This window comes from Pteronotus mesoamericanus, unplaced genomic scaffold, assembly GCF_021234165.1.
Source record: "Pteronotus mesoamericanus isolate MK-2021 breed Mesoamerican mustached bat unplaced genomic scaffold, CSHL_Meso_final contig_116, whole genome shotgun sequence".
Taxonomy (NCBI): domain Eukaryota; kingdom Metazoa; phylum Chordata; class Mammalia; order Chiroptera; family Mormoopidae; genus Pteronotus; species Pteronotus mesoamericanus.
The window spans coordinates 33,014,558-33,158,736 of NW_026555027.1; the positions used below are offsets into that span (position 1 = coordinate 33,014,558).

Genomic DNA, 144,179 nt, shown 5'->3' on the forward strand with positions numbered 1-144,179 from the left:
GGTTTGCGCTACATCAGTGTAACCTGGAAGTCAAGGAGAGTGGACTGGAATGTGCATGCATGAACTACGAATTCACTGTACTAGTCAGTGGAGGCGGTAGATGCCATTGAGTGAGCGTGTGTACTGTGTGGCTGGCGCACTAAAAAATGACTGAGTAGGGCAACAGATCTGCATCAAATTTTGCGTTAAGCTTCAACATTCCTCTGCAGAAATTACTCGGATGACTTACAAGGCCGCAGCTATGGGCAACTGGTAATTGACAACTTTGCCATGACAACACACCCGCTCATGCATCATGTCTCATGCAGTTTTTTTGTGAAATATCAAATCAGCCAGGTGATTCAGCTCTCCTACGGCCCAGATTTGGTGCCCTGTGACTTTTGGCTTTTCCCAAAACTAAAATGACCTTTGAAAGGGAAGAGATTTCAGACCATTAATGAGATTCAGGAAAATACAATGGGGCAGCTGATGGCGATTGGGAGAACTGTGTGAGGTCCCAAGATGCCAACTTGTCCTATGTACAATATTTCTTGTATCTTGTAGCTTCTTCAATTAATGTCTCTATTTTTCATATTAGATGGGTGGGTACTTTTTGGACAAGCCTTGTATACCACATTTTCTTTATTTATTAATCCACTGATGGACACCTGGCTTGTGCTGCATCCATGTTTAGCCATCGCGCATAATGATGTTATGAACGTATATTCTCAAGGCCCTGCTTTCAATTCTTATGGATATGTACTCAGAAGAGGAATTGCTGGATCATATGGTAATTCTGTTTTTAATTCTTTTCAGGAATTGCTGTATTGTTTTCCACAGTAGCTGCACCATTTTACATTCCCACTAACAGTGCACAGGGACAGGACTCCACACCCTTATCAACACTCGTTATTAAATAACCTTTTAATTTTAAAGCCCATGTAATGAGGTCATATTTTGAAATATTAATTCAATTATTTTTCATCCTGGTAATCCCTACTTCTAGGTTGTCCTGTGATTCTTCTTGGTTACTATTTGTCAATAGAAAAATAGGCAACCCTTCCACCAACAAGACTGAATTGTGAGGCTTGTTCTTCCCAGGAGGGAGAATGAGATGTAGGGGAATCCTTGTCAGCCTGAAAGAGGAGTGGAAAGCCAGTTTCTGCTGGCCCTGCTGGATGGAGGGGAAAAGAGAATTAGAGGTAGGACAGAAAGGGAAAAATATTTGTCCTGGTTTTCCGTGTCTTTGGAGGAGAGACCTGGTGAGATAGGAGAGAGAAAGCCTGAAAACACTGAATGGATTAGTGGTCTACTTAGCTAGAAAGGATTTAAGCGGTGTGTTGGTAAATTGTAACAGATCTCTGGAAAAACAAAAATAAAAAAAATCCTCTAATTTTGTAGCATTAGCTAATTTTCTTGGTGTAAATTCTCCCATCATGGTTGATTTCAAGCTACCAAAGCAAACTCAATGAACACAAGGTTGGGAAAAACATGTGTAACAGTGTGTCATTGTATAGAATTTTCCCCACACAGATATAATAGTTGTAAATAACCTTGAGAGCTGTTAAATGTAGTAAAATAATTATTACCCTTGTTTTCAATATAATTAATTGAAAGTTTATAGAAGTTTTAATAATGATTATATTTAGCAACTGACTCACAAAACTTGTAAGAATTTACTAATCATTCCCACGGACAGGCTGCCTCACTCCACTGGCTGTAAGTTTCAATGAGAAGAGCCTAGAAACGACTGTGTATCCCTAGTGAAAGAAGTGGCTGGATACCTGAGTCCAAGGTAGTGTTCATGGTTCTCCAGGTCTCGGGGGTGCAGTGGGTTCTAAAGTGGAAGAGCTGAGAGCTCAGTGGACCAGCAAAAGCCTGGAGTCTATACAAAGAGGCGTCCATCTGCAGGAACATCACTTTTGAAATGAGGAAGACTAAAAACATTGGATGGGCTAGAGGCATACTAAGCTGGAAAGGCTATAAGCACTGGTGTCCTGAAGCACTGTGGGCTGAATGCCAAACCTGTGGATTTTGGAAGTGAATGTCATTATGAAACCCTTTTGGGTAGATAGGCTAGTCTTTCTTCAGTGGTCACCGGTTCAGGGAGCCGTCCAGGTAGCCATTCTGTAGCAGCATCCATTAAGTGTTCAGAGCACCCTCATCTCATCTGCACCCTGAATTATAAAATCATAAAAGCTCTGTTCCCAGATGCCATTTTGAAGAGAAACAAGGGGGAGGGGAAGAAATCCAAAGACTGCGTCTTTACCCCAAAGAGATCCAATCATCTAAAGAGACTAGACAGGAAGACAACTGAGATTCTGTAAATTAATACATTAAAGCTTGTTTTTCTCCAGTGCTATCCGGGCAGGTGAACTTCTGCAAGGGAGGTCATGAGTGGTAGGAAATAAAGACACGGCAGTTCTTTGCATCTCAAGTAGTGTAGCAAATATGTGATCCTGCTACCCCACTCTCCGTTTCTCCAGGTGTCACCATTACCTGTACTATCAAAAAGTACAATAAATTAAACCACCATTAATGCTATTACCATTGGGTTTGGGATTGTAGGCAGGTAACATTCCTCCAATTTGTCCTGAAAATGAATGCGGGCAATGGAAGTGAATGCTCCGCGGTGCTGAGGCTGGGAGGGGGTGTGTGGCCCTCTCTGGGAGCTGGCGCCAGGAGCAGGGTAGCCCGGGAGGCAGCGTGGCGGGCTGGGTTCTGGGTAGAGCCCTGCACCTTGTTTGAAGGAAATGGTGAGAGGGAGACTGAGTCCGTTCATGTTCTCCTGAGTTTACTGAAGTAAAGTGAATTTAAAATTGTAGGATGGCACTGATTTCCTTCAAATTTAAATTTTAATAGTCGGTTAGCTGTACTTTTTAAAATATTTTTATTCTGAAAACAAATTTTCCATAATAATGCGATTAGTTTCAAACAAAAAAAGTGAGCTCATTTATCTGGCTTTTCTACAATGGACAATTGAAACATTTAAGGCAAGATTCATTTATTCATCCATTTTAGAATGGAAAGAATGTACCAGACATCAGGTACTGGTTAAGGTTAACAAAATATGGGAGAGCTTCTTTTTCTTTTCATTTTTTCTTTTGATAGTCTCCTGTGTAAAAGCTTTACAATACTATGAATATTTTATAGTAAGACACTTTTGTTTCTGACTTTTTTATAAACCCCTTTTAAACTTAAAGGCACACAATAAAGCTTTATGCATTTATTAAAATATACACATTTTGGTAAATTTAGAATTTTCCCTTAGTATCTTGATAAATCAATATATTGTCAATACCACAATCAATTTCAAAATAAAACATACTCCATAACATATCTGCATATTATTTCTTTCTTCATGATACACTACAACACCCCATTGTACAGTGCACCAATGGGAATTAAAAACCACAAACAAACTTTAACAAATACAGCAGTTTCATACCAATATATATATACATATATATATACACACACACACACACACACGTATCAGAGAACAACACCAGAAATTACCAGCTGCAAAAAGCGAGTTGTACTTCTCAAGGACCAAACAAAAATGAAACAAGTTAGTAAAATTTACAAGCTGTACTTACAACTTTGGATGTAAATTAAACAGTAATCTTTCTTTTCCACAGTGAGAAAAAGCTAGAATGGCGAGTCCTGTCATTGGATGGTGTAACTACATGGGATGAGAACAATACCTGCTCTCCTAAAAACCTGCAGCCCCGTCAATTAGCTCAGACAGTTGAGGTATTTATGTGCCATCATAGCATTAACAGTGTCTTTGCTTTGGAAAGTGGGGGATTATCATTCTTGCCTTCGGGAGTGTGAGACAAGTGTGTGACAACCGCCAAGACCAATCAGGAGGAATGTGCAGGAGCGGCCTCCTCATCCTAATATCTGAATGAACAGTCCTTTATAGTCTGCACTTCTGAGAAATTTACATAACCCACAATTCCTTTTAGCCAATGTCACTAATTCAGTTTTAGGAAGGTGTAGTAGCAAAGGGAAAAGAAAAGCATAGAGGAGTCCCAAATGAAAAATCTATGTGGCCCCCATTTCCTAGTTCAAATACAAAGTCATTTTCTTTTCTTTTTGTACGAAAATGCATTGAATGTTCTTAAAGAGTAAGAAATTAGAGCTACCTGCGTTCAGAAGACTTCCAATCCAAAGCTGTCTTTGTGAGAGCCCTATGTGAGTTTTGTGATTCCACGCATGCAGAATACTGTTGAATGATTTCTAACACTATTTTAGTTGATACTGCATAATATAGGTTCATTTTTGATAGGCTTCAAAACTTCCACTAATCCCTTTTCGCCTTTAAGTCCTAAAGAAAAAAAAAATTTTTTTTTCTTGGATAATTTTTGCAAAAGGCGACAGCTTATGTATTTCAGGATGATGCAAGCTGAACGAGAAGAGGAAAGCATTTTAGACAGGAAGTTGCTCCTGAGGCGGAAAAACAATCACAATAGCCTCTCCTGTAAAGTCTTAGAGAAAAACAAGTAGACACAGACTAAGAATTATGTACACAAAAGGGTTTTTTTTTTTGCTACCCATCATCATTCCAACTGAAAAATAGGAAGTAAACTCCGTGGTGAAATAGCATCCTGGTTTCTGCTTGCGGTGGGGCGTGCCGTTTGAGATGCTGCTTCTGCGCTTGCGCGTTGTTTAATTACAAATATCGGCTCTTTCCCAGCCGGGCCATCACGGCTTACTGGCTGGGACCTTTCTTTTTTGGGGACTTAAAGGGCCCCAATAGACAACCAGGTCCTCAGCATCAGGGAAGTACTTGCGCATGAGAGAAAACCTAGGCTTAGTAAACATTTTTAATAGAAACACCCTCTTTGACTCGTCTTCTTCCAAAGGGCACGAAGATGGAGTGCTGTCAGGCAGCTCTAGGGACCAACTTTAGAGCGTGAGTTTCCTTTGCGCCTCCGTCTCTGCCCGCATGAGAAATAAAGGCCATCTCAGGATTGCTCACTAACCTGAAGGCTTAAATTCAAGAGTGGACTATTAATTGCTGCCTGGACTTTACCCCAGCTCTGGCTTCAAACCCATTTCCTGATATCTGACTCCTCTACCCAACGAGACATTCTAAGCCGAGATATAAAATAGGTCAATCTGTGCTTGACCTTCTGTGGGCTTCCACTGACACCTCTGGACCCTGGTAAGACCTGGTGGGAAAGGTGACAGCAATACCCTTTAGGTTTTTAGGCTGATTCTCAAACTCCTTGTGCTCAAGCTGAGTAAAATCTTGAGCTGAGGTTTTACTGTGTAGATGAGATAGAAATGAAAACTTGTTAGGTTTGGTTGTTTAAACTTATTGTTGAGAGTTTTAAAGTGGCTGCAAATAACTTTGTGTTATCTGTCTACATGTTAAATGCCTACACTTCTAGGTTAATGCTTTAAATATGGATTTTTTTCCTTTTAATATGTTGAATCAACTTGGAGTGTGTATGTGATTTGTTAGCTCCTTGCATAGGCAGAGGAAGTCACTGCCCCAGCTTCTTAAAGTCTAAATCTCCCTGATTCATACTTTCATCATTTCCCCAGTGCCTCCCCACCCAAGGAGAGCCAGCCAGCTCAGTTCTACTTTCACGTCTATCTATGGGTGAGCCCTAACCTGCCTCATCAGCATGATTTCTTACTGTTCCATACACAAATCATGCATAAATCATAAACGCTTGCCAAACTAGCTTCTTGCTTTCCCTTGAAGGAGGCACAGTACAACTCACGAGTTAGGAGACAGCCATCAGCCAGAGTCTATGCCTTACTCATGCCGATCTTCCACTCTGCAGGCCTTTCTTCCATTTCTACTGGGAAAAATTCTGCCCTTTCCACAAGCCCCAACACAAGGGCTGCATTCTCTATGATCTTTCCAATGGAAGGAGGTCTTTTTCATATTTGAACCCCTACTGTACATTTTAACTCCATCATCTCACCTGTCATCTTCACTATTGTTCCTTATTTATATATTCCATATTCTATTTCTTATGCCATAGCACATAATAAGCACTCCATGAAAATGTGTTAAATAAATGTATTTCATTTTCCTTTCATTCATCTATGCTATCCACCTAGCCATTCACTCAATCATCAGATATTTATGGAACATCCAACTATGCCAGGCACATGTACCTGGTAAAATCCAGGTCTGAAGCTTATCTGTGGGTTTCAATGATCTATGCTATTGCAATTCCCTGCCCTTATGAGGGAAGATTTATTCATATCAGGAGTTTTCTTCCTGTCATTACCAACAATTTCATTGTTTTTCAAGTGGCCCCTCATTGGCAATTAGCATTGCCTATCAAGGTTCTGCATTTGAGCACTTAACACATTTCTAGCTTTGTCTTATCCTTTCTATTTGCCTCCTCACTTAATTATTAGCTTTCTATCAGCTCCTCACTTAATTATTCTGGGTATTACATGTATCGTACTAGCTACCTCACATCCTTTTGAAATGAAACAGAGTACCAATAAATTGACAACAGTGGAAAAAAAATCAAATAATTGGCGCCAAACTGCAAATCCACATGATGTAACCTCACTGGAAGAGCTCTTGCTATAGATAAGAATTTAAGGAAACGTATGTCTTCCTTGGACTCCTTCCAAGGGGGCTTAGTTTCTGTGGTAATTATTTACAAGGTGATCTTTTCCTGTGGGTTCACAAATGTGGTCTTAGGAAAATTGTTAGGAAACACTAATAAAATCATTCTAGTGATTGATGATATTTGAAAATTGCATTGTGAAATCTGGGACTGTTTCCCAAAGGCTGGGAAACATGAGGAAAAGTATGTCTATGTACCTTAAAAAACCCCTTTTTCTATCATACTAATTAAAAAAAACAACTTTACTAGAACGATGACTAATCAATTTTAGAGAAATAAAGAGATCAAAGCTTAAAAAACTATAGTGCTCCTGTGTGGGAGGAGTGCCTCCTGAGACCAGAGGGGCTCCCGGCCCTTCACGGAGGCCGCACCCGCGGGATTGACCAAGCCTTTGCCCTCTGCGCGCTCCAGAGACCGCATACAGCTGCCGCCAGACTTCAGTGCCTCAACCTCTCTCGTCAAACGAAGCTCCTTCACCCACAGTAAGATTTTGTTATTCTGCGTTAATATTTCCCTCTGAACGTCTTGAACAAATAAATACAGCCCTGCCCTATCTCTCTAGATATATCTCACGCTTCACAGATTATATTTAATCTAGGCAGATCTGTTGAGTTCTAAAACCGGTTCAAAACTTCAAAAAAGGCAGATAATTGGTTTACAATTAATCCCCTAGGGTACATTCCACAGGCCAGCTATTGTATCTTTATGGTTAAGTTTAGGGGAGGGAAAATACAACATTGCCAAGCATTACACTGAAATGACAAGTGACCTCAGGAAACCAGAGTTATAAACAATTAATATAGAAGGATGAAAAAGCAGATCTAGAAAACAGTGGTTATTTAAATTTAAATGACATACGTTGGCTATGGGTATGATACGCAACTTAAAAGCACATTAAAATGTAGTTTCAGTTGACCTTTGAAAAAACACTATGTTGAAGCCCAGTGCATCAACCATGGGAACTTGTCATGTTCGGCTGTTTTATCTACAGTTATCAGACTCCGGTGCTGCTCATGTTCCCTGGACTGCGAGCCTCCAAGGGCAGATGTCATTCTCTTTGCATTCCCATCACTTAGCACTTGGTATATTCTCAATCAGGGTGAGCTGAGTGAAAAAAAATGGGCTTCTGCTCCCTGCGCATAACCTTACTGCATGCCAAGATGGCATTAACCTCAACCTTTAAGAAAGAATAGACTTAAACATTTGTTGAAGTATTCTGGAAAACTTTTGGCGTAATGCTAGGACCAGGAGAGGGAGAATAAGGACTTCGCTATTTTGCCCCTCTTTCAGGAAATCCTCACAAAGATTTTAGCTTGATCCAACTTGTGCCTTCATATGCATGTGTACATACCTCAGCGCAGCATTGAAATCCCTGTAACCCGAGAGTGGAATTTACAGACCGCGAGCTTTATCCTGTGGCAGATTGTCTGATCTAGCTTGTTTCAGAGAAACTCCTTTAAGAGCCTTTCTGATGGCCCAGATTTAGATCCTACCAGGTAGATATTTCTCTGGGCTTCAGTGAAATTGCTCTGGGAAATAGCAGGAAAAATACATGTCTAGAGGTGAGCTAACCCCAGAAGAATAAGGTTCAGAAGTAAAATGTGATCTCATGGAATGCAATTACCTAAGAAGCTGTGCTTCAACAGTTTTGTTTTCAGAGCAGCGCCTGCCAATCAACTGGTGGCATATCTCATATCTCAAAAAAACTACAGAATTTATAATTTTAGAAATCTCAAATAGAATTTGCAATGTGATCTCAGTGGCTGGGTCACTTCTCTTTGTAAAGATTTTATCTGATTATAAAACAAACAGCCTCCTTCTTCAAGGCATATTAGCGCCATGAAATCATGCTCCAACTTTACCCCCTTCCATTATATCAGCAGGAGCTTAGAGTCTGGTGTAAGAGAAGGCTTGACAGAGAGTTAATTTCTGCCAGTGCCCTTGTGGCCTTCACTTCAAGAGATGGTTATTTAATTTTTTCTTGGGCATTTAGTAGAACTTTGATGGTGCTTCTCACCATATGACTGGGTTTGCATGACTACTTTCTGGTGAATCTGAAACCTTAGGGGAAATGGTCTCAGAGTTCCTGACCTTTGGTTCCTGACCAAAGTTACAGTTTGGAGACAGTGAGAATGTTGGTGAATAAAAAGAAGCATGCTTCTTTTCCAAAAAGAAACAGGATTTGTTTCTGTGAGATTTCAGGACACAATGTTGCTTGCTGAGGAAGTGCCAACGCCACCTGCCCACCCAGCCTGGGGAGCAGCTCTCAGCTGCATGCTGAGCACAGAGCTCTGCCCTGTGGTCTCAGGTGCTGGGAATGCTGCCTTGTGCCCACACCCACCTACTTTGGCACATCTCCACCAGGGGCTGCAGCCTCAGCGCCGTCCAAGTTTTCTCCTTGCTTCTTGGAGTCTCAGCCAGAAGCAAACAGATTCAACCAGCAAAGCAAAGGCCTAGGAAACATTTGCTGCCATCTGCTCTGATGGTTGCATCTATGATAGAATTTCTTGTACCATCTTGTTTAGATTCTGTTTTTTCTTTTTCTTTTTCACAAGGAGACCAGTTAGGAGGCCCAGATTAAACCCTTTGACAGAACTACCCTGAAGAGTAGAAGTAGCAAATGACAGGCTATGACTGGGGACTGACTTTGGGGAAAGCTGGACTTTTGAAGTGAGAGGCAAAAAACATTTTCACCTTCTAGCCCACAGGTTAAGTTACTGAAAATAAATCACCACCATTTCTACATATTTCTTGTGTGTTTACTCCTACTCTGGAGAGTAATCTAACTCATCATTTGCAATCAGGGCCTCTGAGTTCTGTTTGTGTTTGCTTTTGCTCTTCGCTTTGCTACTTGTCCGGGTGTTTTCCTTCGCATCTGACATCTGCTGGTAATAGAAGCCTTTGTCTTCAGCCGGCCCGCCCCAGTTCTCCTGGCTCTCACCCTCCGTGGCGTAGGAGAAACCCTCCTCCACGGAGAAAGGGTCATCCACGTCGTAGCGCTGGTACGTGCTTTGGTGCAGGGCCTCTTCTCGGGCGCTGATTTCCAAGGTGCTGTTCCAGATGCCATATCCAAAATAAATGAGCATACCTGCAGCGGGGGGAAGGCACAGGTGAATAAGCAGTGGCTTTGGGACTCATGGGGCGAGTAGGGAGAGCCCTCTCAGTGGTGCGAGCAGAGCTGGTGGTAGATCTATTTTCTTTGTTGTAGGCCGAGTTCGGAAGAGACACAAATTAGAGGCCATTTAAAAACTGGGTTATCTTGCATCAAGCAACCCACATTTATAGCTTCCCCTAAAAACGTCAGGAAGTCTGACAACACTGCCTCCACATTCCTACATGGCAACTTAAGCTTGGAGGTAAGAGCTAGCTCAGACAGGATATGGGTTCTCCAGGTCACCCCAGCCCCTACCTCCCCTGTTGATACCTAGCTCACTACATTCGTGTAGGTGCCAGCTAGGAATCTGCATTTTTTTTTACCTTGGGCTAGACATTTATGGATCAGCAACAGTGTATGCTCAACATTCTCACCTTGTATTATCCTGCGCCTTCATCTTTTATTTTGCCACTTAACAACAGGCATATACTATCCTGTGATTTCCCTTGCCACGTTTCCCTCACCACACACACACAATAGGTTACTGCCACACAGACCCGTCCACGCCCTTCCGTGGCCGCTCAGGCTGTCTGGTGCATGCCACTGGTGGGGCCCTCAGAACAGCTGTTTGGTGATCGATTATCTGCACAGGGAGATTCCATTTTATAGTCTCTGCAGAGAACTGGCACTTTATATTTGTCGAATGAATGAATGAGAATTCCTAATAAACATGAAATATCCAGTGAGACTCCTTGTTTTGAGTCACTCCAAGCAAAGGGAAGAAACTCGTCTCCCTAGTTAATATGTAGCATTAATATGGGCTAATGTTTCATTTCCATTAGAGTTTTTTGAAATAATATATGAAAATATTTTGAGAGCCCCCTTTTTCTATATGGAAAACTGTAAACCATAGCCTTGGGGGGTCATAAGGGCATGATGAGTAAGAGTATGAGCTGTGTGTTCAAATCCCGCCTCCACCACTATTACCTGTAGTTATTTAGCCTCCTTGTACCTTAGTTTTCTTTTCTGTAAAACCATGAGAGTTATTGTTCCTATCACATGGGGTTGATGTGGGAGAATGATACCAGTTAAGCAGTAGTTTTCAACGCCAGCTGCACCCGAGGGGAACCTGGGGAGTTTTTGAACCACTCTGATATCTAAGCACCACCCCTAGAGAGTCTGATTTAATAGATCTGCAGAGTGACTCAAGCATCGGTATGGGTTTTAAAGCTCCACAGGTGATTCCATTCGTTGGCCAAGTCTGAGAACCTTTGAGATCAAGAATGTAGAGCTCCTGATGCTTGTGTTTTACCGCCAACTCTGGCAGTATTATGGCCTGGCTATTGGGGACCACTGGGTGATGCAGCCTCCTCCCGGGCCCTGACACCCTCTTCTGAGTGATACCAGTCCCTTTGACTGTGCTAACCCTACAGGCATCCGCTGGGCGGTTTGCTTAGAACAGCAAGGTCAAGCCTGCTTTCTGCCCTGGTGCTTGAGAAATCCTGCTTCCTTTGAATTTGAAGTGTGTCTATTTAAGCTTGGATTTCTTCTTCCTTGTCTCAAATCATCCTTCACCCCCCATGAAATCAACTTTTCAGCAGCCAAAGTAAGCAGAGACTTATAGTCCTAATTGGTAATAAATCCTCCAGTTAATCGTTTGCAGATGTGGCTAATACTTCTCAAATAGTGACTTTATTTTTCTGAGCAGGGATTTTCACTCTTTCTTGTGGGGGTGGCCATGGGGGTTAGTTCCTATCCTTGTGTAGCATGAGGCATCAAGTTAAGACCTCTTCTAAAGAGGCCAGCGCTGTTTCTTGGAGACCGCCTCTGAGACCTGAGAATACATTTCAGGAGACTAAGTGGAATCAACAGGCACACTCCTCCTTTTGCTCAAGTTTGCTTTTTTTTCCCCCCGCTATTTTTTCCCAGACATCCAGGCAGGTGCCAAATCTTGCCTCCTACTGCTGCTTGCTATCTATTATATCAGTTCTTTCCTCTCTGATACCCTTCTCTGACCTTATTTATCTCCCTACTGAACTGAATGCCATTTTATGGGATGCCATTTCCCTAACTTCCCTGCCACTGCTCACCTCATTCAAGCACTGGTTTGACATCTATTCCAATAGATCATCCCCTACCTTCCACAGGTATTAGGGTGCAGGTAGATTGATATTTATGGAAATTCTCTAAAAGTCTTGGTATAATTGCTCATGAAATCATAGACATACAGAGTCTGTAGATCATCCATTATTTGAATACCTTCATTTTACAGAAGACATGGAAGCTGGGAAAGACTAAATCATGCCCCTCGGTCTGAGAGGGGTAGGATCAGCATTCGATATGGACCTGGAAAAGGCTCTTGCATGTCTAGTCCTTCACACCTCCCCTCCCATGGCTGGTTGATAGACTATGCTTATTGCAGTAAATATTCGGTAAGAGGTTTGGTCTACATTTATTCTTTGGGAGTGGCTGAACCCAGAATGAATGCGCGCGCGCGCGTGTGTGTGTGCGTGCGCGCGCGCGCGCACGCGTGTGTGAACATGCATATGTGAGAATGTGTTGACTATGGTTACTTTGGGAAAGCAACCCATGGAAACCTGCCACATAAATAAATATTTATGGGCCTTTTACTGTTTGCTCTGAGCCCCCTACAGTTTCAAAGGTGTGTCACTCTGTCTTCAAAAACACATTTCAAATATGAGTGCTGTGAACCAAGAAGTGGCTGTGTGTGCATGTAGCCTGATGGAATAGTCGGCATTCTTCTAGGTCTTGGCTTTCTATCTGCCTTTATTCCTCTTGCAGCCCTTGAGTCAGTTCAGGAAAAGTGGTGGGGAGCAGAGAAACATTGGAGAAAAGAAAAATGGAGAGGGACAAAGAAACAGAAGGGAACAAATGAAGTGAGGGAGGAGAGAAAGAGAGAGAAAGAAAAGAGAGAGAGGGAGGAGAGAAACATGTACTACCATCTGTCACACATAAACAAGGGCTTTGTGTTGGAGGAGTAAACAGAGCTGCTAAAAGCCTCCTGTGTAGAAGCAGGGTGCTTTCTTTCTGCTCCTTCTTTCATTTGGCTGAGAGAACTAAGCATGAGGTAGTTTCTGAAAAATCTGTGGCAATTCTGGGAAGCCTGAATCATCTAAACTACACTTCACACAACACCTCTGGGTGCTGAGTTTCTATAATGATGAATTTATGTTGCTCCTTTATCTCAAGGAGCTCAAACTGTTATACAAATATTATCCTGTTTAAACTCCTCCTGGCCTGATTGGGAGTGTGTGCGTGCGCGTGCATGCGTGTGTGTAAGGCTAGGATTATATGCATTTCATGGACGGGAAACTGGGCACAGGACAAAACAAAGGATTGTCCACAGCAACATGGTTAGCGGTCGGACTGTGCCTCCTTCCGGGTCTCTCCACCTAATCAGGGTGCTTCCAACTGTTATTTCTCCCATCTACCAGGGGTGGCTGAGGTATAGACTGGTTGAACAAAGTTTTGTTTAACTTCTTATTTTGAAGAATTTCGAATACACATACATACACACAACAGTGGAGAAAATAATGTAAAAGTTCACATACACATGGCTAGCTCCCACCGACACCCACTCCCCTGTCTTTTTCTCTTTATTTTGACATAAGTCCCTTCCACCCTATGTATGTATTTCTAAAATAGATTCCTTTAAAAGACTTAGTATCATTATATATCTAAAAACTAACAGTTCCTTAACATCATGTGATATCTACTAGTATTAAAATTTTCCTGAACTGTCACGCACATGGGGAAAAGCTCTTCACCTTACAAGGCTATATAGTTACTCCAATGGGGCTATCTTTGCCTGCAATAGTTTTGGACACTGTTACTTAGGTCGTACATATTTTTTTGACAAACCCTTAAAGTTGGCAAAGTTTTATTTTTGAGAGTGGATTTGGTTTTTGGCATAAGCCAGAAGTCACTTGGAACCAGGCCTTGGAATAAGATGGCTAATTGATAGGTAATATTGTTTTTCTATTTGCATATTTAATTCCGTTCCTTAAAAACTTCGATCCATTGCTTCGTAGTGACATATTTTACATCTGTAATAAACGAAAGGCAGGTGCGCCATTGAAAATAGAAGGGAGTGGATTTTTGTGCTGCAGCACACCCACCAATAACGGCCCCGGAGGCCCCGTGGCCGGGCAAGAGTTATTTTTTTAGGTGATGAACCCCGGTGAGAGGGGGCACTCCAGGCAGAGACTAGTTAGCAGCAGAAGCAGTTCAATATTTTAACAACGAACATGCTGCGCTGGGGCACGTGGGCCGAATGCCAGCCCCGGTCAAAGGTGACGGCCCTGCGTCCTGTGAGAGGCTGTCGGCAGCGACGGGGAATGTTCAGATTTTCCAGACAGAGCTCCCTGGTAGAAGAATGTGCCCATGAGAAACTGGGGCTGGACAAGGTGAAGAATCCTGCCTTCCGCATTGAATGGGCTTTCTTTATGTCGTAGAGCACTTTGTGATTGTAAAGCCCTTTATAAAAAAGAAGAAAAAATCATCCCAGAGAAGCTAAGAAATGCACAATCAATCAGTGATTGAAATGACACTGAAACCACATCTCTTGAGTCTAAAGGGAGGGCTGTTCCTATCCCACCTAAGTGCCTTGGGAAGGTTCAGGGGTGCCAAGCCTGCCTTCAGGTACTGGGGCGCCTCAGCAGGGGCTGGCAGTACCCCTGCTTGCTCTGCCTGTGTCGATCTAGTCTGTGATAATGAAGCAAATGATCCCAAACCTACAAGTGGGAGGGGTGGGAGGAGAGGTGCTCTGCATCATACAGAGGAAACCCAGAACAAAACGTAACTCTGAGAAGAGACTGGGTAACCCGGAAATGGAAGATAACAGCAGATTTCCACTTCTGCAGGCACAAGCTGGGGTTGGGGAGCAGGCCCGTGATCTCTGGAGTCCCCCAGGAGCTTCCTGTCTGTCCTCTGCGTGCAGCTCCCCGCGCAGGGCAGAGGAGGTGGGCCGCCTGACCCTGGGCTGGGTGGAGCCGGCTCTTCCTGGGGAGCACTTTCCAGCAGGAAGCCCTGGCCGCCGCAGATAACTGAGGCACTTTGTTTCGCCTGGACGCTTTCTTATTTTTACCACTCTGGGATCAACTTTCCAAAACACATTGGCCAGTGCAGAAATGAGGACTGGATGCTAATGAGGTGTCCTCCCACCTAGTGCGGTCCCCACCAACTCCCACTTTGCTGATTATGTTTTACAATACCGCTACAAGTCCCGTTGACTGTAATAACAGCAAGGTTTGTCTAATATAGAGTGGCTAGAAAGGGCAGGTTTAGGATGGAATGATTCTCTCCCTGGCCCTGCAACTAATCTAACATAAAGTCACATTACTTTATGTCTCAGTTTCCCATTGGCAAAATGGAGCCGGGGACCCTTATTTTATTGGAGGGGTATTATGGTCATGAGACAGAATGCATTTTGGTAAAGAATATTAAAAAATTTAATATTCCAAACCAGCAATTCCACTCCTAACTCAACAGAAACCCAAGAGAAATGTGTCCATGTGATCACTAAATGCATGTACAGGAATGTTCACAGAGGTTTTATTCCTAATAGCCCGAAACTGGAGGCAAGCCCAATGTATGTCCACGGACACTAGAATGGATAAATAAATACCTTGCAGGGCATTACCGCAGCACAAGGCTCCATGGCAAGGAGAATGAGCAAACTAAAACCACAGGCAACAACACGAGTGAACCTCACACACACTCGCGTGCCGGGGGGAGGGGGAAGAGCGGCACACTCACTCTGTCATGGCTCGAGTGTGTTCCAGGTGCACTGAGCAGCCCACTGCAGGCCTTCCGTCTCTGGGACGGTCCTCTCTCCCTCCATCCCCGGCTGCCCCGCCTGCAGAGCGGAGGCACCTCCCTGCCGCTCCTCCCCTCGTGGCCCCTTGTCCTGCGAGTGCCTCTGCCGGCAGGCAGCCTGGACCCTTGCAGGATTCACCTCTGCATGCCCTCCTTCTTGGAAGCCCACTGGCCCTGTTGCCACCCTCAGCCTGGCCTTTATGATTTCTCTTGCTCTTCTGATGTTGGAGGGGCAGTGGTTTTCTCCTCTGCCTACAGGAGAAGTTCAGACTTATTTCTGGGCCATCCCATCAGGAATTCGTTTATCCTGGTGCCCTCTCAGACCCCAGTTCAGGGCCCCCTTCTTTTCCTCCTCTTCCCCTTGTCACCAGGACTACTTCGGTCAATTTCCAATAAGATTTCAGATGATAGCTCAGAGACCGTAAGTGGTGTCTTCTCTTTGGAATATTTATGTTTTGGTACAGGATATATGGGCTCCATTGCCCAAATCACAAGTTCTGTCTGTTCTCTAAATCTATAGACAAGAATTTGTTTTCCTCAGAAGGACCGAAAACATTTCAGATGAAAACTTGGCAGCCTTCCAGGTTAAGGGGCTCGCAAACTCTATAATCTTGATTCTAACAGATGGCTGGTTCATAATAGTGGCCGGGAGGAAACCACTGGCCTGAAAGAGCCTGTGAAAATCCCATCATGCAGTGTTCTTATTGGTCCTCCCTACTTTCATATCCCCTGAGACGCTGCCCAACTCCTTGAGGTGTTCTTCACAAAACTGCATCAGCTAAGAGAAACAGAGAATGAAGGCTGCTTTGTGCTCATTTTGTTGGGATTATTAAATGTGCTGTTGAGTTACTTCTCTTCTCTGAAGGAAAAGAAACAGGTGCTTGGTAAACTTGTTGGGACTTGTGCCTCACTTGATTCCATGAGTAGTGTCTTCTGAAGGTCAAAGCTTAGCAAAAACATTGTGACAAAATGCTGTAATTAAGATTCATTTCGAGAGGGTTGCGTAAAAAAAGTGTATCCAAGAAGATTATCAAGTTATGACTCAGCCTAACCATGTAAATCTTTTTTTAAAGGTACCTGATGTTTCATAAGAAGCTCTATTTAAAAATACCTCTACTGTTCTCCCCAGGAAGGCTATACTGTGAATAGAGATTAAGAGGAAAAATCTGACGTTTTGGAGACTCAGAAGTTTAGAGGTGGGATATTTATTCCATAAGATCATTAAAGATTTTATAAGCCAATTTGGGATTGTGGGATGGATATATTTTATATATGCAAAAATTCGTTTTGAAAAACAGGGGGTTGTAATTAAATTACCTGCTTCGCTTGCTAATATCTTTTTATTCTTCGCTCTAGATGAGTGGCTCTCCGATGTGAGCACGCATCAGAGCCAACAGAAGGGCTTGTTAACACCTAAGCTGCTCTTGGAGGTTCTGTTTTGGTAGCACTAGGGCCCAAGGCTGCATTTCTAACTGGATCCCAGGTGATGCTGATGCTGCTAGTCTGGGAGCACACTTTTGAAATCCACTGTTCTAGATCATTTTAAACATGGATGTACATTAAGATGACCTGAGGGAGCTTAAAGAAGTACCCAATATTGGCCATACCAGACTAACTGAATCAGAAAACCTCTGTGGCGGAGATCCTGGACACAGAATGTTTTAGAAACATTTGAGGTGATTCTGATGTGTGTGTATCTTTGTTCTAGGTGAAATGGACTTCTACACCAGCCTTCAAAGATCATGGTGTCAAAGCAGTTAGTAGCTTGAGCTGGGTGCTTGTTGAAGTGTGGGCACCTGTGCCCTCTGTCTGGCCAGCCCCAGGCTGCAGGGTGGCATTCTCCCATGGAGGGAGGATCGGTTTCTGGAGGGAGTTGAAGTTTGTGCTATCAGCAAGATTATAAAAGGCTCTCTGGGAGTTTTCTCCTGCCTGATAACTCTCAGGGCAGCCTGAGTCAGAACAGGTTCACGCTGTACTTTGGCATGTGATAGCTAGTCTGGGGGACAATGAATCATTTTAGATTTTTAAAAGAAAGGGAGGAAAGAAATAGTTCTCATTGCTTTCCTCAGTATTTTCTTCTCTAAGCCCCAAACAGCAACCAGATCAAGGCTAGCAAATTATCGGCATTTTTACAGATGAGTAAACTGTAAAATGAGGCCCAAAGGAAGTAAGTGAACTTTCACAGGTCACAAGACACAGAGGTGGCAGAGCTGGGATATGAACCCGGGGATGTTTGACTCCAAAGGCTCCAGAGGCAAGGGTCCCTACCACATCACCACTTTTGCAAAATGTCTTTGGTATTCCAGAGACTATAGATATTATGTAGGGCCAGCCACTGAATTTGTGAGTCCCAGTGCAAAATGAAACCCTGGAGTTTCTTGGTAAGAATTCAAGAAGGCAGCAACAGAAACTTCAACCATGTGCGGGGTCCTGTGTGACTGCACAGGTCGTACGCCCAGGCAGCCATCCCTGATGTTATGTGTTAATCTACACAAACTACATATCAAACATTCTGATCAAATAGAAAGGTCTGCCTAGAGACACCCTGGTAGGGAGGTAGGAGCCCCAGATCTGAGCTTGAAGATACTGGATTGTAGCAATAGCTCTGTGAATAACTTCCTGTTATTCCTGTTGACATTGAGCATGCAATTTAACCTGTTGGAGGTTCATTTTACTAATCTGTGAAACTGAGAGAGGGAGAAGTGGCGAGGTGGCGAACTATGTTAGTGTTTCTCAAAGTGTAGTTATTGATACATCACATTCTAGTGCAGTGGCTATGATCATGGACTCTGGGCCCACACTGCCTGAGTTCTTATTTTTGCTCTGCTATATTCTAGTGATGTGACCTCAGTTAAATACCCGTTTCCTCATCTGTAAAACAAAGATTGTTGTGAGGATTAAATAAGTTAATATAAGTAAAAACTCAGAATAATGTCTGATATATGATAAGTGCTGTATGTGTTAATTATTACTACGAATCATATAGCACCTGAACTAGGACTAATGTTTTTCTTAATTTGACTCCCTTTTTAAACTTAAAAACAGTCACCAGATTTATGTGAGTATGTGCATTTTTCTAGTAAGTGTGAGCATGTATAATAACTATATAATATTTTAAAAAGTTCATTCGTATACTCTCTAAAATGAGCCCAGATATTACCAATGGAATGGTCACCACACTGTGGGTAGCACTAAAGTAGATATTGAGGGTTCCTTCTAGCTGTAATAACCTAGCAATGAATTAGGAAGCCATGTATCTTTGTGTCTATACCTTCATTCATTTGACAAATATATGACTAAAATATTTCTACCCACTTCAGTCACTCTACTCATAATAGAATCTTTCCATTGCTTAGCTGCATGTTCAATGGAAAAATGTTTAAACAGAGAAGAGCGATTGTGAATAAATCATATAAATGGTTAAAACCTTGATGAGTAAGAGGTGTTGTCCTCTGGAGAAATCCCCCTAATGTCTAACAAGGGATGAGGCCCAGAATAGTGAAAAATGGAAACAAAATGTTTATAGGAAGGCACAGAATGGCCATCAGACGTGAGGAATCTTCTGGAAGACATTGGTTCTTTCCTTTGAGTACTATGTTTTTACCCACTTCCCTCTATCTAAACCTTACCTTAGAGGCCCTGTTCAAATTCTACCTTCTCAAAGTCCTTTCTGGCTATTATGACAGGAAGTTCCTTTGTTTCTCATATGAAGAGTGCTTTATGATCATAGAGATGTATTTATTAGGCACATAGTACTATATATTCCAAGCACAGAGGGTACAATGTTGAATACCCATATCCGTTACCTAGAGGAGTGGTGGTTTACTAATCGATGAATCATTTTACTCTCTTGCCCAGGCTAGTTGATTCATGTATATTTGTCTTGCCTCTCTTTAAGGCAGAGGTCACTTACTGTACTACTTTCCTATTCCTCAAAGCACCTAAGGATCCTCCTTAGCTAAGTATTTGTTACCAGAGACTCCACGGCTACCAAGTTGTATAGGGAACGTATAAATAGTAACTAAGGAACTTTAAAATTAGTCTTCACTTAAACATCCCTTGCAAGTTATTACTACCACCAAACCCCAACCATCTCATAAACATCAGTGATTATTAAAATAGACATGATATAAATAATATAAATAGGTCACAAAGAAAAATTAGAAATCTTGGGAAAGGTATAGATCTTATTGAAGGCAATGAATGTGAATTTAGAAAGAGCAACTCTAATTCATACCCAAAGCTGTGAACAGTTGAGGATGTGACAGAGTCATATCAGTTACCAGTAGAAGAAGGATGATGGTGTGATGGGGTATTTCCCAAGGAAATGAGTGGAATATCAAAGGATGAAGAAAAGACCTTGGGAAAAAATGAAAAACTCTTGAAGGGTTTACGAAAGTCAATATGAAGTGAGGGATGTTAACTGGTGCCATAATGCAATTCTTTCATGAAAAAATGATGCCAAAAAATCCACACTTAATTTATGCTTTGCTCATTAAAAAATTATGGCATGGTTACTATTTTAATTTTTTTCAATGTAAAATACTTTTTTCATAGTTTTTAGTTTGTAAGATAGAATGTGAATCAACTTTTCCCAGCCTCACTTCTACTATGCAACTTTCCCCCCTTTTTAAATACGGATTCATTTAAAGTGGACTTTTTATGGTATTAATTATCCATAAGAAGAATGTCCAGTAATAATATTCAGTGATGTGATGGATTGATCAGCATCATTCTTCAGAACCAATGACCAAGACCATAACAGGCATAAAGAGTACAACTGGCTTTCTTGCCTCTAATGCAGAAAGCAAGGGTCCATAGATCCATAGAACCAGCCAGATTTCTCTTGGAATGCTGATGCCTGGTCCAGCAAGAAGGTAATTTTGGGATAAGCCTGGTCAATGCCTTAAAAGGGAACTCTCAAGGCTCCAAAGGGAGTTGCTTACCCACAAAGCACCAGACGGCAAACCGGATCCATGTGATGGTGGAGAGCTTTAGCATGAGATAGATGTTCACCAGCATGGCAAAGGCAGGCACAAAGGGGAGGCAGGGGGCCATATAGGGCAGCTTCTTGGGGTTCTCTGGCTGCTGCAGGATCACAAACACCAGGGCACTGATCAGCAGCACCATTAGAACAACCAGAAGGATGGCCCACCAGCTCTGCTCTGAGATGTAGTCAGAACCAAAGATGATGAAGGAGCAGAAGATGAACATGAGGATGAAGAGCAGGAGCACGCAGATGGTCACCGTGTGCCCGGTAGCTGCCGTGGGCCGGTCCATTTTGCCTGGGAGGCCCAACCGGATCCTCATGGTGTAGTAACGGGGCCCGATCAGCTTTTTTAACTTGATGAGATAAATGTTTTCAGATTCATCGGCTTCTATGCCTGTCGTCATGTCCACAGTGCCATAGTTGGGGTGGTTGACATTGTAGGTTGACTTGTCTGATTTCCCTATGAGCATCTCATTGTCTCCCAATGATGGTAAATTCTTGGCGCCGCAAGTGTTGGTGGCGGGGCCAGAAAACTCTTCCCCTTCACTCACAGGAGAACATACTTCCTTTTCACAGTCAGCCAGGATGCCCTCCTTCTTCTTTGTGTGCTCCTCAGACAAGAACTTGACAAAACCATCAATGTCACTTTCTGGTTGGTATCGAAGGAGCAAGACGCAGACAGAGACCAAGGTGTAGGCGAGGAGCGTGCCAATGGACATCATCTCTATCAGGTCTCTCAGGCTGACTAATAGAGAGAGGAGGGCCGCCAGGAACCCCGACACGATGCAGGCCACGACGGGCGTCTCCGTGTAGGAGCTCACATGAGCCAGAAACCTGGAAGGTTAATGAAACACAGGGTTAATGTGGGCTCCCGATGGTGACGGACTCTACCTGGCTCAATTCCTCCTGGTCCTGCCCCTCCAATCAACTTCTGGGTTCATTGTTTTAAATAAATCTGAGATTCCTACCCCAGAGTTTAATTCCTGGAATATAATCTAAAAAGAATCCACATTAATTCCTCAGTTTTGAGACAAACTGTTTATTAAAGTTCCTACTCAATTATATGATGTAAAGGGTTGATTGAATCTAGGGAGTATTTCAAAAGCCTAAATTGAAACCCAGGCTTTGCTGGGAAGAAGTGATGGTTGGCGAAGTCATACACCTGCTTGGGGGTCCTCTAGACCTTTCTTACCCCAAGTGTGGCCTAAGCATCAGCAGCACCGGCATTGCCGTGGAACTTGTGATAAATGCATAATTTTAGGTTTCACCTGAGAGCTACTATGTCAGACTCTCTGGGAGTGGGGTTCAACAAACTATGCTTTAAAAAAACCTCCAGATTTGGATTTATGCCAAAGCTTGAGAAGCACTGCTCTACATCAAAAGTACAGGGATTTAGCTGGTAAAATAGCATGGTAACTAATACAGCCTAAATTCAGCGAGTTATCAACTAGAGAAGACCAACAAGGGTGATTGAATGGCAGCTGCTTCCTCAGCAGTTCCTGTGGGCCTTAAGTAGGTTCCTATTCTCTTCCTTCATTATCCCTCCTCTGCCCTCCTCTTCCATTCCTCCCTTATTTTCAGGACTCTCACAAGACAATAAACTGTGCTTGGAGCCCCAGCATCTTTCCTCTTAATTTTCTTTGACAGCAAAAAAACCTTTTGGGTGTGTGAAATTGTCACACCTCCACCATGGTTAGATTCTTCCTGATCTCTCCAGCTCCCCAAACACCACTGGCACCTGGTAATGGCTTTGGGCGTAGGTTGAGGAACTGGAGCACAAGATGACAGCCGATGGCAGAGATAAAGTCCCTGTGCTGGATCCCTCTGCACCCCTTAGAGCTCTGTGCTCTCCGGGGTTTACTTTTTCCTTTGTGCACTGGGAGAATGTCGTCCCTGCAGGCCCTCACATGCTGGGCTCCAAGAACCACGAGACAGGGACCACATCCCCTCTGCACTGTGGCTGGATAGGCCACTTCATGGTCAACATAAGGGCCTGGAACTATCACTAGATTGGTGTGGTTAAAGGTTTGATCCTTGGAGTCAGACAGCCCTGGATTCAAATCTTGGCCCCTCCACTCAGAAACGGGGGGATTTGGAGCAAGGTTTTTTTTTTACCTCTCTGAGAATACTCATCAAGTACACTCATCTGCAAAACAGAGTTATTGTGATGACTAAATAGGATACTGTATACAAAGCACCTGGGATACACAAATATTCAATGAATGGTGGCAATTGTTGGTACCATTATTAAGTTCTGTTCAGAGGGTATTTATTATTCTCTCTTTGATGACAACTTTGAACTTTTTCCACTTCAGAGGGGTGCTGTGGAGAGGGCCTGGTACCAGGCCTCAAGATGAGGCCGGGCCTAAGACTTCCCCTAGCTGGTTTTCCCTTCTGCAGGCCACCTGCTAGTGCAGTTTGGCACCTACTATCTTCATAAAGGAATACACAATGTCAAATGGGAGAGGGGGCGGTTCAAGGCACAGATCAGTTTGTGCTAGATTGAGTTAGCCTGAGTCAAACTGAGGGGCTGTTTCAGGGACTAAGCTCTTTCAACTCAAACTTTTTGTCAGGATATATGACAAGTTCCATAGTATGTGTGACAGGCATTTATATCAAAATTGCAGTCAGGCTGACAGTGGGTGACATTCTCCCTGCACAGGCATGGCAGAACAGAATCAGTTCCCCAGAGTGTAACCCTTACCTGAAAAGGAGCCCATCGCCAGCCATGGCATAAATGACCCTTGGCATTGGGAAGAGGGAGCCCAGCAAGCTGACAGTCAGTCCTGCCACCGACCCGATGGCCACTACGAATTTTGCAGCATAGAACCCGTGTGCCACAAACATCTCCATGAGCGGGGATTCCGTGTCAATGTCATAATATGGCACCATCAGAGTTAAGATCATGCTCACCTGTTGAAACAAGAGAAAATGTGGCTGGAGGAAGGGGGAGCTGACAGCATGGATGAATGTCCTGTAGGGGAGCAAGAGCCCAGGGCCCAGGGTCAGAGGCCAGCACGCAGTCTGCACGTACCTTCACTTTAGACCGATCATTTGGCCTCTGGAGCTCTCAGTCTCGGTATTTTCTCCCCACATGTGGATGTAGTGGGCTGGACCAGACAATCTCTACTATCTTTCAGTGGGCATTTCACATCCGAGGAATAAGTCTGCAGGGATTTTAGCAGCGTGAAAGTGGAGCGAGACTGACAGTTCGATGGAGGGCGGACATTACCAGGTGGGAGAACCCGGGCCTGGCAGGGACTAGGAGCATGCTGCCAACAGGGACGTGACTCTCCTTTCTTTGCTACTTTCAGGGTCCTACAAAGTCTTAAGAGTACTCCCCATCGCCCCAAAGACCAGAGGTCAAAACTCCAAAGATAGATGTGCACTAGACCCATAGCCGGTAAACTGATGAGACCCAGATGAGGACTCCTATTTCCATTTCTTCTCTGTAGCTGTCCCAGGAGGCAGGCAGGCCAACAAACAAATTAGGGCATTGGGTGGAATCCAGTCTTACTTTGGGTTATGAGACCACCATGGCTTTGCCTAATCAGGAATCGCTTAACAAAGACCTATCTCCTCCTTCCCTTCAGAATTGGCCACAGGCAATGGGTCAGCAGTCATATATATGGTCAGGCTGCCCCAGCCTACAAAGGCCAATGTTGGCATCGAGAAGGGAGTTCAGAGCCTCAAAGGGAGAGAGTGGTACATTTCTAGGTCACTTCTTTATCTATTCCTCAGGAGCCAAGATCCTGCAGGGAAGCCTTGGGCCGCTACGGAGGACAGCAGGGTGGACCACCACAGCCCAGCAGTTCGGCTCCTGTCCCGGTGGTGGAATGGCAGCCTGCTGCCCAGCCCAGGACCAAACAGCTCCTGAGCATGACTAAGGCCCGTCCATTCTAAACGAATATTTCCCAGACACGTCACCACTTGAAATGTTCCTTTTGGAAGTGGGGTGGGGTGGGCTGGAGGAGAGTGGGACTGATCATATAACAATTGGTGTTGAGTCTCCTGCCCACATTAGATGAGGACAGGCAAAGAGTTGGGGGGGGGGGGGCGTATGGAAGTATTCTGTAGTCTGGAAAGTGCTATTCGAAGGAAGGAACTAGGGTGTTAACTTTATTGTGTGTGCTGCAAGGGTTGACCCCTGGAGGAGGGGAGGTGTGAGGGAGGAAAAGGAGGGGAAAGGCAGAGCAGAGTGTCTCTGCTGCTCCGCCCACGCCACCGCCCCTCCCGGAGCACTGTCTGCTGGGATAGTCAGGATGCAGAAGCGATGAAACCACTTGTAATGTGTGTGCATAGTGAGAGGTGATGAATGGCCTCTCCATAAACGTTTGGGTGGGCAACTGAATTTCTATAAACCACATCCAAAGCTGCTCTTGTGTTTTCTAGGACAATCCTGGTTTGCAGCTTGCTTAAATGATCAGTCGGCCTGGCCTCTTTAGGTGGTTGCTAAAGATTTTTTTTTTTTCCTGGGGGAGGGCAAAGCAGTGCTTTTCGCAAGTGACTTCAGCAGTAGCTGCAGAGCTTACAGGTTGCACCCCAGCTGCTGACTCCTAATTGTGGTGACTGAAGTGAGAGAATCCCGCAGGGCCTGAGGGTATTTGTGTAATCACACACCCATCGACTTGTCAGCTGGTTCTCTCCATGGCCAGGGATGAGGGAGGTCTTGGATGTGGCTGAACTTTCTCTGGGATAGAAATTCTAGGGTGGGAGCTGAGAGATGACACATCGAAAGGGCGAGGGGCGTCTCAGGGAGTGACCCTGAGAACGCAAGGCTGAAGGCGCCATTCTGAGGAAGACCCTTGACAAGGAAACCTTTAGGGGAGAGCCTGAGCTCTTGTAAAAGAAGCAACAGCAGAAAGAAATTGCACGTCCCCCTGGGAGTTAACGGGAAGAGCGTCTCCAGAGGGCGATGTGCTCTCTCTCTCTCGCCCAACTCTGGGGGAGCCTCACATCTCTACAGCCGGGAAGCTCCCAGGAGACAGAAGGGCATTGAGGAGGGTGCACAGAGGCCCACAATGCCTCTGCTCGCACACCCACCCGTTACTGCCAGCCTATGATCTGAGCTCCTTGGACGGCGGCCCACTCCGGCACACCATCCCGGGCCGCAGCGAACACCGAGCGCCCTGGCGTAGGGCAGCCGGGGATGGAGAACCAGAGGCCATGGCTGGAGTGACGGCTGGGGGCTTCTGCAGTCTCCAGTCTGGAGTCCTGATTTTCATCTTGCCGTCGGTGGGTGAGGATATAGAGAGCACGGACACATGCGAACGAACACCAAGGGCCCAAGGAAAGGATCACTTCCTGACAGAAGGGAACCCAGTCCCAGAGCCACATGTTAAGGTCAAATATGAAAAGGCCAGGAGGGCCCACACGCATTTGGCACTTACAGATACATATGCTGTCAGGCAGATGACCAGGGAGGCGGTGATAGCGTAGGGGATGGATGTGTTGGGATTTTTGGCTTCCTCTCCGGTGGTGGCGATGATGTCAAAGCCAATGAAAGCGTAGAAACATGTGGCTGCTCCTTGCAGCACCTGTAGGGATGATGACATCTGTCAGACTCAGAGTGTCAGGGCGGTACCAGGGCCTGACATGTGGTACCATACTGAGTGGCAGAGCGGGTAGCATGGTGGGGCTTGTACTAAACACACCAGTTCTGATCTCCTCTACTTTCTTGCTGTGTGACACATTTCCTCATGGGTAAAATGGAGATAAGAAGAATTATGCCCAAATGAAAACAAGTCATTCAACACATTCAAATCATTTTTGGAAATAAGTGGGGTTATAAAAATAGTCACTAAGTTGGCCATCCCTAGGTCTTGGGGAACTCATTAACCTCTCTGTGCTTTTATCCAGTGGTTCTCAACCACAACCAGGGGCTGTATGACTACCCCTAGGAGGTGTTTCTCAATATGGGGAGGTACTTGTGACTGTCACAGAGACATGGGGTGGGTACTTCTGGCATTTAGAGTAGTGGGCTCAGATGTCTGCACAAAGAATTATCCTGCCCAAATTACCATCAGTGCCTCTGATAGATCATCTCTATGGTAACTTCTGGATCTGAAATGATATAAAGATTTTCAGATCTTCGCATATTCTATTGTCTTCTATGAGAAGACAGGTAGAGACAGTTTGACTGTTCTGCTTTTTTGAGGGATTTCAGTGACCTAGTTTGGCTACAAGGCAGGAAAGGGTCTAAGGTCTGAGGTGGTATAAGGCTGAGGACGTGGTATCCAGTGACATCTACTGGATGTCTGTCTGTCAGGAGCATCTGTGACTCCAAGGATGGGAGGGACTTGAGAAGTCAAGGTGTCAGTGAAAATCTCCCATTGAAGAGTGTGTTATTTTCTTCCAAAAAAATCTACTGAAGTGTAAATGAAGTTTCTCCACCTTAGTTTCCTCATTATCAGCTGAAAGTAAAAAATGTGCTTTTTTTTGAGTTTGGGGATATCCTTTTAGGGGAAGGTGAGAGAGATTTTTCTGGGCTTGTGGGTATGGGGAGAGGTGACTTGCAGCATTTAAGTTCCCGCCAGGGGTCCGAGAGTGAGGCTCTTCGCAGCCTGGACCTTTTGTTTAATTTTCTGCACATTCAAATCATGAAATTCAAACCATATGCCAAGCAGATATCTCTCCCTAAATTTTCACTCTTATCTTCTCCAATGACTTCTCAATAAGTAAAAAACAAAATATTACATACTAGAACTTACAAGGTACGTCACAATATTGAAAATCTCAAACCTTCAAAAGCAACCTGCGCTCACCTGCAAAACGAGTTGGTCTCTTCTACAGTGTCTTCCCTTATGATTCTAATATTTCAATACCCTAACTGAGAATTCTTACCTGGAGGTCCATGCAATCTTATCTGTGGATTTTGGTGAGAAAATATGACAACTTTATTTTCACTAACTTTGACTAAGTGTAAGCATTTCTTTCAATTACGAAGGTAGGTGGTAAACTAAGGGCATCTATAACTTTGTCACTAATAGCAATCATTTTCCTACCATATTTAAGGTCATTGCAGAAATCTTAGAGTATCAGTTGTGTTCATTGCTGCTTTCAAATGATAATAGTTATTAGATGTACATGTTAATATTAATGTACAGTAAAGAAACACATTGTGATTACATCACAATTATTTCAGTATAATTGATTCCTTTTGATTTCCTATGTAATTAGGTTATTCATTTAAAAACACAGTTCTCAGGAAGGGTTTACAGGCTTCACCAGACTGCCAAGGAGTCCAGGGCCCTCCAAAATCTAAGAACCCCTGGCGTATTCTAATAACTCAGGTGAAGAGAACTTCCCAAACAAGCAGTTCCATTGCCAGAGCGCTACTTTCTGGGAGAGGAGATAACTCCCAGTTTCAGCCCAGGAAAGCCCTTCACTTCAGGGCATGGAGAATGTCTTTGGCCTTCATTTGAGGAGAGAAAACAGATGTATATGGAGGCTCACAGGCTTGGAAATGTGCTTGTTGTCACTTATCTAAAAAATGTTTCTGTTCTTTAAGGATGAACACATGCTGGGATGGCAAGCTTGCTTAGCTGAGCCAGTCGCCAGTCGAGGAAAACCTTGCATTTCTGGACAGCTTCCAGAAAACAGGTCCTGCTTTTTCTTCCTTTAACACCTCTCTCTCTCTCTCTCTCTCTCCCCCCCTCCACACACACACACACACACACACACACACACACACACACACACTCTCTTGTAACTAACACACACACACTCACCCTCTTGTAAATAACACACACACACACACACACACACACACACCCTCTTGTAAATAAATCATACAGCAAGTGACCTTTTGTGATAACCTGAGGGTGATCACTCCTAATTAGGATTTCCCAGGGCTACAGCTCCATGCCTGTTTGGTCAGTTGTGTCAAATCAAAAGATCATGGATACTAGAAGTGCTCACTGCTAAAGAAAGGAGGGTGGGAGGGTCTTAAACAAGAATTTTGAGGCACATCTATTCCAGAAAATGGCTAGAGGTCTGTAAACCACACCATGTGAGGAACATCTGGGGACCTGGGGATGTTTAACTTGAAGAAGAGAAGACTCAGTGGAAGTCACAGAGACATCTCCCAGTTTTCAAGTGTGGACCATGCAGCAGTTGGTGGAGATGTATACTGCAGGCTCCAGAAGGAATCCCAGAGCCATGCGTGTGGGCAGAGCCAGACTTGGTTAGTGGTACAGACTTTGTAGACTGTCAGACCTAGATCGCTTCTGCCACATACTAGGTTGGGGAGCTAGAACAAGTCGCTGGCCTCCGGGAGCCCAGTTTCCTTATCACTTAAGTGGAAATGATAATATTTAGCTCTTGAAGCTATCACAAGGATTAAATGAGATAATATAATACACTGTAAACCTAGAGTACAGTAGTTGCTCAATAAGTGTTAAATTTTACCAGTAGTATTTTTATAATTATTGTAAGTTTTTCTAGGACAAATGAAATCAAAGGGCACAAATTCCTTCTCCTCCTCCTTCTTTTCTTTGTCCTCAATGCATATTTATTAACTGTTTCCACGTGTCAGGCATTTTGCTTGGTGATGTGGAGATAGTTAATGAGCAAAAAGTACTCTGAGCTTGGCCTTGAGGGGTTTGGAGTCTCAAGGATACTGCACAACCCCAAATGCAGCCTGGACTGTGGTGACAAACGGAATAAGGTGAATAAATATCTACATGTTTTTAAAAAACAGAAATGCTACTCTTCTTCCAAGTAAGTGAAAGAATAGATGTCAATTACTGATAATGATTAGATACCAGAAATTGAATTATAATCAAATTGGGAAGAGAATAAGTTTGCAAAGAGAATGTCTGTTAGCCTGAATTTACAGATGTAGAAGTAGAAAGCAATTATGGATAAAGAAAGACTGAAAGATCAAAGATAGGATGTCGCGAGGTTCTACTGCAATGGGCAGGGAACAGAATTTAACTGAGATGGTTCAACTGAAATTATTTCAATGAAAGGATTGTAGGAGCTAAGGCTGGGTGAACGTGAGAAGGAGATACTCTGGCCTTGCCCTCTTCTCTCCTTCTGATCTCCTGACAGTATCTCCCATTGACCAAACCCAACAGGAAGCCAGCGCAGGGGTCCTCTGGAGCACAATGCAGAACAGGCAGGGTGGGGAATGAGTCTGGGGAGTGGTGGCAAAGGGAGAAAAGCCAGCACGCCTGCCAAGGTCAAACAGACCCCAGTCTTACAACCTATAGCGTAAATAAAGAGATTATGGAAGAGAAGATAATGGAATTAGCAAATAAGGTCAACCTTTTACTTGAGTCAGTTCGAATGAGCTTTTCTTCCACATGCAGGATCTGTGAAATAAAACTGTGTGTGGATGTATCTCCTACTTAAGTAACAATGAAAACTGCTTTCCACCTGACTCTGTCCAGATTCAGATCTGGCCCTTGGTATCTGTGATTAGGATACGTGTGCGTGCACGAAGGAGTGTGTGTGGTACCTGGGGCTGAGCATCTGTGAATAAAAGTGGTGGCAAAGTGCCTGTGTGTACGTGTGTAGATAGTGCGCTCGCTGGTGCTTTATCCTAACTTTCCTTGAGTGGTTTACATAAATAAAAGTTAGTATTGACTTTTTATTTTGATGACATACGTGAAAATTGTTATCCAAAGTAAACCTGGTATAGCTGCTCAGCCAGGCAATCCAGATCGGTCTGTGGCTCAGTACAGCTTGGTGGGGAAGCAGCACACGCCTCAGTGGCTGGAGAGCTGCTGCTTAATTAGTTGTCAAAGGCAATGTCATTAGTGGCCTGCTACTCAGTGTGTGGGTCCCTAAAAGCTGACCCCCTGTGCCTTGCTGATATTTGAGAGGCATTAGGATGAGGCAACTCCACCCCCCATATCATGCTTTGGCCAATCTGCCAGGTGCCTAGGGGATAATTAGACACCTTTATATAATTCACTCCCAAGGTAACGAGACAAAACTACAACTTTAATAGCATTTTCTACCACACTCAAGCTCTAGATCTATTAGCAGCCTATTTACAGTGACAGTGGAATGTGCTAATAGGTTCCAACAAATGGATTTAAATGTGCAGAACATGGAAAAGAACTTTTTATTTGTTGGAAGGCTGTCAGCATTCCCCACAAATACTTGCTATGGACCGTTTTCCTGGGAACTATTTGTGCTTGTAGAGCATCTTATTTGGTTAAAGAAAAACCATAAGATAGCATCAAGAACAAATAACATACAGGGAACACACATCCAACAGTGTTCAGGGGCTGAGGATTTGCAGATGGAAGCAGAGGTTCAGCTGAGGGCCAGCAGTTACTTGATATAGGGGAAAAATGTTGTTCTTAAGCTCTTCAAAGAAGCATTTGACCCAGAACCTGTAAGTGAGTAAACCATTCCTTAAGCTATTTTCTTTGGAAGGAAGTGGTGACAGCAGAGCAAGAGTGGGCTTATGAGGGGTCCATGGCCAGAGGACAGATTGCTCATTAACCCTTTCAAAGTATTTGAGAATTGTGTTTCAAGTTATGTAACGATATCCTTTTAAGCCATCCCCTTCGCCATAGGGTCCTCCATCCCATCTGCCTAAAACGAATAAAGTGGGTTGGAGCTCTGAACTAGTCTCCTTGTCCGGTAGGTCAGGTTTTCCCTAAGGAGTGAAGAAATTCATGCAGCTGCCGAGTAAGCAACCCGCTTTTGCTGACAATTGTTAGATAACAGAGTAGGGAGTGTGTTTATTAACATGGTGGATGAAATGCTCATGAGAAGGTGTCAGACCTTAAAAAATTGGATCTATATTCAAAGTGGTCTTGCTGGACTGGAAAAGTGACCTGAAACCAAAGTTGAGAAAGAACAGGTCCAGGCCAGTTCGCTAGGGAGGAAATTCACTGTGCAGAAATCCAAGGCCAGGCAGGTAGCAGAGAGGATGAGTCAGCAACATCTTCACACTGGAATGTCCTTTGTGCTCAGATGATGCTTTTAGTCATAGCCACTAGGGCATATCTTTGAATTTCCGGCAGGGAAAATGGAGTTGCAGTGAAAAATCCAGAATCCCAGCCAAACTTTTTTGGTGGCCAATGGCAAGCCTCCTCAAGGCAGTTGGTTTGGGTTGGAGTGAGATCAGTGGTCAAAGGTGCAAAAAAAGACAGTTGGTCCCATGTGTCCACTACCAGGGGTGGGTGGGGTGGTGAAGTACATAAATAAGGGCTTTGGCTCACCCAGGAGTGGGATAGCATTTCAATTCTTTTATGATTAAGATCTGTGGCCTAAACTTCAGTTATTTTGATGTAAAATTGAGATCATTGTGTTTATTTTGCAGGGCTGTTGTGAAATTAAAGGAAAACTGTATATGGAAAAGATTGTCATAAAGAAAATGTTAAGAATGGCATCTTTCCTTTTTTTAATGGTAAAACTAAGGTTTTTACTAAGGGAGTATTTCTTTTCTTTTCTTTTTTATTCTTGTTACAATCTATTACAATTGTCCCAGTTTTCCCCCCCTTGCCCTCCTCTGTCCAACATAGCCCCTGCTCTCACAATCTCCACACTGATATCTGATCTTCATTTTTTGCTATAAAAGTTGGTGAGAACCTGGGATATATAAATGGGGAACCTCTAAGGCTGGCTGGACTAGCTTCTTCTTTGATGAGGCACACTCCTGACTGAGGAAAGATGTGGATCCCCAAAGAAGGAAAGAGGAGACCCCAAAGAGAATAAAAACTCCAGGACCCAGCATTAGAAGAAAGACTAAAAGACTCATCTTCTTCAGCCTGGGCAAAGGGTAATTACAGGAAGATATTGACTCTTTCTAGTTGTTACATGGGGCCTAGACTGCAGTGTGTGCCATTCAGGTAAGCTACTAGGGAGATCTTAAAAACTTAACATGGTTCAAGTACTTAAGAAAAGTTTTTGAATTGCCCTGACATGATGTCTTGGTAAACAATGCATATTTGGCCTGCGATGGTTTAAATATACTTCCATTTGAAGATAAGAGACTAGGCCATGTCTGAATACTTTTCCCAGTTCCAAGACTCTATGACTTTGGGGAAGCTTAAAGGAAATAAAAATATAACATGCCTGATTAATTATCTTATTTAAGAAGGTTCAAAAGGGAAGGTCATCATACTCAACACACTGATGTAGTGAAGAGGTTTTGGAGCCACACTGTCCTGGGCAGGAATTTCAGTCCTGACCCTGATTAGCTAATTGACCTCAGGTAAGTAACCCAGTCTCTCTGAGCCTTGGGCAAGGCAGCACCTGCATTAAAGTTTTGTTATAAGAATGAGATAATATTCACAGAGAACAATGCACAATTCATAGAGCACCTAAGGTAGCAGATAAATTCTAGCTCCTTTCTACTGTCATTATCACTATTGCTAACCACAAAATGTGCATGTAAAAACATCCAAGATTTTATTCTCTTTTGCAAACAATTGGTACAATTAGCTTTCTCACTTGACAGTTGAGAAAACCTGAAAGCACAGAAGTTAGATGTTGGCTGAAGTCTTACAGTAAGTCCCTGACCCTATAATTTCTTACATTGTTAAGAAAACGGGGAGGACATTTTCGTGTGCTCTGATGAAAATGTAATTGAGTTCTGGAAAAACATTCTTTCTTTGTTATTCTTATAATTTGTTGTTTCTCTTATGTGGCAGGAAGGGAACAATTTGTATCATAAGAAAATGTAGATTTGAGGATCCAGAATGGGGTTAACAGTGTTTGCCTCTTCTGGTTTTAGCCAGTTTCAGGATTTATTCACTTCAAGGAGGTGGAATGAACTTTGTGGTTCTGTGGAATTCTTACAGATAAGCAGAAGACTAGAAATCTTGGCTGAAATTGCTTCTTTGCTTATTTCTGTGCATTGAACGGCCTGGCATGATTCAGAATAACAGAAGTTATTCTGAGTGTTCTCCAAGAGGGATTTCTGGTCCTTGAATGTCTTGGAGGAAAGCAGTCTAAGCAAGAGCTATGAAAGCAAAACTGTTGGAATCCTGGACTTGCTTCTGCCACCATTTGAGGCAGGTTTTGCCTCTTTCGGCCTCAGTTTCTCCACCTGCTAAATGAGGGGATCAGACCTGGTGACCTTCCAGACCTTTTTCAGCTCAAAATTCTCTGATTTATGTTCTACTACTTAAAAAAAAATGGGTTGGCAAATTCTACCAATTAATCCATGAAGTAAGCATTTTTAATCATCCTAAAAAAGAAGTCCAGGTGCCACTTAGAACTACTTGCTACAGGGGTGAGATCTGAAAACGTCCTTTCGGTCTAGCACACTCTCTTGCCACCCTCCAGGCTGCACCAGGCGGGCTCGTCTGTGTGAACCATACCACTGGAATGGAATCCATAACCTGAACCTACTGGGCCCGCTCAACTGCCCTCAGACCCCTGAGGGGCTGTCTACCTTGGGTCAAATGTTGGGATTAGATTTTAAAACTGTTTGTTTCCTAGTTCCATACCCAGGAACCCCTCACCCCTTCCCCACCCATTCACTCTCTGGGTTTCCTTTACTGTCTTGTTTACTTATGGGCTCACTGTCATCTGAATAGACCATAGAGAGATTGTACAGGGTTTGGAATCAGACAGTCCTGGCTTTGGGTCTTCTGTGTTTGTCTACACTGTATGCTTAATAGAAAGCCACCTGATTTCTCTGTGTGTGAGTTTTTTCATCTGCAAGACCAGAATGTAAATATTTTCTTGCAAGGTTATTAGGAAGATTAAGTAAACTATTACATGCAAAGCATTTAGTACGAGGCATATCAAAAGGGACCAACACACCAAATCTATTATTGTTATCTGTAAAATAGGATCTTAATAAATATTTGTGAAACAAATAAGAGCCACTCTTCCACAACACTCTAATGAAAGGTGAGGAAGACAGTGGCATGAAGGTAATGAGACAGAGCAGCATTTTCCCGAAAATATGTCTCAGACTGGTCACAGGGTAGAAGGCAGAGGGTGCGACAGGTACACCAGGATTTAGGAATGAACTCACCCCTGACCAGCCGTGGGGCAAGAACTGGCCCTCAGCCCAGTATTTCTTATTGATGAAGAAGAGGCCTGCAATCATGATGAACACCCACACTGCCAGGTTCAGCACGTTGAGGACGTTATTGAAGCCCACAGAGTTCTTCACCCCCAGCGCGATGATGATGGTGACGATGACCGCGATCACCAGAGCCAGAAGATCTGGGTATGACTCTTCACCCTTCCCTAGAGGGGGGAAAGACATGAGTTAATAACGTCTGGAGGGGAAAAAAGGCCATGAAAACTCCCAGCCCCATCCCAGGGCATGGGCACTCAGCTCTGAGAAGGGCAGTCAGCTTGTTACAGCCAGGGAAGAAACTGTGTGTGTGTGTGTGTGCATGCGTGTGAGCATGCGCATATGTGCCTACACTGTGGTCTACAAGTATCTATTTGCAAATGGGTAGGTTTTGGTACATAGGTAAGATGACCTGATATCCTGGACCAAAAATTGGGGTACATGACATAACAATCACAAGAATCCTATGGAACCATGGCACAGAACATTTGGAGTTAGGACGGTCCTGGGATATTTGGGAGAGATATATAGGTTTAACATTTTATTTGAAAATTGTTTTATCTTCACTTTTGTTCACTTTATAGTCCATAAATTTTCCTTTCCATTCCAGCAATTTTTTTTATTATTAGAAAGATTTGAAGTGTATGCCTTTGAAAACTATTGGAAGAAGGGTGTTCTTTCCATTCATGAGTATGTGGTTGCAGAGAAAATGACCGGTAAACATGCCCTGCCTGCTAGGTCTTGTCCATTGCCAGTGGACTCCTGCCCTCTACAGAAAGGAAAAGGCAGAGCCTCAGTAACCAGGCTCCTGAATTTCAGCTGTACTTTTGCCCATAACCAGAGGGGTCAAATTAAATTAAATTGCTATTAAGCATATAATGTAAGCAAGCACACAAGACACAAAGCCAGGACTGCCTGACTCTTTGGGGAAGTGTCTCATTTCTCTGTACCTCATCTGTAAAGTTAAGGGCTTGGACTACCTGATTTTGGAGGGCCCTTGGAGACCTAAAATTCTATGAAATGCACATATGAGGAGATGGGGTCTTCATATATTTTTATCTTCTTATGGTATCTGGATACTCAGCATTTTTGTCAGTTCTTCAGACACAGGGACACTGAAGTTAAATGACTTGCACAGAGACACAGAATCGGTCCTTGGAAGTTGTGGGGTAAGATCTCAAAGCTTTCTCAACTGCTGTCTAGCTCCCCATGAAAGTGAAAAGATAAAGTCAGATATTAGGATAGAAAGTGGGTGGCAAGTGATGGACAGAGCCTGAAGTCTCAAGGTAATTTTTATATGAACTTCTTATTGTTAAGTATTCACTCAGTTCCATTACCCATCCTTGACCTCGGCTAGACTAGAATCCATTTTGTTCTATTTTAAAAATATATATTCTTATTTAAAATTAATATATACTTATGAAACTTTAAAAAATCTGCTGAGGAAACCACTGAAGAATTTCTTTACAGTTCTTACTGCATTAGTTTCATTTTTATATAGTTATTAACACAATACATGTATGACTTGCATCCTTTGTCACATGCCATTACAGTAAAAACATTCCAGGTTATTACAAAAGACTTCCTAGTTATTCTTTTAATTTCTAGCTACGTAATATGCTTTCACAATTTACTTAGTTATTTGCTCTACTGTAGAATATTTAGGTTGTTTCTAATTTTTTGTTATTATAAATAAGGCTGTGATGAACATCTTTTTGTAGAAAGCTTTATGGAAATTAGACTAATTTCCTTAGAATAGGTTGGGAGGGGAAGAATTACTTTGCAAAAAAAAAAAAAGAGAAGACACATTTAAGGCTTGATAAGTTTTTACCAAATTGCGTCCTGAAAGGGGAACACATTCATTTGGCTCTTCACATTTGCATGCTGGGCTGAGAGGATGTGGCAGTCTCACCCAGACCGTTGAGCGTTCCCACGCTGTTCACCATCCAGCGGCTGAAGGTGTGGTTTGCCAATGAGTCAAACATGCTGCTCAGAGCGCTGGCGCCAGCTGCAGTTCCAATCAGGTACTCCAGGATCAGGTTCCAGCCAATGAAAAACGCCACAAACTCCCCAACAGTGACATAGCTGTAGGTGTAGGCCGACCCCGTGGTCTTTGGGACACGGACTCCAAACTCTGCGTAGCAAACACCTGCACGGGACAAACACAGATGGCTGGTGAACTTTAGGAGAGGAGCTGACCTTGTGGTGGCCAAACATTGTAGGTAGAAAATGCTGGGAATCTCTCGGATTAGAGAACAAATACAGAGTTTCTTGTGTATGAATCAATTCAGCGCCATCAGTGTTTTCCAACCTCGTGTCTGAAAAACTTTTTAACCTGAATAACTGGAAGGCAATCAGAACTAATTTTAAAGAACTATTTGAAACAGATCTTCTTTCCTTAGAAAAATTTCCATATGTTTTATGATTTTCTGTCATTGTTCCTTAGGTGTTAGATATCCTGAGTGAACATGGGCCTGATTCATTATGACCCCCACAACTGCTGGCACCAGGGTTAGGTTATGTGTAACATTTTTCTCTTTCATTTTTACATATTGCAGAAGATGCATCTCATTTGAGAGTGATATTTTGAGTGATTCGGTATCTAGGGGACTGATAAAAAATTCAAATACAATAAATGACTAGTTATTTTTTGAAAAAAATTTTAAATTTCTAAATTTATTGATTTGAGAGAGAGAAGAAAGGGGGAGAAGAAGGGATGGGAGGGTAGAGAGAGAGACATCAATTTGTTGTTCCAAACATTGGTGCATTTATTGGTTAATTCTTGTATGTACCCTGACCGGGCATCAAACCTGCAACATTGGCAAATTGGGATGATGCTCCAACCAACTGAGCAACCCAGCCAGGGCTAAAAGACTAGACATTAACGAGGAAATCTAGCACATGCAAAAGATAATTTAATGAACACTTTTACAGTACCTGGTAGGCTGCTAAGTGCTGGGAATTAAAAAAAAGACCAGTAAGACGTAGCCTTGCCCTCAAGGAGAGATGCCCCAGAAAATCAGTGTACGTAGTAGGCTTTATACAGCTCAGTGATATAGAAATATACTGGGATGAGAGCAGAGATGAGAGGTGTGTACATGAGCTGGTTTGGAGGAATATGTAGGAATTAGTTGGACAAAGAGGTGGAATATGAGGTAAAGGTATGGCAGAGAGAGACAGTATGAAGATAGAGGGTACTTGGAGGGTCAGGGCCCACTTCAACCAGAATCATTTGTTGAATTATAATTTTGGGAGATGGGGACCAGGAATCTGAATTTTAATAAGCTAACCTCTTACATTTGAAAAACATTGGTATATTGCCTCATTCTGTTTAATGGAGTTAGAGATCAAATTAGAAAGAGACTGGGAATGCACCAGACTTGTGGGAGTTGGGAGAGTCTTCTACATCGTGCTTGGAGCTCTGGATGTGGGCCCAGTGGGTGGAGTGCCACGTTAGAGGACAGATATAGGGCAGGTTGGAGGAAACATAGCAGGAATGGGTAGGAGAATGTCAGAGGGAACGCAAAGTAAAGTTTACCTTCAGTCCCAGCTTTGATAAGGGCCAGCCCTGAAGTTCTCTCATCACAAATCCGGGAACAATAATTCACTCTTTTGTGAATCAAGAGAGCAGATTTCTGCTCCTCTAGAAGTGGGAGGAATCAATGCAGAGGGGCAAAAACAGTGAGGCCAAAAGCAATGACACAATGAGTGATGACATGTGATGCAACGTCTCTTTTCCTTCCTCTCAGTGACGTCAGTTATCAGGGCGTCCATATGGAAGGAGCCCTGGCCCAGTTAGGCTGCGCTGCTGTCTCAACGCTACCTCCAACCTGTTTTACCTTTTCAATTCAGTTTCCCTCTTTGTAAAGTAAAGGGATTGAACTTAGATGCTCTCTGAAGGGTTTTCTTACATCGCCACTCTAGGATTCTACCTGCTTCATTGAATTTTGCTGCGAAACATATTGAGTATGATCTAACTTTTCTTTTACATTAATTACTATGCTGTTTGGTATGACAGAGATGCTACCAGGTTTAGAGCTGTTTGTCCCTACATTAAATGGCCCAGCCTGCTGTTTATTTTGAGTTCCTATCTCAGCCCCTCTTTCCACTTTGTAAAACAGTTTTCCATCTCCTGCATGGAGATCAGATGATCAGTTGTCTCTCCTTGTTGCCGTCGCAGGGTTTACCCTGAGCAGTCAAACCTCCTCCTTTCTAAATTGCTGCTTCCAACACCTGATGTTTGAATTGTTAGAGTGAGTCTAAAATTAAGAGGATGTGGTCTTGGGAGGAAGACCTGAGGAACTCCTCCATGAGGAAATTGTAGGGTGTACAGGGACCAAGTAGAAGGACCTGATGATATTTTCTCGCTTAGAGGACATTTGTGTTTATTTCCCCTGAAGAGAGCTGAGTTTGCATATACAGAGTAGGTTGCTCTTTCTGTGCAGTATGAGGGGAAGGGATTAGGAGGTGACTAACTTCTCCTCTTTGGTTTAGGATCCATAATTTTACCCAATAACTCTTACATGCTATGAATATCTTCTCTCTATTTACCTTTACTCCCTGATAGTATAAGGATTATAAATGGAATTTTTCCAAGCATTGTTTTTGAAGCAGGTATCAATTTGCAAATTTAATTTGGAAAGCCAGTATTGTGGAGTCTGTGCAATCAAACATCCTCTTCTTAATATTTGATCTGCCAAATCAAATTTTAAAATACTCCATTCACCATCAGGACTGAATAGCCAAGACATCATTAAGTCTTAGGAAGGGACCAGCCACTTGCTGTCTTGAGTCAGACTGTGCACAGTGCAGGAACATGTGGGATCTGAGTCACTCATTTCCCAGGGTCCTGCTTGGATCCTTAGGACTGGACATTGGGGAGGACAGTGAGAATATCAGTTAGCCACTAACCATGTAAGACATCTTCTGCTCTCAGCAATCATTTTTGAACACATTGTAAAGGGAATTTATAATATTTTTAATCATTCTCATTTATTTGTATGCAAGAATCCAGGCTTGTGGTGGGCTGTTGAGAATATCCCAGTTGACCACGAAACTCAGCGGTGAGAAGTACATGATTTCAATCCCAAATACCTTGTTGAAAACTGGAAAATGCTGTGAGTCATTCAACTTTTTTGAAATAGCTGGTGTGTAAGATAGACAAATTCAAGGGTATCTTTCTATTCAATAAGGAATAAAAATGACTAAAGGGAAATCTTGATTTTTATCCTAGGTTATACAGTAACTGAGTGTCCAAGAACGAGTTTTACTTACATCACATGGATAAAAATGAAGGGCCAATTAGATAAGGTTTAAGGTACCTTCCAGCACTGTCATTCTTTGGCTTCACAGATCAAGTCTGAGTCCTTGGGGGAAGCTCTGTAGGCAATACTTCAAACCAATGGCTCTCAGCAAAGGGGGCACTGCTTCCTAAGGTTTGAATTCTGGAAATCTGTAGGAGTGCCTTTGATTCTGGTGATAATTGTGGGCACAAGCTGCATTAAATGGGCAGAGGACTGGACTGTAGACATTCTGCAATGTGTGGGACCGTCCCACAGAATGAAGCATTGTCCCATGTCTTACATGTCTTCTGAAGATGCCAATGGACAATCATGCAAGTAAAAAACTGTTTATTATTTCTGAGCCTGAATTTATCCCCATTTACATATTAACACAAAGCATTTTTTCCACAGCTGTATTAATAGTGAATTTTCCAGGACTACAACAACTGGGTAAATTGAGGGACAGCTGTAATTTTTTTGTTTGAAATTTACCAAGAGTTGGTTATCATTTTGGAAAAACTACCATAGCAACATGACTCATGGTCTTTGAATACTAAACAGCACACCTATGTGAGTGTGTATTTGTAGTGGTTGTGTTTGTAGTGGTTCTACAAATGACAGCAAACATCTGATGACTTCATTAGGTCTCCTAACGTACTCATGCTCCAGCATTCACACATTGAAATAAATACTTTTTTTATTAGAAATTACTTTTCCTTCATTTATATTTCATACTGAGGGCACACTATGTACGATGGTAACATTATCTCTAGTTTGTATTTCACAGCAGTAAAGGAAGCATGGCAAAGTACTTACTACCCAAAGTTGATTTGGTGTACTGGGTGGAGAATCACTATTTTAAGGAAAGATACAATTATAAATAATCTTTACTCAATTTAGTATGTATTTAAAAAAACCTCTTCCCTTAGAGTTACCTTCCTAATCATATTTGCCTGAGCTAGTGTCAAAGTGATTTTGCATTTCTTGGCTACCAAATGAAGTGATTGGAGCGGGAGAAGCATACTGATTCCAAAAGTATAACCATGTATCTGGAGAAAGGCAATGTAGAGTACAACGTTGAGGTCCAGACAGCCATGAATGTGCAATGTGTGACTGTATTTTGCAGGCCACATGATGGAATTTTTCCCATTAGAGTTGTTCAGAGATAGCAAGGCTAGATCCTTGAGAAATATGGAGGTTTCATTTTAGCAGGACTAGAGAAAATGAGAAATGTCTCATAGCCTGCAACTCTGATATCCTTTTCAACTGCCCACTCTTTATATTATAAATGTGTCCCTGTTTTTCATTTTATCATAAACCTAGTATCCTGTTTCTACACCTTAAACTATCTTTGATTAAATGGACACATTGCCAGCCTAAAAAGCAGCCCGACTTAGGAATTACACATTGAAACTAGGGTTGGCACAAGATACAAGGCGATTCCATATTTGAAATATTCTCTATAAGCCGTCTCTTGTGTACTCCAAGTGATGTATGATTTGGGGTTCAGAAAAATTCCACCCCTTTCAATGTGAATTCTTTCCAACTCAGGGAGTCTATGGTTCTATCGGATATAGGCATAACAGGTCAGCCTCTGCTTAAATACTCTCAGAGAGCCCACAAAAAGTGTTGAACTTTCCAACTGTGCCTGAGACAGTGCTTCGCAAACGTAGAATATCACTACGTGCTCCTCCTCCTCTAACTTCATCCCTTCATTCACAGCCTGCCATGGCTCTCTATGACTCTCTTAGAACCAGGAGGACAGTATTCTCCAAAATAAGAGGATATAAAGGAGAAAGACCCAGCTGAGAGTAGGCAAACGGTAGAGAAGGGTTTCTTGACTCAAGAAATGTATTTCCTTCTGCAGTCCACCACAGAAAACCATTAGATAAATAAGTACTTTTTAAAAGAATTCTTTCACCTGGGAATATTAAATCTAGTGGTTATTCACACTAGAATGCTAATTTGTTTACTCAGATAAAGAGGTTTTCTCATTAACAAGTAGTTTAACTTATAGACTAATTTCCTAACCTACTTATCAACTAACCTACCAATTTCCTAAATAGCTTCTGACTTTCTAATTTCCTTCCTTTATGTGACTCACATTGTTAAGTGCCTACTAAATTGATCACTTGTAGTGAATACCGGAGACAATGGTAAGGCGTATCTCCTGACTCTGAAACATCTATGTTTCAATCAGGAAAGAGCTGAATAAACAGATGATTCCACGTGGCCAGTTTTAATACCACAGAGTATTTATGAGGTGCTCTTGGAGATCTGTGGGTCAGCCTGGTTCTTGGGAGGATGGGTCTTTGGTTGATGGGGGAGCGGGGAGGAAGAGGGTCAGCTTTTGAGGTGCATCTTAAGGGAGAGCTGAGCTTTGCCAGGCAGAAAAAACAGGAGCAAGAGCAGTTATACGCTCTTGATGAAAAGGCCTAGCTGGAACAACACACAAAGGCCACTTTGGGGATTGAAGAAGATGAGTCTGCAGAGGTGGTCTGGGAGCAGATCATTGAGGGGGTGGGGCCTTTTTGATAGATGGGGGAATCTAGCTGAAAGGACTGGACAGTTGATCTACTTCTATAGTTTTAAAGCTTTCTCTTGGTTGTAAAAACCTCTTTGCACACAAAGTCTTATTTGAGAACCTAGTACATAGATAAGCAAAGGCAAGGTGGCTGTGTTTGCAGAGGGGTAGGAGACCTGAGGCTGGCCTGCCCAGGGTCTCCCTCACCCCACTCCTCCCCCCAGCCCCCAACCCGCCTCTGCAGGTGCACAGGCTATACTGAGAATGGCACGGGGACGGGCGCCCACTGCTCGTTGGGTGTGATGCAAATGAGCCGCAGGCTGAGGCTGCATACTCAGTTAGATACAGAGCTGGCGCTAGGATGGAGGTCTCTTGATATCTAGTTCTGGGAGCTTTGAATTCATTCCTTTATCCAAAAAATTTATAAGGTGCCATCTCTATGATTCTATGTTAGCTTTCAGGGATTCAAAGATGAACAGGAAGAATGTTATCCCTTTTGTGGGTTTCATAGCCTAGTGGAGAAGACAGGCCAGAAAAACAACAATTAAAATAAAACAAGAAAGATATTGGTTGCAGGGCATGGGAAGGAAATGCATGAGCTGCGTTAAGGGACTGCAAAATGGAGTTTTGAAGTAAAGTCTTCTGACAGACAGAAGGACTGTTCGAAGGGAAAGGAAGTATCAGGAGATATGAGAGGGAGGGGAGGGGGCTGTCCAAGGAAACAATTTGTCAGCCCTGCATTATCACTCAGGCCTCTAGGATCAGTGAGATCTTGAGTGTGCCTTGGAGTTCTTTCTCAGAGGGTCTTGCTTTGTGTGATGGGCACAAGTTGCAGACAGTGGGTCTGATGAGTTGTTTTGAATATACTGTATTCATAATACCTCATCCTGGAGAGGTAGAAAGGTTGGGGCGCACTGAACTGGCAAATGGATGAGGCCACTGATTCCTCAGTCATGAAGGCCCTTTCTCCGGAGTGTCAATTATCCGCCGTCTCCCAGACACAGGATGGAATCAGCTGCTGGACTACTCCAGTGTAACTCACCACTTAGGCCCAAACATGTCTTTAAGAAAGCCCTCACCAAACATAGCATTGCTGAAACGGTGATTACCCATTTCCTGCTCATTTTCTTAGTTGTCTTAAAACATCTTTGTTCCGTTTATACAATCGTGGCAGGGCTTAGACATGTCATATACTTTGCTATGGTTGCTAGCGCTGCTTAAATGTAGATTGGGAATAGGGTACAAGGAGAAATCACAGGACCTCAGAGAGTATGAATTCTCTCGGAAACATTTGTTTTCTCTGTGACACTGAATTCCAGATGGTGATGAAGTATCCTGTCATTGCTGTTCCCTTGAGAAGCAAGTTGTTAGATACTGAGAATCATCTATTCGGCCCCCTGTCATATGCTGTGGGTCATTGTGATCTGCACTCATGTCTTCTTCCCAGTGTTCTTGATAAGCCAAGAACGTAGAGGGTTTCTTTTTCAGGGAGTATCCCATCAGGCTCTCTCCCCGTCCCACCTCTCTACCACTGCCTTTTCTCCCTGAGCAACCCTGGCCAGGCACCTGTCGGCGAAGATCAGGCAATTTTTACAAATAGGCCTGGCAATGCCTATGTTTCCTTGTGTCCAAAAAGAGACTTACACTTGTTCTGCCAAAGCAGTCCCCGGGTGGACAGGGGGAGCCTGTGTGTAGGGGATGGACAGCGTCGTTAATCAGGGGCTACGACACCATTGCTTCCTGGACCGGACGGGGCTCCAGTTAAAGTTGGGTATTGAACGGAGAGCTCAAAAGTTCCCCAAACCGCAACACCAATATATCAGTATATCAACAGGAGGGGAAAAGCTGTCCGCATAGTCAGAAAAATGACCCCTGAAACAGGTCAAGGAAGCTTAATACTTTGCTGATCAAATGTGACCAGACCATGTACTCTCTTCTCTGCCACCTCCCAGCTGCTCAGGGGGCTGAGGGATCAACACCTTGGCACATCTGTAATTTTGGGGAAGCTCTGGGTTAAGTGAATTTCCCAACTCACACAAGTAGTAAATGGCAGAGCAGGGCTTGGCTACTGGGATTAATTGCTACATGAGGATGTGCGTGTGTGTGTGTGTGTGTGGTTGTGGGGGAGTTGAGATATTGGATCTTTCCAAATCTATCCCTTCCTAGATTCTTTTTTTAAAAAACACATAACTCATACAGGTGATGCAATCCAAATTCTTCACTTTGCAGAAGGAGAAATTAATGTCAAGAGATGTAAATAACTTGCCAAAGGGTCCCGAACTGCTAGGGGACAGAGCTGGAACTAGATCTGAGGTGCCCTGATTTCTGGCCCAGGCCCTGTTGCCTGTTGCAGAGCTCACAATTAGGGCACGTGTGCCTGTCTTGTTTCTTTGCATCAATGCCAGGCTCTTGGTCCGAGTTCTTTCCTGTGTTCTCAGAGCTGGTGGCCAGGCCCTCCCGGAGCCATGCTAGGTGCTTTTGGTCTGCACTCTCCACTCTATGAAGGACTGCAGAAGATGGAAAGGAATTCCAGGTTCTTCTGGGTTTGCTGGAGGAAACTCATTTTCACAATCGGCAATCTGAGAAACTTTCACGTTTCTATTATATAAAGTAGGCTCACCTTCTTTGAACTGGTAACTGACATGCTTCCTCCAGGGCTGTCAGTCAGCCCTGTACAGAAGAGCTGCGTGTGCTTCACAACCCCCTTCTCACTGCTAACAGGTGACAGAAAGGTGAAAGAGCTTAGAAGTCGGTTTCATGACCTGGGTTACAGAAGTTTTGAGCTAAAAAATGTTCCCCTAATCAATAGAATACAAGGAGTAAAAGAGTCTTCTTCTTCTTTCTTTCTTTCTTTCTTTTTTTTTTTGGAAACCCCAGTAAGAGTGAAAGTTCCTTGACTCATTTGATTCTCTTTGGTTAGTTTTTGAGTTTTGGGGTGCATGCCTGCATGAAGCAGCTTGGGGGTGACTGTCTCTGGAGGTGGGCTGAATTCGACTTAGACTCAGCCTTTGACACTGACCTCCTTGTGGTCCCAGACAAGTCACCTAATCTCTCTGAGTCTTAGTTCTGACATCTACAAAAAGAATATAATAATGGCACTTATTTTGTCGAATTTGTTGGGAGGATTATGCAACTGGTATTTAGCTAGTGCCAGGCAATTTATAAGTCTTCAATGATTTAGCTTTTATGATTCACCATAAAATGAAAACACTAATATTCATGTAGCAGGGAGGCTGGGAGGATTAAATGAGGTGATGTATGCACAATATTTGCCTAATAAAATAAAAAGTAACAATAACCACAATGCTTAACATATATTGAGTGTTTAGTAAGTTAGGATGTCTTAGAGACTTTACAAACATAGGGAATGGCTCCAATTATTATTAAAATTTCAACACGTAGCTGTGCACCATTTTGGAGTTCTCGTCTTCAAGAGGCTTGAAGACTGGCATGCATTTGTTTATCTCTGTGGTCCTTCCCTCTCCAGTGTTGCTCCTCTTCCACCTCCCAGTATGGTTAAGAGTGATTCTCAGGTCTGTTTGGAGGAACAAATCAATGCAAGATTGTGGAATAAATAAATGTTCTTAGATCAGTGAGAAAGGGGTTGCAAAAGGACCAACCCTCCTGATGTTTACCTCTCAAACCTGGTTTCACTTTAAGGAGGGGGAAATGGTTTGCTCTTAAAAACAAAACAAGGAAACTCAACAGGCCAACTAAACAGACCCTGAATCTTTAGAAATCTTCCTTAGTCATGAAAATCCAACCTGAGATGAATGCTGGAATGGGGAGACTCTACTTAAACTTTACAAAGGTCCCCTGAACCAGCCCTAGGAAGAGGTTGGGAGCCTCACTGGTGGGAAAGGCATCTGCTTGATAGGGCTCTGCTCCCCTTACTACCTCCCCAGGGACTCAGTTACTGTGGGCTCACCTGCTGGCGAATCAGAGGTGCCAAAGAGCAAATGAGGATGGCAAGAAATACGAATCATAAACCTTAGTTCTAAACCACAAACTAAGAATGCCAAGTAAAAGACTACTAGGTGTGATGATTCTTTATTGCCTTTTAGACTCTTCTTCTCATTGATTACAATTTATTAGTCCACATCTAATGAGAAATATTGGCTTCAAAGATCTCAGAGGCAGCTTGCTGAGATGGGAGACTGTGAGTTTTGGACTCCTACAGACTTAGATTTCAGTTCTGGCTCTGCTACGAAATGTCTGCCTGCCTCTCAGGAAGTTACTTTAACCTCTGATCGTTTGGCTCCTCATCTGAGGACAGAACTAAAATCGCCCCTCCCTCCACTGTGTTGGTGACAGGGACAGCAGGTGCTCCATGAAAGCACCATCTGTAGTGCTCTGCATGCACAGGTTCGTTTACTGTCCCTGAGGGTGTTCTGTGAGGGTCCTCTCTCTATACCAGAGTTTTCTGTTTCTTCTTTCACTTTCTGTTGCCAGAATGGTGTTGTAAATCCATTATTCTAATGACATTATTTCGAAAACATTGTTGTTTACTCTGAGTCTTTTCTTAGCTAAAAAGAGTACTTACCTTTTTTTTTCCCTCAGCCTGCCGCATTCGCCCATGCTCAAATTCTGTCCGTCCTAAGCTTCCTTCCATCCACTGTCAGGGCCTACTGCCTCACAATGTCTTCTCTGTTCTGCGCAGTATGTGTACAACCAGTTTCTCCACCTCTCTTTTCTACCCACTGTTACTAAAATACAGACCTAGTCATGCCTCTGTGCTTCTCAGTGCCTACAAGCTGACATATAATCTTGGCTTGGCCCCCAAATCCCTTCTCTGAGAATGCATTTTGTTTAGTGAATTCTCTTGATGGGCTATTTTGTTTGGGAGATGACAGTCTTCAAAAAATGACCAGAATGAACTTGGAGGGAAATAGAGATAAGCAAACTGCTCTGGATAAGATATGGACAAGAGTCTTAGGACTTGACAGTGAACAGACTATGGAGTATGAAGGAGAAAGGCTGCCTATCAATGGGGCTGGAGGCTGGAGCCAGGAAGAGAGGATTGGTGGACACTCCCTAAAGGCAGGGAGAATTGGAGTGTCTTCTATTTAGCTGTAAGCTTACTGTCTGCTGGAATGGACTGCATCATATCTCCGATCACTGACCCAAACTTTCCACCAAGTCCACTGCACCTGCAACGTTGTCTGGTTGATGCTTGAGGGAGGAAGAATTGAAGTGCCATCTAGTTGGATGAAGCGGTGAAGAAAAGGGACATTGGGAAGTGAGGTGCAGAGAGACAGAGACCCGTGGAAGCAGAGATTCAGGGTTGGAAAAAGTAAGAGAAAGGTAAGACTCACAGCTCCCTAGGTTTATTAAAGGGGTTCTAGATTTTCTAACTGTGCATTACTGGGAATCAGAATCAGTTTTGCTTAAATATTTCAGGACAAACAGACCTCAACAATCTGGAGGGTTTAGGGATTATGCATCCATTATGAATCTGTCGGTGACAGCCAGTTTTCCTTTCTTTCCCCGTCAGTAGAACCTCTGTAACACTGGGGCTGACAATATATCCAGTCAGAAGACTACATTTTCAGCCTCACTTATGTGGCCAAGTGGCCAAGTTTTAGCCAATGTAAGTAGTAGTCACAGAGAAAAAAAAACAAACAAACAACACAACTCATGAGAAATGTTTTTACAAAGGGGACAGAAATGTGGGAAGTGACCTGCCCTAATTTTCTGTTTTCTTTCCTGCCTTCTGGAACTCAGTTGTACTGACTGGAGCTGCAGCAGCCATTTTGGATCTCAAAGTCACCTTGAGGATGGACGCCAAGCATCTGGATGACAGAGCAGAAAGATCAAATATCCTGAGTCCCTGGACTATGGAGCCACAACAGCAGCCTCCCTTCACACTTTTTTTGAGTAAAAGATAAGTGAAATTATCTCTCATTTTTAGTTCTCTACTGTATGCAATTGAACCTAATCCGAATCTGCTAGTACAGTAGCAGAATAGCAAAGTGATTGAGGAGTGGGCTCTGAAGTCACACAGCTTTCACTCTGTTCCTTGCTCTGTCACCTTGTAAGCAAATTACCAAACTTTTCAGAAGCTTTCATTTTCTCATCTTTAATATAATGATAATAATACAACTTATCACATAGGATTTTCTTTGGTGAGAATTAAGTAAAATAATATGCTAAGCATTTAGAACTCTTTTGGTACATAGTTATATGCTCAACAAATGGTAGCTATCGCTGCTACTATTACTATTATTGGTATTATTATTACCACAATTATTCATCAGGTTTGGTGTTCCTCTCCATTAATAAGCCATGGGTCCTCTAAGGTAGAGATAATTTCTTATTAATTTGTGGTACTGACCCAGGACTGGTATATGGTGGGCACCTAATACATCTTTATTGAGCTATAACTTATTAGATTTTTGCCAACTGTTTCTTATAAGTAGATGATAAAAATTACTGGCGTTGTGCACTGGGCAGGGGACTGATGCTGTCTGTGTATGTATACTGTCATTTTATCCTTACCAAAACCATTTGTGATACGAACTTGAAGGGTTATTGTAGAAAGTGCATGAACTTAGGAGTCAGATCTATATTCTTTTCGAGGTTCAATTTATTGATATTAAAAAAGAACTGGAAATATACTTAGAAAAAGTTAAACCAGCCATTTTTTATATGAACTCAAGTTCGTAAGAACCTCTTAGGGAAGGTTGCTTTTAAGGGCCAGATGTTACTGGCATGGTGGCTTTGCGTTGCGTTTCATCCCAGTCAGCTGAGCTAGAGAACCTCGTAAGCCATCTTCCCTCCATCCATCAGCCTCTCAACAGATCTGTAAGTGGTAACCAGGAAGAAAAGCTATTTTCCCTCTCTAGTTTACTTCCCTTGGTAGACACAAAAGGATTTTTAGCTTTGATAATGGGCATGGAGGTCTGGTTGCAGTCTGCTGAGCTATTAAAGGGTAGATCAGACTTTTTGGACAAAGGGCAAAGGTTACAGCACGTGCTGTTTCTACCAACTATGACAGGGCTGCGGGCAGTCACTGTGTAGGAGCCGGACTGGTAGGAGAAATGTGGGAAATTACTGTAACTTTGGGTCTTGTCAAGCTGTAGAGATTCACTCTGTCTCCTAGTCAGATTTGTTTCACATTATAACCTGGTTAGCATTGTACAGGGAATTGAGGCCTCTAGGCTAAGGAACTCTCAGAAGAATCTGCTGGCCAAATAGTTTCTACCCTAACATATGTTTGCTCTTCTTGTAGGTCATGGCTACAAGAAGGTAAATTCTTGCTTCTATAACAAAGTAGTTCTTTTTTTATTTTTCATTTTTTTAAATATCAAAGTAGTTCTTAATCTTGGCTGTACATTTGAATCCTCTGGGGAGTTAAAACAAACAATCCAGGCTCTACCCCAGTCCTATTAAATTAGAATCTCTGGGGGTGGAGTTTGGGCATCAGTATTTAAAAAAACAAATAAACAGAAATATTAATAAAATTCAGAGATGAGCCATAAACTGGGAGAAAACATTTGTGAAAACACATATCTAATAAAGGTCTTGTATTTAGAATATATAAAGAAATTTAAAAGTTAATATTAAAAAAATGAAAAACCCAATTAAAAAATGGGCAAAAGATTTGAACAAACTTAACTAAAGAAGCTATATGGATGGCAAATAAACACATAAAAAGATGCCCAAAATAATAGTAATTAGAGAAGTGTAATTAAAACCACACTGCAATACCATTATATACCTTTTGAAATGGCAAACAAAATGACCACAAAAAAACCCCCAACACATGACAATTGTGAGTGCTGGCAAGGAACAGAGCAACTGGAACTCTCCTGTGCAGCTGGTGAAAATGAAAAAGATACTGCCGCTTTGGAAAGACATCTGGCAGTTTACTGTGAAGTTAAATAGACACTCGCCACAAAACTCAACGATACCACTTCTAGGTATTTACTCAAAAGAAACGACAACTTGGGTTCATACAATAACCTGTACATAAATATTTATAATGGCTTTCTTCATAATGGTCCCAGACTGGAAATAACCCAACTGTCATTCAGCTAGTAAAAGGATAAACAAACTGTGGAGTAGCCATACAAAGGATATTACTCAGAAGTAAAATGGAACAACCCGCTGATACAAACAATATACATTTATATTGTACCATGCTAAGTAAAAGAAACCAAACTCAAAAAGTTAATATTGAATGATTCCACTTATGACATTCTGGAAAAAGCACAAGTATAGGGACAGAGCAGATCAGCCACTGCCAGGGGTCGGGATGGGGGAGAGGAAACTTACAAAGAGGTAACATGAAAGAATTATTTGAGGGTGATTGAACTCTTAGGTATCTTGATTGTGGTAGAGGTTATACAATTTTATGTTTTGGTGAAACTCATAGAATTGTATATTTAAAAAGGTAAATTTTGCTGTATGTAATTATTATTCCATAAAGTGACTACCTCCTTCCCCAACTCATTATGCAGAAAAGAAATTCTTCAAGTGATTTAAATTGATAGCCAAGGTTGAAAGATATTGTTGGCACAACAAACTCGAATTTAGGTTCTGTTGTTTAAATTTCAATTTCTTCATATGTAGAACTGGAGATAATAAAACCTACCTAGAGGAGATACCATGAGTTTTAAACGTGATAATATATTGTGAGCTCCTAATATGGGGTTCAGCACACAATAGTAATAAACACTTATTTAGTGTTATGTGTCAGGCATTGTGCCAGGCAATTTACAGGCATCTCATTTAGTCCTCACAACTCTGTGAAGTAGTTATTTTTATGACCATTTTCAAAGCGGAGAAACTGAGGCTCAGAGAAGCTATGGAACTCACTCCAGTTTCCACACAGGTAGTCAGTGGCTGAGCCAGGTTCCAAGTCTAAAATTAACATTACTAATTACTGTACCACTTATGAAAACTTAATTTCAAACATCCCACTCTCCAACCTCACTTCTATGCTCTAGCACACTTTCTCGAAATGCTCTTTTCCATGATTTTCTGAACTCACTGAGAGCACCAGTATCCACTGATCTCAACACTTCTCAGGAATCACCTCTACCTTCGTGTTCTCACTGCCAACCTACATCATGTGGTCTCGTACTATCTCCTTGACCTTGGAAAACGCTTCTAATCCCACTGCTTTTTTCTCTCTGCCTAGAAATAGCTAAACCTAGTTAATCCCAACTTTTCATTTACTCCAGCCTTGCAACCAAGCAGCCATTTATCTGGAGATAAGTGCAGACAATGGAGACTGGACTCACCTTAAATATATGATCTTAAATGGGCAACTGATTTTACCCACTTTGGTATAGCATCTAGCAACAAAGGTGTAAGCTGTGTTAAGGGCCTACCCTAGCAATATAAATATGAACATATGACCTAAGAAAAGCCAGTTAGAGCCTTTTCCCAATATTTGATATGTGAGTACTGGGTGAGGGTGTCTTTTCCTTTGGTTCGTGACCTGTAAAGATGAAGACCTGGATCCAGCCATTGAGCCAATACATTCTCTTGACTGGTTGTGTTGGGTTATTGTGGCTTTAAATGGAAAGGGTCCTAATTAATAGAGACTTCAGGACAGAGACAGTGAAATTGGAGACAGAGCAGTGGTTTGAGAACTATGCCAGAGACAAAACTGGTGGGACTTGTAATTGAACGTGAAGGGTTGAGGCAAAAACGTACCTAGGTTCCTGCCTGGAATGGGAACGAGAGAGGAATGAGGGAGGGAAAGAGGGTGGGGGAGAGAGATAGAACTAGATATGTTTGGAATATGTTGAATTGAGGTATGTCTGGAACATCCAGATGGAAATGTTTAGTATGCAGTGTGAAGCTTGGAGGATATGTATATGACTGAGAATTGAATTGATATAAGCACCGGGGTCCTGATGACAGCTGAAACATGAGAGGGGACATAATCACCTTGGAGGGAGTGTAGAGTGGGAAACGCCAACATTCAGGGAACAAGTAGAGAAAGGGAAGTTATGAAGGAGAAAGAGAAGAAATGTTTAGAGCGGTATAAACTTTATAGTCTCACTCAAAGTCAAGAGGATATAAAATGTATCAAGATAGATGGCATGACTTTGTCAAATACAACAGAGACTTCAATAAGATAAGTGCAGAAAAATATCTATAAGACTTGGCAAAGGGGGTTCCACTGGTGATCTCATTCAGGCTGGTTTCATTAGTAATGGGGGTAGATGGCAGAGGCAGTGGGTTGAGGAATGAATTAGAGGTCGAGAGCCACCAATAGGCATTCTTGATGAGTTTGAATGGGAAGTAGAGGAGAAAAATTAGAAGTTGCTAGAGGAGAATGTGGGGCTAGGAAGAATTATATTTTAGGATGAGAGAAATTTGGCTAGGGGAAGAAGCCAGTTGAGGAGAGGCTGAAGACACAGTTGGAGAGGGAGATTATTGAGAGTATAAGAGGATAGGGCTAAGGGCTCAAAGAATTGATTGGCTTGAAAGTGAGGACATTTTATCCTCTGAAACTGGAAGAAAGGTGGCACATGGGGGTGATGGTATAGGGACATATTTGATGGTAGAATATTTAAGAAGCTCATGGAAGGTGTCTTCAAGGAATCAAGGCTGTCTGCTCTAAGTGAAGAGATATATATTGAGCAGGGCTTATGGAGAATAGTGAAAGTGTCAAAAAGTCATTGAGAAGATTTGACAAAGGGCAAGTGAAAGATCTTGTGGACCCAGTGAAGGGAGGCTGGAGACCTTAACTTTGTTCTGTGCACCTTTGTGGGGCTTAGTGACCTTCCTCAAGAGCTCTTGTTCATCCAGGTACAGACTTGGAAAAGCAGATTCTGGGATAGATTTTACTGGGTTGTTTCAGAGGCTGGATGACAGACAGGGAGTCAAGGGGGTTTAAGAGCAAGTCCAGTGAGGCAATGAGCTATGGTTAGAGAATGGGGTTTTAGTTTAAGGTTCTTGAGGCAAAAGCATTCTAGGTGATGACAACACCGGGGTGGATCCACCAGAGCGGTGGCTGATGTGGCACCAGTAGAGGTGAGGGCCATGGGCATAACATTGTTCAGTTATGGCTAGGCTATGATTGGATGGGTTTATCCACTTGGATATTCAAGTAGCCTGGGATTATGGCAGAAGCTGGGCTGGAGAGGAAGACTGTGAAAAGGAGTGACTGGGAGGTGAGGAGATCAGAACAGGTAAACATTGTGGGCCAGGGGACCTAAGCCTCAGGAAGATGAATTTTCATGGATGTTTGTCACTGACAGGCATTTTGCCAAGAGTTTTGCATATATTTTCCCATTTAATCTTCATACAACACCACCAGGTAAACTCTATTTTTATCCCCATTTTGCAGATGAGAAAAACAAAACAGAACTTTGAGAGGTTCAGTAACTTTCTGAAGACCATGCAGTGAGGCAGCACTGGAGCTTTGATGCAGTGGAGGAAGAGCAGGGATCTGGGAGGGGCTGTGGGGAGGCAGATCCTCCTGACCCTGTGAGTGGGTGACGAGTGTGGGAATGGCATCCTCCCCAGACTGGGGGGCAGGGCCATGGTGTCCTCAGGGTTGAGCCAGCTTTAATTTCCGGCCAGAAGGAGAAAAGGACCACATATTAAAAAGTCTAAGAATAGAGGAGAATTTGATTACTGTGATATGGAGAAGCTGTCAAGGGAGAGGCAATATGGGGATTATGATATGGGAGTGGAAAGAAGACAGCGGAGGGGCATTTTCCTTAGTTTAGTGACAAAGGGTAATAGAGCCAGAGGCCTGGTTGAAGAAACCTGCTATAAATATGTTAACTTTGGCACAAGTTATTTTGGTCCTGGCCCTGACTGGGGCTCTAGGAGGACTCTGGTTGGCCTCAGCAGGAAAATGAATCAGTTACAAAGTGTGGAGAAGTGTTGTGAATGTGGTCATATGTGGAGAAGGGGGGTCCTTGATTAGGGGAGAAGCAGGTTTTTCTTTCTGTGCACCAGTTACTGGGCAGTAGTACCAGGGCCTTCGGTGCAGTTAAAACTCAACTATCCAAAAAGAAGCATACTCTGGTTTGTAGTGTTAGCCAGTTTCTGTGGTATAAACACTCCCACCATAACTGATTTCAAGTTAACCACATGACCTCACTAAACGCAATGTTGGAAGAAGTGTGCACAATCAGGGCTCTTGGTGTGGTATAGTACAACACTGGCTGGTCCAATCTCAGACCCACTTGAGTAGCAGAAATGTCTGGGTTATATAGCACCCATGAGCACTGTGACCGGGGTGGTGGCAGGCTCCCAGAATGCAACTTGGCCTTGTTCTCATTTCTAAATGTAATGTAGCATCAAGAAGAATAAGATGTGGGTGATTCATTCATGGGAACGGTCGTGATTTGGGGAACTGGACCACAGTCGGATGGATCTAGAGGAGACTGCAGCCTGTATTAACTGAGCAGAACTCTTAGCTGTCTGCTGTCTGTCCTCTCTATGGCCCCCCTGACTATATGTCTGCCTTTTGTCCTGCCATTGCTAGTCTGTTCTATATGATAATATTTTTAGAACTATAAATTTATGGTAAAATCTGGTACCTTCTCCCAAATAATTTCTTTGCCAAATATGTTTGAAAATGATTGCAATCAAGCTGATAGAATTTTAATCATCCATGAAATTCATCTAAGTGAATAATTTATTTTCATCTATAAGGAAAATATCCTTTGTTCTGCAGGAACCTCAATTATTAAAATATTCATGCATATTAGAGAATGACTTTAGAAAAGGAGATAGTGGTAAAACTAACAGGGAAGTAAGCCATGACTGAAGATAGGTAAAATCAGTCTGAAAATATTTCCCCCATCAATTAAAAGGGTGTCCAATATAAACCGGTGCACTTTCTGGTTGCATGTTTCTAGTCCGTGTATCCCACGTGCAAAGACCATTTCATCTGGATAGACAATATTAATGCAGACTTTTCTTGTGATGGTATGTATTAGCACACAGACCTCCCAAGTAAGTAGCATTCCTATGTCCCATGAAACATTTGAAAAGACCATGACATTCACTCCTTTGTGGGTTGAACCACATGATCTACCTCATGCTTTTGCATCATAATCATCAAGAAACAGAATATTTTCCTTTTCCTTCCTGTTCAAGTTGTCCCTTGACCTACCTCTGGCCTTTTGGGAAGATACTCTATGGATCACAACTCAAGAGGAGAGGAGGGAAAAGAAATGGGAAAGCCATTTCACAGATGATAAGTGCTAAGTGCTTGTACCTCATTAAAAAGCAGATAATGAGTTTTATGATTCTTTCCCTGGGAAAGAGAAGGCACTACCTGAGCTACCTCTGTAGAATATTGGTTTGTGTGGCAGATGGTGCTTTGTGGGTCTCATAATGGCTTTATGTTTTTAGTTTGGTTCCCTTGTGCTGCAGGGTCACAGTACCAGTTTGAGGCTGATCAAATCTCAATCATATCGGATTTACTGACTTATTTTGCTACTCTCCTTATCCTTTACTTATTATTTATATTCTAGCTATATTCACTGCCCTCCCCTTTAAAAGAATTTACCTGTCTTTCAATGGAAGGGAAAGTTATAAAAATGGAGCCATTAGGACATGACAGGGAATAAGAAGCTGGGAGATGGTTGGGCACCAGAACAATTATTTGTATCAAAAAACCAATGAAAAGGGTAGCTACTATGGTTGAGCCAAACCTTGTTCCTAAGCACCCTGGTAGCCCAGGCACAAGGGAAGCATGATGACCACTTCTATGTCACTTCATACATCTCACCATTAAATACTCTAGAATTGTGGGATGAACAGTAATAGGCCAGCAAGCATGCTTTCCACAGGCTTTCTGATGCATGGAGACCCTTACCTGATAATATGGATGCAACAGCTGCAATGATGAAGGACACAATGACACCAGGTCCTGCCATTTCCTTGGCCACCAGGCCAGATACCACGTACATCCCAGTGCCCACGCAACTGCCAACGCCGAGTGAGATGAGGTCCACTGTGGTGAGCACCTGGGCTAGCTTGGTGCCATGTGCTGAGGTGGCCCCTGTGCCCTCCAGCATGGACTCCACTGGTTTGGTGCGCAGGATCCTGGAGTGCATGGCATACCAGGTAGCCCCCCATTGCACCCGCCGGGGGTCCAGGGAAGCCAGGAAGCCACTCATCCTGACCTGTAGGGGTTCTGGTGAAGGTCAACCAATGGAAGAGGGCAATGGAAGCCTTAGTGGGTGCTTCTGGAGCTCATCTAGTGCACAGTGGTCTCCCTTTTAGGGAAGATCCAGAGAGACCTGGAACAGCCTTCTCCTGGGCATGAATATCTGCAGGAAAAACACAAGAAAGGAGAAGAGACTAAGTGGGGCACAAACCGTGACTCAGAGGCACGCTGGGAAACCGGCCTATAGTGTTTATTCATACACAGGAGCATTACATTTCCCACTTTGTGTCCCCTGCACTCCTACATGATAGTCTGTAGTTTGCACTGTGTTGTATAGTTGTTCTGAAGAGTCTAGTCTGAGTCAGCGCACTGCCTCTTGCTTCTTTGGGACCTTGCCTAAGTCACTTCATTTCTCTGTACTCCGGTTTTAACTGTATAATGGGGATAATAAAGTCAGCTTGGTGGTTATGTGAAGATTAAATTAGGGTATGTCTGAAACAAGCTTAAGACAATGCTTGGCATATGGAATGTGCTCATCTGTCTGAACTCTAAGAACTTTTTACCTGGCTTTGCCAAGACTTGGTCTGTGTTTCTTGGGCATGTCTTTTAGGGACACAATATCGTCATTTTTAACATAAGGATGTAAAATTAGCTCTAGGGCTCTCAACAGGGTCAGTGCCATCCAATGAGGTTGCTTTGGATCTTGTTCTCAAATAAAATAAAAATTTTTTTGTTATTGTACACACCCAAATATATTTTTAATGAGCATATATTAGTCTAATAACCAGGTAAATACAAATAAATACAAACCAAGATTAGTAAAATGTGTCATAATTATTGAAAAATTTCTTAACATAATGAATGATGCACATAGCTCTAATTTATCCATACTTATTCATACAATGTATAAAGTAACCAATAGGTTCACTGTTATGAATGAATAGCATAATTGAAGTTTTCACTTGACCTAGTGAAAAATGTTTTGAACGTTTTCTTGCTCTCAAAGATTAGAGATGGGAGAGTGCTCCTGGCATTCGGTGGGTGGCCTCCAGAGATGATAAACATGCAAGAATATCTCATCAGGCATTCTTGTAGATAAAAATTATGGTTAGATGATCTGAACCTAAAACCTAACTCTGTTTTACATATAAACACATGGGATTTGGAGGAGGCGGTATTAATACACAAGTTCATTGAGTTTTTCAGGGATGCAAGTATAGAATAAATTGAAGGAAGGTTGCACCTTCTTTGGAGGGGTTCTTCACCATTTCAGAAAACCACGGCCCCATGGCAATGCAACGTGGCACCGTATCTCCCCCACCGCACACGTGTGACAGCTTGCCATTTGGAGCTGTCCCATTTGCAGTATTTCTTCATATACTGCATGCATCTGACAGCTTCAGTTGGATGTGCCTGAGTGTTTACGTACTGAAATGTTATCCACAGGCAGGTTCTCTATGAGTTTTGCTTCAGGACATTAAAGAGGGGTGTGACAAATGCTTATTACTAAAGAGATGTTGGGTTTGATAGAATTGAGAACTATTGTGTTAGATGATTTCAAAAGTTTTGTCAAAGTAGAAAATTCTATGAAGCTACTTTCTTTGGCAGTCAGTCAGCAGTGTTATAAACTTCTATAAAGGAAAATGTAAAGTACAGCTGAATATTGTACTGTGCTGATAAGCCTAGGACATTTATATTTATAATAAATACCAGCCCACCTAATCTACCCATATTAATGAATGCCACTTAGAACTTAATGTAACACTTGTCTGCTTCTGAAGCTTTTGCAAACACCGCCTAATTAGGAGAATCATGTGAAATGCGGCAGTTTGGTTCACAGACTTGGGTGATGGCCCTAGATGAGTGGGCCCAGATGGCCCAGATGCGTGGGATGTGCACCTGCTGCTGAGGGAGGCAGTAGGAGGTCTCCATCCTGGCTGCACAGTGGAACTACCCAGGGATCTTTCAGAAACACTGGTGCCTGGTTGCTTTTTGCTGTGTTGTAAATCTTAACACCACCTTGAAATGTCAATCCAGTTTGATAGCCACTGTATATGCCAGAGTCATTTAAAAGCTTAGAGTGTCAGCAGCATTTTTTTTTAAAGACTTTTACATTTGTGAGAAAATATGTCACATGCATACCAGGAAAGCTACAAAAACACCTGCTTTGCTTGAGTTCTAGAGCTCTTTTGGGGAATCTAATGTATTATTATTTGCTTAATTCCAACTCTGCCAGCCATACTGAACATCCATTATGCACGAGACATAGTGTTAGGTTCAGGGGTGCAGAGAAGTGGTACCTGCTCTCATGGAGCCTCCCATCTAGAATGGGAGGTGAGCTAAGTCACAACACAAAGGAGGGGCTTTGTTTGTTTGTTTTTCTGAGAAGTTTTTTTTTTCCTATTACAAGAGCATAGCATGACTTTTGCAGGAGAATCAAACAATATAAACGATGATATTCAATGAGGAGAGACAAGGCATATAATACACAGGTAGACAAACAGAACCAGATGGTTTCAGAGAGGGATAAGGGCTATGTTATGGGTTGAATTGTGACCCCCCTCAAATTCATATGTTGAAGCTTTAATGCCCAGTACCTTAGAATGTGACCTTATTTGGAAATAGAGTAATTGCAGATGTAATTAGTTAAGATGAGGTCATACTGGAATAGGGTGGGCACCTAATCCAATATGACCAGTGTCCTTCTAAAAAGAAATTTGGACATAGAGCTTCATACACAGAGAACAAGGTGGAGATGAAGGCAAAGATCAGGGTGATACATCTATAAGCCATGAATCATCCAAGGATTTCTGGAAAACCACCAGAGGTTAGGAGAGAGCCGCGGGACAGATCCTTCCTCACGGCCTCAGAAGGAACTGACCCTGCCAACACCTTGGTCTCGGACTTCCAGCCTCCAAAACTGTGAGATAATCAGTTTCTGTTGCTTAATCTGCCCAGTGTATTATATTTCTTACAGCAGCCTTAGCAAATGAATACAGGCTACCAAGGAAATCAAACAGGGTGATGAAGGGGCGAGGGGGCCTCTATGGTCATGGCACTGGCTCCTGAGTGATGGAAAAGGAGCCAGTCGTTCCAGGTGTCACTCTTCCTGCAGGGGGCGCACAGTAGAGGACAGGAGGGCCTGTTCTGGGAACTGAGTGAGACTAGGGCAGGGCGAGGAAGAGGAGGAGGATCTGAGTGCTGAGTGAGAGATTTACGTGAGTTGACTCAACAACACCACCTTTACAGATGAGGCAGCGAAGCCGGAGAGGTCCAGTCACTTGAAGTCACGGGGGCCCATGAAGGCAGAGCCAGCAGAGCCAGCACGTCGCTCTGCAGCCTCTGCTCACAGAGCTCACGGCCTTACTCCTGGCTCTCCTGCTTGGCGTGCGCAGGGTCAGGCTGCTGGGGGGCTCCCAAGCCAAGGCGAGGGGCTTGAGGTTGCGCTACATACCGCGTGAAGCCACTGGAGGGTTTTATTCCGGAGAGTGACACGATATGATTTATATTCTTAAAAGCTCATTGTAGCTGCTGTGCAAAGTTAACTGAGCCTACGCAGCGGCCCCCAAATTTTTTGGCACCAGGGACCGGGTTTGCGTAAGACAAATTTTCCACGGATGGAGGTTGGGGGGCTGGGGGAGGGAGAACAGGAGGCAGAGCTCAGGCCGTAATGCCCACGAAGTGTTTGCTAACTAGTCTCCTGCTGTGTGGCCTGGTTCCTAACTGTCCATGGACCGATACTGGTCTGTGGCCCCCGGGGGTTGGGGTCGGGGGCCCCTGAACTGAGGAATCATGCCTAACGGTAAGTTGGTCCCAGGACGGCTGAAAAGTTGAGTGGGATGTGCACCTGCTGCTGAGGGAGGCAGTAGGGGGTCTCTGTCCTGGCTGCACAGTGGAACTACCCGGGGATCTTTCAGAAACACTGGTGCCTGGCCCCCACGCCAGAAACCCCAATTTAATTGAACTGAGGTGTGGCTTAGATATAGGGATTTTCAGAGCTCCCCAGGTGGTTCTAGCAAGGCATGGTTGAGGCCCACTGCCCTATACCACTCGGCATCACTGACCCAGGTAATGCCTGTGCTGAGGGATTTTATGTGTCAGCCTGACTGGAATTAGGATTGCCAGATAGCTGGTAAAATATTATTTTTGGGTGTGTGTGTCAGGGTATTTCTGGAAGAGATTAGTGTTTGAATTGGTAGGCTAAGAAGATGGCCCTCATCAGAATGGGTGGGCATCGTCCGATCTGTTGAGAAGAAAAAGACAGAGGAAGGGTGAATCCATGGATTCAGCTTGAGCTGAGACATCTGTCTTCTCCTGTCCATGGACATTGGTGTTCCTGGTTCCTTTTAAAGTCAGACAGGAACTTACACCAATGGTCCCTCCTGATTCACAGGTCTTCAGACTCAGGCTGAATTACAATACAACACCGACTTTGCTGGTTCTCCAGCTGGCAGGCAGTTAATTGTAGGGTTGTTCGTCCTCTGTAACATGTGAGCCAATGCCTATAATAAACCACCTCATACATATCTGTACGCACATGTAGCCTATTGATTGTATTTCTCTGGAGAACCCTGCCTAACCTGCTGCCATTTTCCGCTTAGGGCCACATGTCTGACAGATCCATCCTGTTTCTCTTCTGGGCAGGCAGCTGGGCCTCTCAACAGCTGTCTCCTGTTGGCGGTGACCACGGATGCTGTGCTCTCTGGAGACAGCCCCTGGGATACTTGTCCTGATCAGCCTTCATCAGAAACTGTCACAGGGACACTGAGCAATGAACTGGGCTTGTTAGAGAGGTGTTGACTTCTATTTAGGGGACAATTAGAAACCGTGGTGAAAAAACATAGAGTCGAGTACAACAAAAGTGGAGGGTGGTGAGGATTCCTTCCTGGCTCTGTTCCCTCTACGTAATTCTCCTCAGTGCTTGCTTTACACTGTTGAAAGTAGGGGCTTGGGGCATTTCCTGTCTTGGTTGGAAATCTACTGGAGGGAACAAAATGTACAAGAGAAAACATGCTTCTAAGTGACTATTGACAATATCCATATTCAATACCCCCAGATTATGTTACTCAAAGATAGTTTTGGAAGCGCATCGCTGTTGTCTTTCCAAGATGAGCAATAAATGTGTGTTGTGCTTTCTCCAGCACTTTAATTCAGGTTTCTCAAAATACTTCACAGCTTTAACTGAGGAAGGCGTACAAGACCTCTGGGAGGAGAGCCATCGTTGTGGTGTTTGCTGGGGTGCTGGAGGGTTCAGCGGGCTCCCAGTATAATTGACGGTAAGAGCAGGTTTGGGTAAGGATGAAAATAATTATGGCTTAGAAGTTCGCTGAGGTGGGATTATCGAATTAGATTGGAGCCTGCCTTTGGAGGAGAGGAGAGGAAGGAAACGAAGGATAACAAAACAGTAAACAGCTCCAAATCATTCCTGCCTGATTTTGCAAATGCACTAAGGGATCACTGAAATCCCTTTATGACATTCCCTGTGAGTAATTGTCCGGCCTTTGCTGAAACAGCTGGAGCAGCAGGGAACATTGGTTGGTAGAAGCAGCCTCTTCCTACGATTGGTTGCACAGCTATGATTGCTACAGAATTCTTCTAATCAGTGTCCCCTGGCAAACTGAGGTTACAGTTAGAGGGAAAGGTGCCTGGTTTGATAAGCTCCACCTGGTGACTGCAGGGTCAGAAGGAGCTTTCCAAGCCCTTCCCCTGACTCCTGTGTCTTCGGGTCCCACGCTGACCCTTCTCCCTCCAGCCTCATTGCTTTTCCTCCTCTGGGCTGAGCTCCTGGATCCTGGTTAAGGACATGATTCAGCAGTCAGATTCCCTGCGTTCCAGTTCTGGCTCTGCCCTTCCTAGCTAAGTGACCTTGGGCCAAGCCTCTGATGCTTCAGTGCTGCCATCTATAAAATGGCATGGTGAGGGTACCGAGCTCACAGGGTGCTGGTAAGGAGTGAAGGAGGTAGTACGTGTAAAGCTTTCAGCACAGTGCCTGGCACAGAATGCGTGAGCACCATGGGAGCCTTATCTCAAATTACCTTGCTCTGGCACCTGACCAGGTCTCTTGGTCACCATCTGCTGACACCCTCTCCCACCACTTCCACCTCCATAGGTAGCTCCAGAGGACCCTGGGCCTGCTGCCTGGTCCTTATCCAGGGCTTTTCTCTGCTGAAGCTCCCCTGAATTTCTTCTGGCTGCAGACCTAATGCCCTGGTACTTTCTCTGCAACCAACTTGTGCTTACCTTTCCCATGTCTGCAGAGTAGCTTTTTCCTTTCCCGTGTTTTGTTATCTAAAGGGGCATCTCAGCAGATTTGCTTGGGCCTTTGGGGGTTATACTCCTCTCATTCTTCCACACCCTTGACTTTGCTGCCCAAGATGTACACACATCGTCGAGTGGCGAGGCCATGGGGGCTCACCTACTGTCAGCATGACCCCCTGAAGGCGTGACCCCCGTCTCACCTTCATGCCTGTGACTCACTCAGCCAGAGTCTCTCATGGCAGAATCTCGGCTGAGGCCCTCGGTTCTGTTGCCCCGCTAGTCCTTGCCAGATACAGCTCTGTGTTTGCACCCCAACTGTGGGTGCGCTGGCCTGTCAGTCACTGTGGCTTTACACTGGTGGCCAGACCCAGGTCACATGTGTCTGAATCTCAGGGCCTGCCCTGCCCTAACAAACTGCCATAGGAAGTTGGATTGAGATCTGTGTCCTGGTAACTCCTTTCTGTTGTCCCCAGTTTTGTTCTCCGTTTCTATACAAATTAGGACTAATCTGTTCAAGGGAAAAGTCTTCAAGTTTTTGAAGGCAATTAACATATCTCTTGGAGTCTTATCTTTCCCAGACTAAACATCTTCAGTTTCTTCAGTGACCAGCAGTGTCTCACATGTTAAAGCCTCTCGATCAGTCACATTCTGTTTTGTACTTCTTGGGCAGGCCACAGTTTATCATGCTTGGCATTTTTGGACCATGACAGAGTGGTTAGGAAGATGTCTTGTCCTCTGTGTGTGTGCGCATGCCTCCTAAATCATACAATGGTGGTGCCTGACAAATTCACTCAGATATATAATTGGCTTAAAAACCAGGGTTTCTGGTATTTCGGATCACTAATCTCCCCAGTTATATCTTTGCTAAGTGTCTGATAGATCAAACCCATCTCAAGTAATTTTCGATCACCCGCCATGATACTTAACAATGTGCTAGTCCATTTGTATTGTTCCTGGAATCTCAGATACAGCTGGCTTTGATCTACTTGGAAGGCCTTTAAAGGGCAGTTTGAATCTATGACAACTGAGAAGTTATACAAAAGAGGTCATACCAATTCAGATTCCTTTTCAAAACTTGCTGTTTCTTTTTCTGTTTCTAATAAGTTATTGAGCACATTAACCAGCTTTTGTTACAGTAACAATGTCAAGTTTCAATATGTCACAACAATGACATTTATCTTTTGCTAAGACTCTGTTCCAGGCTGTGGATTGGCTTTGGGCCTTTTCTTCACTCCTGACTGTGGGTCTGTGTTTGCACATCCTGGGGTTCAGGCTAGAGGAGCGGTCCCTACCGGACAGACCCGTTCTCTCCTGCGCAGACCAGGAACAAGGACTAGTGGCAATGTGCTCAATGCCTCTTCTGCTTCTGTTTGGGAGTGACATTTCCCCTGACTTGCCAATGGCTAAAGTAAGTCAAATGACCAAGCCCACAGTTAACGGGGTGCGTTACATGCCCTTAGAATAGGAGGCATTTTGGTCACATGGCAAAGGGTGAGGTTGTATGCTTTTCTTATAATGGAGGATATGAATAGCTGTGACAATTATATAACTTATCTCATTAAGCTATGCTAGTAATTGGAATCATAAGCATGCTATGTTCTAGGCAAAACAATTGCATTTTTGTGTTGAGGCTTTTTTGTTTTCCCTGGAATGGGCAGAAGTCTATGCATCCGAGGAATAAACCTAAAGAGGCTCTGTTGTGTTGGTTCCTGTACTTCCACAATTAATTCTGTAAAGATATAAATGTTGATTTCCTTTAACAAGCAGTATAAATCCAAAATTAATCTGCCTCTGACACCCAGCAGTACAAAACAGTAAGGAGTTGTTCTAAATTTATTTGCTGGAAATAAATAATTAAAAAAAAACAAACCCAAAACACCTTACGAGCATTGATTGTTACTTAGTCTGGGACAATATCTGTGCTTACAAAAGTTTCCCATTCTGCTTCTCTGTTTGTCAACACTCCAGGGGGTGAGAATATCATCTGTGTGTTTATTTGGCAGAAACTGTTGTGAAAACACTTTCCAGAGAATCCCTGGCATCTAGTTAAGCAGGAGGAGCGAGGGAGGCTTGCTCAGAGATCTGGTTATTTAGCACTGAGATCCCACCTTTATCCTCCAACCCCCAAGTCAGGGAGGAAATCACAGCCTGCCGTTTCTGTTCACTCTTTTCTCCCCTCATCGCAGGTCCAAGATCACAGGTCCCTGCATGGCATCATGGGCTATTCATTGAGCATTTAGTAATATTAACCAAAAAAAAAAACCAAAACAAAATAAAAATCACAAAACCAGAGCCCAAGGAAATAAAAAATGCCCCATTAATGAGATTCCAGTTGGAAAGCCTTCTTTTAGAGGATGCAAATCACACAAGAAAATCATTTAATCTTTGCATGCCATTGTAAAAGATCTAAGACATTCTATTAAATAAATCATTGCATGGAAGTATTTAATGAGTTCCTACTATGTGTTTAGCTCAATTGTGGCTATTGTAGCCAAGCCAGAAATTACTATTAGATACAGGATATCAGGAATTTAGTCAAAACAGAGTTTCAGGGGGTGGAAGTGGCCTCTGTTTGTTCTTCTGGATTCTCTTTCACTCACCTTCTAGCTGTGTCCTGGGGTGCTGCCAGGCATGGCCCACATCCAAGGCTCCCTGGCCCTCTGGTTGGATTGGTCAATGGGAGGCACCAGCAGGCAATAGGGAGAGTGAGGAGAGGGAGGCTCGCTGTTTATCTTCAGCTTCCCTCTGCTGGGTCACTGTGTCCATCCGCTAAAGACCATGGCTCCTGCCAGGTGGCCCTCTCCACACAGCCATCTCTCTCTGAGTCCTGATTATTCTTCTCTCCTTTTGCCCTTTCAGGCAGAGTGTGGTGCTTCCAGAAATACACTTTGCCTCATGATTGCTCTACCTGCACCTTTGTATAATATAGTTATTTTTATCACACTTTCTTCAAAATACAGGATTTGCATGGGCCATCTGCCTCCTGTTGGAACCGTGGTTGATCTATGGGAAAATCCTAGGGCTGGGAAGGTTCCAGGGCCACACTGCCTATGCCTACAGAGACGCTGGGTTTGGAGCAGAGCACTGAGGCTTAGGCCCTCACTCTGCTGTGTGACCTTGGGTGAGTCTCAAAATCTCTGAGCTACCGTTTTCTCATCTGAAAAATGGGAGTATTAATAGTTACCTTGTAGAGTTGTCATGAAGATTTAACAAGATGATGCTTGTGGATGTGGTTTAGAAACTACAAAGCAGCTTATTAGTGTAGGCATTGAAACAGTGACCAATGCCCTACATGATGGCTGAGACACAGAGACTTGGTGATTGATGAAAATGGACCAAACGCTCTTTGCCATGCTGGTTGTACCAAGGTAGGAGAGCGAGCCATTAATGTTTGGAAAACCTCTGGATAGGAAGAATAGTATAACGATACTTCTTCTGGTTCACATTTGGTTAGCCAGAAAAGTTAGCTAGAACATATTTCCCAAGCATTCCAATTACTAGGAGTTCAACTGCAAGCAAAAGTTATTAGGAAATATGGTGAGCTCATAGGCCACTTCTAAAACACACGCAGATTTTTAAAGTTAACACTGTAAAAGGTGAGAGTGCACCATCATACAGTGAGCATATGACAGTGAATCAGAGACCTCAGGTATTGCCCTTAGCTTTGGTGAGATCTTGAGTAGGTCAGGGCTCACTGAGGATTTTATTTTCCCATTTAAAAAAATATGATAATGACTTACTTTGTTAATGCAATGCTACAAATTACAAAGGGCATACATATGTGATGCCTAAGGTGGATTTTTGTACAAAAATTCTTATCTCCCCACCCCAAGTGTGATCTGAGAGGACATTATGAAATAATGAAATCATAGGATGTTTGAGATCACCTAGTACACCATCTTCATGTCACATGTAATTGATTTAAGTGTTGTTCAGCCTCCAGAAGCCAACCTGCACCCACTCGGGCTGGATGCCAGTCTCAGCATGTCATCATATTCCAGAGAGAAACTGCAGCTGGACTCCTGAGATACTGAGGGGTAAGTATACTTTGCTGAAGCCTTCCAGACAAAAATGGAGAAATGCTATCCCATACCACACAGAAATCCCTGCTGTGTCTGTTCCCTGTGGCTGCTGTAACAAATGATCATAAACTTAGTATAAAATAACACAAAGTTATTGTCTTACAGTCCTGAGTCTGCAGGGCTCAGTGCCTTCTGGAGGCTCTAAGGGACAATCTATTCCCTTGCCCTTTCCAGCTTCTGGAAATTAGAGGCCACATGCATTCCTTGGCTTGTGGTTCCTTCTTCGTCCTCAAAGGCAGCAGCATAACATCTCTCTTTTCTAACCTCCTGCCCCTTTCTTGTAATGATCCTTGTAACTATATCAGGCCCAGCTATTTAATCCAGGATAATCTCAAGATTTTTATCTTAATCCCCTCTGCACAGTCCTCTTTATCATGTAAGGTGACATGATCACGGGTCCTGGAGATTAAGACAAGGACAGCTTTGGGATCATTATCCAGCCTACACACCTATTAAGAGCCACTCTAGACATATGTCCCTTTGTATGTCCATACTCTCTGGCAAACTTCTCTCTTTTCTTTCTTTTTCTGAAAAAACTTGGCTCAGCTTTTCTCCAAACCTCCTCTCCAATATTCTATCCCTAATTAAAAGCAAACACCACCCCCCACCCCCAACCCAAACCATATCTTCCTACTGTTCCTCAAGAGTACGCTTCGAGAGCAATCCAGTCAGCTACCTTCAGATGAGCAGCTCTGGAGCCGAGCACTGAAGTGACCTCTCTAAGGCCACACACCAGGTGCTGGCAGGTCTCCTCACCTCCACGCCTTTCTGCTCCATTTTTTTCTTCTTTTTCTTTTTTTTTCTCCATGTCTCACAAAAGAGCTGAATGTACCTCTGAAGACAGGAGGCAAAATAATGCTAGCTCTGTGAATTGTCTCTTCTTGTGTGAATCCGTAGACTGCCACAGATTGACAGAAAAGATCTCAATGAGAAGGACTTACTGCTTCACTTCTAAGAAGGTGAACGAAGCTGCCTACATTTTCTACATACGGAATCGCTCTCGCGTCAGACTTGGGATGATCCCCCAAATTAGGTATTTGCTAGGTTGTTCCTTTAAAATATATCTTCCTCTTAGGAGCTGAGGGAAGGGACAAGAGTGGTGAAATGTTCCTCAAAGCTCCTTCTAGTGATGGCCCCAGTGGGAATTTCTCCATCCCAAGAGTCTTCTTAATGCTTTACTTACATAGTTAACTAGTGGCTTTCCCAGCATGGCTCAGGAAAATCCTTATGCAAGTTCACCCCTGAAACTATTCTCCCTGGATGTGCTAGATAGAGCTGCCCATGTGAGATGCTCCCTCACAAGTCAACAACTGCAATTTGAATACCCGACTCTGTGCCTTTGAGTTTCAGCTCATATTTGAAACTACTTTTATTTTCTCTGTTCACTGTGTCTTAACCCATACGCAGGCCTCTTCTGAAGTTTGGATTCAGTTATTCTGGTGATTGGCCACCTGCTTCTTTGAGATCCCTTCCACTGCCCCCAAAAGATATTTCTACGATTCTAAAGAGTCTGCATTTTAAGTCAGGCAATGTCAAGTAGACCAAGTTTTGATAACAGCCATTTTTATGTGATATAGCAATAAACAGACAAGTGGACAGAATCTTCCTTTTATCAGTGTAGGTCATCATACATGCTGCATGAACTTTTCAGTTCTCACCAAAGCTTGACTCCACATAAGCAGCCCCACTCTACTCTTGGCTTGTACTGTTCTCAACACACACCATCTGCTTTAATGTCTTCAGAGCCCCCAGTAAACGTCTGGCACCATGTGCACAAGATGCAGAGACAAGAAAGAGGATGACGATGGCCTGTGCCCACTAGGAGCTCCTGGGATGGCCAGGGAGACAGGCATGACAACGAAGTGACCAAGCAGTGTGATTCGGAGGTCTCCCTACTCACCACAATGCTTTTACCTCTTAGTCTTTTTTTTTTTTCTGTTTTTCTCACCTTCTTCCCCTCCTTATCATGAAGCTATAACCATTTTCATGTTCTTTTGGGACTCAGTTCTGTCCTGTCTGTCATTAAGTGTATGTTTACCACAAGGGCCTCCTCTTCTGTGATTTCCTGTGGGAACCCCAACTCAGCATACATTAAATTTGCCCAGATTGTTTCAGGCTCACGGGCTTGGATCTCCTCAATACCCTACAAATGGTTTTGTACCACAAAGAAAATAAAATCTAGATTCTTTACTGTGGCCTAGAGGGCCCAACACATTCTGGTGTCTACTTCATCTCTGAATTCACCTCCTGCCATCATTCTTTTTGGCTCATCCACAACTGACCTCCTTTCTGTTGTTGAAAAACACTGACCCTTCATTATTTCAGGGGCTTTGCACTTGTTTCCTCTACCTGGAATGTCTTGCCCTGCGTCCTTGCACGTCTCTCTCCTCATGATTGTGGTCTCAGTAGAAATGTCACCTCTATGGAGGGAGACCTTCCTCTGCCACTTGAGATAAAGGTAGCCCTGTCTTTCATCTCCCTCCCCTTGTGTTCCTTCTTTCTATCTGTCTGTCTATCTATCTATCATCTATATATCTCCTATATTTTTAAATAATTTATTGCCATTTGACCTTTGTGTTTTTATTTTCTATATCCTCCCTCCATAACCTCCTTGAAGGTAGGGATTTTTTGCTGAATTCCTAGTGATTACAGCAGGGACTGCACACTGTAGATAGGTAATCAACAAATATTTGTAGGAAAAAAAAGATTCCTCCATAGTTAAAAAGAGTGCTAGGCATAAAATATTTCTTTATAAAACATATCACTTATAAGAGCAGTTTGTAGTAATCCCTGCTATCTTGAGACATCTATTGCAATGTAATTTCTTTGTTAATTACTCTGTGCACAGAATCAAAAAACATAAAACCTTAGAAATCATTTGGCCCAAGTCTCAGATTTCAAAAATGAGAAAATTCTTTATTTTCATTGGGAAACTAAATGATTTATAAATAAGTGTAATTATAAATAAATCATCTCTCTATATCTTTGATCTTTTTACATTCATTAAGTCAAGGGAAGACAATTAAAAATCCACATTATTATATTAAAATCTTCAACATGAAATTATTAAAATTGAGTTAAGGCTAGAGTTGTACTTCTTGATGTAGACATTTCACTTAGCTCTGTGGAGACCTTAAACAGTCTTTTACCTAAGCGGAGTAGTAAAAACCTCCTATACCAGACTTTTGGCAGCCTAGGAATGTAACACATTTTTAAAACTAGAGATCTGCTTTGCCCTCCTCATTTCTGGCTTCCAGGTCTGCTTTGTGGATGAATCTACACTGAGTTTGTGAGCTGCTCTCTAGACCCACAGCCCAAGGGAATTCCTCTCCGGAGGCGGGCTTCTTCCTCAGCTGTCAACATGTCTTCATTAGCAAATCAGAAAGCTAGGAGAGCACACTTCGATGCCAACAGCCCTAAGACACACAGGAATGCCAGATATCACCTGGGGACTTTTAAATAAATTTCTAACCTACAAACTATTTGACTGAGAAATGATTGCTTCCAAGCTGTTGAGTTAAAATTTTCTCAGATTGAAAGCTTTTAAGTTCAAATGTATTCCCCACAGAGCACCATAACGTACAACTGTTAATGCAACTATAAATATTTAATAAAATAGAATGTGTCCATTATCACAAATATTTAAAAAAATACCAAATAAAAAGAGACATTTTTTCTTACTAACATGGCAAAGGTTAAAAAAATCCTCATGCTGATGATGGGGTCAAAGAAGTAATACTTTTATACACTGATGGTGGGATGTGAATGGACATACATATTTTTGTAAAGTAAACATATCATGTGAAAATAATCAAGTGTAAAAATGTTCTTTTTTCAGGAGCATCCACTGCAGTTTTATTTGTAGTGGTAAAAACTGGAGACAACCTAAGTGTTCAAAAACAGGAACAAAGTTAAATGAATTATAGGGCATTCAAAGAAAAAAATAGTGAACAAACATTAAAATATGATTCTAAAATAATATTAAGGACATAAAAACTACTCAGGACATAATAAATTAAAGCTAATATAATTGTGTATTAAGTATGATATAATTTCATTTATTTACTAAAATTTTTAAGTATGGCTCTATGTACAGTGGGTTTAGGAATGATTTCTATTTTCATCTTTTCTGTGGCCAGCATGTATTCCTTTAAAATCAGAAGAAAAAAAAGTTTCAAAACAAAACATGCACCTGTCTGTGGCCAGGAAGAGCTATCCTTGGTTTTGTGTTTATGCTTCTGTGCATCTTCGCTATGCTACTGTTTTAGGATCTGTTCTCCACACAGAATTAGATTAGCTGACATTATCATTACCATTCCATTCACTTTGAGGATTCAATTTTCAGGCCCTGAGAAAGCTTTAATTTGATTATGGAATCAACCTAACAGCAGGTTTGAATGACCTGGAGCCTGGAGGTGGGCGGGATTCTCCTAGTTGCTACGGAAGTTTAGGCCAGCATCCCGACTGGGGGGTGGGAAACAAAATCTGTCCATAAAGCAAATATGTCAGTCCTTTGACTTTGGCTTCTCTTAGCTTGGTTTTCTTTCTTTCCACATTGACCTCCACCAAAAGCAACTAATTCTGGTAATTTCATGGACTATTCTAAGAATCCTAATTATTCTCAACAGGTTTATTGTAAAAAACACGCAAAAACATCCCTCCTCTCAAGCCCCATGCCCTCTTTAGCTGTTGCCATGCTGTGGCTGGCTCTACTTCTTCATATCCTGCCAGCTATCAGCCATCTCCATTAGGCTTTCCATGTCTTCCTAGCCACCAAAATTCCTTTTGCTGAGGTCATCAATGGTTTCCATGTTGCTATAGCCAATGAATGCATTTTAGCCCTCATCTCCCTCACTTGACCTGTCAGAGGCATTCAATGCAGTTGTTCAAGTCCTTCTGAACCACTGTCATTTCCTCTTACAGCAGTGAGAGCTATGGGTTGTGTGTGTGTGTGTTATGTGCAAGCTATGTTGTACTTTCCTACCACTCTTCAGGAATAACTTGTGATTTTTTTTCTTTTTTTTTCAGTATAAGGGAATTTTAAGAGGAAGAACACACCCTCCAGAAGATCCTTACTGCTGGTACATTTTTAGTTCTTAATATCATGCCTACCATTAAGTAAAATCACAATGATACTTAGATGAAGCCCTGTGTTAGTGTGAGTCAACATCAAGAAACCATGATGCTGGAATATCTGGGACGTCTTTGCTGAAAGAGTGGTCTAAAAGGAGAAAAGTGACTAACTGCTCTTTAGTTCAACATAAAAAAGGGAGACATTGGATTGACACTTATGAACAAGAATATAAATATTCCCTAAGGTAGATGGTCAGATGGTTTATAAACTTTTGGGCCCGTCAGGACAGTTTGGTCATCTTTGCTCTCTGGCCCAGGCGTGGAGTTGACCTGGGACTGCTGTCTTCTTTGCGATCTGAAGCTCAGGTCGAAAGTGGAAAGTCCCCTTGCTGAGTGAGGCTGGTAGCCCTGCTGTCCTGGTGCCTTTGACCTCCTCCTTTTCCCCAGAAGACACCAGTCCAGATCTGACCTTTTTTTTAAAGCCTCCTCTAGAATAAATGTCCATGATGCCTGATGTTTAGAATCAGCCCAAGAAGAGCCCACTTTACTATGTTCTGCATCAATGACAGCCGTAAGCTCATGGACTTCTGTCTATAAGAAGCACAATCTTTCAAGAACCCAGTGGGATGGGAAAGGGGAATGGGCCAAATTGTATTTCATACAGGACCACCGAAGGGTACCCCAACAAATGAGTGCCTGTGTTCAGAGCCTGAGATTGAGAATATTTAATGGGTCCATCTGTCATAGCCAAGTGCTTACAGTATAAGTCCTTCCTGCTTATGGTCTGAGTCTGACCAGGACCCCCATTCCATTTGGTTAGTGAGAAATCTCTAAATAGGCAGGGGTGGACTCCTCTTGAGGCACAACACAGGATTAAAACAGCCCCCTATTATTTTGATCTCTCAGGTTTATTCTGTTGCAAGTGGATAAAAGGTAAAGTAGACTAAAAGAGAATCTCTTATTATGAGGCTAAAAACTGAGATGTTAAATAGTTACACGTCTAAAATGCAAATCACAGTGCTTAAAAAAGAGTATTTCCCTCTCTGTCTTCTGTGTTTGCACATTTGAGGTAGAAATATTTGTTCATGCTCCCCTATGTGCCAGCGGCTCCCTATAGAGTATTTTGGGTAAACTTCACCAAAAAATTGCATCGCTTACATATGCTTACTATGTACTAGGCATGATTTTAACTGATTTACATATGTTATTCTTGCAACAGCCCTATGAGGGAGATATTATTTTTAACTCTTTCCAAATTAAGGGTGAGGAAATAAGCATAGAGTAGTTAAAGCACTTGTTCAAAATGATACAGCTAGTAACTAGCAGAGCTGGGATTTGAACCCAGGCAGTGTAGCTCCAGAGCAGTGGACCATCTAGGACAGGACTGTCCTGCAGAACTATCTGGGATGATGAAATGCCCTTATGCTGTCCAGTGTGGTAGTCATAATCACATGTGGCTATAGAATGCTTGAAATGTGGCTAGTACAACTGAAGTACTGAGTTTAAATTTTACTCAATTTTAATTAATTTAAATTTAGATAGTCACATGTGGCTAGTGGCTATCACATCAGACAGCATAACTGTAGAGTCTGTGTGTAATAACTTACAAAATAACATCAGTACAGTGACGGTATTCTTTACAGAAGAGGATGCTGGGTGTCAGAGAATTCGGGGCATGTATCGAAGGCTCTACAACTAGTATGTGGGCGGGCCAGGATGTCAGGCTCTAAAGCCACATGCTCTGGTCATCAGAGGTGCACTGTCCCTGTCCCCCTTCCTTCACAACCAGTTCACTCTCCTGGCTCTTCACCTCTTTCCAAACAGAATCAGAAAGCATATCTTTATTTCTTCACTCCTATCGAAGTCTCTTTTTCCTTTCCTCTATTATTAACGCAGTAACAGTAGAACAGCACTTTGTGGCAGAACATCACGCTACATGTGTGGGGGTGAGTCATGGCCCATAGAGCTTAACTGACCAAATTGAAACAGCTTAACTTAGTAGTAGGTGGTGTATTCATTCTTAACATTCTTAAGGACTTATCCCAAACTGTTCTTTTGTTGCTTCTCTCGGTTATTCTTCTCTCCAATCTACTACAATTCTTTCATCCTTGAGAACAAAATATATGCCACATAATCAAAAGAGCCTTTGCTTAAAAGTACTAAAGTGTTATCTGCTTCAAGTTTTATTATTTAATTTGAAATTGTCCCAGCTCCCCGTAACCTCTGCCAAAAAGTCTTTCAATTAGGTTCACATTTGCTAGTATTATTATTAAAGACAAAATACACAATTATTTATAGTTTTGGAGACTGTCACTTTTTCTGAAGTATGGTTTTGAATAAACCAACCTTATATCAACCCACGGTGAGCCAAGCACAGTATCTTGTACCCAGTAACCTTTCAACAACGATTAACATTTAATTGATTTGCCTTCCTCTACCTTCCTTCAGTGACTTAAGGACTCATGAATAGGAAATCTTGCTTTAACTATCTGGCACGAACAGAGAAAATAGACAGGTTCAATAGTTAGGTTCAATAACAACAAAAAGCCACATTCAAATATGAGTGCACCCAGGCTTAAAGCATCTAGGCAATCCTTTTTGACATTAGAAGAAATCCTGTTTCTTCATCAGACAGTAGACTGCCCACCTGATCACAAAATACTACCACTCTCTTATCTGAAGATGAAGACTCACCCAGCACCCAGGCAGAAGGAGGCAGAATCTAATGTTTCCTGGTAGAGGGGGGGCAGTCCAGTATTTCCAATGACCTGGAAAGTAGGAGTCTGCTGGAAAGCAGCTTGTGGAGAGACTGAGGAGGACTCTTTTAAGACACTGAAAAAATGGAGAGAAAGGGCATTTGTGTTTGGGTCTCTTTGATGCTTCCAATTCCCCTGTGACACACACTGCACTTCTTGGGCCCTAAATGATGATCGATCTAAGCCAGTACGGCCAAACCGATGTACTTAAAAATCTAGAACATTGACATAAATTAGTATTCTCATTTCCACAGACTCATTTAGAGGATAAGTTCGCATGGTGGTGTGACCAGAGAAGGAGAAAGGAAAAAACAAGACACTTTTTAATTTCTCAAGATACGAATTCTAGCATTGCACTTTTAAATAGCAGCTCTTTCTACTCCCAAGCAATCATCCTTCAATCCACTTCCTGGAGCAATCCCACTGACAAACCATGCTCATCCCTGGTGTGCCCACCCATAAAGCAATCAGAAGCGAGGCACTGGTGGACACTTGGCTCTGCAAGGTAATTTGAATCAGCCTTCATTAGTCCAATTAATATTTTTTCTCACTGAAGTCTGGAATTGAATTAGTATTGCTGGTGAAGGCTGTTGAGCCATGAATAGTGTCACATGCAGGGGGGTGATGTGCTGATCTCCTTGGTCTCTGAAGTTAGACTCCCAGAGGTTTGTAGCCCCTTAGAATAATTTTGAACCATGTGAGTCAACTGGGAGCTTCTAAAAAATAACAATGTCCAGGTTCACTACCAAAAGATTTGTATTTCATTGGTTTGAGGTGGGAACCTGACATCAGTGATGTCTAAGGGATCTCTAAGTGTGTCCGAAGTGTAGTCCCCGGGGATGGAGCAACTAGCAGCCCCAGGTTGCCAGGATCTCCATCTTTCCCTCCTCCTCCCTTGGCCCCTCCTCCTTACTGTCTCCTGCAATAACTCAATGAACCAAATAAGGTAGCTTTCACGTTCTGATGTGGATGGTTTTGTTTTTTTTAAAGAACATAAAAACATTTTTCATCTCATAAACAAAACAATATATACCTATTGTAAATTCAGACATCTTAGAGAGATCTAAAAAAGAAAGCCAAAACCACTCATTGTATTCCACTAGAGATAAGAACTTTATTTTAGTGTATGACTTTCTAGAATATTTTCTAGAAATATACGTATTTCTACAAACCAAATATATATATATATTTGGTAACTCCACTTCTAGAAATTTAAGGTAAGGGATTATATGGAAATGTCTGCAAAATATATGTTTACATTATTTTGTTTACTGTAACATTGTTTACATAAACAAAATAATGAGAAGGCCTTCAATTTCCATCAAAAGAAAATTCAACTAACTGTTGAATAGACATAAAATGAGCAACCCTTGCAGCTCTTTAAAATGATGTATATCTACATAACTGTCTTGGAATGATATCTCTGATACATTAAGCAGTCCATGTAATAAATGGATTAATTGTGTCATTATTCATTAGAGTCTGTGCCCCTTTTAATCTCTGAGCTCCATGAAGGCACAGCCTGTGTGTGCCTTGGGCACTGCAGAGTCTCCAGCATCAAGCCAGGGCCCTGTGGCAAGTAGGTGGCACTCAGGACACAGAAATGAATAAGTGAGTAGACATATGTTATAAAACACTGTGTAAATGCTTTCACATTCAGTTATGCAAGAAGTGCAGGCATTAGTGTTCCCATCTTACATGAAAAAGAGAGGTCTGGAGAGTTAAAGTGATGATACACCCCAAATCCAGACTTGAACACTAGGCCAGTCCCCTGTCTGCTTCTCTAGACTGTTCCTCTACAGTTTTCATACTCAGCCTGAGCTGAGGAAGTGTAACACTTACTACGATCTCAGAAATTAAAAGTTCTAACTGTTATCCCTACCTGACATCCTAGGGAAAGTCACTTGGCTTAAAGAGTAATGTGAAAATTGCATTCTTTGAGAATAAACAATGGTTACCCCAGTCACGTCCAGGATAACCATTGTACTTTTTAAATATGAGCAGGGCGGAAAATAAATGAAGATCAATCAGCAAAAATCACCTTTCACCTAACCATGGAGGCACAGGAAACCTGGATGAGAATGAAGACGGAAAGCTCTCAAGCTCTTCACAAGGAAATCTTTATAACTGCAGGGCAGAGGCCTGATGGGTGAAGGCTTGAGTTTAGGGAAGTGTCGAAAGCTGGGATTGCTGTGGTTTTACCTGCCTTTGATTTCACATGCTGAGGGGAAAAGCAGAAGGTCGTGAGTTATAATTAAATGATGGTTGTGACTGGGCATGTGTGTAACGAGGGGCTGATCTGAAAACTGGTTAATGGTCCTCAATACTGTTATCCTCAATGATAGCTTTTTAAACAGTGCACATTGCATTACAAATGTGATGGGGTTATACCAATTTCTATACTGACGTAGAATTTATAGATAAAAAATCAAACCACAAGCATTAAAGAAAAATCAATATAATGCCTTCATATGATGAAAAACTAGAAGGAAATAAATAATTTGTAATAAAAATTCTCTTCAGGTTGTAAAAGCTCAAGCAAAATATAATGAAGTACTCAAACTCGCATCTATGCACCGAACCACTGTGATCTCAGCAGCCACAAAGGATGAAGTGGTGGGGTGTTTCCCATTTAACCCCACATGATGAGGGGCTGGAGGTAGAGTGATTTTCTGAAAACTTCCAAATTCAACCCAATACCACCTTTCCTTGTTTTGTATCTTTCAGTTGCCTTTCTGAAGATTTCAGCACATATAAATTTTTAAAATTGAGGCATGATTCACATACCATTCATCCTTTAAAAGTGTATAATTCAGTGTTTTTTTGTATATTCTTAGAGTTATATAACCATCACAATTATGTAATTTCACAATGTTTCTATTAGTCTCAAAAGAAACTCACACCCATGAAGAGTTACTATCCACTGTCCTTTCCCCAGCTCCTGGAAACCACTAGTCTAGTATTTTTTTTTGTCTCTATTGATTTGCTTATTTTAAACATTTCATATACATGCAATAACACAATATGTGTGGCCTGTTGTGTCTGTCTTCTTTCACATATCCTAACAATTTTCAAAGTTCATACATGTACCAGGGCTTTATTTTTTTTATGGCTGAATAATATTCCATGGCATGAATATATCACATTTTGTGTATGCATTTATTAGTTGATGCCATTTTGGTTTATATTTTTTGGCTATTATGAACAATGTTGTTGTGAACATTTTTGTACAATTTTTTTGCATGGACATATGTTTTCAAGTCTGTTGGAGATATACTAGGAGTGGAAGTATTGGGTCAAATCTATGTTTACCATTTTGAGGAACTGTCAGACCGTTTCAAGATGGCAGCAGCATTTTATATTCCTATCAGCAATATATGAAGTTTCCAATTTCTCCACATCTTCATCAACATTTGTTATTTTCCATCTCCATCTCTTTTTTACTATAAACATCCTAGTGAGTGTGAAGTGGCATCTCATTGTGGTTTTTATTTGCATTTTCCTAGTAACTAATGAGCATCTTTCATGAGCTTATTGGCCATTTGTATATTTACTTTAGAGAAATGTCTATCCAGATCCTTTGCCTACTTTAAAAATTGGGTTCTTTGTCTTTTTATTGTTGTGCTGTAAGAGTTTTTAATATAAATATTTTACATATATATTTCCTAGATATTAGACCCTTATCAGATACAAGATTTGCAAATATTTTCTCCCATTCTGTGGGCTGTCTTTTCACTTTTTTGATGGTATCATTCGCAATGCAAAATTACTTGGATATAATATAGTCTGATTTACCTATTTTTTTCTTTCGTTGTTCATGCTTCATATCTAAGAAACTATTCTTAATCCAAGGTCACACAGAGTTATGCTTATGGTTTCTTCTAAGAATTTTATAGTTTTAACTCTTAATTTAGGTCTTTGATCCGTCCTGAGTTTATTTTTGTATACGATACGAGACGACCCTCATTTCATTCTTTTGCATGTGGTTATCCAGTTGCCTCAGCACCATTTGTTGAAAAGACTATTCTTTCCCCATGTAATTATCTTGGCACCTTTGTCAAAATCTATTGCCCATAAATGTAAGTGTTTATTTCTGGACTCCTGACTCTTCCTCATGCTGCCCATTGCAGTTAGTCTAGCATTATCACAACCCCTGTCAACTGAATGGCAGCATGTCTCCCAATTTAAACTTCTCATAAGGATCCAGTACACCCTCAGGAGGCAATGCCCTGAGGAGAGCCACCTCTCTAAAGTTACCTTCTGTACCCTTCAACCTACTTCTTTCCCGGGCTCCTCCAGCCCATCTCCCATGTGGCTAAGACACATGTCTTTTCCAGGTTATTCTTTGTTTGAAAGCTTTCAATGGCTCCTGATGCCCTGTGAGCTGAAGCTTAAACTATCCAACATGGCCCATCAGCTCCGTACCTCCCAACTTGTCCTGTATGCCACATGGCCTATGGAACTGGCCTTGCCACTATATGCTGCCCCTCCGTCGGGCACACGGACAGGAAATCACATTAATCCTTTACGACCAGCTCCGTCAGCTCCCCTGGAAGCCTGTGTGTCTCCTCTCCAGCTGATGGTGCCCTGCTTTAAGCTCCCAAAACGTCTTCGGGAGACCTCCATTCTGACATTTATTATTCTAAATGCAAGAGCTGGATTTTCTTTCCGCCACTGGCCATGAGTGCCCTGCCTGGTTTACTCTGGCTCCACCTCACTGTTCAGCACGCTGCCTGGCCGCTGTTGGGGTCAGTGAATTTTGAGTGAAGGAGTGAATCAGTACTGCTCTAAGTTCTCCTTGAGGAAACTGCTCCAGTTCTCAGGGGACACTGATCATCCTTGAAGCTCACAGAGATGTATTACCATTTATTTATATAATACGCATGTCTTTATTTGAGAAGATAGACAGGGGTCTGTATGTGTAATTCTAGGGAGTAGGGAAGGAAGCTTCCAGTTTATAACATCATCATCGTCATCATTACCATCATCAACAACAGAAAGTTGTCCAAATACTAAAAATTCTGCACTGGGGCATAACCTTTTTGTCCCATAAAGAAAGAGGCAGTTTAAAACCTGAGTGCCTCATGTGAGATATTCAGAGACAGTGGAAATGTCTGATGGAAGATAAGCAGAGGCTATGGAGAGATGAGGGGGCCTTAGGGACCTAAAAGAAACTGTAGTGCAGGGGAACCTAAAAAGAGAACAGTTGGAAGAATGTGTTTGTCTGAAGCGGCAGCTGCTGTATTTAAATGACTTGTTTGCAAACATTGTCATTGGAGTCAACCTCGGACACCCTTCCTCCTGTCACAACTCTGATGCCCAAGCTGCCATTAAGAACTTTTTTTTTGCAGGACTTGACATTTTAAAATTACTTTTTTTCTCTCCACATTAATATACATAATATTAAATCTTGAGAAGTATGGCTAAATAAAAAAGAAACATTTATCGCCGTGAATTCCACTCTCTATAGATGGCACTGTGAATATTCTAGGGTACCTGCTCCCAGTCACTTTCTCTCCAATATTTAATCCCTCCACAGTGTGACTCTGATAGTCACTGAGTAAAACTGCAAATTTCAAAACAAAACAAAACAAAACAAAAAGGTAAGTGCAAAAAGAGGGTAAAAGAGGAATGTGGAGGAGTTTGCCAGCTCTCCTCTGTCCAGGGACTGTGCGGGGCATGGCTGGGAGTGATTACAGTATTGATTCCATTACATCTTGCACTGCACAGCCGTGACGTCAGTAATGCAATTCAGCATGATCAGAATGAAATTAACCATGAGTCAGATGGCAGCTCCCTGCTTTTTAAGCTAAGGAGAAATGGATTTTGTCAAAGTTTATTAATTCAACATTTTCTCCTCTATGTCTGTGTTTCATTTATTCGGCACCAAGTCCAAGGGGCCATGTTGAAACTTTTCCTTGAGCTCCACAAAGGGCGAGTACCAGGCGTGTGCGAACTCTCTGGCATGGCTTCCCTCCTTTCTTCCCACAGCATCCACCCACTTTGGCCTTCAGCCTTCAGGCCACAGCTGCCTTGGCTACCCTGCTTTCAGTTCTTCCTTTGCATCCGTGGCTCCATGGTGGATGCTGCTCCAAAAGCCCAGCCCTGGGTATTACCTCTTTGCTCAGGAACTTTCAATATCTCCCTGGTGCAAAAAGAATGAAGTTCATAGCCTTCTCTTTACTTGTCTACCTTTCCAGTCATATATTCTGTTACTCTTAGATGGGTCCAGTGAAAGTAACCTCTGAAGAGGCTGCCTAGCACTTTGAAAAATATTTTCTTTCTTTCCTCCCTCCTTTCCTCCCTCCTTTTCCTCCCTCCCTCCCTCCCTCCCTCCCTCCCTCTCTCTCTCTCTCTCTCCCCCCTTCCTTCCTTCCTTCCTTCCTTCCTTCCTTCCTTCCTTCCTTCCTTCCTTCCTTCCTTCCTTCCTTATCACCCAAGGACATGCTTATTGATTTTAGAGAGAGGGGTAGGGAGGGAGAGAGAGAGGGAGAGAAATATTGATGTGAGAGAGAAACATCAAGTACGTGCCCCAGTGGGGATCGAACCTGCAACCTTAGGTATGTGCCCTGACAAGGAATCAAACCTGTGACCTTTTGGTTTAAGGGACGACACTCCAACCAACGGAGCCATACTAGCCAGGGCTGAAAAATATTTTATTTTTTTTACCTAATTAGGAAATTTATACTTTCTTAATACTCATTGTGATAATTTGGAAAATCTGGAGAGTGTAAAGAAAATAATAATTACCCATGTCACATTGCCTAAAATTAGGCACTGTTAACTAACATTTTGGTGTAAAATGGTTCAAAATTATGCCCCAACTGTACATACAATATTGTATTCTGCTGTTTTTACTTATTATGTTACAGACACTTGCTCAGATCATTAAAATATCCTTATAAAATGTTATTGGAATGGTGGTTCAGTGTTCCATTGTATAGTTGTGACACAATTGATGTAATCATCTGTCTATTGTTGGTATTGTTACACATTTAGGTTTCTACCAAACTTTGACTATTATAAATAATGCTAAAATCAACTTGCATATGAATTTTTAATGACATTTTTGTTTGCTTAGAAGAAATTCCTAAAAGATGGCCCCCTATAACTCTCCTGCCTATTATTTTTATAATTGGAGTATTTGTTTTACCTCTCTACCAAATGCACATCTCTCCAGTGCAAACTGGCAAAAAGCTCTGCCCATAGTGGGTGCACTGCAAATAATGGTCGAATTAAAAGACAGTTCACCTTCGTGTGTCTCAATTTTATTCAGCAGTTTCCTTCATTTGTAAAATAAAGGTGTTAATTATATTATCTTTTAGACAGGATGTTTTATGGTTTTTGTGCCTTCAGAACTTAGCTAATAACATATCTAAGATGTGATATTCATGAATAATTGTTATCACAGCCCATTTCCAGTATGGGTCACTGATTTCCCATGGGGCTCAGGTTGCTGGCCGCCTGACTCTTGGGGGAACAATACAGCAAGTTGGGAAGTCCATGGGGTTTGCATTCCCTCAGCCCTGGCTTCAGTTTCTCCTTCGTGTGACCTTGCACAAAGGATCTTAGTATCTCTGGATTTCAAATCTCCTGTAAATCGTGCCTACTTTGCAGGGTGGATGGGAGAACTAAATTGGATAATTATGCAGGGCTCTTTGTAATAGTGGGTTTTAATTGTTGTAGCTATTATTGTAATATGCATTCCAATAAATCACTTAGGCATCCTGTGACCTGGATGGTGACACAAGAGTTTGATAGACCACGGTTATTCTTTGAGGAAGGCATTGGTCCTCTTTTTCAACGTCAGCACAGTGAACGGTGAATTGCTATGTAAGCCTATTTTCTGCATGTGTATTTTTAACAGCAGAGTGTAGACACAGGGCCTATTCAGGCATTCCTTAGAAAATCTAAAGGAACTAGGTATTGGTTTGGCCCCATTATAGACAGACACAGACACACCAAAGGAAACCAATTCTTTGTTTTTTTAGGTAAATTATGTCCAGATCAACATTGTATTCACCAAAATATAGCCTATTAGGCTCTCCCCCGCTCCCATTACAACCTCTGTAACAAAGATAAAATTAAAACTACTAAGATATTGAGGAGAAAAGCAAGAGAAGGATGCTAGAAGTGCCCAGAGGAATAAATGAACAAATGGGAGCCTCATTCAAGAAATAGCACCTGCCCCACAGGGTAGTTGTGAGCAATGACATAAAATTATGTGAGTGCATATCATAGTCCAGGCACCTTGGAAGGGCTAAAGAAACAAACCCAGATAAACCCTCGAACCAACCTTTTTATTATTTAAAATATTATGGCTTCAAGCCAGGAAGTTTTCAATCAGCCTTCATTTGTAACTGTCCCTGAGTTATGTAATTCCATACTGATTTTAGGAACACTGCATCTGGAGTTGCCTAATTTTCTTACCTAGAGAAGTTCAATCCCATTTATTGAACTCTTAACAAGTGCATTCTGTGTCAGGCACTCTCCTGGGTGCTGGGCAGGAGATGAAGGGGATGAGGCCCCAGTCCTCAGGGATCTTATATTCAGCTGCTCTTAGTCTGTGTAGTGGAAATTAGATGTACCATTAGATGAGGACAGAAGACAGTAGTAAGAATGGAGATCTTGCCTCTAAGTATCTCCAGCCAAATCCCAGTTCTGTTACTGACTAGCTATGTGATCTTGTAGCTTGATCTCTACATCTGTTCGATTTTCTTCTTTTGTAAAAATGGAGTAATATCAGCATGTTCTTCAAAAGTACTATTGTAGGGATTAAATGAGATGCTCCATGGAACTTCCTTAGAAAATGCATGTTTATAGCATCAGTAAATGTTTAGTACTATTGAGAGGCAAGAGCCTTGATTTCTAGTCCTTCCTTTTTCACTAAATAGTTGTGTAATCTTACCTCTGAATCAAAGTGGAAGGATGGATATCAGCCTCTTATTGGATATAATATTTGTGAATATTTTCTCTCATTCAGTAGGTTGTCTTTGGTTTTTGTTTTTAAAATTTTTTAAAATTTTTGTTCAATTGCAGTTGTCCCTGTTTTTCCCCCAGTACTCTCCCCCTGCCCTACTCACCCCATCTCCCACATTCAATCCATCCCTTGTTTTGTTAAAGGTTTCCTTCACTGTGAGGAAGCTTTTTGGTTTGATGATGTCTCATTTGTTTATTTTTGCTTTTGTTTTCCTTGCTTTAGGGGACATATCCAAAAAGATATTACTCAGACTGATCTTAAATAGTTTACTTCCTATATTTTCTTCTAGGAGTTTTATGGTTTCAGGCCTTACATGTAAGTCTTTAACCAACTTTGAGTTTATTTTTGTATATGGTGTAAGGGAGTGGTCCAGTTTCATTGTTTTGCATGTATCTGTCCAGTTTTCTCAACACCACTTGTTGAAGAGACAGCTGTTATTCTAGAAGAGACTGCTGTTATTCTAGTGTATATTATTACCTCTTTTGTTATAGGTTAGTTCACCTTATGAGCAAGGGTTTATTTCTGGGCTCTCTATTCTGTTCCATTTATTTATGTGTCTGTTTTTGTGCCAGTACCATACTCTTTTAATTACTATAGCTTTGGATACCCAAAATATAAACAAAACTCCTATAACTCAATAAAAAAATGAGCAATCTGATTGAAAAATGTGCAGAGGGCATGAAAATACATTTTTTCGAAGAAGACATATAGATGGCCAACAGACATATTGAAGAGATGTTCAGTATCACTCATCATCAGAGAAATGCATATCAAAACCAGAATGAGATATAGCCTCCCACCAAAATGGCTATTAAAAAGTCAACAAATAATATATGTTTGTGAGGATGTGGAGAAAAAAGAACAGAGATTCCTCAGAAAACTAAAAGTTGATATACTGCATGACCCAGCAATTCCACTTATGGGTCCTTATCTAAAGAAAATGAAAACAATAATTTGAAAAGATATATGTACTCTTATGATCACTGCAGCATTATTTACAATAGTCAACATATGGAAGTAACCTAATTATCCAGTGATGGATGAATAAAGATGTTATTTATACACACACACATGCATATACACAATGAAATACTACGCAGCAAAAAAAAATGAAATCTTGCCATTTGTGACAACATCGATGGCTCTAGAGGGCATTGCGCTGAATGAAATAAATCAGGCAGAGAAAGAAAAATACCATATGGTTTCACTTACATGAGAAATCTGAAACAAACAAACAGAAGAAAACAAAAACAGACTCATAGAAACTGAAACCAAAGGGATGATTATCAGAAAGAAGGGGTGGGGAGATGGGCGAAAAAGGGAAGGGGAATAATGGTCAGTAATATTGTGATAAGTTCAGACAGTGACAGGTGATTACTAGATCACACTGCAAGGTATAAAAATACTGAATTCTTATACACCTGAAACTAATATAACCAATATAAGATTGTGTGCCAACTAGACTTAAATACATTTAAAAAGAAAAGGGAAGGAAGCGGGAGCTGCACTGGCTGGGCTGGCCGGGCCTGACTATCAGGGGGAACTTGGGTTGAACTGCTCACTGGAGCCAAGAAGGTGCGTATCTAGGATACAGGAGCTTCCCTGGGGCATGTGAAAACTCCCCTGTCCTGTGGTTAAAGTCAATCGGAAACTGCAACAGTCCAGTTCAGGCAGGACTGCAGGACCCTTGGTGTTTAGAATATAAAATTTAGAAAAATAAAAGGGTGGGGTGGGAGAGATTAACTACTTAAATTTCCTCTCAGCTTTACAATTCTTAAATTCTAAATCCCCATTCTACTTTGAGCTTGCTGTGTTTTGTATACCGAGGTATCTGGGCAAATAGCCAGTTTTATGTTCGGATCACCACGGTAGATATGAATAGCACGGTAATAAGACAGTGTGGCTGAAAATCAAATAGAATTCACACCCACTTCGTATGAAAAATGTCAAATGACAGAGTTAAACATGATGTTTTGCCTACAATGTCATTCTGAATGGAGAATTACAAAGTTGGATTTCAATGATTGGGCTTTTATTCTGGCTATAAATATAAGGTTATAGTATAAGAATGGAGCGTTTAAGCTTCTCCTTACACCTTAAACAGAAGGAGTGGCAATTCCTCCCTGTTATAATAGTGCTTAGTCCTGGTATAAATAGTCCTCCCTGTGTGTGGCCTGCCCAGATGAAGGATGTGAGCTGTTGGTTTTCATGCTAGTCGCTGCCTGGCTGAGCGACTGTCTTGGGAGGTTTATATAGGAGTCCAACTACATGAAAATTGTCTTCATAAACCCACAAATGACAGTGCTTTCTAAACTGTACCTCACAGAATTATTAACATGTTTTTGACAATTGCCAGTATTGATACTGATGAAAGGCCCTATTTAAACAGCCTATTAGTGGTTTCAAAGCATTGTTTCAACTTTTTAAATTTGTCCAAGGGGAGAATATAGAATATAATTTTCTTTCTTAGGCGGATTGTTATTAAATTAAAACTGATTTCTTAAGCAATTGTGAGACAGTCTCCTGGCTACCAGAAAAGATATATTTCTCTTAATCAGTGGAACAAATTGGTTTCAGAAATACAGTGTTAGCCTTTTCCTTAAAAATGTTGTTTCTATAAAACTAATAATTAACTATTATTACAAAAATTTAGAAAGTAAGAAGACCTATAATCTACTACCTTCACATGCCTACTGTTACAGCAATTTTCAAATTATTTTTCTGTAGGACTTTGTAGCATTCACAGAATAATTTTTTTTTCTTTTTTCTGGCAAATCTTTTCTTAAATCCCTGAACACTCATTAGTTTGCATTATTTAAGAAAAGGATATTGATTAATCTGTGTCCTAATTAAATGTCATATATATTTTTTTAATTATTAATTCTAATACCTGGGTTAAAATCAAGCACATAGACTAAACTGACAACATACAGAGTTGCTCTTTCTCCCTTCTCTTTCTCCCTCTTTCTCGCTCTGTTGAATTTGGGAAACCACACTGAGGTGGTATTTATTAAGTGGGCCTTTAGTCCCACTTAATTACACGATGTGTAATTAACAACCAAATCAAACCAGACCCTTTCAGTTCACTGGCATTTCAGAGGTGAGAAGGATCAGCTTGGTCTTGGCCACCTCCCTGCTGTGTCTGAGTCATTCACTGGGATCGCTAGTAACCGGGAAGAAGAACTTTATTTCATTACAAATCACCAGTGGCAGAGCCGCCAGGGTCTTGTCCTGAAACAAGCGTGATTAGGATTGGGGTGGCTGAGTTGTGCGAGGGTTTTGCCTGGGTTTCCCGAGGTCTTATTATTTATTCCTCATTTCTTGTCACAAAACTGTGACCTCCAGAGAATTCCACTGTCTCTCATGGATTGTTAGGAACATTTTACTCTAATCCCTCCCCGCCCCCACCGCACCAAGGCCCTCTTTCTGCTCTGATACAGGGCTCGGTACAGTGCTTCGCCTCTAAAAACAAAACACTAAAACATTTAAATTTTGAAATATTTCAGACATAGGCAAAAATATAGAAGGTGATATTATAGCCACTCCTATTTATTAACATTTTTGCTTTTGCTCTCTCTTTCTGAAAAGAAATGGTCCCAGTTAACAGTTAACAGTTAAGGCTCTCCTATTTCTTCTCTTCCCTCTTTCTCTTGTAGACTCCAAGTAGAAATGTATGTGTCAAAATGGATTTCTTGTGGTTAACAGGGCCCAAATTCATAACCAGAGTCTAGCAGCCATTGCTGACTGAGGTCTCCCATGCACCTGCATTTTGAGAAAAGCCACAGACTGAGCTTTCAACCTCTTATACTGCTCCTGCTGCCTGAGTTAACCATTATAAGAAAGTTCCTTGTCTCCTCTTGTGATCAATGGACTGAGACCTGTTCCATCCAATCAGAACTGCACCATTATATCCTCATTTGCATTTTTACCAACCAATCAGAATGCCTGATACCAACCAATTAGAACTGTATGATTTGGACTAATTAGAAATGTATGATTTGAAAAGCTCATTTGCATCAAATGGGCCAAATTAGGGAACTGGGCAGAAACTTTCTCTATGAAAGACAGCCTCCTCTTTGTCTCAGTGGAGTACACTTTTAGTTTTCCACCAGAGGCTGTGCTTCCGCAGTTTGCAAACTGGCAAATCCTCAGCCTTGGGATGTTTATACCATGTGAGTAGTGTGCACTTGGACTTCAAACCCTTTCGTGGAAAGGCTTGAGCTCTTGATTTCTCATGCAAGAGGTTTTTTGTCCTAATGATCAGTGACCAAGGGGTAGGATTTCTCTAGTCCCTCATTTCATTGAGAATGAGGTTCTTTGAAGGTCATGGATCGAAGTAGGGGGTCTCAGTTCCAACTCTCTACCTCCCATGGGCCTGAATTCATGGTCCAACCTGCATAGGTCTTCAAATTTAAGTCCTTAAAATTAGTACCCTTTCTCAGGTCTTATAACCCTTCTCCCCGTCACTCTCGCCTGCAAGAACATACCCCTTCTGACTCTTTTACCTGAGACTTAATTCCCTTAGACTTAACTGGTGCTAATACTACTTCTGATAATACATATTATGACTTAAGTCCCTTCACAGTCTAGACCACACAGCTGTTAGCTCCCTGGGGACATGATGCTTTGCTCTTTTTTAGGGTTACTATTTTACCTAGCTAGCTTCTTGCAACTAATATGTGTTAATTGATCCACAAACTCCCCAGTGTGTGCAATTGCTGTGTGTGTATCTTCATGCAAAATATATAAGCTGCTTTCCACTTGAACTGATATAGCTGAGGATACTACAAATTTCAGATCCCTCTGGGTTCTGTGGCAAAATCACTGGACGAGGAATCAGAAGTCCAGGGTTTTAGCTTAATCTGTGGTAGAAAAATTGTGTGTCTTTAGACAAAATATTCTACCTTTCTCAACCTCAGTTTGTCTACAAAATGGGGATAGTATATCTACTTTGCCTGCCCTACTGAGCTGTGATAAGGATTAAATAATAAACGCCATGTGGAAAAGTGGTATGTGCTTTAAAAAGTTATTCATGGTGTATTTTTAATAATGTGTTGTTATTTTTTTATTGTTATCCAATTACAGTTGTCCCAATTTTTTCCCTTTTGGTATTGCATTTTTATTTCTGAGTAAGGACAAAGTAAACCACAGAGGAAGTAATACGATTTCCTAATTTCTTCTGGGAAATATTGCTTATTCTGGCATTGTCTTGTTGTCAGCTTTGCTACAAGAAATATTGTTTTAGTTTGTCAAACTGTCTTTAATGGTTTACATGTTGCCCAAAGGAGCCCTATTGATATTCTAGATGGCTTAGATAAAGCGTCATTGTTTAATGTTTAACTCAAAGAAATCCATTAAATGTCATACTCTCTTGTAGCAACATCCTTCCAGTTTTTTTCAAGTCAGTACAATATTTACCAGCTGACGTCTTTCTAAATAGAGATGGGGCTCACTTACATCTTGCTTCTGCTACCCTTCCCCACCCCCCACGAGTGTGCACTCAGGCCCTCTGTATTGACTCACACCCACAGACCTCCCGCCACACTAAAGATGAACTCACATCAGTTCAACAAACTCTGGTTCCTAAAGGTTGAGTGTAAAGCAAACTTTTGCAAATAGAATCTCATATTTTCATATTAAACAACACATATTCCCCCTTTGGTTCTGATCTGTATTCAGTCAACATTGGATTTAGTATCTATCTCTCTATCAAGTTCAGTCTCTGATAGACTGGCAAACATCCACTATTTAGAAATCCTGGTGATTTTTTTAAAAATTAAATAAAGGGTCCTTGCTGGTAATTATTTCCAGCGCTATCTACTATTAACGTTCTTGTAACGGGTTTTCACATAAGAGATATGCGTGGGTGTGTAATATTTATCTTTTCTTCCTATTTCACTTTTGAGTCATTACCCCTTTAAACACGTGGGTGACAAAAAATGGTGTTCAGGTCCTCTCTTCAGTGTCATAAGATAATAGAGTGCGTGCAGTGGAATGCTGGTAGAATAAACAGTTGTGGATGTCACCTAAGCCAGCCCTGACCAGTGGGCAATCACAGTCATATAAATGATAGTCTCTCCTGGAGAAAAGAATTATTTCCTGACTCATTTCCGGAGCCTCTGAAGTGGCACTTCCTGTTTGAGATCTGTTGTGCTGAGGTAAGATTTTAGCTGCTGGGTCCCGTGAAGGAGACATGTAGGGACTAGAAAGCACGCTCCCAGGTGCTGAAGCTGGAAGAAATAATTGGACCTGACACTCTCATTTCCTGGAAAAGGAAAGTGAAACCCAAAAGATGTGCCCAGGGTCACACTGCTTGTTAGAGGCTGTAGTCCCGGGATGCAGGAGGTCTGCCTCCAGTGCACTGGCTTTGGGTTCTATTTTATTCAGTTTAAGTTTTAATAGTTTATTCTTTTGAAGAAGACACAGGCCATAGTCTCTGAAGTCAGATGATCCATGTTAGAGTCATTGTCCCACCTGTTAAAAGTGTCAGTATTTCTGAGTCTTGGCTTTTTAAGAAAAAAAAATGGGCACAGTAATGCCCACCTTGTAGGATTATTGTGCTAGTTCATGTTAATGTATGTGAAGTGTCTGATATATACTAAAGTACGGTATTACTGTTATTATTCTAGGGTACAGGGTGGACCAACTGTTATCTCTAATTTTAATAGAAACTTGCACTTGCCATAGCCCTCTTTTGGTAACTAAATCTTTTCTCATCTCTCCAGGTTTGGGATCCATTAGATTCAGGTTCCATACAGGACTCTTTTGGGAATCATGTGTTCTTTTTTTTAAAGTATTTCCAACAACTGAATAATCTGGTGCTTGTTGCAGAATCCTGGATTATTAAGAAAAAAAAAAACCCTCTAGTCTCCTTAAGCTCTGAGGATGAGGAGAAATAGATTCTCACTTTCTATACCAGCCTGCCCAGCCTGGTTCTCTCTCTTCTGAGACAGTTGACCTTGAAATGTTAACCAGGTTCATATAGGAAGTAAGATACCCAAGCAGTGGGTCAAGAGCATTGGGCTGGGGTGAGGGTGGGGCAAGATGGCAAGGGAGGGTGACCCTACCCCAGCCTAACTTCAGCTGAGACGAGCACGGCAAGGAGCTGATAATTCTCAAGTGCAGTAGTATAGTTCAACAGACCAGAAGATAGGTGACTAATTCAGGGTCAGGTCCTTTCTTTAAAAGTGAGGCCTTCATGACTCTGATGACCTGGGGGATTTGAGCAGGCCAAGGGTAAAGAGAGGCAACTGCAGATAGGAGTCTGGGGCTGTGCGTGCACATGTCATGTGTGTAGTGGTTATTGTCAAGTTAAACTACAGCCAGACTTATGTGAACCACCTCCTTCTTTATTGCTTTTCTTGGGAAAAGGAGGTGACAACAATCACTTTGCTTGGCCAGCAGGCTGCAAGAAAGATGGTTGCCTAGAATATTTGGGAGCCGGCAACTTGGTGGAAAAAAGAGAGATAAAACAAGAAGTCAGAAGGGAGGCTGAGTTCACCTTTCTCTTCTTGTTGGTGTAGGGCTGAGGGTCACGAGCAGAATTGTGTGGACAAAAGCTGGCTGGCTAGGTCCTCCTTGTTCTGTCAATAGATAGATAACCTCAGCTCCTTGTCCTACTGAAGTGGCCCCTTCCCTGCTGTTACTACAAAAATGAAGAAAAAATGGGGTTAAACACAGCATCAAAGTAATGGGGGGCGGAGGGATGAAATGAAGGGCAGAAAAAAAAATGAGGAAGTCAAGACTTTAGGAACGTTGGCGTTTTGTACAATGGTCCATGCTGGAATTGAATTTAATTGAACGTGAGCCATGAAATGCATCTTTAAACTAATAATACGATGCTGATGTTATAAATGATCAAGCGGAAAAGAACCATGGCAGTCATCTCATAGATGAGGCATCTCAGGTCCAGAAAAGCAAAGGTGAGGCACACACAGCCAGAGAGGGGCTGACCCGGCTCCCCCATCCCAGCTGCATTTCCCCAAGGTGTTTCCTTGGTATTGTTCGCGGTCCAGGCAGGCAAAGCTCACCGGGCTTTACCCGTCTCTGCACTTCTGCCCATCCCACTAGCCCTTTCACCACTCGTAGAGGGCGGCTCCTGTCAGCTGAAGTCAGGTGTGAAGCCAAGGAGGGAGGGGCAATCTCTCTCTTCAGTCCTCAGAGTTATCTCATCTCAAACAAGGTTTGGGTGACATAGTTCAACACCAGCCAAGAAACAGCAACAATGGCCCCTGATTTTACAGCTATGAGACACTCTCTTTTCCTTGCACATTTTTCACAGTTTAATACCCTGACTTGACTTTTCTATTTCCACCCTCTGTCTCCCTCATTTATCCCACTCATTGTTGCCAGAACCTTCCGATACTCTCCTGGTCACAACTGCATGGCACTGAAACCTTTTGCGGTTCCCACTGCCTGTGGCTTAAAGCCTCATTTTCTTAGCTCGGCCTTCAAGTTCCAAGAGAAGGGTTTCACTCATCTTGTAGCCATTGAACTAGTAATGAAATGTTTCTCTAAAAAATTCCAAGCAGCTGAGCCCCAAACACATTCAGGTGGGTTCATTAAGAACACCAAAAACCAATCCTGAGACCTGTACTTTAACATTTAAAGCAAAGTTAAAATGGACCTCCCAGAGTGATGTGGCACAGTCCTGCTCTCAGTTTCACCTTAAACATTGCATTTGCAATTGATATTTTTCTATGTTTTGACTAGAAGCTGGCCCTGCCTGTAAGCTGAATTGTGAGATTAGGCTGCCAAATTGATTTCATTTTCTAATGACAGTGATTTCCTGTTGATTTTTTGTTTTGGTCTTAGGCTAGGAAAGGCTTGATGTCCCTTGTCTTAAGAGGAGGAAAGCACCTTAAAAAGCAAATTGTTTCCAGAATATAAATTAGGCCTCTAGGTTTGGTGGAGTTCTGATCATTAATGACTTCATGCTGATGCCTCTTGCAAGTGACTTTTGAAAACTGGGGACAGATTGAATGATTCAGAGATCAGAAAGAGCCAATTGTTTATTTACGTGTGAGATGTGCCTCTTATTCTCAACCCAGGGATACTGGTAAAAGCTTTGATTAGCTCAAAAGAAAGGCATCTTTTCTCAGTGCCCAGGAAGTACTCCTGTGTTTCCCACTCCTAACTCTCCCCTTCAAGGGGAAGTACATTAGGGAGAATGTAATTTTTCCCCTCCTTTCTTTGTTGATTTATTTTTTTTTTGTTTTTGCTCTCATTCAACATTTTCTTAACATGCTGTAGTCTATCAGCAAAATTAAACTTTAGATTTCTCTCAAATAGAACAAATGGCCTTTCAAATTATTTCCTTCCTTTCAAGTCCCCCATTCTGTCTGCTTAATAGCTATCCCTTCAGCCATCAGTTCTCCCCTTACAGTGTATTAGTCTTCCTGTACTATGTCTGGCTTTGGGGTAATCATGTAATCTCGGCCTTTGCTGAAAAAAATGAGTTCCTATAGGCAAACGAAAACACTAAAAGCTCTAGGATATTAATTTATTTTAAGTCTAAACATGTAGCCTGTGTCACTGACAGTTTAGGGCAAATTTACAGACCAGAAACCATTCACAGAAACCTTGAGGATCCCTTGTTTTTGTAAGCAGAATCTTGCATTCCATTGGTCCATTGGGCCTGTGATTTTGTTTATTTGACAATTATATTAAAATAATTCAATTCACTTCATTGATTAAGAAAACCAAACCAAAACAACCAGTCTTGATTGCAATCCTCCACATACTCTAAGAAATTGGGACTTGGTATTGTTTTTATTTTAGCAACAATATTCTAAGCAGTGGTTCCTCTTTTTATTAATAGTTCTTAGTCTGTATTTTTCCCCCCATTGTAACTTTGGTTTTTAGCATATTTGTTGAGTGAATGAATAACTAAATTTAAAAAAAGAGATGCTCTTTTTCTCTTTTTTAGATGGAGTGACAGAGGCCTAGGAAAGGTATGAATGATTTGCCCGGAGCCCCACACAGTCTTTGGATGTCTGGGTCTAATCCTCAGGGCCATGCAGGTAGAGCTGCAGAGTCATTCTCATTTATACAGGGTTGGTCTCTTTCAGAGAAAATTTTTGAATTGTGGATGGGCAGTATGGATGAAGAGGACTTTGGTGTTGGCAGAGCCTTTGAATCTTGGCCATAATCTTTTCTGGCTATGAGACCTTGGACAGGTCATTTAAATTCTATAATCCTCATATGTAGAACTGAGAAGATAATATCTGCTTCATAGGATTAAATGAATAATGGTAAGCTGTTCTTACTATTATCAGAAGTATTATGATGAAGTTATCTAATTATCCTTTAAGAAAAACACTCACTAAACCATCATATTGGAATTGCATGTGTAAGGAGATAACATTGTAATGCTCAATTGTCAGTTCTCCCCAGATTCTTAATGTACTGTGATGGCACCATTGTATTTATTCATAACTGTAGTTTGTAATAAACTTGGAGCAGGAAGGAAGAATACGGACTAGTCACTAAGATAGTAGTGAAAAAGAGAAGTCTTGTTTCTATTTTGACATTTAAGTTCTATAGTAGCATATTTTAGTTATCTGAACTAGGAATTTATTTCTGACACAACAGTCTATATTCATTCAGATTATTTTCTTCCTCTGTGTTCTGATGATGGAATAGAAAGTCTGTGTGGCTAGGAAGGAACTTACAATGAATCCCAAACAGTCTGTTTAGCTTGTGCCTGCTTGGAACCAGGATACCCTGTCAGCTCAAGGGAAAAATAAAAATAGTCAAGTGGTTGTTTGGCCTCTTTCAGAGCAATGATGTTGTCTGATTTTTAGAAAAACCTTTTGAGAGTTGATTCCTTTGACATTTTGTGGATGAGTCATAGTCACTCCATAAATGTTTTCTGTACTGAGAGTGACTAATGAATACAGTTTCAAATGTCAGTGTCTACACTTGAAGATTTCTGACAAGGATAAACCAGACCCCAGTGCTCTTATAGCAAAGTCAGATCATGGTACCCTCTGAGGTGGAATAAAGAGAATCAGCACAAAGTGCAAGATATTTTCCCCTTACAGAAATAACCCAACCACTAGGATGGTTTATTCATGGTAAGTGCTTAAACTGAGGCATCTACCAGAATTCCCCAAAGCAGACTAGAATGGAGCTAACATGAGATAGGCCATGAGTTAAGAAGTGATTACATGTCTAAATAATATAATAACAGCTCTGGCTGGTGTGGCTCAGTGGATTGAGCACTGGCCTGAGAACTGAAAGGTTGCCGCCAGTTGGATTCCCAGTCAGGGCACATGCCTGGGTTGCAGGCCAGGTCCCCAGTTGGGGCCACATGAGAGGCGACCACACATTGATGTTTCCCTCCCTCTCTTTCTCCTTCCCTTCCCCTTTCTCTAAAAGTACATAAATATTTGAAAACAAAATAAAATAAAATAATATTCTAACAGAAGATAGGGACTGCAGAAAGATTAGGTAAAGTCCTACCATCTGTTCTGCCAAAAGAAGTTGCTAAAGTTTATCCAACACTAGAGAAAGGGGTAGAATTTGAGAGAATTCTCCAGTCTCTGTTGCAGCCTGGATGGCACATTTCATGAGACTGGCCAAGAACATTAATCCTGACATTGTATTCACATGTCATCGTTGATCACTCACTTGGTTTTCTCACTATCCTAATACCAGGGAGGGGATGAACTGGGCAGAGCTCACAAGCATCCCCATGGGATGTGACTATATTGCAGCCTCTCAGGGTTTGGAGAGCATGGTTGGATTCTACAGAGCTAGATGACTTTCTTTTTAAAGATTTTATTTATTTTTAGAGAGAGGGGAAGGGAAGGAGAAAGAGATGATGAGAAACATAGGTATGAGAAACATCTATTGGTTGCCTCCTGTACATGCCCAAACCAGGAATCAAACCAGTGACCTCCTGCTTTGTGTGACAATGCCCAATCAACTGAGCCACATCAATCAGGGTAAGCTAGATAGATGACTTTTGGTAGAACCAATAGGACAGAGTTTCTGTACCTAATAAGCCTGGTCAGATTGTAAGACAATCATGACCCTATGAAGTCTTGCTTGAGAAGCCAGTTCTTGGATTTCTCTCTCCTTTTCCTTACTGCTATTTTCAATATAATTTTTACTGAACACCACCTGTTTTTGGCTTTAAATGATTTTTCAGAAGAAATTTAAACAGAAAATGTGAGTTCCATTGATTTTCTAAGGAAAAAAAATCTAATCCTGTAAGTTTTGTGTATACTAAATTAAATGCACCATACTGATCAATTCATGCAAAACACCTTTCCCCTGAAGCAGAAATGGTTGGGGAACTCTTTTTTCATTTTCTTAGCTACTACCAATCTTGCTTAAGTTCATCCAGTTGCCCAATTACCAGGTCTCTGGGACTAAGAATCTAATAACCTGCCACTTACAGTGAACATCGACACTACCTTCTTTCTTCATGGGCACACTGTTTTCTGGGGTGACCTCCAGCTGAGGGATGGCATTGATTGGGAATGGGGGGGGGCAAAAGTAGGTTTACAGTTGAAGTACAAATAAATAATATAATTACTAAACAATAATGCAAGAATAAGCTCTGTGTTTCATGCACTCACAATTGTAAACTTTTACCCACTCCTGTTTATCCTTTAGACTAGACAGTGTGCTAAACTTATCCATAACCAGCTTTTTAATATGGTAGATAGACCAATATAGCATGTGGGATAACAGCTTGTGGGTATTCTAAACAATGTCCTGGAATGAATCTCTGAGCACAGTGCAATCAGTCATTTCCACCCATCCTTATGGGGTTACGCAATGAAAGGGGTGCGGAGGTTGTGGAGAGTGGGAAACCGCTGTTATTATCTACCCCTAGGAAGCAGCATCTTGGTGTGAAGGGAAAGACACTGGAATGGGAATCACAGAATCTAGTTGTAGTGCTGCCATAGCTGTGCAAACTTGGGCAAGTGGCTTTACCTTTCTGGCTCTCAGTTTCTACTCTTGTAAAATGAATGGATAAGTTTAGATGATTCCTATTGAATGTGTATTAGAAGAGAGGTGGAGGAAAAATGGCCAGAGAATGGGAGCAGTAAACAACTAGTCTCTGAAATCTAAATACGCACTGACTAAGGTGACTATGAGATGAAATTTCAGATCATAAGCCTGGATAAATTATTAGGAGCGTGCAGATGACTGAGAAATTCAACCCTGTTTACAAAGAGGGCTGGCATTCTGGAGTCTGAAATGCTACTTTGGATGTGCTCTCTATGCAAGGAACTTCATCTTTCTGAAGGCTCCCTCATCTAGAAAATAGAAAGGCAGTGATCATTTCCACACAAGCATGAACAGTACATTATTTACAGAATCACCAGAGATTAAGATGTCCCCTGTTTGGGCTGTGCCTCTATAGTCTCTGGCAGTTTAAAATGAGGATGCGGGGGAGGGTGTATGTGTTGGAGTAAGAATGTCACACCCATGTGTTGGCTGAGTTGTTTGTCTGTGTTTCTGAAGAGAATGGTCTCCCATCATGAAGAAGCTGATATATCACCTGGTTGTAATGAAGGAACTAGGTCTTAATAGTGAGCAATGGAAAACTTGGAGCTTCATAAATACTTAATCACCACATTTTGTGTTACATTGATTATGCTCCAAGGATGAATAAAATTCCCAAAGGCAATGCAGAGCAGGGCAAGATGCATTGAATTAAGAGGGTGGACTAGGCTGTAGTCCTTGTCCTGCCACTAATTTTGCTGGCTGACCTCGCGTAAGTCACTTAACATCTCTAGGTTTGAATTACTTCAACTCTAAAATGTAAGGAAAGGAGATGGCTGGGATGACTTCTGAGGTTCCTTCTAGCGGTGAGATTAAACTGAATGATTCTTGTGTCTGCTATGTATCAAACCTGAATTCAATGGTATTCCTAAAAATATTCATAAGACTCCTGTCCAAAAAATAAACTCCAGGCTGAATAAATATATCCACTCAGCTTCTTTCTACTCTTTTCAGAATCCTTCCAATATGACCTCCCATCATTCCTGGCCAGGTCTCTATCTAATCACATCAGCCTACACATATGTCATTTATATTCACACATCCAGCATTTGCTGATGCTATTCCCATTTCTGTAATAGCCACATGACAAAAATATTATGTATCATTCATTTCCATAGAGAAATTTCAATAGAGCTATACTTTGAATGATACATAGTATTTTATCATGTGGCTCCCTGGTTTCTTCTTGGAGGCCTTCTCATAACATGTCTTAGCATGTGTCATGTTGCATATATAATTATGGAGTTTACATCTAACCATCAGATTGTTGATGACTTGAGGGCAAGGATTGTATCTGATGCTTAGCTAGACCTATGCTGGTCACAAAGTAAGGGTCACAAAGAAACCAAATGTTTCATCAGTGGACTGCAAAAGTGGTGGTTTTCAGAATCCCGATTCACTGACTTGGGGCCCCCAGTGTCAACTTTTCACCTGGGCCTTAATTATGGGTATGTTAACCTATTGGGACTCTTTGTGCTTGCTGAAGTTGGAGGGTCTTCTTGTAGAAGTTTCTGAGAGCTAGTTTGAATACCAGTGACCTCTAACCCCATATTTTACTTCTCAATGTAATTATTGGAAGTTCAGTTATAATCCTGAGCTGCTATAGACTTCACTTGAGTGTGGCTAGATTTCACTCTGGGGAGAAGAGCAAAAATAAATTCTCTCGGGCCACATCAATTGGGAAATCAGGAACCATTAGCACATTACTTCGAACAGTATTTTTCAGTGGAGGAGTGCTATTGGCATTTTGGGTGGGTTGTTTATTGTACATGATTGTCCTGTCTAGTGCAGGATATTTAACATTCCTGATCCCAGTCAACCAAAAGTCCATCCCATAGTATCTGTGAAGATAAAAATAGCTCTTAGAGAGATGGTATTGTCCCGGATCGAGAATCATTGATTTTAGAAGAAACCACGAGACCTCCCATGTTGTAAGTACCATTTTCTGGACCTGTGAGTTTAGGTCCATGATCTGAACTCTGCAGACTTTGATTTAACTGTCAAATCAAATCAGGACTGGGTGTCAACAACATGAGAATTACTTTTGACCAAGAGGGACTGGATGAAAAACTTATTTCTTTCTTTTGTGCAGAATTGATGGTTTATAGGGAACTTTAACAAATGCCATCACATTAGCCCTTCTTGTGATGTGAGGGACAGATTCCTTTGCACCTATTTTAATAAAAAAGTTGAATAGTGTTGGCTCAAGTCTCGCAGCTATTTCAAAGCTGAAACTGGAAACGAGGTCCCAGTTGACTCCTAGGCAATCCCACTCCCCACAAAGTATCTAGAAAACTGCAGAGGCAGAAGTAGAGTTATGTATTCTATCACGTTAGTGGGATATGTGGTTTGTTTATCAAGCTGGAAACTAAAGCTAAAGAATAAACAAACGACTAAATTTATTTGGTTGCTACCATAACATTTTTCTCTTATTAGCCATATCATATTGTGTTAGATACTCATCAACAGATTAGCAAACATTAAAATCCACAGTGCAATAGATGAGTACTGTGGTGTATTGTTATTTATGACTAATTTGGTAAGGTAGGTTTAGTAAGAAAAAAATGAATTTCACACATGATTTTGAAAGTTTGAGTCTTACTCTTGTCCTAAGCCCATCAACAGGAAATGACACTCTGGAAGCTCTCCCTCTCTGCCTTAAAAGCTGTGTAGATAGTAACTTTGAGTCAAAAACCTAGAGCAGAAACCAGAAGACTCCACTGAAAAGTAAAGATGTGAAGGCTGCCTTTCGTAGCCTTAGAAGCTGCTGGATCCTGCACCAGCAAATAGCCATTTTTGGCAATGTAAATGGCTCATGCATTCTGAGAAAAGGTACCAGTATGGTCTTCATTGCATGCAGCAGCCTGCAAAACACCAACATGCAATACTGAACTATTGAAACAATTGGTCTATGGCATCAGTTACAAAATGACAAGAGCTATCTTACAGGAAGACAATGCGGATATTTATACAGCTTCATCAGAAACAGAGAACCAAGGTTCTAGTCACCCTCTTGATTGTACTTCTAGACAGAAAAATGTAGGTAAGATGGAAATTCCCCAGAGAAGAGGCTTGTGTGTTAAGTGGCCTAGAAATGACACACATCAGTTATCTGAGAAACTTGTAGTTCTCAAAGAGGCAGGATAGCATGATGGTTAAGAGCACAAACTTGTTAGCTGTATAAATTTGGGCAGATTATTGAACTACTTTTGGATCCAGGTTTATTGTCTGTAAAATGTGGCTAACAACATTATTAACATTATAGGGTCATAGTAAATGTATATAAATAAATATTAGCTATCATAATCATCATCATTATTATTATTGCTACTGGGTAAAATACTAGAATGAAATGTCAGAACTTCCAATAAGTAAATAATGATGTAAAACTAAAAATTTTGATTTATTTTTGATTATTTAGATTGAATGAGGCACAGTACAAATTTACCAAATCCTTGCCCTTATTTCATAGAACCATAGATATTGTAATTGCAGGACCTGAAACACTAATTAATCCAAATTTTTTATTTTAGAGATAAAGATGATGAAGGTATCAGGAGTGAAATCCTTGCCCAAATTCTTGCAACAAGGATTCTGGGGTTTTGAATCCTTTTCTTCTAACCATAGTTCTATCCATGAAATGTTTACCTATGGACTATCCTTAACCAATAGTTCTTTTTATCTGGAAGGGCAAAGGGAAATAACCCGAAATCCAAAAACATCTACTTTTCTACTTTGAGCAACTCTGGTAATGGTTTGGTGGAAGAAGTTAAACTTGTTGACTAAACAACTTTTTATGACTAAGAAAAAGATGCATGATGTTAAAAGGTGCAAAGAGCAGTGGGTTGAGATAGAGGTTGAAGTCTTACTTCTGCCTTTGTTACTCCCTTCAGTGACTGTTCTCAGCCTCAATATGTTTGTAAAATGAGAGCTGGGTTATGTGATTGTTACAAAATATTGGCACAATAAAATATTGTATAAATATAATCTCTAATGAACAGTTAAGTCATTGCAATTATGAAAACCATTTTGTCATTAGAATGTTCAAACACCTGCATGTAATTTTTATAAATTTGCTGAGTATTAAAAAAAAAGAGAAAAACAATTTAAACAGTAAACAGGCCATGGAAATCAGCTTGCTCATTTGTAGGGTGGTTTATTGGGTTGGAATATTTTGCCTTTGGCAAGTGAGAATCAGTTAATTCTAGGCACTTGCTTATTGACTTATGAGAATAGAATAATCGATTTTTCTTTCCTTTTTGTCAGTAATCACTAGTTAAAACTCTTAAATGGAGGCCCAATTATCCCTGTAAAAGATAACATTCTGTGACCTGCCCGACTGTGATGTCACCAGGTCTCCTCTAATTAATATATGTGCTTTCATTCTAAGCTAAGCTCCTTCTGAATTTAGGAATAGTAATTGTCTGCAACAATCACGAAGGCCAATCAAATACTTTCTCAAGGAAATAACAAGTACCTTCTTAATGTAAAAGTGCAAAATAATACACACTCCCTTCAAGCACTGTGTTTCGGAAGTTGTCTCATCACAATGAAATAAATGCAAGACCCTTGGGCTGATATATCCCTTGCTCCCTGGAGGAAGGAAGCAAGATAGAGTTCTCAGACGCAGTCTTTCTTGGCCATCACTACCTATGTCCCCAGAGGGGCAAAGAGTGGTTGTCAGGGTAAGATTTGACGTTCTCTGTTTGTCTCTTGTTTTACCTGCTAAAGGAAAATGCCACAGGGAATATTCCTTTCTTGGTGAGCTGAGTGCAGGACATGAACAAACCTGGAACAATGGCCTTAATTCAACAAATATTTATTGAGCACCCATGTGCCAGGCTATAGGAGTTTTAAACACCCAATGACGAGAACATTTCTATGCCAATATAGGATATTCCTCAATTATTTTATTGCTTACATGAAGGACTGCATGCCACAACCATCAGTTTCAGAGCCATACTATCAGTTCCCTTTATTTTCTGGGATATCAGATCAGTGAAATCTTATATCCCAGGAAATAAAGACAGTAAAAATTAAACTCTTTTCAGCTCCGAGGTAATTTATTTTTCCCCTCTTCAAAATCTAGGTCCTTCCAAGAGATAAACAAGTTTCATGAAATAAATAAACCATGACTCCCAACAAAAGCTGTTTGTTATTAAAGCCAGCATGATCCACTAGAGGCCAGAGTTGACAAGCTCACTAATTTTCCCTTTAGTAATATAATTCCATATGCAACAAAGGCCTGAGAATGATATGCTTGAACAGCATCGAGGCTCAGAGTATATATCAACTAAAGGCAAACTAGGTTCCTAAGAAAGGAAATGATCTACCAGAGCTCCTGGAACTAGAGATAGAATCTAGAGCCCTTCGCCATACTCAAGGGATGGGTAGAAGCTCATTTCAATTAGTAATTAGTAAAAATATTCCTTTAAATGATCTCCCTTACCCACTCATACTGAGGAATATCCATAACACATTTTTTGTTTTCTCTAAACTCCTATTACTATGACAGAATAATTATTGACAGTTGATTTAAAACTATTATTTAAAAGGTAAATCTGTTTTAGAACCACTAAGACATCCTAGTGATTTTTTTCTTATCCTAAAGGGAATGTTCAGGAACAAATAAACTAAACCACAAACAATATTTCAATTCACAGAAACTAACCAAATAGAAATCTCAACAACGCAAACAGTTTTTTTCTTTGGCATTCTACTTTTCACCGAAAAAATGACAACAAAAGCAAAATACCCTTATATGAGGAATTAAAAATATTCACAAATGCATTTAGTTAAAACTATCCTATTTGTTTATTATAGTAATATACTCTGCTATACTATTTACATGAAATTATTAACCATTACAGATTCAGTCACGCTCCTTACAATGTACCTTCATATACCTATATGTTGAGTCTTATTGTAGCCCTTTGAGGTAGGTATCATTTCTTATCACCATTTTACAAATGAAGAAATTGAGCTCTATGGGGCCTTATAATGTCAACAAGTAGCAAGCAGCACACTTAGTATTAACTTCAAGTCCTGTGTTCTTTCCATATTGATCATACTATACTTATGCTAAGACAAAATACATATTACAAGTTATTACATATCTATATGATTATATATAATCATATATAATTATACATATGAACTTGCATTCTATATAGAACTTTCAGGCTATTTCTAAGTTGGAATTCAGAAAACTAGCAAGACCCATATATGGAACATTTTACTCTATTGGTAAAACAAAATCCATATGAAGCAAACCTCAGAGGTCACCAGCTCCTTCAGTGAGACATGTACACTCTTTGCTACCCTTTTGTCTTGAACATCTTTGGGCTTCTGGGAGTGTTCTATGTACAACTGTCTTTTTTTCCTTCCTTGGCAGAAGTTTCAAAGCAAAGCTTCCATCTTTTACCCAATTCCAAGTTCTCAATTGCTGTGAGGATGTTTTTAGCACTTTTTAAAGCAACATTGTTCAATAGAACTTTCTGCAATGCTGGAAATATTCTACATCTACACTGTCCAATAAGGTAACCATTAGCCATATATAGTTATTGAAAGCTTAAAATATTACTAGTGTGATTAAGGCACTGAATTTTTAGTTACATGTGGCTAGTGACTACCATATGGAATGCAGTAGATCTGGATAACTGAAGATTCTGGTTCACAGTGCCCAGAAGATCCCAGTAATAGCATCCCTGCAAGATCACCCAGTGAGGGCCCAATAGAATTTAAGTATTTAATTATGAATTATGCCATAATTGATTCTAGAGAGGGGCTGAAGCAGAATGTTGGCATTAGAATTAAAAGGCATATGGGGATCTTTAAGTAAAGGGTAACAAGTGAGAGGGGTATGTTGCACTAAATATTAAGAGAAAAAAAAAGCAGAACAGTACTATTTGAATTGAATTTGAATTTCTGAACTGTACATATTTGAAGCAGAATAGAACTATCCAATTCAATATAAAATTTTCCTCCTTGCTAATGCAATTATTAGTGCTACAAAAATTCAATTAAAGAAGATGAGATTTTACTATAGGCAGGAATAGAAGCAAAAAGAAATGAATAGAACATCAGGTTCTGCTGTATGTGAGAGTGGACTAGAGCTCTAGGACTACCTCCAATGGAATTATCTACTTGATAGAACTGAAGATTCAATAAAATGATTTATGAAAAAACATAATACCTAACATGTGGTTAACACCTGACAGATATTAGAACTTATAATGATTATTTATTTCTGTCTACATCTTTTTAAGGGTCTTCCAAGAACATAGGAAGACGCTTAAATTATTTTTCCAAAATCATTTTGGAAAAATTATTTTTTGGGAATAGACTATAGAAGAGGAAATATAATCAACGTAAAGGCAAGCAGAGAAGCGCCACCCTGTCATCCCCATTTATGAACTGCTGTCACCAGGAGAACTGTTATGAGAAAAGTGGTTCAAGCGTCTCAGGTACATTGGGTCAGGCAACACTGAAATAGTGAAACCAGAAGGGAAAAAAGAAAGAAAAAAATAGTTAAGAGGAATGCCTATAGTTTAGATGTTTGTGTTTTGGATATATTACTGATATAATTCACTGATGGTGGTGTTCTTGTTAAAGACAGTCAAAGAAGGCAGCATGAAAGGGCATTTGAAGCACCAGGAGTCTAGTGGAAAGGGCACTGGCCCTGGAATCAAGTCAACTAGGTTCCATTCCCAACATTTACATGACAAACGAGAGACCATCTTTTGGTCCTCAAATACTTCTTCTTGTAAAATAACAGTGCTGGATGACCCTCAGGTTACTATTGCCCTAAAACTTAGGAGTGTAACTCTGAATATGAAAACACCTTGGGGCTCTAGTCTCCCAGATTCCCTGAAGCTCTGTTGTTCTCCCAGGCAAGCCTGCTGTTTTAGTCCTTTAACGTGTTTTTGTAACCTTGGAGCTCAAGTTGTGTGAGCGGTGTTATCGCAAGCAGCATGCACAAAAGCAGCTGGTATGGTGGGAGTGAGTGGTCGTGGGTGGGTGAACAGATTAAAAAGGACAAGGTTGGAAGAGAGTGGTGTGTGTGAAAAAGAAAGGAGTCTTTTCTCTTTTGACATTCTCTTGCTATATTTCCCAATAACATCTATCCAAAGCCAAATGCCAAAATGAAGGCTTGAAAAATAACTTGAACTTTGGAGTTAAGCAGACCTGAATTCTAGTCCAAGCCCTGGATTTGAGATACCTAACTTTAGGGTTTTGGTTTTTTTTAATCTTTGGGATTCTTATGGTTAGCAGTTTATGAAGTTTACATGAGATAATACTACCCTGCAGAGAGTAACTGTTCATACTCTCTTCACTTTGCCTCCCAAAATTGGCTTAGTTCTTTTCTCATCTTACCCATAGTATAACAGACTAGTCAAAGAAACAAACACACAGGGATGCTTAGAGATCTAATCTAGAGAATGTAAACAGCCTGAGGTGGGGAGGGATGGAACAGAGGAAAAAGCCATCTTAAGCCAGGAATAGACAGCCCAGTCTCTCCGTTAATGAAGCCATGGAAGTGTTTACTAGAATAGCACCCCTAACTGCTTTTCCACCACTTCCCCAACAGAAAGACTCACTGCGCAGGCAGCGGAAAGAGAACGAGGCACACCGCCTGTCTCAGGCCCACCCGAAGTTCTCTAAGCTGGGTCCTGGAGAGGCACCCGCCCCTTGCTCCTCTCTACCCGAAGGAGACTAGAACACCGTCTCTCTTCGTCGCTTGCTCCACCTGACCCCTTTTACTAGGTTCTAACGCAGTTTCTGCCTGCAGGAAATGCTGGCAAAGCGTGAGCCGCCAGTTCTCGCGCGGAGTAAGCTCCCCGCCTCGGAGAACTTTCAGCACCGCGGACAGCTCCAGGCCCGCGCGCAGCTCTCGGCCCGGGCGTTTTCCAGGACCCCTGACCCCAGGGAGGCGGGGGAGGGGTGGGGCGAGTTATCATTTTGTGGTCCTTGGCCAACTTCGACCAGTGACAGGCTCCATAGTTCTGCGAGAATCCCTTCGCCAGAGCCGGTTCCTTTGCACCCTTCGGTTCCAGACCTCGATGAAACAAGCTTTGAACAGGGAGCGGGGTCAGGAGGGCCAGGAGCAAGCTTGCTGCTCCAGCTTTCCCCCGCAATTTCCCTTGGCCTTCCTTTCCCTTCTAGGCATTTGGTGACTTCTATCTTACTCTTCAATCATGACATAAAATACACACTAGGGCCGGGGGCTCAGGAGGGAGAAGGAGTTCGGGCTGCCTCCCGCCAGGCCACCTTGCGCTACTCGGGCCCTCTGGGTGCGTAGGAAACTGATGAGCTTTAGGATGGGGAAGAGAGGAGGCTCTGACAAGGTAATAAGTGCGAGTGAGAAACCTTTCCCGAGGCTGTCCGGCCCCCCCACCCCTGCACCCCACACACAGGCTAGGGAGCCTCCCCGGACACTCTCCCATCATGTCCTTCTCGCCTTCCCGGGGAGGGGGGACGGTCACCGCTCCCTGGGGACAGATGCCCCAGGGAGCGCACCGGCCTGGTCGGCACACCCTGCTCAGCTGGAGTCCCTTTGAAGAGTTTGCTCCCAGGTAAAAAAGGGCAGACATTGTCCCGCCCTCCCCTCGGGCTGCGGCCGGAAAAGCGTCTCTCCCTTTCCGTGGGCTCACTGAGAGGCCGAGAACCGAGATGCGGGAGCCGGGTGCCAAAACGCGGAGGATAAGAGGGGCCCGTCCTTCTCGGGGACCCGGGTGGCCCGAACGTTGCTCGCGGCTCCCTCCTTTGCCTCTCGCTCCGGCGGCGCGGAGGCTGCATTTGCCCCAGCCCCGCCTGGCAGCTCCCGCGAGTCGGAGCCCGGCGTCCCCAGACGCTGGACGCTGCCCGGGCCCCGTTCCGGGTCAGAGCCTGCGAGATACCCCAACCCAGCTCCTAGCTTCTTCCAGGGCACCCCTTCCCGTGGGGCGCTCTCAGCCTCCGCGCCATGTTCCTGTTTCCTCCCTCCCGGAGGCTCCGGCTCCCGGACTCATTCGGCCAAAGGCGATCATCCCATTTGCGGAGGTCCAGCGGGGATGCAGGGGGCGCGGTGGCGGACAGACTGCGGCGAAGGGGGACTTGCACTCACCGGAGGGCTGGCGGCGAGGAACGGACTGCCGGACTGGGGGCTGGCCGCCCGCACTTGGAGCGCCCGACTCTCTCTCCCACTGCGTGCGGGGTGCTGGTGGCCCAGGAAGCGAGAGGTGGCCGCTGCTGCAGAACAGCTCCTCAATTATTCAGATACCACCCCCCTCCCGCCTGAGGCCTGTCTGTCAACCCTCCAACTCGCCTGTCTCCGCCTTCCTGAAGTCACGTGGGCTGGTCAACCCCTCACATCACTCAGCCCAAGCCTCTCACCAGACGACCCCCCACCTCCATCACACACGCACGCACAACAAACACACGCGAGCAATCTGCCGTTCTAAACGCCTTCCTGGCCCACTGAGCCACCCGGCGGGGGTGGGGCTTGAAGTATCTCAGGCTGTCCAGAGACCGAGGGGGCCAGAGATGGGAGCAGTCCCCTGCCCTGGGAAAGCAGGAACAGGCAAGACTGCAGTGGCAGTGCGTTAAGAAGGCGTCTGTCAGCAGCCCCGCCTCTGCTGGACTCGGCACTGAGGAAAGCTGGCTACTCAGACCTGCTTCCTGCCCTCGGAAAGCTTATCCCCTCCTCCCCAAGCCCCTGCTGCTCTTATATTTCTTCCACCTCCTCCGGCATTGTTGGAGAGAAAAGATGGGAGAGACTGACTTTTTCTCTCCTCCCCCCAAAATCAAGACCCTCTCCTTCAAAGCTAAAGTAGGCCAAGTTTGTCTTGGGATTCTCAACATCTTATAACTGGATTTGAGATGTGAAGACCCACCAGGAATTCCGTGTGAGTCTTCCAGTCCGTGTGAACTTGGGTTATTTCACTTCCCCTAGCTATTCTTCTGTCCCTGGGAAAATGACCACCTCCCAAGACTGTTAGGGAATTAGAAATGATAATGAACTTGACATTGCCTAGCCCGGTGCTGAGTATTACATATTGGGAACTCAGTAAGTGAGAGTTCTTCCCCTGCCTCTGTTACGATAAATCTCAGAAAATAAGACGGTTGTGATTTGTGTCTGTGGAACAGAGGTATCTTTTGTAAACTTGGAAAGAGGTATCTGTGAGGTCAGACTAGGCAGATAACCAGTTTGAGTGGGAACAGGAAAGGCACAAAGCTCATATTTTCCATTGGTTCTGTTAAGATGAATATCCCAGAGCTATGTTATAAATTAAAAAGATGAGAACTAAATGGTACCAACTCAGACATGTTTGGCCTCAACAGAGAATGAATTATTTAACATGCATCGAGTAGTCTGATTTAGATGGAAAGTACTTACATGAATTCTTGCATCTGTGGTCCAAGCCCTTAAGATATATAGGAGCTAATGAAATGTAACTCCCTGCCCTTGAAACAAATTCACTGGGCTTGTGTTTGAGAAGAATGCTGGCTGACTGATACTTCTTTCCTATGATAGAGCAGTTCAAATCTACCACTAGGCTATGGGTTCTAGCTCAGAGGCCCTGGGTTGTCCCCAGAAAAATGATTGATCAGTGCTAGGACAGTCTTGGCAAGATGATTTAGTTCAAGCTTATTACCGCTTTGGACCAGCAACTAGGCCTGAAGTCTTGTCATATCCTCTTAATTTAAATGTATGAGAATCTCACAGGAAGAAGGTATATCAGACCCTAGAAGCTGTGAAACATTGCATAGAGTTGAAGAATTAGAAATTTGGAGGCATAGTTCAGGCTCTGCCGGTTACTTATTCTAAAATCTTTGGTAAAAAACTCAAGCTCTCAGAGTCTCATCTTTAAAATGGGAATAGAATGTCTACCTACCATTTCCGTAAGAGAGTTGTAATGTTAAAATGAAATAATGTATGAGGAACCACACCGTGAAAGGTAAAGAGTAAACAGATGTAAACTATTAGTATTGTAGACTGAAGAAAACCTTAAATTTATTCTTTCCAGATGCATTATGGACATGAAGGGATGGGAAGATGGGATTTGTCATGGAATGAGTAGCTACTAAAATGTCAGTGTATTTCTGTAAGCCTGTGTGTGTGCATGTAATACAATGGGTATAGTGTTGTGAACGCTGTATTTTTGAATTTTCACTATCTTCTGTGATGGATTTCTATATTAAATATAATTTTTTTCTTGTCTTTCAGTTTTAGAACAGCACCAGCCACGATCACAGTGGTTATGAGTATTTAATATCTGAGATTAGTTTGTGTCTATATTTCAGGACAGTGGAGTTTAGACTTTTCTGCCTTTGCTAGTTAAAATTGATTTGGGTTCAAATTCAAAATGGGTTTGATTTCAAGAAAAATATTTAGCATCAAAACAGCAATTCCTGGTTACTCATCAATACCTGGAATGGTGAAATGCCAGTAGACCCAGTGGAATTGGCTTAAATCCAATCCACTTCCAGTAGATCCAGTGAAATCTGCACACAAGCCAGGAACTCCTGAGGAGCTTCTCCCACCCTAAAGCAGATTCCAGTCCAGTTTCCTGGTTTACTTCTTTGCAATAGTCCTTATAACTTTTCAGTCTAGGTCTCTTTATATGCAGGGAGACCAGAAAGTGCCAACCCATGGTTCTATACATATCATTAAAAAAAAAATTGTGCAGACTGGTAAAATGCTGCCTCTGACTCCTAGCCACCCCAGTGTTGTTGTGAGAAAACATGAGAAATGGAAGAGTAAGCATGAAATAATTTAATTTTTGCCTAAAAAAATGGTGCAGTTACCCAAATGAGTATATTTTGGACAGTTTCACTAGAAATTGCTCTGAGACACTGAATAATTTTTTTGAATTAGATTTAAATGCCCAAGTCAACTTTACACAGCAAAGAGCAGAAAAGAGAGCAAAGAGCAGAAAAGGGAACAGATCTTGGATAGATTACAGTAGAAAGTTACACCTTAACAATGATTTCTTGATAATATTCCCTTGGATTCTACCCCTTTACTTGTAAGCTCTTATCTTTTGCCTGTTGACTGTTACCACTGTGGACACTTTCCAGTTGTTGCTAGAGCATTCACAAACCAATTAATAGAAATGCAGTAGATAAAAATGTAGTTGAATGTTTAGACACATACACACAAGAGCAACAACTGATGCATATCTCAGTTTCAAGGTTAAGCAATGACACCACAGAGTGACTGCTAATTAGATCTTGAAAGTACACATCCCAATTTTTATGTTCCAACAATTGGAATATGGAGTTTTCATTCATTTATTCACCATGTTCTAGACACTTGAGAAACAGCCGTAAACAATACAGAAATGGTTCCTGCTCTCCTTGAGTTTACAGACTAGTGGAATGAGTCAGATCCTAAAAAAGTAAACAAATAACTGGAGAAAAGTATCTGATCAAAACAAAATAGAGTAATATAATAAAGGGTGAAGAGGCACCATTTTACTTGTGCGGTGGAAAACTGACAAAAGCAAATGTAAAGACCAGACAGAAAAGTCGTTACTTTCCAAAGAAGGGGCAGTGCCCTCTTACCTAAGGCCTTTTGCCCCAAGCCTGTCATTTGCAGGGTAATCACTAAAATCATTCATGATTGACCTTCTTGGATGGATTAAGGGTTATGTCATGAGGGCATTGGCCAGATGCCTTAGAAACAATTACCTGTTTTTGTCTCATGATTCATGATGATGGGTATTTATGCTTTCTTCTAGAAGAATTCCCAGCTCATCAATACACCTGATTTTTGTCTCTGAGAAGATTCAGAACCTGAGAAACCAAAGATACTGCAACAGCCTGGCCAGGGTCCGGTCCAGAGCCCTTTAAAGGGAAAGGCGGTTCTGAGCAGCAGGAGAAGACACAGAACCAGATCCCAGCATATCACAGGCACACAATCAAGATATATTGAATAAGTAACCTGCTGTTCATGGATGGAACTGGAGAGCATCATGCTAAGCGAAATAAGCCAGGGGGCGAAAGACAAATACCATATGATCTCACCTATAAGCGGAACCTAACCAACAATGCAAAGAAGCAAGGAAAATATGACCAGCAACACTGAAAGGAAAAGAAATCAACAGAGACAAGAGGGAAGTGGGGGGCAGGGAAAGGGAAGGGAAGGGGAAAGTCAAGGAACATATAGCAAGGACTCATGGACAAAACCAAAGGGGAAGAGCTGAGGGAGGGAAGGTGGGAGGGGGCAAAGGAAAGAGGTCGGGGGAAGGCAGAGACAAATGTATTTTAAAAGTAAATAAATTAATTAAAAAAAAAAAGTAACCTGCTGTTAGGTTCCTACCTATATATAAGCTAAATTATCAATGAGTTATCATTTGACTATCTAAATACCAAGAGGAAGAAAGGGGGTGCTGATCTGAGCATGTTCATTTTATGCCTCCCAAATTTACAAAGAAATACAGCAACCCCCCATACTATCCCCACCCCATGCAGAATGAATAAAGTTGCTTAATGATAAAGCTGTGGAGAGAAGTCAGGAGTGTCAGACCAATGGTGTTCCTAACATGGAAGGAAACATTAAAGCAAACACTTCCTCACATTTTTTACATGCTTTCTTTTGCTCCATTCACATCTCTACTTAAATAAATTTGTTTTAAACAGGTTTCTAACACTATTTTAAATAGAAAACTGGTATCCATTGCCAAAGGTAACTATTTAAATAAACACAGTAAAAATAAAACAGTACTATTATAGTCAAGCTAAATACTATTGCCTGCCAGATAATTTGAGGCTTACTTTCTCCTTATTAAAACAGAAAATCAGCAACTGTGAGAGCGGTATTAAAGACATATTGGCATCAAACTGAGACTTTCTCCATGAAGTAATCAGATTTGAAAGATAAGTGGAAAAGGATTAACTTCCTAACTCTGTGATTATAGGCCATTTAGTGCCTACTACCATCTAAGGCAGTATTTCTCCTAACTTTAATGTGCATAGAAATCATCTGAGGATCTTGCTAAATGTGTAGGATTGGAATTAGCAGGTCTGGATGGGACTCAAAGACTTGCATTTCTGACACAATCTCAGTGATTCTGGTGCTGCTGGTTCTTGAACCACTCTTGGAGGAGCAAGAAACTAAAGTACCAGCAATGCTATGTGCCCCGCATTTGGGGATATGCTACCTCTTATTTTATAGATGAGAAAAGTGAGGACTTGGAGGCTGTGAATAACCTGAGGTCCTACAGTTAGTTGGTAGATTAATCATGGCCAAAATTCATTTCTCAGGCTTCCTGTCCCCCAGTTTAGTGCTCTTTCCCCAAAAGCTATAAGGGAATTGACGTGCTACTAGGGCCAAACAAATAATACAAACATCATCCCCTCAAAAAAAAAAAAAAAACACCAAACCCAAAATGAAAACAAAACAAAACATTTTCAAGAGGTTATGACATGAAGTCCAAGGTTTGCACTGCTGTATTCTACGTTATGCCTAAACACTCAGTAGCTTAAGATAACAAACTGCATTTATCGATTGCATTATGTCTCTACTGTGGGTCACTATGGGCTCTGCTCTATGTAGTCACTGTAGACCATTTTATTATGCCCCATCGCAAAGTGATACTTCAGAGTTCACCTTGGCAGACAGGACCAAGGCTGGAAAACCGTGCATCAGTAACTAAATACTCTGTCTTGGAAGCGATGCACATTACTGTTGCCCACAGACTACTGACTACTGGCCAGAACATGATGGCCCCACTCAACTGCAATTACAAGGGAGATGGAGAAGGATGATACTTCCATCTGCCTGGAATGAGAGTTGAATCAGATACCATGAACATTAAAATCTTTACCAAATATGTAGACTTTCTATCATGAACATCCTTGATTTTATCATCTCAGCCTTTTCTTCTTCTTTTCATGAGTTCCCTTATTCAAGTTTCCCAAGCCAATGAGGCCACTGCAAGTTCATTTTCCCTGGGTCCTTCTGTATCATACAGAAGGAAAAGGCAGCAGAATGGCAAAGCGGACACAGAATGCCAGGGAACTTTGGTGATAGCAGGGGCATGAAAATAGATTGTCCAGTCTGGAAAGGTGACAATGGTGACTAGAAAAGAGAGGGGACAGAGAAAAAGAGAAGTAAGGGAAAAGAAAGGAAGTGATTATTTCTGTGGGCCTATTAAATGTTAGACCCTGTATTAGGACATTTACATGATTTTGTTTTCATAACATTCCCATTAGGTTGTTAGTAGCCTGTTTTACACTCAAGGAAACAGACGCTCAGAGGGCTTCTATAACTTTTCAAGGTCAACGTGAGAGTAAATCAGGATCAGTGCCAGAGCATAAACTTAGAGTTTCTCCCAGGAACTCTAAGAAAGTCACTCTTGCAGAGCAAAGCAGGTCCTGAAGAATAGTCTACTTGTTCACACTGATGTTGGAATTCCTGAGACTTGGCTTTGATGTAGTAGGCACATGCATACACACAGCTGAAACATCATGATTTCATAGTGGCTACTACATGGGATTATACAGTTTTCATGGGAGACCAAGATTCCTCTGACTTTGTAATTGGATGTCATTATTGTCACTCATCTTGGAGTATAAAAGAGGGAGACAGGTCACCCTCTGGGAGAAGGTCAGAGTGGGTGTTGAGAAGTCTTCCTTAAGAGACTGAGAGTGAAAGGGGCTAGAACTGTTTCATGTGATGCTGAGGTCGTGGTGGGAAGGGGCAGGGACTTGAGTCAGACAGACCTGGGTTTGCATCCAAATTCAACTATTAGTGAAGTGGTATTTGACAAATTATTCAAGTTTCTGAGACTCAGTATTCCAACCTGTGAAAGTGGATAATAATGCCTAACTGCAGAATGGTGGTGAAAATTGGTAATGATAGACGTTAAGTGCTCAGCACATGTTGTTCAATATCAATTTCTCTTCTTAGTGTTATCATTGATAAGAAGGTGGCTGTGAAAGAGATTGGAGAGCTTAGCCTCCGCTTTCCTGAGTAAGCTCAGCTATGCAGTTTCCTGTTCTGAGCCTCCATTTGTTCTTGAGAAAAGTGAGGGAATAGGTGCAGATTTCTTCTCAGAGCTCTTCCATAGACCCAAGTCAATGAGCTAAGAGTCACGTGGTTCTCCTGGGGGAGGATTGGGACCAGTTTTAGTGAGTACCTCCATACAGTGCAGCAAAGAGAGGGGAAACTACTCATGCAGAATGAAGAGGCCCAGGGACACACCGGCAGAATTGCTGAGTCCCAGACAGGAGCAAACTTTATTTTGTTGCCATTGTCACCCACCAGTGACCCATTACAACAATAGGCAAAGGTAAAGATGACTCTGGATCAAAGGATGGTCTGTGTAGCCACCATTGCGTTTAGGAAAGGCCACATTGCTAGCAGAAGCAGTACTCACTCAAGCAGTAGCCACAGCAGTGACTTTGAATACAAAACAAAAATGTTGATAAGCACCAGGGAGAATTGGAGGGAGAGAAATGAAGCTCACTCTAATGGGATTATTAGCTTGCTTCGGTCTCAGCAGTCCACGCTATTGCTACCAACTGGAAAATGGATTGTACTGGCAGTGGACCAATTATGTCCACAGCAGATTCCCTTCATGAGATGGGCAGGTAAATCACTACCCTCTGAGTAAGCATTCATCATATAAAACAGTGATTATTTTGTCAACCTTTTAAAGGTATGTATTCGTCTGCTGTGTATAAGTTTTCTCTTGTGTAATTCAATGAATGTATGTATGCATTTACTTATTTATATTAAATTTATTGAAGTGACATTGGTTAATAAAATTTTATAGCTTTTAGGTGTACAATTCTATAATACATCATCTGCATATTGTATTGTGTGTTTACCACCCAAAGTCAAGTCTCCTGTCACCATATATCCCCCCACCATTTACCCTCTTTACCTTCCCACTCCCCTTTCTCTTTGGTGATAACCATACTGTTGTCTGTGTGTATGAGTTTTGAGGTTTTTTGTTTAATCCCTCACCTTTTTTACTCAGCCCCTCAGTTCCCCTACCCTCTGACAACTGTCAGTCTGTTCTTTGTTTCTCTGAGTCTGTTTCTATTTTGTTTGTTAGTTTATTTTGTTCATTAGATTCCATATATATGTGAAATTATATGGTAGTTGTTTTTTTCTGACTGGATTATTTAACTTAGCATAATACTCTCCAGGTCCATCTATGCTGTCACAAAAGGTAAGATTTCCTTCTTTTTTAAGGCTGAGTAGTATTCCATTGTGTAAATGTACCACAGCTTTTTTATCCACTCATCTACTGATGGGCACTTGGGAGGTTTTTAAATCTTGGTTATTATAAATAATGCTGCAATGAACATAGGGGTGCATATATATTTTTTGCATTAATGTTTTTGGTTTCTTCAGATATATTCTCAGAAGTAGAATTGCTGGGTCATAAGGCAGTTCCATTTTTAATTTTATAGGGAAACTCCATATTGTTGTTCACAGTGGCTGTCTGTGGAAATCTGCATTTCCACAAACAATACATGAGGGGTCCCTTTTCTCCACATCTTTGCTAACACTTGCTTGTTGATTTATTGATGATAGCCATTCTGACAGGTGTGAGGTGATATCTCATTGTGCTTTTCATTTGCATTTCTCTGATGATTAGTAATGTTGAGCATCTTTTCATATGTCTATTGGCCATCTGTATGTCACCTTTGGAGAAGTGTCTATTCAGGTCCTTTGCCTATTTTTAAATTGGAGTGTTTATTTTTATGGTGCTGAGTTGTGTAAGTTCTTTATACATTTTGGGTATAAACCTCTTATCAGCTGTATCATAGGCAAATATGTTTTTCCATTCAGTGGCTGTATTTTCATTTTGTTGATGGTTTGTTTTTCTTTTTTTGGTGCAAAACCTTCTTAGTTTGATGTAGTACCATTTGTGTGTGTGTGTGTGTGTGTGTGTGTGTGTTTACGCTGCCCGAGGAGACATATCCGGAAAAATACTGCTATAAGAAATGTCTGAGATTTTACTGCCTATGTTTTCTTCTAGGATTTTTATGGTTTTGAGACTTATCTTTAAGCATTTAATCCATTTTAAGCTTATTCTTGTGTATGGTATAAGAAAGTTGTGTAGTTTCTTTTTTTTCCATGTATCTGTCTAATTTTCCCAATACCATTTATCAAATAGACTATCTTTATCACATTGTATATTTTTGTTTCCTTTGCCAAATATTAATTGACCACAAAGGCATGGGTTTATTTCCAGGTTCTCTATTCTCTTTCATTGATCTATATGTCTGTTTTTATGCCATTACCATGCTGTTTTGATTACTATGGCCTTAAAGTATAATTTGATATCAGGTAGTATGATTCCTTCAACTTCATTTTTCTTAAGAATGCTGTGGCTATTCTAGGTCTTTTGTGGTTCCATATAGTTTTTTAGAATATTTGTTCTAGTTCTGTGAAATACATCATTGGTATCTTGATAGGAATTGTGTTGAATCTATAGATTACTTTGGGTAGTATGGACATTTTAATGATGCTAATTCTTCCTATCCATAAACATGGTATGTATTTATGCTTCAATTTCTTCTTCAGTGTCTTATAACCTTTTAAGTACAAGTCTTTTATATCCTTTGTTAAATTTATTCCTAGGTATTTTTAATTTTTTGGATGCAATTGTAAATGATATTGTTTTCTTAGTTTCCTTTTCTGGTAGTTCATTATTAGTGTATAAAAAGCACAATTGATTTGTGAATATTTATTTTCAATATTTATTTTGTATCCTGCTACTTTTCTGAATTCATTTATCAGTTCTAATAGGTTTTTGGTGGAATCTTTATGGTTCTCTAGGTACAGTATCATGTGATCTGCTAATTCAATGACTTTTAGAAAATGAGAATACTTCATTCTGTTACTTATTTCTTAAAGTTCTTAAAAACAGCAAATACTCTGTAAAGCATTCCAGAACATTAAATAAAAGTGATGAGACAATTTAGGAAAAAAATGAAGTTCCAGACTTTATCTCCTGCAGATGCCAGCTGGGAAAGGCCTACATCATCTACTGAAGATATATGTTTTCAGAATACCTAGGGAGGAGGAGTTCATAGCCTGCTGTCTCCTTCCACAAAATGTTATAGGGTTTAATTTTCTTTGCATTAAGGTTTTCTATGCCTCATTGTGCCAGACACCAGGAGTACCTTTATGATGACTCAAGGCAATACTGAGTATGTCCTGCTTGGAGAATTTAGTCATCTTGTAGCATTCTGTACTCAGACTTGCAGATCGCTGTAGGTACTGGTTTTTGGCTCTGTGTTCAGCTTGGTCTGGAACACTTTCTCCATGTGGCTTGGGGCAACACTAGTGAACTTCCAGATCTTGAAACATGACCTGGCCTCTTGGATCAAGTCCTAAAGCAGACATCAGCTCACTGCATTCTAGGTACTGACTCTGCAGGCCTCACTTTTAATAATCTTGCTAAGCTTTGTGTTATTGCACAGGAATTGCACTGAGTTTTTTCTTGTTTTGATCTATGTTTATATATCTGTGTTCAATAGAACCTTGGACCTCTATTAAAATGGATATAAAAAAAGATTTGTCTAATCTATACTAATGACAACACTGCTATGAGAAATAAGGATAATTCCCTTTAACCTTACTTTGTCTCGATAAGTAATTGCAAAGTTTTGCTTCATCCATGAGGTCTGTTTCGAATCTTGAGTTTCTCTGCTCCTTCTCTGGGATCTCTACTTCTGATGTGAAGATATGATGATTAAGAAGATGATGATGACAATGTAGTAACAGTGTCTGTTCCTTTCCATTCACTCTTTGTGTTTCAAGCCCCCTACTCTGGTTGAATCAGCTGCTGCTTTTTTTGCTATGCTTAGTCTTGGGAACTTGGCACCAATTAATGTATCATCAGAAGAAATACTTTATAGTGAGATATGAGGCAAACTTAATTCCATCTCACAATTGCTTAAAGAGTATAATTGTTTTGTCCAGAAAAGAGGCTGGCAATAGCTGGTTTAACAAGCAAGTACCCATCTCCTTTGAATTCTATAAGTAGCTTTAATCCTTGATTCTTTACTAAAACAACTCTTCATAAAACTTGGTGCAATCAGACTTCGGGTCAAGATAGAGCCATAGGTAAACACACCTTTCCTCCTCTTACAACTACAGCAAAAATTACAACTAGACTACAAAACAAATATCACCCAGAATTGTCAGAAAATCGAGCTGTATGGAAGTCTGACAACCAAGGATTTAAAGAAGCCACATTCATCCAGACAAGTGCACTTTTCTACAATAGGCCATACTACTAAGACAGGAAGTCAAAACAACTCTACTTAATACACAGAAACAAAAACAAGAAGGCTGCCAAAATGAGGAGACAAAGAAATATGGCTCACATTAAAGAAGAGAACAAAACTCCAGGAAAATAACTAACCAAAATGGAAATAAACGATCTCTCAGATGCAGAATTAAAAACATTGGTCATTGGGATGCTCCAGGAACTCATTGGGTACTTCAAAAGCATAAAAAAGACCCAGGCAGAAATGAAGCCTACATTAAGTGAAATAAAGAAATATCTACAGGGAACCAACAGGGGAGGGGATGAAGCTGAGAATCAAATCAACAATTTTGAACACAAGAAAGGAAAAAGCATTCAATCAAAAAACCAAGAAGAAAAAAGAATTTTAAAAAATGACGATAGCCTAAGTGCCTCTGGGACATCTCTAAAGGTACCAACATCTGAATCATGTGGGTACTGGAAGAAAAAGAAGAGCAAGAAATTGAAAACTTTCTTGAAAGAATAATGAAAGGAAATTTACCTAATTTAGTGAAAGAAATAGACGTGCAAGTCAAGAAAGCACAGAGAATCCCAAACAAGAATGACCCGAACAGGACCACACTGAGACACATCATAATTAAAATGCCAAAGTTTAAAAATAAAGACAGAACTTTAAAAGCAGCAAGAGAAAAGCAGATAGTTACCTACAAAGGAGTTCCCAGAAAACTGTCAGCTGGTTTCTCAGAAGAAACTTTGCAGGCTAGAAAGGACTGGCAAGAAGCATTCAACGTGATGAAAAGTAAGGGCCTACAACTTAAATTACTCTATCCAGCAACACTATATCTTAGAATTGAAAGGTAGATAAAGTGCTTCCTAAACAAGGTAATAGCAAAGGAGTTCATCATTACCAAGCCATTATTATATGAAAGGCTAAAGGGAATTATATAAGGAAAAAGAAGATAAAAATGATGAACATTAAAATGGCAATAAATTCACAACTATCAATAATTGAATATGAATAACACATTAAGCAAACAAGCAGAACAGGAACAAAATCATAGATATGGAGATCATTTGGGCATTATCAGTTGGGAGGGGGAAAAGAGAGATTAGGGGAAAAGGTTCAGGGATTAAGCAGCACAAGTTGGTAGGTACAAAATAGACAGGAGGGTGTTAAGAACAGTATAAGAAATGGAGAAGCCAAAGAGCTTATATGCATGACCCATGGACATGAACTAAGGGGAGGATTGCTACAGGGAATGGGGGTCCTGGGGGTGGGGCTTAAAGGGGAAAACTGGGACAACTGTAATAACATGACCAATATAATATATTTTTTAAAAAACTTGGTCCACCTCACACATGCCAATGTTTTTGCTGGTTAGGAATCCTCATAAAATAAGAGAAAAGGGTCAGCATGAAAGAGAACAACAATAAAATATTTGTCCTATTTAGAAAGGTGATGTGACCTCTGGGGTTGAGAGAGATGTGTGTCCGGTCAAGGGAACTGCATGAAATATTTTGAGAATTAAGTCTTTTCCTATGTTGGGTAAATGAACTACAAGATAAAGAAATCCCAAAGCACACATACTGTGTTTATGTGGGGGTAGAATAGCCTCCAGTGATGTGAAATGTGGAAATGATGCTATGCCCTGAAGCCTCCCCTTATGAGACTTGGGCAGGTTTGAGAGTTGGGAAGGAGGTGTTTGTTTGAACAAAATGGAGAAGATGCAAGTGACAAATACATCTTTTCTGGGGTGTTTTCAGCCTGGCCAGGAAGACCATAAGACTTTTAAAAATAAAAATTATAATGGCTAACCTTTATTGGCTGCTGACAAGAAGGTCATAGATGTCGGTCATTTGTTGACTAGGTTATGTATGTGTTTTCAAGGAGAATGTCGGAGCAGCTGCCCTGTGGAAAACTCATTTAACAAACATTCAATAGATATTTTCCAAGAGCCTACTATGTGCACAGTGACCAAGCTAGACCTCTGTGACAAAAGAGCCTAAATGAAAGGCTCATTGACTGAAGAGGCAGGGACTTGAGGCACAGCTGGATCCAGGTGCTTAAAACACATCACTAGGTGCCTGCTGTCATCTCTCAGTTCTGTTTGTTCTGAATTAGCTTTATTCTCAGCCAAGCTCTTATGAAAGGTGGCACATGGGCACCAGCGGCTCCTTGCTCACTGCTTAACAGGTTAACAACCCCAGCGGAAAAAGAGTACCTTTTCCCCAACAGTTTCAGCACAAGTCCCAGGATAACTCTCATTGAACTGAGTTATTTGTCCATTTCTTAATTAATCATTAAATTGAGGAAAATGGAATGTGATAATTGGCTGGTTTATGTCCTGTATCCACCATAATTCTGAAAGATGGGGTTATTTTACCTGTACCACATGGACTGAGAGTAGGGAGCAGGAAAAGAACAGTTATCACAAGAAAGAAATAGATTCTAGGCAGGTGAAAACAATGAAGCATTTTCCAAACTTTATTGCCCATAGAATCTTTTTTCTTGAAATTACTATGCAATAAGAAACATTTGTGAAAATGCAGTCTTAAGTGATTTGATCTTTAAATAATGTTACATAATTAAGATGGTCTTGTGCCTAGAGATTCTTATCTGACCCTATTAAAGTTGTTTGTCGATTAAGATGAAAAATGCATCGCCTGATTATTTACATCCCCGGGAACTGCCACACTGACAAAGATAATTGTAATTAAATTTTCTTCTTAAAACTAGTCTGTATTTGTTTAGTGCTGTACACTTTATCACGTGTTTCCTCTCACATAACATCTCGTTACTTCTTAGACACTATCAACTGTAGTTAATTACTCTACTGGACATCAGTCTTCTTATCATTAGCTGTCAAAATATACTCAATTCCCAGATCCCTTTAGCTCCACCTGTTACCATGCTGGACTCAAAAACTCTTTATGAAGATGTTCAGTATGATAATTAACTTTGCCTTGTTGAAAATATCTTTTATTTTAGTGCCATAAGATATTAGCAGAGGAAAGGGCTGCTTGAAGTAAGACTGGCAAATTGCTCCCAGGTGTCAATTTGAAAAGTGACAGAAGGCAATGGTGCAGGCCCTAAGTTATTTATGTTCAAGAGCAGTAGCATTGGGATGGCTTAGTTGGAGCTGAGACCAAGCGCTGGGTAATTTTGTTGTACTCAAGAATGTATAAATTTAGGTATGCAAGTGACAGTGAGGCTGCATTTGGTTGTAAGTAAAGGAAAACTCGCCTCAAACTGACTTGAAAATAAAGGAATGTATTGGCTCTTATAATCCTATGCCTGTGTTAGGTCTTTTTTAGGGCAAGAATGATAGCTAGCTAGCTAGCTAGCTAGATAGCTAGCTAGCTAGCTAGATAGGTGATCATATGCAGGGTGGAGTTTAAGATTTGTTTGGCTCAGTGGCTTAGCACAGTCACCACAAACAGTTCCTTTTCCTGGCATCAAAACGGCTGCAATGGCTCCAGGCTTCATATCTGCACCATATACCATCCAGAAGGAGAGGGCAGCCTTTCTTTCCCATGAGAGCCCAGCAAACATCCTCTCCAGTCTCATTGGTTTGAATTAGGTCCTATACTCCTTCCTGATCAAGAAGTCTAAACAGATGTTTGGATTATGTTGATTAATATTCTACACATGAAGCCAGACTTGGGGTTAGTTTCCTCTCAGTCAGATGGGGGTTGAGTGAACTGGGTGGTTTCTAAGGAAGGGGGGTTAGATATGGGGGAGAGAACTTCAAACAAAGCTCATTAGTCTAGAATGGTATCAATGTATTCTCTCTCTCTCGAATATTATCTCTTTATTTTCATTTTACAAAGGACTTAGGCAAGTATTGGAGGGTTGAAGATAATAGAAAGAGCCTTAGGTTTCAAATTCAGTGATGCTATAACCCATCTCCATGGCCTTGGACAAGTCCTATATTTGAAATTTAGTCTCTCTCATTGGTTAATGAGAATAATGTTTACTCTCTCCACCTCACAAGGTTGTTGTGATCAAAGATAAGATCATGACTTTAGGAGCATTTTCTAGTTTACAATGAAAATGTAAGTTATTATTATTTCTTTCATGGCTGGCATCCCTTAATGGGGAATACAGATTTCAGAGCAGCAGATTTGCTTTGAAAAATGTTCTATCCCAAATCTCCAGTAGAATAAAAAAGCAGCAGCAGCGGCTTTTAGATATATGGTGCTGAGCACAGGAAATAATGACTTTGGAATAGCTGGAGAAAGACCAGATGGATGCCCCTATGATCAAAGCAGTTATTTTTAGAAACATGTTCAGTATCCTAGGACAATGTCATGTGGGGAGAAATTATGCTCTGCTCTATAAAGTACTGTACTAGATATTCCCCTTGGAACATCCAGAGGTTAAAAACATGGGTTTTTAGGACACACAGACACCAAATTGTCATGTAACCTTGACTCAATCATTACCATTTTTGATCCTTAGTTTTCTCATATGACAAAGGAGCAATAACATTGACCTCATAATATTTCAGGGATGGTTATACTATAGTTGGTGACTGACTGTACAACGCCAAGTGGTGCCTGGAACATATAGCTGCTTACTAAATGGTAAATCCTCTGGCTGCCTCCAGTAACCCGTAAACTTACAAGTGGATTATAATGAGAGGACCTTATCTCTGAGGCTTCCTTCTCTAAGCCTCAGAAGTTCATAAACATTTCAAATAAAATTATTCATATTCTTAATCCTAGGAAAGATGATTTGGAAATGATACTAAGGTATTTAAAGCCAGACAGGGATTTCTGAATCTTGTAAATTGTCTTAGCATACTTGGCTCAGTGTCTAAATTGATTCTATTACCAGAGTGAATTACATATAAAAATTAACATGCATCCATCTATTTAGTTATCAATATGTCAACTTATATGTCCAGTTCTTACCTTTTAAAAAGTTTGTAGGACTTCATTTTAGAAATATAAACATCCTTCATATTTAAAATTCAAGAAAACTTAATGGTTCTTTGAAACTTGGAAAATTAATTTTTGGTCTTTACATAGTGGAAACTCCTTCTGGTCAGTAGATCTATGAATTAATGGTTCAGTATTGGTTAATGTTTGTAATGATGATTCTCAAGATATAGTTAGTACCTCTGAGTCATCACACATAGGCTGAGTAACATTCAAATAGCTTTAGTGTTAAATGCATTTCATTCTATTCAAATTATTTGAAATCTGTATTTGTGGCACAAATTTTATCTTTTGCTAGACATTTTCATAGGTTGAACTTGAGAACTTTGTCTCTGGACCTGGAATAACAGAGAAGTCTCCCTCCGATTGGGGATTTCAAGTAGATTTTTTACTCTAATAAAAATTGTAGTTATTATGCAAATGAATGGAAGTTTATATTTAAGGATGACTGTAAACATTTATAAACAATGATAATTACTTGATACTGTGAGTAAGTAAATAGATCACGGGATAAGGATCAGGAGGTATTAGTTCTAAACCCTAAGTATTTTCACAACTTTGGGTAAATCAGTTACCCTCCTTGGTTTCAACCTCTTTATCTGTAAAATAAGGAAGTTGAACTAGATGATTGCTGAGATGTCTTTAGATTTTAACATTTTATGCTTCTATTCTCAAATGTAATATGAAGTATATTTTTAATAAAGACCCAAATTAGGCTACAGTTAGAATTTTAATCTAACTAAGACAGTGTACCTTTAAAAAACAACCACCATTTAAAACTACTAAGGACAGACCTCAGAGAACACACTCCAAACATATAGCTTATTATTATTTATAAGATGAAAGTACATTATTTAATATAGGCAATTATGGCTATAGCAAACTACATTAATAACTGAAATGCTAACAGGCTTGTTTTGAGCATATTTGCTAATATTTTTCTTTATTAATAAGTATTTCATCAAATGCATTCTTCAATCTTGAATAAATGAATAACTTCAATTATAGATACTGTTACCTATATATGTATTTGCTGTTACAACAGATGTCCATCAACTGGCTAAAATTTGTTAATAATCCTCTAATCAATATTTGAGCATTTGTTGACACATCTGCTTACATCCTCTAATGGCCTATTCCTTACTTAACTATTGACCATAAAAATTCCTAGCACAACAAAAAATGCTTTAAAATGTCCAGTTATGGTAAGCATTGGGATCAACAAGCATTGTTGGGTGTGTAAACAGCCATCAGTAAAGGTGGTTTGTGTACAATTCTAAAAAGCCAGTCATTGATAGATGTTAACCTGTTGGTGGACTTTGGTCATAGCATATTCCCTCAAGCTGCAAGAGCGTTTGCGATGGAAACTCCTCCAGGAGCAAATGTAGCAGCATTGATTTCAGCTGATTAGCTTGCTGCCTTAAATATGTGCTGACAAGTAAGAATTTAAGGAGACAGCTGACATGCTACAGAAGCTGGAAATCAGACACAATGAGGAAAGTATTTGAGACTCAGCAATGAGAAGTCAAGAGATTCCTGATCTATGTCAGGCAACAAGGCTGACATGATTTTTGAGGTAGAGATGACGTGTTGTGACCCTTACTATGACACCCGGTTTTTGGTCAAGAAAGATCTGTGAAAACAAGGAAAAGAAACTTTAATTATAGTTACTGCAGTGAGTAGCTAAATATGGAAATATAAGCATACCTTAGAGATAATGTAGGTTTGGGTTTAGACAATTACAATAAAGCAAATATTTCAATAAAGTGAGTTGTAATGTTTTTTGCTGGTGAGAGGGTCTTGCCTTCAATTTGTATAAAGCCCAACATCTATGAAGCACAATAAAGCTAAGTGCAATAAAAGGAGGTGTGTCTGTATCCTTCGGTTAGCCTAAATTCAAGAAAGCACATATTATTACTCACATGGCCTTCTGCATGTTATTTATTTTCAAAGTGATGTCAGGCGCTGGGATGTTAATAGTATAACTCTCGCTGTGGAAAGAAAAGGGGTCTTTCAGGATGGTGCAGGCAAACAAAGTGGGACCAGTGTCAAACCAGGTGTGTCCGACAAATCGACAACAACAATAAGTACCAAACTCAATTCATCTTCAGGAATAAAGAAATTTACCTAGAACCCAGATATAGGACAGACCATTATGTTACCTCGATCCACTTACTCCATCCTTGTTTTCCTGCTGTTTTCTTGGTTCTTCTCCTCTTCCTGCATGGTAGCTTTATGATGGTATTGAGAGGTTGATCTAGGATTAGGCATCTTGTCTACTAATGGGAGGATACAAAGGGAGATAAAATGTTGCTTCTGGGACTTTCTTCCAGAAGATCACAGGATAATTTTTCCAAAAGCCATGATAAAACTTACTCTTGCATCTAATTGATCTAGGTGACATCATGTAACTAGTCAGGAGTCAATTATGGCAAGTGAGATGGGATGACTTTTAAACAAATCAAGTTAACCTCTGGGGCTAGATGTGTGGATGACTTCTGTCAATACAAGGGCACCATGTGTAGGAGGAGTGGATGCCTGTAGAAAATAGAGGTTCTGTTAGGAGAGCAGAAGAGAGGGAGGAACGGATGTCCAGACACTAGTCTAACACCTGTCCTTACCAGCTGATGAGATTGGGCAAGGCAGCTAGCCACTTTGGGGTTTGTTTTCGTTATCCAAAAAACAGTTCTACTCACATACTTGATCTTCATTTTCTCTTTCCTTAGTAACAATAGCTCCTTTTTGTTCTGGTTGAAAAAATTGCCAACTAAAGTCTCTATTTAGTCTACTCTGCCTCTCAGGCTTTGGAAAATCACCTTAAAAATGAGCGGACAGTTGGTATGTGACTCTCTTGTCTTTCTCTGCTTTATCTTGCTCCCTACCTTGAATCTGGGGGTAATTATTAGAGTCCATGCAGCCATTTTTGGACAGGCAAGGGATCTTGAGAATGGAGGCCATGTAGAATTGCCAGTTCAGCCATGGACTTCCTACCTAGACCTTTCATTTATGTGAGAGAAAACTAACTTACAAACCTTTAAAACCATTCTTAACTTGAAATATTTGTTGCTAGTTTTAGAACTCATTATTCAAATGGTCTTTTCCAATCATCAGTGTATAATAATTTGTTAGTAAAGTTGAAATTACTATGATAAGTCATGCCCACTCAGATGGATGACCTTTAAAGTTTCTATATTCCCATGCAAAAAAAAAAATTCTCTTCCAAGGGAGACTTTAAATTAAATGAAATTGTAATAAAATTAAATTATCATGCTTTTTATTCATTTCACATAAGAGCACATATGAGGGACTGAATTTACAGGGAAAATGAATAGAACTCCCCATATTGCTTGACTCTGCAACAATCTGCACCAGAGTTTATGATTCACTTAATATTTTAGCACCAATTTTTCATGAAAACGTGCATAATTTTGGAGGGGAGCCCTTGTGTACTCTTGTAAAACTAAGTGAACAGTTCTTAAAATATCTTGTCACATTATATTTGTATTGTATGTCTGGAACCACTCAGTAATGGCAGAAATAACCAAGTACTTTGAATAACAATTATTTTTAGGCCGGGGTTATTTGTAATTTTTTTTCTGAAAAAATTACATTGAGATATTTGCATTCAGTTTCCCTTCAACTATGTAGACAGATGGCAGCCAAAAATGGAGAATGACTTGTATTCTCCTTCATGTCTTCATGTTCAAAGACAATGACATTCACTTGTGCTTGTTCTTACTTCATCTTACTAACAGAATCTGTACTCTTACATCAATACCAACTTGTGGCTTCTTTGGCTTTGGGCATTCTTCTGGAATTTTTCACAGAGCACTCTCATATGCTTCTTTTTCTTTCTATGATCTCTCTTTTGGCTTTGGGAGTTGACATTACCTTGAATGAAATCATTCCCCTTTAGCTCTTGGCCCACTGAGTTTCCCTTTTACCATCCTTTCAGCCATGTTCAATTCCTAGACCATATTTTTGAATGAATAACGAAGGTCTTATAATTCTTCTTTCAGTTTAAGATGGTAGCCTGAGTGAATGGGGTGCAAAAGGCTTGGGGTTGGGAAGGAAACCAAGAAAAGGCCAGGAGTGATAGTGGAATTTAGCCCTTAGTTTTAGTTTTAAGACCTTGTGAATCTTCTAGGTTTTTAATTTAACTCAGTATCAAGTGCTAGATGTCATTTATTTAAGCAACCATTTGTAGTCTCTATGTACCCAGATCCATGCTAGTTACTGGGAATAAACAGATAGTGGATACAATCTCTGCCTTCCAGAAGCTTACAGTCTTATGAGGGAGGCAGACAAGCACATGAAAATAACAGTTGTCTGTGGTGGGTGCTACTGAAAATCTCTAAGAGAATCAGAGATAACATGAAACAATCATTAGTGTTTATGGCTTTTATTTCATGACTGGCTTGGAAATAAAGTAGAGGTTGGTCAGTTAGGCAGGAAATACACAATATTCCAGACAATATTTATAAGTCCCTGTCACTTGCTGAAGACATTTTCCTTAAATTTGGTGTAGTTTTTAGAATGATAGCGTTCCCCCTCCCATGCACCTAAGAAACCAAGGGTTGCTGTCCTTGGTTCTGAAATATATATTTTTTGTGTAAGTAAAGAAGTCAGTATAAATGGTGTTAATTTCTATAATTCAGGGTGGGGGGCAGGAGGATGAAGATATTTATCTAGAGGGCAGGCTGACAAGAGGGTGGGTGGCTTTAATTTTGCCTAATAGATAAGGAAGTGTTCATGAGCAGTCATTACTGAGAGGCAGAGAACAGATCCTCCGTAGTCTAATTTCTTTTATGATTCATTGGTTTAAGGAAAGTTTGCCATACCAGTGGTTGGGGGAGGGGGTGGAGGTACAGAAAATGGAAGTGCTCTATGTCCCCACATCCTGATGCAGCAGATGTGTGAGCATCTCGGGGGGAGGTGAGGTCAGTGTCTGGAAACACACAATACAGCAGTTATTCCTGGTCCCACTTTCCCAGCAGCTACTGTCAGGGTTAAGACTCTCTTTATAAATGCACAAATTCTGGAGATACACTTTTTAAATACATTTTTAAACATGGAGCTGCTTTCCATCTCTTAGTCACATGACTTCTAGATTTTTCTGTCTATAAGGGCTTATATCTATTTTCTTAAGACCAGTGTGGAGGAAGCACAGTGAAGTAGAAAGCCAGACAGACCTGAAAGCTCAGCTTATTTATTTGCCAGCTATATGACTTTGGGGCAATTATTCTGTAAGCATTTGTTTGCTAATATATTAGATGGGTTAAGACCCCATCTCAGTTGTTGGAGCATTGTCTTGTAAAACAAAATGTTGAGAGTTTGATCCTTGGTCAGGTCACATACCTAGGTTGTGAGTTCTGTCCCCAGTTGAGGTGCATATGGGAAGAAACTGATTGATGTTTCTTTCTTTTATCTCTCCTCCTCTCTCCTTCCTCTTTCTCTAAAAGCAATAGCAAATGTCCTCAGGTGAGAATTAAAAAATGTGTTAAAAAGCTTGAAAAATCATAGTGAGACTTTATAGGCATAATACATGTAAAGTGCCAGCAGTTACTGACAAGTGTATGTTCCCCACAAGTGGTAGTTATTAAACTTAAACAATACTATTTTCAGTAAGGTTTTTGTTTTCTTTTGGAGAGTAGGTGTGTGGGCAGAGATGCAGAAGATATTTTTTTTGACAGGAGCAAATACAGTCTCATTGCATTAGGTGCAGAGCACTTTTATTTCTCTCTTATTCTTTTTGGGAAGGGAGCAGACTGATAGGTATGTGACAGAGGCAGGAGAAGGCAGGCATAGCCCTTGATTGCTTTGAAGCTAAATTTCCTATACAGGGTAGTCTCAAAATGGACCATCCACTATTCTTGGATTTGTTTTTCTTCTTTTGCACTCTGGAGTACAGAACTGAGCTCATCATACCTACTCCTAAATCCATGCTTTGCTATCTCCTAATTCATGCCTCTCTATCATCGTTGATTAATAGAAAACCCTTCCTTTTTTGTATTTTATTTCAATATTTTCTCTCTTCTTTCCCTAAACCAATCTCTCTCTCCTTCACTCAAAGGCACCTACAATGACTTATTTTATGAATGTCTTTTCATTTTGCTATTCATATGTCTGTTTACAAATACCTGTATAAACAGAAATTCATAGTGTTGTAGGTATATTTTAAATGTACAGAAATTGATTTTTTTTTGTCAAGAGGCTCATTTTATTTCTTAGTTTAAAGCTCAGAATTATGTTTGGAGCTTTATTTTCATTGCAATATGCAGATCTATTTCACTCTATCAGATGCAAACACAGGTTCCGTTCTTACACGTCTGCATTTTACCTATAAAATCCGCTGGTGGTTGACTCTTACTCCTTATTGTTTTAAACCACACTCCAATTAATATTCACCTACATGTGTTCTTGTGCACTTGCCTGAGAATTTCTGTGGTTATACATCCAGGAATAGAATTACAGAGCTGTCAAGTACAAGCATGCTCTACAGGCTTGATTGCTTTACAATACAGCTGCTCAAGTTTGTGTTTCCACTAGCAGTGCAAGAGGGTTTCTGTTTTCACACCTCCTCATCAGCACATGATATTATCTCCTTTTCTAATTTTTGCCAGTCTGATGTTTGTAAAGTGGTATTTTACAATTATTTTATTTGAATTTCTCTGATTATGACTGAGATTGATCATTTCTTTACGTAGTTACCAATTGTGCTTCCTTTTCTGGGAATTACTATTCTTAATTGACCATCTTTCCAGCTGCTTATTTTTCTTTGTTTCTCAGATTTATATGTATAGTTTAGACAGTAATCTTTTGTCAGCCATAGGCATTATAAACATGTTCTCCCAGAGAGTCACCTACCTATGAATTGCCTGCAGTGTTTTTTTCTTAAATGAATAAAAATGTTTGTATGGCATAATTGAATTTAGCAAAATTTTTGGAATGTTTTATAATTGAAATATAACAGATATAAAATTTTGCAGAAATCACAAGAGTACAAGTTACTGATTATCCCAAAGTGAACCCTCCTCTGTTCACCTTTCAAGACAAGAAATAGAGCATTATGAATGTCTCCTTTCTGCTCCCCCTTCTTTATTATCCTCTTTTTTCCCCCCTAAAGTTAAGAACTGTCTGAATTATTTCTGCTTCACAAATTATCCCAACTTAGTGACTTAAAGCAATAAGTATTTATTACTGAGTGTCAGGAATCCAGGAGAAGCTGAGTGGAGTGTTTTGGACTCGGGTGCTCAAAAGACTGCAGTCGAAACATGTGGGCCAGGGCGGGAGTCACCTGAAGGTTTTACCAAAATGTTCTTCCAAAAAGGCTCTCTTATGTGGCTGTTGGCTAGAGTCTTCAGTCCTTCTCTGGCTGCAGCAGAAAGCAATTCATTTAGCTGCAGTGGTAGATGCTATTTGTGCCCTGCTCACAACCACTGTGAATGAGCCATTTCCGTGCATGCTGAGCTGGCGACTAGTATCTGTGATTCTTTGCCCCAGGCTTTTCTCTCATCCCTGGAGCCTTGTCTGCCTCTGTGTAGGTCAGACTGCAAGTATCGGAGAATTAACACGTTTCATCCCTGGAGTAGCCCTCAGCCAATGACTGATGGAACTGGGAAGATAAATGATCTTCTGAGGGATTTCATGCCCTCTGGGGTGGAGGTGAGGGGATAAAACTGAGGCATGTGTTCTACACTGGCTCCCAGCCTAACATAATGGATTAAACACAAGAAACACAAGTTGCTCATAATGATAATTTGCCTGAAAATGCACTTGCTTCCTTCTTTTATTCTCTTAATTCACTCCCTTGCTGGTGTTTTCTAAAATCACCTCCCAAATAAATCATTGCTCATAAATCCTTATTTTAGGGTTTGAGTTTGTGGTATTCCAAAATAAGAAAGCTAACATTTCCATTTGAATTTTGTATCTATGTTCAAAAGTAAAATCACCCTGTAATTTAAAATCTTATATTACCCTTTTCCAATTTTATCATCAAAATTATATAATATTAATAAAAATGGTTTGATAGTCTTTCTTTTTCTCTTCTTGAACAACTTATATTAGAGAGTGATTATTCATCAAAATTTTATAGGACTCATACACAAAGTCATCTGTGTGCTCTACTTTCAGGGAGGAAAGAGGAGGCTTTGATTGCAATTGCAATTTTTTTTAATGGCAATTGGTTTATACAAGTTTTCTACTTCTTCTTGTGTCAATTTTGCTATATTTTAGGTTATTCAGTTAAACTTGGATTTCAAGTATATTGGTTGATAGTTATTCATAATAGTCATTAAGCAGTATGGTGGAGCTGACCCATATAGGTTTGTGAAAACTGATGATTGCTAAATTTTCAAGAACTTCAAAAGCAGTTGATGTCACATTGGTAACTGGTCACAACTGGTAATTGGCCATGGTAGGAGTATTTACATTATGGAAACTGGCAAACATTACATATTATAATTTTTTCCCTGGTGAACTTGTTTTAAGTACACCACTGGCTATTCTCTTATTTCACTGGTCCCTTCATCTCCATCTCCCTTGCTGATTTCTCCTCTTTACTTTGACTCTTAACATTTCAATGTCCTGTTGCAGAGTCCTTGGTGCCCTTCTCTTCTTCATCAACACTAACTGCCCTTGGTGATCTCATTTAGTCTCATGGTTTCAAAATCTACTTATATTCATTCCCATGAATCTCAAATTCATATCTCCAGTCTGGACGTTTTTCTTAAATACTAGACTCGTATATCCAATTGTCAACTCAACATCTCTTACTTGGTGTCTACTAGACATCTCAAATTCAACATGATTAAAACTGACTTGCCGATTTATCCCTCAGGCCTGCTCCACCGGCCGCCCTCTCCATCTCAGCTGATGGCAGCTCCGTATTTCAGTTGCTCAGGCTGAAAGTCTTCTAGTCATTCATGACTTCTCTTTTTCTTTCATACCTTATATCCAGTCCATTAGAAAATCATGTCAGCTGTACATTAAAAATATACACATCATTACAGTGGCAATTTCTCACTATTCTAGCTTGAGTCCTCATTATTTCCTAACTTAGTTATTACCATAGCCTCCTAATGGGTTTTTTCACACCCATCTTTTCCCTCCCTAGGGTCTATAATCAAGTCCTTCAGGTAGCCAGAATGATCCCTTTTTAAAGATCAGGTCATGTTATTCTTCTGCTCAAAATCCTTTGATGGCTCCCAGTTTCACTCAGAGTACAAGCCAGAGTCCTTATGACAGGCCTCAACTTTACCTCTCTGACCACATCTCTCACTAAATTCCCATCCCCTAGACACTCTGATTTGTTCATTGTTCTTTAACAACACAAAAACAAAACAAAACAAAACAAAACAAAACAAAAAATAGGCAAGCATCTGCTTCAAAGCTCCTGCTTGGAATGTTCTTCCCTTAGACAACTACACAGCCTACCTCTTCACTTGATTCAAAAAACAAAACTTGATTTAAAAGATAGTAATATCATTGATTATCTCTCTCCCCCCACTGAAGTCTGGGCCCTGTGAGGGGAAGGACTTTTCTGTTTGTTCCCCGGGGTACCCAACAGAGAAGCAGAAGACCTAACATACTGTGGTGCTTAGTCCATATCTGCTAAATGAATTATCTGCTTACCTAGTGAAGAAGTGGCCTTGCCACTCTTGTTAAGTTTCAGGGCGCTCCCCAGCCTCTCCAGGATAACCTCAGGTAATAGGACATGTCAGTCCAGCTTCCATGGTGCATTTTATGAGAGCCATTCCTATGCTGTCCTTTCCCCTGACTGGAGGAATCAGACAGAGCTTTCTTAGGAAATCATAGGCAATTGAAACCACTTCATCCCCTCCTTACCATCTGTCAGCGGGAAACCCTTTTTGGAATGAGAGGAAACTTTACTCTTCTTTGGCTGAGAGCCCCACTCCCTTTTGGGGCCACTTTGGGACAAGGAGGATTGGAAGACAGAATTAAAATGAAAGCTTAGTTAGGTTTTACCTGTGCTGACAGGCCTATGTTCCCTAAATTTACGCTCACTATTTAAAGGAGAAAGAACCTGCTTTTAAGCCCACGCCTAAAATTCGAAAGTTAGTCTTTAATCAGGCAAATACAAACAGATAATGATTCAGAAATAGGTTTAACAATTTGAGGAGCTTCAGTTCAGTAGAGTGTAACAGTTTTATTTTTCCCAATTAACACTTTAAACCATGCTCTGATAAGTTCTCCATTTCCTGTGTCTTAATAGCATCTTCCATAACTTCTTGTCACTTTTGCTAATTAAGAGTCCAGTTCAATTTCAAAGACTATTTGAAGCTTACCCCTGTCCCCTCCCCACAGCGCAGGTCTGAGCAGTGGCCTCTGGCTGTTGGAAGCAGAGGAGAGGAGATGTGCACACCTGCCCTCTCCTCTTCTAGGTCTCCATCCTCTGGAGTATTGGAGGCTAGAAGGAGAGACGGTGCAGGCAGGGGTCATCTTCTATGACTGCCGCGAGTGCTTTGACCTGGTTCTGCTTGGTGCGGGCGGCCTCTGCTGATGGGGTGGTTTGGAAGAGATGCTTATTCAAGGTTTCTTTGAGAGTGGTGTCAAATTTTGTCTCAGTTCCCCTCTTGGTACTGAGGATTCTTTAGGGAGAGATGATTGGTTCTCCTTTAGGCCCTACCAGTGGCCCACATCTCCACCCTCCTTTCCCAATAGGGTATCATCTCACTTGGCCTGGTGGCTGCCCTGGAAACCCTATAACTCCTCTCTTCTGCTGCAGTTTTTATGCTTCTTTGCCATCAAAATCATAGAGTTGTTCCAAATCCCCTAAGAGTCCTGGTTATTGGGCTGAGGCTGTTCCAACTATCATTTTCTTACATGGCGTAATTCATTATAGTTTCTTCTCATTCTGATAACCCTCCTTTAGAAATATCCAGACAAAGAGCAAGCACCAGTCTCTAAATTTGAAGTATTTCTTCTCCCCATCTGTGGATGTATGTCAAGATGCCCTAAGAATCCAGTCTCCACACTCTAACCCTGTCTGGAAGGCAATATCAAGCCAGAAGTCAGGTACCACAGCTCAACCAGCATCCATCTAGGAGATGATATGATGGGCACTACTTCTTGTGGGTGCCTCCTATCTCTACAACTGATTCTTTCTAGGGCCTGATCTCCATTGCATGGCACTAGGTAATGTGGCAGTAGTGAACAGATGTCCTCTAAAATTTGTGTTCCCGTTCCACAGTAGAAAGATGTCTCTGGGAGAGAGCTTCTCAACCAGGGACTAGAACTCCCTTCCCCCTTTGTGTCTAGGTCAGCCCACATGACTGGCTCTTACCAATGGAAAGTAAGCAGCAGTGATATGGGGCACTTCTAGGTGAAAGCGTTTAAGAAGCTGACGTGCCTCCTGTAGGCATGATTTCCATTTCCAGTAGCTGGTTTTAGATGATGGAACCCAGGAAATGGACAAAATCACAGGAAAGCAGAAGCCAGGATCTCTGAATCGCTTACAGATGAAAGCTCTCTGTTGAACAGGAACATCTGCTTTGAACGGTTGAATGAAAAATAAACTGTTCTGTTTGAGCTATTATAGAGTTTGGGTTCATTGGTTATGGCAGCTAATGTTACATTAACTATTTTATGTGACAAGGAACCACCGGTCCTTTTCCCCAGCAATAGGAGAAAGCAGCTTCTCACAATGAACCTGAACTCTTTACATGGGACAAATCACTTTCCTTCCCAGCTTCCAGTCTTATATAAACTGAAGGCTGGAGTGAACGTTGGGAGTGGGAAGGGGTATTTTGTTGGCCCTTAGTTTGCCATGGAGCCAGTGTGTGACCCAAGCATTGATGGCTCTATTAGAAAGTAAAGACACCTATTCACCAAGTCTAGGGAAATAAAAAATGTTTCACTCAGTGTTTTGCAACAGGAATTTTTGAAAATATGAAAATGTGTTCATGGGCCACTCATAATCATCATCTCAAAGCGCTGAGGGGGCCAGAAGCCCCAGGCTGGTAATCACAGGCATGGACCCCTGGCTCCGTTCCCTGTTACTGCCATGCCAGTGTTGAGACTGATGGGGGAGCAGTTGTGGTGACCCCCATGGTTGAAGAAAATGTCTTGTGACCTGATGGCTGGAGGAACTACTTACAGAATATCAGCCAGGCCTGGCTTTGGTGTCAGCAACTGCTTGACTCTACAAAATGCCTCCTCCCTACCTGCTGCTGAGCTGGAGTGTGGTCAGTGCCAGGACCATCAGAATGTACTTAACTGGGGTCTCACACCAGTGGAGGTGTGAGAGGTCCAGTCCGCTAGCAACAGGCAGCAATCCAGACAGGTAAATAGTGGGTTGCAACGCTGTCCTATGTGAGGCTAAAGGTGAATGTTCTGGAAAGTGGAAGAACTGTGGCTTGTTTAATTTATTAGAAGAAGAATGAAAGATAAGAAATCCCAGACTGAGAATCAGGAGTCTAGTGTCCAGAAGGTGGGGACCCATGTGATGGTAAGTCAGGCTTTAGGTGCAGGGCAGGAAAACTAAGATGAGGGGCTCAGGCATGAGCCCCTATGGGAACCACAGGAAAAGGCTGCATGGAACTCTTTCAAGGCTGTCTTGGTTCTGAGTCACTGAGTGTCTGTTCTGGAGCTACGTAACTCCCTCTGGTGTGAGAGGGATGGTCCCAGGGCTTGGATGAGGGCTGAAACCAGAAGGAAAGTTTAGGGGATCCGAACTGGAAAGCTCAGGCAGCATTAGGTACAGGGAGGCAATTGGCCAAGCAGATCAACACCTTGTGTCTGAAATTCCCATCATTAGAGTTAAGACTTTAGGTTAAAGTAATGTACAAAGCCATCATTAAAATGCAAGTATTTCCCAAGAGAAGTAATTAGCATTGGCACATCTGCATATTAGAGTATCAGAAGAGCTAATCCTGAAGGGATAAGAATTCCTTTGATAAGTCTCATACATGAAATGTGGGAGGGAAATAATTTATCTAGTTGCTTGTATATTATACTCATTTTTAAATCCATATTTTATTTACTTTTCCTATCACCAACTCCAGGTTCATATTATTCTTACCTCATACTAATTTGCAAAGGACTCAGTTAGTAAGCGGCTGTGTTAAACTATATTGTTGTTCAATATATTTGCTGTCCCTCCTTGGGGATGGGTTAAACATCCCTGCTGTGTAGGTGATGGCCTTGGCCATAGAACTAGTTTGGTCAGTAAAATATAAATGGAAATGATGTGAGTGGAACCCTTATAAGCCAACATATGGGCTCACTGTCTCTTCCTCTTTCCCACGAGATTAATTTCCCAGATAGAGGCTGCCCCTTTCGCCTGGGTCTGGTGAGGAAGGCAACATGGAACAGTCACAACTGACCTATAATCGATACATGCTCTGAGTGAGAAATAAACCTTGGTATTGCATGTTGTAAGGCACTGAGTTTGTTTGTTACCATAGCATAACTTAGCCTATGTTGATTAATGCAGTGACTGACAGAATTCAAGCCCAGGTCGGTCTAACTCCAGAGCTCCATACCCTTTCCCTCTCAGCACGTGACCTCCCAGCAGGGAGGACTCAGAGGCTTAACCACCACCACAGTGTGGTGCGGGGCATCTCCTCCCCCTTTCTTCCACCTCCTTCTACAAATGACCAGTAGAAGCTTGAGAAAATTTCATGAACATGGCCATCCGCAGTGGTGGGAGCTACCTAGAGGTGAACGTACTGTGCCCACACAGCAGACTGGATGCCCCAGTTTTCTCCCTGTTCTGGGAAGCAGTACAGCAGGGGAGGGAATAGTGATGACGGTAAGGAATTCTGTGATGCCTGAGTGCTTTCCAGAGGCTCTCTCTGGCTCCGCTTGGTGGGAGCTGGTGCCATCCTATAGAGACAGGCACCCAGACTAGAGCGATGAGCTGGCATTTCACTCTCAGTTTTCTCCCTACCCCTGGAGTAACTGGGAAATCCTTCATCCCAGATTGGACATGGCCCAAGGGCCTCTCATTCAAAATAAATAGTCATTCTTTTTGTCATTCTAATGAAAACCAGGCTGGGTCTTCAGGCAAAATGGAATTTTGCTACTTAGATTGAATGGGTAAGTCAAGTCAGAAAGAGGAAACAAACCAAGAAGCAAACATACCAAGCAAGGAGCTCAGCTAATCCAAAGAGCGTTCTGACATTGCTTCCACGCCTCCCCACCCGGAACACCTATGGCATTTTTCCTCCAGGGATTTAAACCGAGAAGATGGACTTGACTGCCTCTTTCTTTGTCTGAACTTCTCCTTAGGGTTCTGTGTTGCAGGGAAAATCCAGTCTGGGACAATAGCCTGGAGAATTGTCCTGAAGAGTCACTTCCTCTGGCATCTGTCAGAGGAACCAAGCGATTAGGGGGCAGCCAGGACACCCAGGGCGGAGAGCAGTGCGGACTGAGTCCGTTGTTCTTACCGTGAGCAAAGGCTTCCGTTTTTGGGGAAAGGGATCTCTGCAGTCAACCTGCAGGCCACCGGCTCCATCATTTGTTTTCCTTTTAAACTGTCTTTGGGCCACTATATAATCTGCCCCAAGTGATTGATCATATTCAGGAGGTGACTGGCACTTGAGTTTCTTGGGTTTCCTGGAATTCAGAGCACCAAAGATACCAGTTTGTTGTTTTACAGTGAATCCTTTTGAGATGCCTACAAAACAGGTATTTTGTAGAAAACCTTAGAGTCAATCCTGATTTATGAATAGTTTACAAATAACAAGAAGATACAGAAATTCCCTTTGTTCTACAATACATACATAGACTTCCTCCTATGTGTACTAGTGAATCTTTCCCTCATTACTTGGCTCCTTGTTTCACCATGTGAGGGAACAAAGCATCTTCCTAGCTCTACTGGCCAGCTGACGCATTGCAATGGATCCATTGTGTTTGGTTCCCCACTGCAGTAATAGCCAACCTGTGAAGGGGGCTTCACTGCTCCTCGAAGGCTTTTACATGCATTGCCTTATCAAACCACAGTTTCCTCAGAGTAGATTGAGCAGATATTATTAGGAGCCCCTCATATATAGCAGGTCAATACTGGTTTCATCATCACATTGCATGGATGTGGGAGGTCAGGGACCAAGCTGCTTTGGTGTAGTTCTGGATTATATGCCCTTTTACCTGTAAAAAAAAAAGGGGGGGGGGACACAGAATGAAACAGAAAATTGTAAATAAAGAAGAGGAGGGGAAATTTGGTAAGGGGAAGGAAGGAAGGAGGATGGGAAGGTATTAAAATAACAGGTAAAGCATGTAACCAACAGAAATGTCCATTTGGCTGAACTGAGTGCTGGTCAGGCAGGCATGGGGCTTCTCTTCCCTGCTTGGAAGCCCCAGAATGGCCTGAGCACCTTGTAGAAGCACTGGCTTCAGCATTGGCTGCCTGAATTAACAGGGGTGAATTCTAACACCTCCCCCTAGATGGAGGAGTTCTTGTATTTTTATGTGTATGAGCCCTACTCTCCTATTTTTGTTGTAAAATAATTGGTAATAAATAAAGCATTCCAACAATCTAATTTCTTCTTGCCTAGACAATTTCAAATAACATTAGGGGTAAGATTTTTCCACTAAATTGATTTTATTAGTGAGTTGCTTGAGTACCATGCCTATTGTATTATAATTTAGTGAGCTGATTGATTTCCCAAATTCAGTGCAGATAGACCCTTGCTCTGTGCACAGCAACTATGTAAGGACTAACTGTTGTTTTCCTCCTCATGCGTTTATGATCTTCATTTTTTTTTCTTTTTTAAAATAGGAGTTTGTGCCTGGGAATCTTTGGAAAATTTTCCCTCATTAGTTTCTATATTTTTATCCACTTTGACATTTGTTTTCTGCCCATAATATTGTTTCTTTTCCTTTTTTCAAGCATATATGACCAAACTGAGCCAGTTCACTGAACAAACTGAGAACCCCTCAAGGACAGTGTTGTATCACCCAACATTCATGTGATGAAACCTTCACAACATGACTGTATTTGGAGAGAGGGCCTTTAAGTGAGGTAATCAAGCTAAAGTGAGGCTGTTAGGGTATCCAGTCTAATCCGAGCATGTCCTTAGAAGAAGAGGAGATGAAGGCACAAAGAGATCCCAGGGACGAACACACGAAGAAAGGGCCGTGTGAGGACAGGGTGAGAAGGTGCCGTGTGCAAGCCAAGGAGAGAGGCCTTGGGAGAAACCAAACCTGCTGACACCTTGTTCTTCCTGATTCCAAAACTGTGAGAAAATAAATTTCTGCTGTGTAAGCCACTCAGTCGGCAATACTTTGTTATCACAGCCTGAGCAGACTAATACAGGTACTGACATCTAATACTTCTCTTATATATCTCTGCCCAATTGTGCCTCACAAAATGCTTAGCACACAATTTAGACAGGACTTAATAACACCAGTTGCATTTATTTTATTTTTTACCTTTTATGTATTTAAAAATCTATCAGTAAAACATATTTAACATAATTTACTTCATAGGCAGTTATTTTGATTTGTTGGTGAACAGCTCTCTATCTGCATATAAAGACTTAGTTATTTTTCTGAATAAATAGTAACTGCCCATGATAAATATTTTTAACAGTATGAAAGATCACACAGTGAAAAATAAACCTCATGCACACCTCAATCCTTCAGTTCTCTTCCCTAAAGGCAGACATTATTACCAGCATGTTGTCTATCTTTCCATATACATCTTTGACTGAAAACATGTATGTGTATTTATGTATAATATACACATTTAAATTATATGTAACATATTTATGCAAATGTGTGCTTTATGAAAATCTCTCTATATATGTATATCCTTCGTGTGTGTGTGTGTATGTATATTCCTCTGTCTGATTTTTTTTTTGTTTTATTTTGTTTCTGGCAAAGGGTAGCATAGTGCACACATTTCTACTTTTTAAAAAGAATTAACACTATAGCTTGGGAATTGTTCCACATAGGACATTCAAATCCATCTTTCCATCTTATTCTTTGGAACTTATTTTGTTGTATTTACTTTAAATGCATTGCTCTCCCTATTTCCTACACCCTAACACACACACTTCACAAAATACCTACATGGAGCACTAATAGCAAACATAACCTTTAAAGAGATTCATTCTTGTTGCTGTTTCCTGATAGGAATATTTGAGTGAAGGATTTAATCATTCACTAAAGTCATAGGCATTAAAGAGAAGGGCACAATTTTTAGGCAGTCCGAAGAAGTAGGAATAGTAACAGTGAAAGTTTCTCTGACTAACCCATGTGTTTCTAGTACAATAACTGTAGACACACACCAACAATCATGTTCACAGCCTATATTAGTTCTGACTCTATAGTGCAATTAATATTGTACCAAGACAATAATTTTCAAAAGAATCATACATAAATCTACCTTAATAGAAAACCAAGGTGTTTTTCCTGTTCCCTATTAGCACTTGTTCATTTGTATACATACTTTGACAGTTTTAATTACAAATCAGAGCAATTATGTATTCTGCTTCTGCCTCTTGAACTGAATTATAAACATTGTTCGTTGTTGCTATGTTTACATAATAGTAATTTTATATGGTTGCATAACAGTCTGTCCAGTTGATGTACTGTTTCCAATAATTTTAAAAAGGGACAACTGGCTGGCCCAGATGGAGGCCGAGGTAAATGCAGCTCGCCTCCTCTCACAACCACAGCAAAAATTAGCTACACTGCAAAACAACTACCACTCAGAATTGTCCCAAAATCAAGCTGTATGGAAGTCCAACAACCAAGGAATTAAAGAAGTCACATTGATCCAGGTGGGTAGGAGGGGCAGAGATGCAGAGAGGCAGAAAGCGTGGTCCCACACACGTGTGGTAGATAAAAATTGTAAGGGATACCTCAGAAGCAAGGGATCCCAGCACCACACCAGACCCCCCAGCCGAGGGTTTCAGAAGGGAGGTCCCCATAACTTCTGGCTGTAAAAAGCAGCAGGGGGTTGGGGTCGCCAAAGAAACTGCAGGATTCTCAGGAGTCTCCCCTCAACGGGACCAACAGACTTAGGATTTACGCAGACTTACTCCACTGGGACTCCAGCACTGGGGCAGCAGCTGGAAGGGCACCAGTGACACACGGGGAGAAACTGAAGTGTCTGGCATAAGGGCGAGTGAGGATGACACTCGCCCAGACAAAATCCAGAGGCCAGCCAGTGGCTTTGGTCTCTTTCTGAGCCCGCCACCACACAGAGCCACAGAACAGCAACACCGTGTTGGAGGCCCCACCGACCTGGTTCACATGAGCTGCCCTGCCCTGGCGATGACCTAAGGCTGCACCCCATCCAACTTACCAGTGTGCTTTTCTGTAATAGGCTGTGCCACTGAGTCTGAGATCCATTTGGGAGTTTCCATTAGCCTGATGGTATTTAAAGGCCAAAGACTATATGAGACTCTGAAGGACAGTGTGTAACTGGGGAAGCGAAGGGGCCCTGGACTTCCCAGGTGTGCCCAGTCATGGCCAGAAGTGAATCCTCACCGGGTAGAACCACAAGACCTCTAAGGATTGATAATCTATTCATCATTAACTGATCCCTCAATAGTCAAGGAAATTTCCAGGGAAATTTTTTTTCTTGCACTTACATTTTCTTTCTTGCCTACCTCTCACAACTCTGGTACCCCCTGAATGCTAGGAACCTGCCTATGAAGAAAAGACAGGGTGAGTGTGGGGGAGATTTTTCATGCTCAGTGACCCTGTGGGCTGTCACCTTAAGCAACTGTATGGTGGAAGACGGGCACAGTTGTCAAAGAATTTTACCATTGGTTCTCTGTTTTCATGGGGGTAACTACTGAGGGTCTTTCCCAAGAGCTGGAATCCCATAAGCTCTTACCTCTGAGTCTTTTAGTAACTCATGAATCAGCACTTAACAGCTAGAGATGCTCTATAATGATACTGTAAAGTATGAGCCAGAAGGGACCTTTGGAAGCATAAAGTCCAAGCCTTTTATTTCACAAGTGAGGAAACTGACTCACCTGCAGCCACCCATGTAATGAAAAGTATTTCAGGATTCACTTCACTCACTACTGACCAACTTCTTTGATCAAGAGAAACCATCAGCCTTCATTCAATCTGAGAGATGACTTGTTTACTGTGGCCCCTAAGAAAAGACCAATGGATTGTTTCAAAGCTCTCTAATTGAGAAAAGAAATTGATTATATTTCCAGGCCCAAAGTATGGATAAGCTGAGAAATAGCCTACCAATGCTGTACTCTCCCCTAGCCTAAAGAAATGAGGTGGATTCTATTATCCAGGATCACCTTCAGACTGAGACGCTGAGTTGGTGGAGATGCAGAGTATGCTTTATTATGAATGGCCATAAAAAAGGAGCGGGAGGACCTATAATTAGAGAGATGTGTTTTGTATTGGTGTAAGGAAACCCAAATCTTACATAAAAGCTACCCTCTCGACATGTCAGAATAACAATAGACTGACGTGTTAAATAATTGATAAGGCTTGCTCTTCCATAAATACTGGTTTTAAAAACAAAAACCAAAGAATGGAACGAATTTAGTGGGAGAAGATACTGGATAATCTTCTCTGAGAAATGTCTGATGAGACAAACACATGTTATTTTCTGAATCTGTGCCTGACATTTTGCACGTGATTTATAGGAAGAAGTGTCAATGCCTGCCTGTGATTTCAGCGAATTGAGGCATATACTCTTCCTTCTAGAATGTCAAGATTCATAGATTTTGGGGCCAGCAAAAGTGTTAGAGATAATTCCGTTCATCTCTCTTATTTGCTGAAAAAGAAACCACAGAAGTAAGGGGCTTTCCCAAAATTACACATTGGTTAATGACGCTTGCCATCCAGGGCTGAGGACAGACAACGCTGCTTTTCCTGCTCTCTGAATTCAAGCTAGTGGAGGGTTGCTTGATCTGGGTAAGATTCTGCTTTCCTTGTTAACTATTCAGTTTGTACAAGTTTGACTTTTTATTCTATTTAAAAGTGTATGGGAATGGAAAAAGAAAAAATACCATGCATGTGTTACTGTTAGCACTTTAATACATTACTTCCCAGAGTTTTTTTTCTGTGCATATTTCAAAATAATTGTTATTGAGTGCAGACATATTTTTATTTTTTAAATTAATATGTTATAAGAATTTCTAATGGATGCAGAATATTCAGGCAAATCAATATACTACATTTCACTGATGTTTCTGTGGTTGTTTGAGCATTTAGGATAATATCATGTTTTGCTACTATATATAACAATATTATATGATATTCAAACATCTCATGGTGTATGCTTTTTCTTTTAGATTATACCCTTACTATAGAAATTCAGAAACAGAATTAGATAGCCATGGTTATTACTATTTACATAGTCACAAGGTCAATCTGATTCACAATTGCTTTCAACATTGAGTGATACCATTACAAATATTTGCTAATTTCCTTATTGAAAATGGCACTTGTTTGACTTCTCTTTTATTTAATGGCTGCTGCTGAGTCTTTCTCTGGACGTCTTTACTCTTCCTACCCTAAGAATCTTAGCTTTTTTCCTTTTTTTTCTTTTTTCTTTTTTCTTTTTTTTTTTGCATTTTAGCATTCTTAATTGCTTTTTGTTCCCTGAGCAAAACAGCTTGTTCCACGCATCTTGTTTTTGCACGTCTTTCTTGACAAAATAAGGACCCCTTCAGGATCTATAGGTTCTTAGGATCTTGTGTAATGCCTGGCACATAGTGGGTACTCAATAAATGTTTATTTAACAAATGAATGAATGAGTAAATGAGGTTGAACTTTCTCTCCATGTTTGTTCAGCAGCTGTGATTTCTGAATTCACTGTACTTTGTTCATTTCCTTATCTGTGTCAAGTTTTTATTGATTTTTTACTAGTGTTTGAATATAAGATATTAACTTTTTTTCTATCACATTTGAGCTAATAATTCTGTCCTGTCTATGGCTTGCTCCATATTTTAAAATAGAAAGTAGGAGCTGGACTAATAAATGTGTCCCCTGCTGCTGCGTTTTCTCTGCTTAAAAAGTGCTCAGAAGGTGGGGCCGTGGTGGGGTGGGGGAAGAGAGAGAGACAGACAGACAGACAGATTGATTCTAAGGCAATGAGTTCTGAATTCTGAGAAAAGACAGACAGTTTGATCACTCTGTTTAACCAGATCCATGGGCTGCTCATGTGAAGAGAGGAAAAATGTTGATCACATTTCAGGCTCTCTGAAGCTGAAAAGGTCAACCAGCCCCTGAATGTAGTGAAAAACTAATTCTCGTTATCCATACAGAGAGGTTGGTTTCAATTAAAAGGCACACGGAGTGGCTGAGTAATGTCTTAATATATTCCATTTGTAAATGAGAAGTGAAAACACTCATTAGTAATCCTTAAACTGTTGGTGATTCAGCACTGCCCATAGAAAACAAACATATACAACCCTGCCTACATTGAAAGGAGAAAAAAAAACAACAACTCATCTTG

The 144,179-nt window shown here is 41.4% G+C and overlaps 1 protein-coding gene and 1 non-coding gene across 3 annotated transcripts; both read right to left on the reverse strand.

Annotated features, from left to right (window-relative positions):
* Nucleotides 1-7,286: 7,286 nt before the first annotated feature.
* Nucleotides 7,287-106,826, reverse strand: SLC7A14 (solute carrier family 7 member 14). Of its 2 annotated transcripts, none has more exons than XM_054576983.1 (8): nt 106,705-106,826; nt 56,131-56,587; nt 36,433-36,669; nt 34,473-34,690; nt 25,906-26,052; nt 23,220-23,428; nt 20,472-21,349; nt 7,287-9,681 (listed from the first exon to the last, which is right to left on the reverse strand). In XM_054576983.1, exons 2-8 carry the CDS (start codon nt 56,432-56,434, stop codon nt 9,359-9,361), a joined length of 2,316 nt encoding a protein of 771 aa, XP_054432958.1. In that variant the 5' UTR covers nt 56,435-56,587; nt 106,705-106,826; the 3' UTR covers nt 7,287-9,358. The 2 variants fall into 2 exon arrangements, with proteins under 2 accessions (XP_054432958.1, XP_054432962.1); XM_054576987.1 differs by lacking the exon at nt 106,705-106,826 and adding an exon at nt 74,532-74,571.
* On the reverse strand, nt 67,569-67,700 carry LOC129077401 (small nucleolar RNA SNORA75). The gene has a single exon (XR_008529853.1). It is a non-coding gene; the product is annotated as a small nucleolar RNA SNORA75 (small nucleolar RNA).
* Nucleotides 106,827-144,179: the final 37,353 nt, after the last annotated feature.

Excerpts from the sequence above, each read along its gene's own strand:
- SLC7A14 (XM_054576983.1), bottom strand. The coding sequence starts at position 56,434 with ATGAGTGGCTTCCTGGCTTCCCTGGACCCCCGGCGGGTGCAATGGGGG. Across the intron at positions 26,053-34,472 it reads TGCCCCACGGCTGGTCAGGG|GTGCTGCAAGGAGCAGCCAC; the intron begins GTGAGTTCATTC and ends TCATCCCTACAG. Across the intron at positions 9,682-20,471 it reads TGCCGTCTGGTGCTTTGTGG|GTATGCTCATTTATTTTGGA; the intron begins GTAAGCAACTCC and ends CCCCCGCTGCAG.